Source organism: Argopecten irradians, chromosome 6, assembly GCF_041381155.1.
Source record: "Argopecten irradians isolate NY chromosome 6, Ai_NY, whole genome shotgun sequence".
Classification (NCBI taxonomy): Eukaryota; Metazoa; Mollusca; class Bivalvia; order Pectinida; family Pectinidae; genus Argopecten; species Argopecten irradians.
This window is the reverse complement of record NC_091139.1, coordinates 34255712-34367777: the sequence shown is the minus strand read 5'-3', so window position 1 is coordinate 34367777 and position 112066 is coordinate 34255712. Positions and strand designations below refer to the sequence as shown.

The 112066-nt window shown below is 35.1% G+C and overlaps 4 protein-coding genes and 1 long non-coding RNA gene across 9 annotated transcripts; 3 read left to right on the top strand and 2 right to left on the bottom strand.

Moving 5' to 3' along the window:
* Nucleotides 1-38583: 38583 nt before the first annotated feature.
* On the top strand, nt 38584-55027 carry LOC138326479 (large neutral amino acids transporter small subunit 1-like). Its single transcript, XM_069272577.1, has 8 exons — nt 38584-38701; nt 39259-39384; nt 43449-43548; nt 44087-44131; nt 44671-44794; nt 48999-49145; nt 54411-54600; nt 54972-55027. Exons 1-8 carry the CDS (start codon nt 38584-38586, stop codon nt 55025-55027), a joined length of 906 nt encoding a protein of 301 aa, XP_069128678.1.
* LOC138325705 (large neutral amino acids transporter small subunit 1-like) lies at nt 55025-70871 on the top strand. Its single transcript, XM_069271540.1, has 13 exons — nt 55025-55865; nt 58446-58526; nt 60086-60301; nt 60661-60885; nt 61982-62107; nt 63062-63170; nt 63560-63604; nt 65413-65536; nt 67791-67894; nt 68483-68579; nt 69044-69190; nt 69798-69987; nt 70290-70871. Exons 3-13 carry the CDS (start codon nt 60103-60105, stop codon nt 70346-70348), a joined length of 1425 nt encoding a protein of 474 aa, XP_069127641.1. The 5' UTR covers nt 55025-55865; nt 58446-58526; nt 60086-60102; the 3' UTR covers nt 70349-70871.
* LOC138325707 (uncharacterized) lies at nt 66673-82257 on the bottom strand. The gene is made up of 3 exons (XR_011208819.1): nt 82141-82257; nt 69932-69970; nt 66673-67292 (listed from the first exon to the last, which is right to left on the bottom strand). It is a non-coding gene; the product is annotated as an uncharacterized lncRNA (long non-coding RNA).
* Nucleotides 72352-89698, top strand: LOC138325704 (leucine-rich repeat-containing protein 74A-like). 4 transcript variants are annotated; one of them, XM_069271538.1, is made up of 14 exons: nt 72352-72500; nt 82161-82305; nt 82930-83102; nt 83589-83696; nt 83977-84070; nt 84827-84876; nt 85172-85253; nt 85554-85571; nt 86377-86465; nt 87071-87265; nt 87461-87556; nt 87870-88130; nt 88469-88554; nt 88724-89698. In XM_069271538.1, the coding sequence occupies exons 2-14, from the start codon at nt 82179-82181 to the stop codon at nt 88815-88817; spliced, it is 1473 nt and encodes a 490-aa protein (XP_069127639.1). In that variant the 5' UTR covers nt 72352-72500; nt 82161-82178; the 3' UTR covers nt 88818-89698. The 4 variants fall into 4 exon arrangements, with proteins under 4 accessions (XP_069127639.1, XP_069127640.1, XP_069127636.1 ...); XM_069271535.1 differs by lacking the exon at nt 72352-72500 and adding an exon at nt 72696-73065; XM_069271539.1 differs by lacking the exon at nt 85554-85571.
* An 819-nt stretch (nt 89699-90517) lies between these two features.
* Nucleotides 90518-111588, bottom strand: LOC138325706 (transcription elongation factor S-II-like). Of its 2 annotated transcripts, XM_069271541.1 has the most exons (10): nt 111382-111588; nt 106207-106275; nt 105691-105805; nt 104842-105066; nt 102712-102726; nt 96479-96532; nt 95945-96099; nt 95446-95592; nt 94302-94373; nt 90518-92550 (listed from the first exon to the last, which is right to left on the bottom strand). In XM_069271541.1, the coding sequence occupies exons 1-10, from the start codon at nt 111448-111450 to the stop codon at nt 92542-92544; spliced, it is 930 nt and encodes a 309-aa protein (XP_069127642.1). In that variant the 5' UTR covers nt 111451-111588; the 3' UTR covers nt 90518-92541. The 2 variants fall into 2 exon arrangements, with proteins under 2 accessions (XP_069127642.1, XP_069127643.1); XM_069271542.1 differs by lacking the exon at nt 102712-102726 and having other exon boundaries at nt 111382-111587.
* Between the last annotated feature and the right edge of the window lie 478 nt (nt 111589-112066).

Here is a 112066-nt window from a genome sequence, read left to right as displayed (position 1 = left end):
GTCCATTACGTATTCCATACTTTATAAAATAAACATGCCAAAGTTGTTATTGTACAAACGATTTCCATGGTGACCATCTTTGATGTTTTCCATATTTGTAGATCAATAGTTCTGTATAATAATTGTCATGGGACCGGGATGGAAATGTTCCGGACTTTAGGCCATTAGTTCAGATGTTTATCGCTAGTTTTTATAACATTTACTGCTCATGTCAGTCACAAACATCACAGGAAACTATTATCTGCATCAGCTTTATTGACATTAATCTTACAAAAATCAAATCAATTAATCACTTTCATAGAGAAATGTTTTTCATTCATTCAGGTATACTTCGGGCAGACAGTGACAATAACACGGGCCATGGGCGTGAGCATTTTATAAACTTGCTTTAAAAAGTAAACCCGAACAGGGGCGTTAGCATTTTATAGACTTGCTTTAAAAAGTAAACCCGAACAGGGGCGTTAGCATTTTATAAACTTGCTTTAAAAAGTAAACCCGAACAGGGGCGTTAGCATTTTATAAACTTGCTTTAAAATGTAAACCCGAACAGGGGCGTGAGCATTTTATAAACTTGCTTTAAAATGTAAACCCGAACAGGGGCGTGAGCATTTTATAAACTTGCTTTAAAAAGTAAACTAGAACAGGGGCGTTATAATTTTATAAACTTGCTTTAAAAAGTAAACCCCAACAGGGGTTTGGGTAATTCTACAGTCCTACAGTATTTTACTTATACCCATGTTTGGTATGACAGAGAGATGTGCCTGTGCTCTGTCTATAGCATATTTCAGTAAGAGGGCGCTATAAATTTGGTGATATTATCCAAGGAGGAAAACATTAATAATGAACACAAATTTCTCACACTTGCTAGACATTTAGTAAGCATGTACAGTACTTTGTATACGCTGTAATATAAGTCGGGATTACTTTGATACCCTTGGTTTGTGGATGGAAGGGAAATAACTGAGAAAAAGATCAGAATAGAATATATACATCGGAGTTTTTAATTGTCTTTTCAATAGGAATCCAAATGTATACATATCATGCGTGCATATAAAACGGTAAAAGCATTAAATTTTGGCAGAGCTAACTTTAAGTACTCGACTGCGCATGATACCAATAATGAACTTTTTCCAGCTTCCATATATAATTATAATAATATAATATATTATTATAATTACTGACATACCAAAGAAGACCTAAATACTCCGAAAAACCCACATAATCAATAATTAAATAACTGTCTAGTGTAACCCGAATTCCCTCTGGCCCTGACATCAGAATCCTACATAATGACAGAGAGATACCAATGGTAGTCTAAGCGTCCTTTGGCCCTGACACCAGACTCTGACATTATGACAAAGAGATAACCAGGGTAGTCTAAGCGTCCTCTGACCCTGACAACTGACTCTGACATTATGACAGAGAGATACCTAGGGTAGTCTAAGTGTCCTCTGACCTTCACACCAGACTCTGAAATTATGACAGAGAGATACCTAGGGTAATGTAAGTGTCATTGTGACAGAGAGATACCTAGGGTAGCCTAAGTGTACTCTGGCCCTGACACCAGACTCTGACATTATGACAGAGAGATACCAAGGGTAGTCTAAGCGTCCCCTGGCCCTGACACCAGACTCTGACATTATGACAGAGAGATACCAAGGGTAGCCTAAGTGCCCTCTGGCTCTCACACCAGACTCTGACATTATGACAGAGAGATACCTAGGTTAGTGTAAGTGTCTGGCCCTGACATCATACTCTGAAATTATGACAGAGAGATACATAGAGTAGTGTGAGTGTCCTCTGACTCTGACATCAGACTCTGACATTACGACAGAGAGATACCTAGGGTAGTCTAAGCGTCCCCTTGCCCTGACAACAGACTCTGACATTATGACGGAGAGATACCTAGAGTAGTGTAAGTGTCCTCTGACTCTGACATCAGACTCTGACATTACGACAGAGAGATACCTTGAGTAGTCTAAGCGTCCCCTGGCCCTGACAACAGACTCTGACATTATGACAGAGAGATACCTAGGGTAGCCTAAGTGTCCTCTGGCCCTGACATCAGACTCTGAAATTATGACAGAGAGATACCTAGGGTAGTCTAAGTGTCATTGTGACAGAGAGATACCTAGGGTGGCCTAAGTGTACTCTGGCCCTCACAACAGACTCTGACATTATGACAGAGAGATACCTAGGGTAGTCTAAGCGTCCCCTAGCCCTGACAACAGACTCTGACATTATGACTGACCGATATCTAGTGTAGTCTAAGTGTCTGGCCCTTACACCAGACTCTGACATTACGACAGAGAGATACATAGGGTAGTGTAAGTGTCCTCTGACTCTGACATCAGACTCTGACATTACGACAGAGAGATACCTAGAGTAGTCTCAGCGTCCCCTGGCCCTGACAACAGACTCTGACATTATGACAGAGAGATACCTAGGGTAGCCTAAGTGCCCTCTGGCTCTCACCAGACTCTGACATTATGACAGAGAGATACCTAGGTTAGTGTAAGTGTCTGGCCCTGACATCATACTCTGAAATTATGACAGAGAGATACATAGAGTAGTGTGAGTGTCCTCTGACTCTGACACCAGACTCAGACATTACGACAGAGAGATACCTAGGGTAGTCTAAGCGTCCCCTTGCCCTGACAACAGACTCTGACATTATGACGGAGAGATACCTAGAGTAGTGTAAGTGTCCTCTGACTCTGACATCAGACTCTGACATTACGACAGAGAGATACCTTGAGTAGTCTAAGCGTCCCCTGGCCCTGACAACAGACTCTGACATTATGACAGAGAGATACCTAGGGTAGCCTAAGTGTCCTCTGGCCCTGACATCAGACTCTGAAATTATGACAGAGAGATACCTAGGGTAGTCTAAGTGTCATTGTGACAGAGAGATACCTAGGGTGGCTTAAGTGTACTCTGGCCCTCACAACAGACTCTGACATTATGACAAAGAGATACCTAGGGTAGTCTAAGCGTCCCCTAGCCCTGACAACAGACTCTGACATTATGACTGACCGATATCTAGTGTAGTCTAAGTGTCTGGCCCTTACACCAGACTCTGACATTACGACAGAGTGATACCTAGGGTAGCCTAAGTGTCCTCTGACCCTCACATCAGATTCTGACAATATGACAGAGAGATACATAGGGTAGTGTAAGTGTCCTCTGACCCTCATACCAGACTCTGATATTATGACAGAGATATATTTTGGGTAGTGTAAGTGTCCTCTGGCCCTCACACCAGACTCTGACATTATGACAGAGATATATTTTGGGTAGTGTAAGTGTCCTCTGACCCTCATACCAGACTCTGAGATCATGACAGAGAGATACCTAGGGTAGCCTAAGTGTCCTCTGGCCCTCGCACCAGACTCTGACATCATGACAGAGAGATACTTAGGTATAGTGAAAGTGTCTGGCCCTCACACCAGACTCTGTTATTATGACAGAGAGATAACTAGGGTAGTGTAAGTGTCTGGTCCTCACACCAGACTCTGACATTATGACAGAGATACCTAGGGTAGTCTGAGATTCCTCTGACCCTGACACCAGACTCTGACATTATGACTGAGAGATACCTAGGGTAGTGTAAGTGTCTGGCCCTGAAACCAGACTCTGACATTATGACAGAGAGATACCTAGGGTAGCCTAAGTGTCCTCTGGCCCTCACACCAGACTCTGACATTACGACAGAGAGATACCTAGGGTTGTCTAAGTGTCCTCTGGCCCTCACACTAGACTCAGACATTATGACAGAGAGATACCTAGGGTGGCCTAAGTGTACTCTGGCCCTCACAACAGACTCTGACATTATGACAAAGAGATACCTAGGGTAGTCTAAGCGTCCCCTAGCCCTGACAACAGACTCTGACATTATGACTGACCGATATCTAGTGTAGTCTAAGTGTCTGGCCCTTACACCAGACTCTGACATTACGACAGAGTGATACCTAGGGTAGCCTAAGTGTCCTCTGACCCTCACATCAGATTCTGACAATATGACAGAGAGATACATAGGGTAGTGTAAGTGTCCTCTGACCCTCATACCAGACTCTGATATTATGACAGAGATATATTTTGGGTAGTGTAAGTGTCCTCTGGCCCTCACACCAGACTCTGACATTATGACAGAGATATATTTTGGGTAGTGTAAGTGTCCTCTGACCCTCATACCAGACTCTGAGATCATGACAGAGAGATACCTAGGGTAGCCTAAGTGTCCTCTGGCCCTCGCACCAGACTCTGACATCATGACAGAGAGATACTTAGGTATAGTGAAAGTGTCTGGCCCTCACACCAGACTCTGTTATTATGACAGAGAGATAACTAGGGTAGTGTAAGTGTCTGGTCCTCACACCAGACTCTGACATTATGACAGAGATACCTAGGGTAGTCTAAGTGTCCTCTGACCTTCACACCAGACTCTGAAATTATGACAGAGAGATACCTAGGGTAGTGTAAGTGTCTGGCCCTGAAACCAGACTCTGACATTATGACAGAGAGATACCTAGGGTAGCCTAAGTGTCCTCTGGCCCTCACACCAGACTCTGACATTACGACAGAGAGATACCTAGGGTTGTCTAAGTGTCCTCTGGCCCTCACACTAGACTCAGACATTATGACAGAGAGATACCTAGGGTGGCCTAAGTGTACTCTGGCCCTCACAACAGACTCTGACATTATGACAAAGAGATACCTAGGGTAGTCTAAGCGTCCCCTAGCCCTGACAACAGACTCTGACATTATGACTGACCGATATCTAGTGTAGTCTAAGTGTCTGGCCCTTACACCAGACTCTGACATTACGACAGAGTGATACCTAGGGTAGCCTAAGTGTCCTCTGACCCTCACATCAGATTCTGACAATATGACAGAGAGATACATAGGGTAGTGTAAGTGTCCTCTGACCCTCATACCAGATTCTGACATTATGACAGAGATATATTTTGGGTAGTGTAAGTGTCCTCTGGCCCTCACACCAGACTCTGACATTATGACAGAAATATATTTTGGGTAGTGTAAGTGTCCTCTGACCCTCATACCAGACTCTGAGATCATGACAGAGAGATACCTAGGGTAGCCTAAGTGTCCTCTGGCCCTCGCACCAGACTCTGACATCATGACAGAGAGATACTTAGGTATAGTGAAAGTGTCTGGCCCTCACACCAGACTCTGTCATTATGACAGAGAGATAACTAGGGTAGTGTAAGTGTCTGGTCCTCACACCAGACTCTGACATTATGACAGAGATACCTAGGGTAGTCTGAGATTCCTCTGACCCTGACACCAGACTCTGACATTATGACTGAGAGATACCTAGGGTAGTGTAAGTGTCTGGCCCTGAAACCAGACTCTGACATTATGACAGAGAGATACCTAGGGTAGCCTAAGTGTCCTCTGGCCCTCACACCAGACTCTGACATTACGACAGAGAGATACCTAGGGTTGTCTAAGTGTCCTCTGGCCCTCACACTAGACTCAGACATTATGACAGAGAGATACCTAGGGTAGCCTAAGTGTCCTCTGGCCCTCACACCAGACCCTGACATTATAACAGAGATATACCTAGGGTAGCCTAAGTGTCCTCTGACCCTCACACCAGACTCTGACATTATGACAGAGAGATACCTAGAGTACGTAATGTAAGTGTCTGGCCCTGACACCAGACTCTGACAATATGACAGAAAGATACATTGTGTAGCCTAAGTGTCCTCTGTCCCTGACATCAGACTCTGACACTATGACAGAAAGATACCTAGGGTAGTCTAAGTGTCCTCTGGTCCTGACATCAGACTCTTACATTTTTACAGGCAGTTATATAGACTAACTTTTCTCTATACCGTAACATCAAAGCCATACCTGGATAAGTGACCTTTGATTTTATCTCCATTACCGCCTCTTATTACCGGTACAGTAATACCAAGCCATACCTAGACTAGTGATCTTTGATCGTACCTTCATTATCGCCTCTAATTACCGGTACAGTAACGCCAAGCCACACCTGACCGTCAACTTTTCTTCTCCACACTGGACGATGTCCACAGCTTTTCCCTTCACCTACTGACCCGTAAGTCCATCATTCAGGGCGTCCGGAGGATGTTTGACCACTACAGATCCACTAAGCACCGCCAGGTACAGGAGCTGTCTGTACTTGTCCTCACTTCCCTGGGAGCCGGAGAACCAGGCTTGGAGATGCCAGCCCTATCCGAGAGGAGCACGGAGACTGATGAACTAGCAAGGATGTCTACGGCCAACTACAGCCTCCTCTGGAGGGAGATGTGATACCACACAGATCTAGAGTTATCTACCTTTAGTGCTACATTACTGTTATATCATGTAACTTTAAGATCTTTTTTCTACAATCTATTATGTTGTAACGTACTAGTATATATCTTTTCTGTATATTGTCACATTGTATTGCTGTATTATCTTGTCACGTTGAAATGTTGTATGTATAATGTCACAGTGTAATGTTGTTAGTATATTGTCACAGTGTAATGTTGTATTTGTATAATGTCACGTTGAAATGTTGTATGTATAATGTCACAGTGTAATGTTGTTAGTATATTGTCACATTTAAATGTTGTATGTATAATGTCACATTTAAATGTTGTATGTATACTGTCACATTGAAATGTTGTATGTATATTGTCACAGTGTAATGTTGTATGTATATTGTCACAGTGTAATGTTGTATGTATACTGTCACACTGTAATGTTGTTTGAATTTTGTCATATTGTAATATTGTTAGTATATTGTCATATTGTTTGTATATTGTCAAATTGTAATGTTGATTGTATATTATCACATAGTAATGTTGTATTTGTATATTATCCCATAGTAATGTTGAATTTGTATATTGTCATAGTATAATGTTGTATTTGTATAATGTCACGATGTAATGTTGTATTTGTATATTGTCATATTGTAATTTTGTATTTGTATAATGTCATAGTGTAATGTTGTATTTGTATATTGTCAAATTGTAATGTTGTCTTGGTATAATGTTATAGTGTAATGTTGTATTTGTATATTATCACAGCGTAATGCCGTTTGTATATTGTCACAGTGTAATGTTGTATTTGTATAATTGTCAAATTGTAATGTTGTATTTGTATATTGTCAAATTGTAATGTTGTATTTGTATATTGTCAAATTGTAATGTTGTATTTGTATAATGTCACATTGTAATGTTGTATTTGTATATTGTCACAGTGTAATGTTGTATTTGTATAATGTCACAGTGTAATGTTGTATTTGTATAATGTCACAGTGTAATGTTGTATTTGTATAATGTCACAGTGTAATGTTGTATTTGTATAATGTCACAGTGTAATGTTGTATTTGTATAATGTCACAGTGTAATGTTGTATTTGTATAATGTCAAATTGTAATGTTGTATTTGTATATAGTCATATTGTAATGTTGTATTTGTATAATGTCACAGTGTAATGTTGTATTTGTTTAATGTCGGAGTGTAATGTTATATTTGTATATTGTCAAATTGTAATGTTGTATTTGTATAATGTCACAGTGTAATGTTGTATTTGTATATTATCACAGTGTAATGTTGTATTTGTATATTGTCAAATTGTAATGTTGTATTTGTATAATGTCATAGTGTAATATTGTATTTGTATAATGTCACAGTGTAATGTTGTATTTGTATAATGTCACAGTGTAATGTTGTATTTGTATAATGTCACAGTGTAATGTGGTATTTGTATAATGTCAAATTGTAATGTTGTATTTGTATATTGACAAATTGTAATGTTGTATTTGTATAATGTCACAGTGTAATGTTGTATTTGTATATTGTCACATTCTAATGTTGTATTTGTTTATTGTCACATTCTAATGTTGTATTTGTATATTGTCACATTGTAATGTTGTATTTGTTTATTGTCACATTGTAATGTTGTATTTGTATATTGTCACATTGTAATGTTGTATTTGTTTATTGTCACATTGTAATGTTGTATTTGTATATTGTCACATTGTAATGTTGTATTTGTATATTGTCACATTGTAATGTTGTATTTGTTTATTGTCACATTGTAATGTTGTATTTGTATATTGTCACATTGTAATATTGTATTTGTATAAGTGTAATGTTGTATTTGCATATTGTCAAATTGTAATGTTGTATTTGTATATTGTCAAATTGTAATGTTGTATTTGTATATTGTCAAATTGTAATGTTGTATTTGTATAATGTCAAAGTGTAATGTTGTATTTGTATAATGTCCCAGTGTAATTCCCAGTTGTATTTGTATAATGTCACATTGTAATGTTGTATTTGTATATTGTCACATTGTAATGTTGTATTTGTATATTGTCACAGTGTAATGTTGTATTTGTTTATTGTCACATTGTAATGTTGTATTTTGTATATTGTCACATTGTAATGTTGTATTTGTATATTGTCACATTGTAATGTTGTTTTTGTATATTGTCACATTGTTATGTTGTATTTGTATAATGTCACAGTGTAATGTTGTATTTGTATATTATCACAGCGTAATGCTGTTTGTATATATATTGATATACGGTAATGTTAAAATATCTAGTGCTCTGTTGTTGCATGGAAATAAATTTCAAATTGTTTCAGTTGTGTTTGTAGTCTCTTTTCCTAATGACCATGATATCTCCCCGAAATTATCATGTCAGAGCGGGCATCAAATTATGTCAATGTGATGCATTAACTATATAATTTATTAAAGATCTCAGATACAAAAAATGTAGCTTACAAAACACCATATTGCTTTATGCTAAACCGAGGCATGATCATTTTAAATGGACAATTAAGTGCGATTAATTCTGTTACATATCCAGAAGGAAAGCATGGCATACATGTATTATTCTAGCATTCTCATGAAACATATTAATATACCAATTTTGAAAAAAAATCCTCGTAGTATTTTAATTGAAACCGTTGAAATTGTTTTTCAACAAAAAACGCTGCTAATTTGTCGCAGGGTTCCATTTTTGGCCCTCTTTACTTTTATAGTGTCTATATTGATTTTCGCTGATGGCACTGCGATTTCACACACGATTTCTTTATTATACAAAATCGAAATTAAAACAAGTGGCAATCAATATTTACAAAGAAAATCAAACATAATGATATTGAATTGTTTAAAACCAAAACAGGAGCGCTACTTATTTTTACATGTAACCAGATGTTAATTTAGTGTTCGATATCGTCAATATTAAGATATATTCCTTGATGACAACTTCAAGTGAAAAACTGACGATTGATCTTACCTCCATTACCGCCTCTAATTACCTGTACAGTAACACCAAGCCATACCTGGGCAAGAGACCTTTGACCTGACCTTCATTACCATAATAATAATAATATATATTTTATTAACGTGTCACACATTTTTACACAACATTTACAATTAAAAAAATATTCATCATTAGTAAAAATGCCCAGCCATTAATTGGCTTACGAGACACGAATGTACTAAAATTATGGACAATATATGTAAATAAAATAACATTTTCAGTTAAAGTTATAATAAGTTAAGATTATTATAATAGAGATCGCCTTCTCCTCATCGCTAAAAAGATATATTGAGCAAGACTAACTTGTAAAACATCACAACTCATTAAAAAGAGAAGTTGATTATCAGAAGACATACTTTCAAAATGTTCACATAAAACAGTTACTCTATCAAATATGTAAGTTTTCCTTAAATCACAATACGCTTTACAGTTAAAAATAAAATTAACTTCAGACTCAATGATATCTTGACAAAATGGACAAGTTCTTTTGTTTAAAGGCATTGGAGGCTTACAATAACGCCCTGTCTCTATATTCAATGGCAAACTGCCACAACGCAACTTAGCAAGAACGCTACGGTGACCTCTAGGCATAATGCAGGAAACATAACTTTCAGTTTTTAAATCTCTCTTAAAAGTTCTATATGTCCTAAGCTTATTTCCGTTTACATTTCTATTATCATTCCATATTTCAGTGAACCATACCTAAAAACACACTGCTTAATGGACTTCATAGCAGTACGTATAGATGTAGCACAGTTTATAGTATTAGTTACATTATATTTAGAAGCCAGTTTGTTTGCCTTCGAGTCCCATGATCTGCCATACTTTTCGGACCATTAACACACTTTATATATCAGTCTATTCGTTGACAATGTTTTTAGTTTACAGCGTAGACGAAACAGTTCAATATGCTGCGTAGCTAAATATGACATCCAACCCATGTCCCCTCTTTTTCCACAGTTAGAAGTATTTTTGGAGACTCCCAGGAACAATCTAATAGCTCTGTTCTGCACGTTATTGATGACGCGGTGCTCAGTCTGGCCCCATATCGCTGAACAATAGAATAGAACTGGTTTTACTAAACCATTATAGAGCTTTGTATAAACAGAGTAACTCATTCCTCCGGCAGCTATAAATTTCGATGATAACATCCCCAAAGCTCGGCTGGCCGATTTTGCAAGTTCCTTTACCGACATTTTTAAATCTAGGTATTCATCGAACCATAGCCCTAAATATTTATAGGCATTACATATCTCCAACTCATTTGTACCACATGTGAACACAGACTTCGTACGTGATATAGAATTGGGGCGAAAGTGAATAATTTTGGACTTTGTCGTATGAATTGTGATTCTCCACTTGAAGCACCATTCCGCCACAATATTCAATAACTTTTGTAGATCACTTTCTGTCGCCGAGATGAGCGCTATGTCGTCCGCGTAAAAAAGAGCACTTAAATTCATTGTGTCTATGTTGACACCACATCCTGACTGATTAAGGATTTCAATCAAGTCATTTATGTACAAAGAAAAGGCTGCCGGTGACAACAAACATCCCTGTTTTAGGCCCCGCCGTACATTGAAGCTGTCGGTTAATGTTCCATTTATCCGTACATAATATTTCACATCCTGATATAACGAAAATATGGCTCTATAGAGTTTTCCCTTTATACCAGCTGATTGTAATTTAAACCACAGACAATCTCTATCTACTGTGTCGAACGCTTTCTGTAGGTCTATAAAACTTGAAAATGTAGATTGACCTTTCAATTTTCTATTGTTTATAATGTTATAAAATGTATAAATATGTTCCTGACATCCTCTTGACTTACGGAATCCATTTTGAGCGTCGGCCAGTTTATTTGTACAGTAACACCAAGCCATACTTTGGCGAGTGACCTTTTATCTTACCTCCAGTACTGCCTCTAATTAACTGTGCAGTAGCACCAAGCCATACCTGCACAAAAGATCTTTGATCTTACCTTCATTACCACCTCTAATTCCCTGTACAGTAACACCAAGCCATACCTGGGCAAGAGACCTTTGACCTGACCTTCATTTCCTGTACAGTAACATCAAGCCATACCTTGGCGAGTGACCTTTTATCTTACCTCCAGTACTGCCTCTAATTAACTGTGCAGTAGCACCAAGCCATACCTGAGCAAGTGATCTTTGATCTTACCTTACCACCTCTACTTACCTGCACAGTAGCACCAAGCCATACCTGGGTAAGTGATCTTTTATCTAACCTCCAGTACCGCCTCTAATTAACTGTGCAGTAGCACCAAGCCATACCTGAGCAAGTGATCTTTGATCTTACCTTACCACCTCTACTTACCTGCACAGTAGCACCAAGCCATACCTGAGCAAGTGATCTTTGATCTTACCTTACCACCTCTACTTACCTGCACAGTAGCACCAAGCCATACCTGGGTAAGTGATCTTTTATCTTACCTCCAGTATCGCCTCTAATTAACTGTGCAGTAGCACCAAGCCATACCTGAGCAAGTGATCTTTGATCTTACCTTACCACCTCTACTTACCTGCACAGTAGCACCAAGCCATACCTGGGTAAGTGATCTTTTATCTAACCTCCAGTACCGCCTCTAATTACCTGTACAGTAACATCAAGCTATACCTGGACATGTGACCTTTGATCTTACCGCCCGGTTTTACTTTGATCTTTAACCGTTATGAAAATCTACTCACATGTAACGGTCCTGTATAAACTGATTACCATTAAAGTAAAAACGGGGAGGAGCTTAATTTTCAGCCAATGAAAATACTTGATAAATGCAGCCAATCAAAATTAAGAATTGTCTATAAAAAGACCGATTTAATGCATTGTAAGTCAAATCCTGCTTCCGAACCCATAAGCAGAACTAGAACTATACACGACCATCTACTTGACCTCTACACTGACCATGGCTGAGATGACCACTACTGATGTTGTGTACTACGCCCAGAAGCTCCACAATCTGTTACTTGCCCACGACAGAGCTACCAAGCAACTCAACTTTTTGAGTATGTATTAAAAACACAAGTAAATTTGTTACTCTTGCTTCACTAAATGTCTTACTTAATACTCCATTGTAAAAATAAAACGCATACACATTATATTATAGTAACCTAAGCAATGACAAAGCTATGTATTTGGAACGTTTCCTGTCCTGTTTTACCCGAACCCAACTTTTGAGGTAATATATTCAAGTTAGAAATAATTACAATATATTTATAATAATCATATCGTACCAATATTTTTTCCACGTGAACCGTAATATTCAAAGAATATTTTATTTCTACGAATTATTTCATTTTAAGCTTCGTCAGTTAAATAATACACATATACATGTAGTTCATTACTACGTATTTATTTTTGTCATATAATGTAATAATGATTGGCCTCTTATCCGTTTTGTGGTCTTAATCTGTAGTTTATTTCTAACATAATTTTATTAATTCCAGATGATCAGTTGATCCGCCTTGACCGTCAACTTTTCTTCTCCACACTGGACGATGCCCACAGCCTTTCCCTTCACCTACTGACCCGTAAGTCCATCATCCAGGGCGTCCGGAGGATGTTTGACCAGTACAGATCCACTAAGCACCGCCAGGTACAGGAGCTGTCTGTACTTGTCCTCACTTCCCTGGGAGCCGGAGAACCAGACTTGGAGATGCCAGCCCTATCCGAGAGGAGCACGGAGACTGATGAACTAGCAAGGATGTCTACGGCCAACTACAGCGTCCTCTGGAGGGAGATGTGATACCACACAGATCTAGAGTTATCTACCTTTAGTGCTACCTACTGTTATATCATGTAACTTTAGGATCTTTTTTCTACAATCTATTATATTGTAACGTACTAGTATATATCTTTTCTGTATATTGTCACATTGTATTGTTGTATGTATATTGTCACAGTGTAATGTTGTATGTATACTGTCACAGTGTAATGTTGTATTTGTATAATGTCACAGTGTAATGTTGTATTTGTATAATGTCATAGTGTAATGTTGTATTTGTATAATGTCACAGTGTAATGTTGTATTTGTATATTATCACAGCGTAATGTTGTTTATATATTGTCACATTGTATTGTTGTATGTATATTGTCACAGTGTAATGTTGTATGTATACTGTCACGCTGTAATGTTGATTGAATATTGTCATATTGTAATATTGTTAGTATATTGTCATATTGTTTGTATATTGTCAATTTGTAATGTTGATTGTATATTACCACATAATAATGTTGAATGTGTAAATTGTCACAGTGTAATGTTGTATTTGTATAATGTCATAGTGTAATGTTGTCTTGGTATAATGTCATAGTGTAATGTTGTATTTGTATAATGTCACAGTGTAATGTTGTATTTGTATATTGTTAAATTGTAATGTTGTATTTGTATAATGTCACAGTGTAATGTTGTATTTGTATAATGTCACAGTGTAATGTTGTATTTGTATAATGTCATAGTGTAATGTTGTATTTGTATATTGTCACAGTGTAATGTTGTATTTGTATAATGTCATAGTGTAATGTTGTATTTGTATAATGTCACAGTGTAATGTTGTATTTGTATAATGTCACAGTGTAATGTTGTATTTGTATAATGTCACAGTGTAATGTTGTATTTGTATAATGTCACAGTGTAATGTTGTATTTGTATAATGTCACAGTGTAATGTTGTATTTGTATAATGTCACAGTGTAATGTTGTATTTGTATAATGTCACAGTGTAATGTTGTATTTGTATAATGTCACAGTGTAATGTGTATTGTATAGTCACATTAATGTTGTATTTGTATATTTCAGGTAATGTTGTTTTGTATATTGTCATGTAATGTTGTGTTTGTATATTATCACAGCGTAATGCGTTTGTATATTGTCATATTGTAATGTTGTATTTGTATAATGTCACAGTGTAATGTTGTATTTGTATAATGTCACAGTGTAATGTTGTATTTGTATAATGTCACAGTGTAATGTTGTATTTGTATAATGTCACAGCGTAATGCTGTTTGTATAATGTCACATTGTAATGTTGTATTTGTATATTATCACAGCGTAATGTTGTTTGTATATTGTCATATTGTAATGTTGTGTTTGTATATTGATATACGGTAATGTTAAAATATCTAGTGCTCTGTTGTTGCATGGAAATAAATTTCAAATTGTTTCGGTTGTGTTTGTAGTCTCTTTTCCTAATGACCAAGATATCTCCCTGAAATTATCATGTCAGAGCGGGCATCAAATTATGTCAATGTGATGCATTAACCACTGTAGTGCAACTAGTACGGCAACGATGTTTTGATCCGTTTCCGGTATCGCTTCGATATACGAGTACCGAGCAGGTAGGTTCCAACTTGAAGAGTTTAAATACATTGCGCATGGTGTTGCAGACCGATATTTAGCTAAAGTGTTCATTAGATATCCTACCTTGTATTAAGATCGTGATTTCACGCAAAGTACTCATATTTATCATACAATTGTGACACTTACATACAGCTTGATGCGAGTTCCTAACAAAAACTTCAAGTTTTCATCTGAATCTTGCTTATTATCCAAGATATTCACAAGATTTGACTGAGAAACAAATTATTAGGTTCATATGTATCAATCTGATATGCGCTTTGCTATATTTGATGAAGAATAAAGAGTGATTGACCCATTGTTTACATCGTTGTGTCAGTCTTTGCGCAACGGTTTCGATCGATGATATTGCGAAAAAGTGTACGGTTTGGAGTTTGAGATTGCAACGGTTTGGTATTTATATGATGGCATCTCCATGCGTAATAGAATCCAACCGTAACGTATTAAGCACAGGGATCTGAGAATTAGTTACAGTTTCTATAATTATGGCCCCACCAGAATGCCCTTAGACTATTTTTAGATGTTTTAGGGACGTAGATAAAAAAAAAATCAGTAAAAATCCTATTCTACATTAAACACACAGAGTACAATGTAGAATAGGATATTTACCGATTTTTTTTATCTAGACCCCTAAAACGTCTAAAATGGTCTTTGGGTACTCTTGTGGGTTCACGATTACATCATAATTAATGTGCATAAATCTATAAACTGTAAATAATTATCAGATCCCTAGCTGTGCCATTAATTACATTTGTCCAGTTCACCTTTAAAACAATAGTTTACCGCTGTCCACTCGGTCACACTGACCAATGCATATATACTATTATACTACAGTATAATACTGTAATCAGGTACATTTTTATTATCATCCTCGATATTCCTGGGGTTCCGATCACTTACGATCTCTACACCCCTGGACTATCTCATAGTAAAACTGGAGGCAACAGAATAGAACAGGTAACTTAGTCATTTGATGTACATCAAAAGAGCCGTATAACGGTACACTGTGGTTGACTCTGTGGCTTTGATGTTAGGCGTCGCTCTCTCTGTAGTCTTCAAATGAAATATTTGCTAGCCTGTGATTGGTCAAATGTTTTCCGCTGAGCTGCCTTCAATTTCACTATGAGATAGTCCAGGGGTGTAGAGATCGTAAGTGATCGGAACCCCTGGAATATCGAGGATGACCCATTTCTAGTCTACTACAAATTTAAGAAAACATTACTTACTTTACTTGAAGCTTTCCTAAGTCGTCTAACCGCGTACATGTTAAATATTATGTCTGATGAATTTAATTCTAATAATAGTACACAAATTGGTCTATTTTCATGTCATTATCTGAAAGAAAGAAATACAAACCGTACATTTACTTTTGTTTTTAACTTGTGTCTCAACCGTACACTATTGAAATTCAAAACCGTTGCGACACTAGTCTGATATCGAACACAAATTGTTGAATTTCATAAGTATTTTCAACATTATTGTAAACAAATTATATACCAATGGAAACGGGAAAGTCTAAAGATTTCCAATATTGAATCACAGTAAAACTATACCTCAATATAAGTCGGCAAATCGAAGCTGAACGAAAAATTTAGCTGTGTTTTCTGTCATGTGTGATATTCAAATGCATTTTTTGAAATATAAGAAAACAGATAATAATACATTTTTTCGTTTGGTTGAAACTTATCATACTCTTCAGCAATCACTACATACCATGAATCATGGTATCATCCGTAACGCCAGCAAATTAGTGATACAAAGCACGGTGCCGTGGTCTTCATGTCGCCGAAGCGATACCGGAAACGGATCAAAACATCGTTGCCGTACTAGTTGCACTACAGTGTTAACTATATAATTTATTTAATATCTCAGATACAAAAAATGTAGCTTACAAAACACCATATTGCTTTATGCTAAACCGAGACATGATCATTTTAAATGGACAATTAAGTGCGATTAATTCTGTTACATATCCAGAAGGAAAGCATGGCATACATGTATTATTCTAGCATTCCCATGAAACATATTAATATACCAATTTTGAAAAAAAAATCCTCGTAGTATTTTAATTGAAACCGTTGAAATTGTTTTAGATATTTATACATTTCAAAAGTGATTGGTCATATATTGGCATATAATACATGTAATATAAAACCTTTTTAAACTGGATTGCAGATTACGTCATCATCGACACTACAAAGATTTTTTTATCCGTAATGCTAACTCTTCTACAAAGAAAACCGCTGTTAATGTGTCGCAGGGTTCCATTTTTGGCCCACTTTACTTTTATAGTATTTATATTGATTTTCGCTGATGGCACTTCGATTTCACACACGATTTCTTTATTATACAAAATCGAAATTAAAACAAGTGGCAATCAATATTTACAAAAAAATCAAACATAATGATATTGACATGTTTAAAACCAACACGGAAGCGCTACTTATTTTTACATGTAACCCGATGTTAATTTAGTGTTCGATATCGTCAATATTAAGATATATTCCTTGATGACAACTTCAAGTGAAAAACTGACGATTGATCTTACCTCCATTACCGCCTCTAATTACCTGTACAGTAACACCTAGCCATACCCGGACAAGAGACGTTTGATCTTACCTTCATCACCTGTACAGTAACACCAAGCAATACCTGGGCAAGAGACCTTTAATCTTACCTTCATTACCACCTCTACTTACATGTACAGTAACACCAAGCCATACCTGGGCAAGAGACCTTTGATCTGATCTTCATTACCTGTACAGTAACACCAAGCCATACCTGGGCGAGTGACCTTTTATCTTACCTCCAGTACCGCCTCTAATTAACTGTGCAGTAGCACTAAGCCATACCTGAGCAAGTGACTTTTGATCTTACCTTCATTACCACCTCTACTTACCTGCACAGTAACATAAAGCCATACCTGGGTAAGTGATCTTTTATCTAACCTCCAGTACCGCCTCTAATTACCTGTACAGTAACACCAAGCCAAACCTGGGCAAGAGACCTTTGATCTTACCTCCATTACCGCCTCTAATTAACTTTGAAGTAGCACCAAGCCATACCTGGGCAAGTGACCTCTGATCCTACCTCCAGTATCGCCTCTAATTACCTGTACAGTAACATCAAGCTATACATGGACATGTGACCTTTGATCTTACCGCCCGGTTTCACTTTGATGTTATAACCGTTATGAAAATCTACTCACATGTAACGGCACTGTACTACTGATTATCATTAAAGTAAAAACGGGGAGGAGCTTAATTTTCAGCCAATGAAAATACTTGATAAATGCAGCCAATCAAAATTAAGAATTGTCTATAAAAAGACCGATTTAATGCATTGTAAGTCAAATCCTGCTTCCGAACCCATAAGCAGAACTAGAACTATACACGACCATATACTTGACTTCTACACTGACCATGGCTGAGATGACCACTACTGATGTTGTGTACTACGCCCAGAAACTCCACAGTCTGTTACTTGCCCACGACAGAGCTACCAAGCAACTCAACTTTTTGAGTATGTATTAAAAACACAAGTAAATTTGTGACTCTTGCTTCACTAAATGTCTTTCTTAATACTCCATTGTAAAAATAAAACGCATACACATTATATTATAGTAACCTAAGCAATGACAAAGCTATGTATTTGGAACGTTTCCTGTCCCGTTTTACCCGAACCCAACTTTTGAGGTAATAGATTCAAGTTAGAAATAATTACAATATATTTATAATAATCATATCTTACCAATATTTTTTTCCACGTGAACCGTAATAATCAAAGAATATTTTATTTCTACGAATTATTTCATTTTAAGCTTCGTCAGTTAAATAATACACATATACATGTAGTTCATTACTACGTATTTATTTTTGTCATATAATGTAATAATGATTGGCATCTTATCAGTTTTGTGGTCTTAATCTGTAGTTTATTTCTAACATAATTTTATTAATTCCAGATGATCAGTTGATCCGCCTTGACCGTCAACTTTTCTTCTCCACACTGGACGATGCCCACAGCCTTTCCCTTCACCTACTGACCCGTAAGTCCATCATCCAGGGCGTCCGGAGGATGTTTGACCAGTACAGATCCACTAAGCACCGCCAGGTACAGGAGCTGTCAGTACTTGTCCTCACTTCCCTGGGAGCCGGAGAACCAGACTTGGAGATGCCAGCCCTATCCGAGAGGAGCACAGAGACTGATGAACTAGCAAGGATGTCTACGGCCAACTACAGCGTCCTCTGGAGGGAGATGTGATACCACACAGATCTAGAGTTATCTATCTTTAGTGCTACATTACTGTTATATCATGTAACTTTAAGATCTTTTTTCTACAATCTATTATGTTGTAACGTACTAGTATATATTTTGTCTGTATATTGTCACAGTGTAATGTTGTATGTATACTGTCACAGTGTAATGTTGTATGTATATTGTCACAGTGTAATGTTGTATGTATACTGTCACGCTGTAATGTTGATTGAATATTGTCATATTGTAATATTGTTAGTATATTGTCATATTGTTTGTATATTGTCAATTTGTAATGTTGATTGTATATTACCACATAATAATGTTGAATTTGTAAATTGTCGCAGTGTAATGTTGTATTTGTATATTGTCAAATTGTAATGTTGTCTTGGTATAATGTCATAGTGTAATGTTGTATTTGTATAATGTCATAGTGTAATGTTGTATTTGTATATTGTTAAATTGTAATGTTGTATTTGTATAATGTCATAGTGTAATGTTGTATTTGTATAATGTCACAGTGTAATGTTGTATTCGTATAATGTCACAGTGTAATGTTGTATTTGTATAATGTCATAGTGTAATGTTGTATTTGTATATTGTTAAATTGATTGTAATCATGTGTAAGTTGATTTGTATAATGTCATAGTGTAATGTTGTATTTGTATAATGTCACAGTGTAATGTTGTATTCGTATAATGTCACAGTGTAATGTTGTATTTGTATAATGTCACAGTGTAATGAGTTGTATTCGTATAATGTCACAGTGTAATGTTGTATTTGTATATTGTCATAGTGTAATGTTGTATTTGTAAATGTCATGTAATGTTGTATATAATGTCATAGTGTAATGTTGTATTTGTATAATGTCATAGTGTAATGTTGTATTTGTATATTGTCATAGTGTAATGTTGTATTTGTATAATGTCACAGTGTAATGTTGTATTTGTATATTGTCACAGTGTAATGTATTTGTATAATGTCACAGTGTAATGTTGTATTTGTATATATTATCACAGTGTAATGTTGTATTTGTATAATGTCACAGTGTAATGTTGTATTTGTATTATGTCACAGTGTAATGTTGTATATTATCACAGTGTAATGTTGTTTTTGTATATTGTCACAGTGTAATGTTGTATTTGTATATTATCACACAGCGTATATGTCACTAAGTAATACATTGTTTAAATTCACATTAATATTATTCAAGTTGTTTTTAACTGCTCGTGCAAAATCTGACGATTTCAAGGGATTCCATCTCACATAATCTCTATCAGCAAAACATTTTTCATCTCGGACATCTTTTTTTTCCGGAAAAGCGAATGAGAAATTTTATTAGATTATGCACATCTGAAAACAATGGGTTAAAATCAATTATTTCAAAATATTTTATGAACGGAAATAAATCTGGCATCAATATAAGGTAATCAACAACGCTTGAGTCTTTACATGTAGTTTTTCCGAGATACTTGTCACACGAGACTCGTCCATTCGCGATAAATAAAGAGCTCCGTTTACACATTTCAATCAATTTTGACCCATAGTTATTTATACGTCCTTTATCTTGAGAAGATCGAGCAAGAGGGATGTCATATTGAGCTAATCGCTCAAGAGAATTCATATTATCGGTAGCATGGTTATTATCAGATATATCTAGTATATCATGTAATTTTTCATCTGGTATGATATAATCTATGGCGTCAGAAGTTCTTGAGTTAAAATCGCCGACAAGCATGATATTTTTGTTTTCTTGTGATAGCATTATCAACTCGTCTTCAATTTCTGTAAATGCATTGTCTGAGGAATACCTAGAATTCTCAGGGGGAATATATATACAGCCTGTAAGTAATTTTTCATTTAATTCAGATAGAGTTTTAGATACTTCAAACCACAAAACATATTCACACATTGTATCATGAAAATGTATATATTTTGACAAGCGGCTCTTAAAAATAACAGTGATACCGCCAGATTTTCTTTTGAATTTGGTTCTATATTTTGAAAAGGATACATAGCCATTTGGTAGGTCTAATTCATCGTGTTCATCAATTTTTGTTTCAACACATATCAAAATGTCGTAATTTGTAATTAGGCTTCGAAATTCTGGGTCAATTAATTTCGAAGTAATTCCACATGTGTTCAAGAAGCCAATGTTAAGATCATTAGACTTCTCTTGGGCTAAGTTTGGGGTGTCCGATGTGTTGTCCTACAGAACAGTCTCTCGTTGGGCCTGAGTGTCGGCGTTGAGGTCTGTTGGAAAGTCGTTTCCGAATTGGGGCGCGGAGACGCGAGAAGCGCGGTCGTCGGAGATTCCGTGTGTCCCTCGATTTTCTTGAGAGTGTCCACCGGATGCGCGGTGGTTGCCTGGGGGTGCGCGGTGATGTCCAGGGGGGTCGTAATTGTAGCCCCGGGGTGCATGCTGGTTATGGTGACGACTTTCCGAGGTTTGACGGTAATTTCGTTGTTTTCGAGGGTGTTCTGGTGGGTAGTAAGGTCTATCGTTCACATATAGTGTATCGTACACTATTTTGGCCCTGTCCCCCTTTCGCCTAAACTCTTTCATAACCGGGTAAAGGGCCGACCGACGGTCACTTATTTCCGTCGGGTACTGCAGCTGGATGGAATATTCCGGTTTGTTACGGAGTTTTTCGGGAGCAGCCTTTAACACGCGGTCAAGGTCGTGGTGGTTTACAAACTTGGCTATGATATTGCGTGGTTTTCCATCCCGTCGCGGACGTAGACGGTGTACATTTTGGAACGCTATGTCTCTAGCACTTACAACCTCCAGCTGTTGATCGATGAAGGTTTTGAGAACCTCCTCTGTGTTCTCCTCGTCAACATTGCCTTCACCTGCGATCCCCGAAAATATTAAATTATACTTCATAGAGTGAGTTTGGAGACGCAAAAATTGCTCCCTGAGCTCGTAATTCTCCCCGTTCGAGATCACTATTCATCGATTCAATGTATGAAACACGATCATCCATTTCATGGTGATGGGCCTCTTCCTTCACTAGAATGTCGTTATGTCGATTTACTTTAGAGGCAATATTTGCGAGTTCATCCTTCAATGAACACATACTGGTGTCAAGGGTTTCGAACTTGGTATTTATATCATCAAGGATATCGAGCTTAGTAAGCTTTTCATTGATGACTTTTTCAAATTTGTCCAGTCTATCGTTCATCAAGTTTATATTTGTGAATATCATTTGCATTGTCACGATTGATGTTGATGAAGGCGGCTGGGTGGAGGAGGGCTGAGTAGGAGGCGGCCGAGAAGGAGGAGGCAGTATGGGTGGAGACGTCGATGTGATAAACTGGGGAAATGGTGGCGGGGGCCTGTTAGCTATAGGCTGGCCGTTCACTATGGAGTGCACATCAGGTTGAAAATAAGGTGTACTGTGCGCTACATGTACATGTTCACGTGCCGGTTCGCATGACTGACTATGAACGGCATGAACTGAAGGCACGGGCATCGAGTTTGATAACTGTTGACTGTTTGGAAAATGTTCATTAAAAGTTACATATCCGGGTGGGAGAGAATTCTCAGTCATTTGAGGACCAAACAATGATCCGTGGGCATCGGACAAAACTTGAGAAGTCTGTAGGTTACCAGTTGGTATACAGGAACCCGACATACCTGACATAGCCATCTTGTTGTTGTTATTCGCTGTTTTGCTCGGCGGGGTCACACCTGAGGCAGAGTTTTTTGCTTCTGCGGCGTTTTTTTCGACGATTTCCCCATGAACGAGCTGACACTATATACCACATATATGTAACATTCATAATCTCACAGGAAAAAAGTTAGAAAAATGTCATTTCTTAAGGATTAAAAAAGTTTGAATCACCAGCTCTGTGAATACCGACCTCCAAAGCCATACCCGGACAAGAGACGTTTGATCTTACCTTCATCACCTGTACAGTAACACCTAGCCATACCTTGGCGAGTGACCTTTTATCTTACCTCCAGTATCGCCTCTAATTAACTGTGCAGTAGCACCAAGCCATACCTGAGCAAGTGACCTTTGATCCTACCTTCATTACCACCTCTACTTACCTGCGCAGTAACACCAAGCGATACCAGGGTAAATGATCTTTTATCTAACCTCCAGTACCGCCTCTAATTACCTGTACAGTAACACCAAGCCATACCTGGACAAGAGACCTTTGATCTTACCTCCATTACCGCCTCTAATTAACTTTGCAGTAGCACCAAGCCATACCTGGGCAAGTGACCTCTGATCTTACCTCCAGTACCGCCTCTTATTACCTGTACAGTAACACCAAGCCATACCTGGACATGTGACCTTTGATCTTACCGCCCGGTTTCACTTTGATCTTTAACCGTTATGAAAATCTACTCACATGTAACGGTCCTGTACCACTGATTACCATTAAAGTAAAAACGGGGAGGAGCTTGATTTTCAGCCAATGAAAATACTTGATAAATGCAGCCAATCAAAATTAAGAATTGTCTATAAAAAGACCGATTAAATTCATTGTAAGTCAAATCCTGCTTCCGAACCCATTAGCAGAACTAGACCTATACACGACCATCTACTTGACCTCTACACTGACCATGGCTGAGATGAACACTACTGATGTTGTGTACTACGCCCAGAAGCTCCACAATCTGTTACTTGCCCACGACAGAGCTACCAAGCAACTCAACTTTTTGAGTATGTATTAAAAACACAAGCCAATTTGTTACTCTTGCTTTAATAAATGTATTACTTAATAGTTCATTGTAAAAATAAAACGCATACACATTATATTATATTAACCGAAGAAATGACAAAGCTATGTATTTGGAACGTTTCCTGTCCTGTTTTACCCGAACCCAACTTTTAAGGTAATATATTCAACTTAGAAATAATTACAATATATTTATAATAATCATATCTTACCAATATTTTTTTCCACGTGAACCGTAATAATCAAAGAATATTTTATTTCTACGAATTATTTCATTTTAAGCTTCGTCAGTTAAATAATACACATATACATGTAGTTCATTACTACGTATTTATTTTTGTCATATAATGTAATAATGATTGGCCTCTTATCCATTTTGTGGTCTTAATCTGTAATTTATTTCTAACATAATTTTATTAATTCCAGATGATCAGTTGATCCGCCTTGACCGTCAACTTTTCTTCTCCACACTGGACGATGCCCACAACCTTTCCCTTCACCTACTGACCCGTAAGTCCATCATCCAGGGCGTCCGGAGGATGTTTGACCAGTACAGATCCACTAAGCACCGCCAGGTACAGGAGCTGTCAGTACTTGTCCTCACTTCCCTGGGAGCCGGAGAACCAGACTTGGAGATGCCAGCCCTATCCGAGAGGAGCACGGAGACTGATGAACTAGCAAGGATGTCTACGGCCAACTACAGCGTCCTCTGGAGGGAGATGTGATACCACCCAGAGTTATCTACCTTTAGTGCTACACTACTGTAATATCATGTAACTTTAAGATCTTTTTTCTACAATCTATCATATTGTAACGTACCAGTATATTTTTGTCTGTATATTCTCAAATTGTATTGTTGAATTATATTGTCACATTGAAATGTTGTATGTATATTGTCACGTTGAAATGTTGTATGTATACTGTCACACTGTAATGTTGTTTGAATATTGTCACATTGTATTGTTGAATTATATTGTCACAGTGTAATGTTGTATGTATATTGTCACGTTGAAATGTTGTATGTATACTGTCACACTGTAATGTTGTTTGAATTTTGTCATATTGTAATATTGTTAGTATATTGTCATATTGTTTGTATATTGTCAATTTGTAATGTTGATTGTATATTATCACATAGTAATGTTGAATTTGTAAATTGTCACAGTGTAATGTAGTATTTGTATATTGTCACAGTGTAATGTAGTATTTGTATAATGTCACAGTATAATGTTGTATTTGTATATTGTCAAATTGTGATGTTGTATTTGTATATTGTCAAATTGTAATGTTGTATTTGTATAATGTCACAGTGTAATGTTGTATTTGTATAATGTCACAGTGTAATGTTGTATTTGTATAATGTCAAATTGTAATGTTGAATTTGTTTAATGTCACAGTGTAATGTTGTATTTGTATAATGTCACAGTGTAATGTTGTATTTGTATAATGTCATAGTGTAATGTTGTAATTGTATATTATCACAGCGTAATGCTGTTTGTATATTATCATAGCGTAATGCTGTTTGTATATTTTCACAGCGTAATGCTGTTTGTATATAATCATAGTGTAATGTTGTATTTGTATATTATCACAGCGTAATGCTGTTTGTATATTATCATAGCGTAATGCTGTTTGTATATTTTCACAGCGTAATGCTGTTTGTATATAATCATAGTGTAATGTTGTATTTGTATATTATCACAGCGTAATGTTGTATTTGTATAATGTCACAGCGTAATGTTGTATTTGTATAATGTCACAGTGTAATGTTGTATTTGTATAATGTCACAGTGTAATGTTGTATTTGTATAATGTCACGGTGTAATGTTGTATTTGTATATTATCACAGTGTAATGTTGTATTTGTATAATGTCACAGTGTAATGTTGTATTTGTATATTGTCACAGCGTAATGTTGTATTTGTATATTATCACAGTGTAATGTTGTATTTGTATAATGTCACAGTGTAATGTTGTATTTGTATAATGTCACAGTGTAATGTTGTATTTGTATAATGTCACAGTGTAATGTTGTATTTGTATATTGTCACAGTGTAATGTTGTATTTGTATAATGTCACAGTGTAATGTTGTATTTGTATATTATCACAGCGTAATGCTGTTTGTATATTGTCATATTGTAATGTTGTGTTTGTATATTGATATACGGTAATGTTAAAATATCTAGTGCTCTGTTGTTGCATGGAAATAAATTTCAAATTGTTTCAATTGTGTTTTTAGTCTCTTTTCCTAATGACCAAGATATCTCCCCGAAATTATCATGTCAGAGCGGGCATCAAATTATGTCAATGTGATGCATTAACTATATAATTTATTTTCGATCTCAGATACAAAAAATGTAGCTTACAAAACACCATATTGCTTTATGCTAAACCGAGGCATGGTCATTTTAAATGGACAATTAAATGAGAGTAATTCTGTTACATATCCAAAAGGAAAGCATGGCATACATGTATTATTCTAGCATTCCCATGAAACATATTAATATAACAACTTTGAAAAATATTCCTCGTAGTATTTGAATTGAAACCGTTGAAATTGTTTTAGATATTTAGACATTTCAAAAGTGATTGGTCATATTTGGCATATAATAATATAAAACCTTTTTAAACTGGATTGCAGATTACGTCATCATCAACACTACAAAGTTTTTTATCCGTATTACCAACTCTTCTACAAAACACAATGCTAATGTGTCGCAGGGTTCCATTTTTGGCCCACTTTACTTTTATAGTATTTATATTGATTTTCGCTGATGGCACTTCGATTTCACTCACGATTTCTTTTTGATCCAAAATCGAAATTAAAACAAGTGGCAATCAATATTTTCAAAGAAAAATCAAACATAATGATATTGACTTGTTTAAAACCAAAACAGAAGCGCTACTTATTTTTACATGTAAACAGATGTTAATTTAGTGTTCGATATCGTCAATATTAAGATATATTCCTTGATGACAACTTCAAGTGAAAAACTGACTATTGATCTTACCTCCATTACCGCCTCTAACTACCTGTACAGTAACACCAAGCCATACCTGGGCAAGAGACCTTTGATCTTACCTTCATTATCACCTCTACTTACCTGCACAGTAACACCAAGCCATACCTGGGCAAGAGACCTTTGATCTGACCTTCATTACCTGTACAGTAACACCATTGTTTCATCTTTTCTTACAAATATGACCTATATTTAAAAGCGTGATGTTTCATAAATATTTTGGGTATGAATTATAATGTTGTCCTTATTATCAGACTAGAAAACGTGTATGAGATTCTGCCGCACGTTCCCGACATCCTGTGACACTGTGTAACATTTAGTGACGTTTGTTACAATTCATTGAATACGTATGTCAATGGAAGCAAATGCAAACCGCTTTAAGTATTTAAAGTTATGTTTTTTTTTACATTTTGATTAACCACGATTTGTGCTTAAAAATGTATACCATTTCAATGTCGGAGCAAACATCATAGCATACAAAATACACAGTACATTCGTGCGTTATCCGAACGCTTTAATTGACGTCTGCCAATCTGTAGATTTACATATTGTCAGTAATTAGAATCGGTAGGAAGGACACCTTAACCACTCAGCCACCTCAGTCCTCTTGAATTACTGGCTGTATTGTTGTAGATTTACATATTGTCAGTAATTAGAATCGGTAGGAAGGACACCTTAACCACTCAGCCACATCAGTCCTCTTGAATTACTGGCTGTATTGTTGTAGATTTACATATTGTCAGTAATTAGAATCAGTAGGAAGGACACCTTAACCACTCAGCCACCTCAGTCCTCTTGAATTACTGACTGTATTGTTGTAGATTTACATATTGTCAGTAATTAGAATCGGTAGGAAGGACACCTTAACCACTCAGCCACATCAGTCCTCTTGAATTACTGGCTGTATTGTTGTAGATTTACATATTGTCAGTAATTAGAATCAGTAGGAAGGACACCTTAACCACTCAGCCACCTCAGTCCTCTTGAATTACTGACTGTATTGTTGTAGATTTACATATTGTCAGTAATTAGAATCGGTAGGAAGGACACCTTAACCACTCAGCCACCTCAGTCCTCTTGAAATACTGACTGTATTGTTGTAGATTTACATATTGTCAGTAATTAGAATCGGTAGGAAGGACACCTTAACCACTCAGCCACCTCAGTCCTCTTGAAATACTGACTGTATTGTTGTAGATTTACATATTGTCAGTAATCAGAATCGGTAGGAAGGACACCTTAACAACTCAGCCACCTCAGTCCTCTTCAATTACTGGCTGTATTGTTGTAGATTTACATATTGTCAGTAATCAGAATCGGTAGGAAGGACACCTTAACCACTCAGCCACCTCAGTCCTCTTGAATTACTGGCTGTATTGTTGTAGATTTACATATTGTCAGTAATTAGAATCAGTAGTAAGGACACCTTAACCACTCAGCCACCTCAGTCCTCTTGAATTACTGGCTGTATTGTTGTAGATTTACATATTGTCAGTAATTAGAATCGGTAGGAAGGACACCTTAACCACTCAGCCACCTCAGTCCTCTTGAATTACTGGCTGTATTGTTGTAGATTTACATATTGTCAGTAATTAGAATCGGTAGGAAGGACACCTTAACCACTCAGCCACCTCAGTCCTCTTGAATTACTGGCTGTATTGTTGTAGATTTACATATTGTCAGTAATTAGAATCGGTAGGAAGGACACCTTAACCACTCAGCCACATCAGTCCTCTTGAAATACTGACTGTATTGTTGTAGATTTACATATTGTCAGTAATTAGAATCGGTAGGAAAGACACCTTAACCACTCAGCCACCTCAGTCCTCTTGAAATACTGACTGTATTGTTGTAGATTTACATATTGTCAGTAATCAGAATCGGTAGGAAGGACACCTTAACAACTCAGCCACCTCAGTCCTCTTCAATTACTGGCTGTATTGTTGTAGATTTACATATTGTCAGTAATCAGAATCGGTAGGAAGGACACCTTAACCACTCAGCCACCTCAGTCCTCTTGAATTACTGGCTGTATTGTTGTAGATTTACATATTGTCAGTAATTAGAATCGGTAGGAAGGACACCTTAACCACTCAGCCACCTCAGTCCTCTTGAATTACTGGCTGTATTGTTGTAGATTTACATATTGTCAGTAATCAGAATCGGTAGGAAGGACACCTTAACCACTCAGCCACCTCAGTCCTCTTGAATTACTGGCTGTATCGTTGTAGATTTACATATTGTCAGTAATCAGAATCGGTAGGAAGGACACCTTAACCACTCAGCCACCTCAGTCCTCTTGAATTACTGGCTGTATTGTTGTAGATTTACATATTGTCAGTAATCAGAATCGGTAGGAAGGACACCTTAACCACTCAGCCACCTCAGTCCTCTTGAATTACTGGCTGTATTGTTAGATGCTGTGTCTCTCTACACAAATCGTGTTTGGGTTCAAACTTTATAATCTTATATCAGCGAAACACCAGGTTGGAGGAACATTCATAACAATGCAAAAACGATTATAAACTTATCATCAAAATTTGAAAAAAAATAGATTACGATTTTGCGTTCAGCAAAAACAGGACATTTGATTTCATGATATTTTATTGTATTATAAATAATACCACGAATTCTGATGTGAAATCAGCCTTTTTAAACAAAATCTGATCCAATTTTAACATCAAAAACTTTCGAATTACCTGTGTTCCTTGTTATAATCACAGCAAGCAGCATCATTGCAAGAAAATCGTTATTTAAATTCAAAGTATAGCATCTCAACAAGAGATAGATTTGTAGAAGGAGACACGAAAATTTGAGGAGAATCTGCTACTTCGCCGACAACATGTAATTCTGGGTTACTGTCAGGTGAACTATGAAGTGATTGGTAACAATATTGCGTACATACAATTATGTATGTTGCTTTTATGAAAATAAATGATAAAAAGTCAAATAGCTTTGGCAAATACAGGGACACGCGCATTTGCCAATTACATCGAGGAAAACGACAGAATAATTTTCTACAAGTTTTCATCAATTAAGATAGTTAATGTCTAATTTGCTATTTGTTGATTTTATCTGTCAGTCGTTCACATCTTTCATGAAAACTTGCATACAAATGTGCCTGTATCTACAGTTAGTGCCCATGCATAACTATAACAGCGCATCTAAATCTTGACTCGTCTATATTAGCTATAAACTTTCCGGACAACCTTCGTCATGGCTATCAAACTTAAGAAACAATTAGGTGTTACTGATGGAATAAGCTATGTTACTGGTTCCATCATTGGATCCGGAATTTTTATCAGTCCGTCTCCAATTTTAGCTGGTGCTGGTTCCTCTACAGGATTGGCCCTATGTGTCTGGCTTACCTGTGGATTATGGGCAGTTCTTGGATCTCTATGCTTGGCAGAATTAGGTCAGTAAATTCCTGTTTGTATATAAAATGTCAGAGCCTGAGTAAAACAGGTTTTGTTGTCCTGAATTTACTGCGTAATACCTCTATTAGTTATAATCTTTGAATAACAACTTTTCCCCATACATATCATTCTACTCTCTTTGAAATAATTTGCCCGTAAAAATGTACAAAAACACCTGCCTAAGCGACCACCTGTGTGTAATGACCACCTCTATAAAAGACAATTTACTAGGAGTTCTCAATGACCTATTTCAATAGTACTGACCTTTGTATAAAGATCACATTTTCTTTGACCCTTGGGTGGTCTCTATATCCAGAGTTGACTTATTTGCAAAATTTGTCCTATTGTGTACTATTTATTGATATATAATGTCCAGCCCAGAGACAAGACATGGACATTAGATTTGGTGTCGGGAGTGGAATACCAAAAGTATAGCCTACTTAGAGTGTTTAATTGTGTATGCTCTACTTCTCATAGTAATAAAATTGATTGAAAAACAAAACAGAGTAGGCACATTTGTATATAAATCTCAACTATAATCAACTGTTGACCATTGGGATGCATATTTTATGTATACTATGAAATCCGGTCGGTCGTAAAACCAATGGATAGATTACAGCCTTTCGATTCAAATTTACAACCGCCTTGAATCTTATACGTATTGACTATACAGCTTCATGTAATGAGCCCGGTGAGAACGACGAACACTGGTTCATGCTAGACCATGTTTTTTCATACCTAGGGGTGTAATACTGGCTGTACTCAGGTCGCCTGAGGCTGTATTGCATGGCTACCAATTCAATAAAACCTCGCGATGGCACGACGTCAACAAAATAACTATTTTCTGGGTTAAATTTTCACATTTTTTTCACAAACTTGACTTGTTTTACTATAAAAGATGCAAAAAAAAAGAAATTTTGTTGAAAATATCACGTAATTTTTCATGTATTGAGTCGTGGATTTCAATGTATAATGTAATATCCGGAGTAGGTTCCGGATTCTGACCATTATCTAGGTAACCGTTATGCCAGTATATCACATCTCCTCTCCTTTTGGCTAGCAACCTAATTAATTCAAAATTAACATTACATATCATTTAGAAAATCAACTGTTCATCAAATTAGCCAACGTTCAACTGTCCAATTCAAATTCATTAATAAACTTCTCAATTAGCATTCAAACTATGCCACTCGTTCTGTTATAACAATGTCTCTGTCCTGAAAACTAGAAAATAAAGATATACGACTCTGACTACCGTGGTTACTACTCTGGTTTTTCATTCGTACCACCACGGGGTGCCCTACATGTAGATCATGTAACAGCTTTGCTCGACCCTCAGGAGGTATGATTACACGATTGCCCCAGAATATACATCCGTTCTGTAGACTTAATTCAGTCCGTTGATTATGATATGGACGCATGTCCTCCACTGGACATTTCTCTGACCATCCAGTGTGCATACACGTAACCACGCGTTGTAACAATGTATCCTGCGATGTCCATTTAGCTATATCCTCCGCTTTGACAGGAGTTGACTCTAAGTAGTCCAGCACGAGTATGGTGTCTCCTGGTGTTGGAACGTATGTAACAGTATCACTGAGTGGTAGACGACTCAATCCGTCGGCATTTGCGTGTTTCTTGCCTTCGCGATATTGTAGATCATAGTCATACGCAGACAGAAATATCGCTCATCGTTGTATGCGCGGAGAAGCCATATGCGGAATGCGGCTATGATCAATGTAGATTGTAAAGTGACGACCTAGCAGATATTGATGAAATTTCTTAATTCCAAAAATCACTGACGCTCCTTCCTTATCCAACTGGGAATAATTTCTCTCAGCGGGAGCGAGTGTCCTAGAAGTATACGCTATCAGTCTTTCTTCACCATTAATCACACGAGACAACACTGCCCCTAATCCATAAGGCGAGGCATCACATGATAGGACCAAGTCATAATGTATTAGTAGCCACGAGGAGTGCTTTGCTTGGTTCCACGCCTTGATTTGACACCACGTCCATTTCCATTTCATCTCCTTCACTAATAGTTCATGTAACGGCGCGAGCACGGTCGACAGGTTTGGTAGGTAATATGCGTAATAATTTAACATGCCTAGAAATGACTGGAATTCCTTGACGTTCGTAGGAGCTGGTGATTCTTTAATCGCTTTGACCTTGTCCTCAATCGGTTGAATGTCATCGCGATTAATCCGATGACCTAAGTAGGCCACTTTTGGTGCCATGAAAATGCACTTATCCCTTTTGAGATGTACACCGGCATTGTCAAGTTTCACTAAACCTTGCTCTAAATTCTGTAAGTGTATTTCTCGGGTATGACCTGTTACCAGAATATCGTCGACTCTCACAACAACATTTGGAATTCCCTGGAGAATATTTTCGGTAGTACGCTGAAAAATTCCGGGTGCTGATGAGATTCCATAGTGTAACCTATTGCATCTAAAAAGACCATTGTGTGTGTTGATCGTTGTGTTAGAGTCCTCGTCCAGCTCCAACTGCTGATAGGCTTTACTGAGTTCAAGCTTTGTAAACTCTGTACCTCCTCCAAGTGTTGCGTAGAGATCCTCAGTTTTGGGAATGGGTTAGTTATCTAACTTCGCGGCTTGGTTCACCGTGACCTTGTAGTCTCCACAAATTCTAATGTTACCATCATTTTCCACTATAGGAACAATGGGTGTTGCCCAATCGCTGAATTCGAATGATTCAATAGTATCTTCATTTCCCAACCGTTCAAATTCCTTCTCAATTTAATCTCTGAGCGCATACGCCACGGGGCGTGCTTTGAAGTAAATCGGAACCTCATTCTCGTTTACATAGATTTTCGCTTTCGTGCCTTCGACTTTACCTAAGCCATTGTCAAACACTGTGGAATGTTTGTCGAGAATATCACTCAAAGCCTTATCAATGACAGGTTTCTCGGATGTCAATTTCAAAATTTCTTCCAATCCAGTTTGATGTGTTCCAGCCAATCGCGACCTAACAAGCATGGACTGTCCTCACATGATATGACTGCTGACAATTCACCACTATAACCCTTGTAGCTGACCTTGAACTCATATTGACCAATGACGGGTATGGTTTCTCCTGTATATGTCCATAACTTCGCATTAGATGACCTCAATTTCAACGAAGCGTCCTGTTCCACCATTATAATGAACTTTTTTTGAAATAGCACCGTAATTGATGCCTGTATCAATTTCCATCACCACTGGTGAATTATTCAATGAAAGTGTGACTTTGTATGGATTGTTCTTTTTCTTAACACTGACGTGAAACATTGTATAAATTGTATCACTATTTTCTGATTCCTGTGATTCATCAATATATTTTACATGTATTGACCGACCACGACCTCGATTATGACCTCTACTGTGACCTTGACTACGACTATGACTTTGACTGCGACCTTTGGTATAACCTTGACTGCGACCTTCAGTATGACCTCGACCACGATCTTGACTACGACCACGAGCACGACTGTGACCTCGAGTTTTTGGACTAGATCTGTAGTTATTGTCACTCTCTTTTCTTTCTAGACATTTTCGGGCGAAATGACCTGCCTTGCCACAACGAAAACATCTGTTGTGATTTACTGAACTCATCGGCCCCTCCTGAGCTTCCATAGAATGGGCCTGCTTGACGGATAACTCCATCGTACTAGCCATCGTTCTTAACTGATCGAGTGTTAAATCATGACCTTTTCCCGTTAGTTTTGTGCGTAATTTATTTGACCTACACTTCTCAATGACTGCGTCACGAATTTGTTCATCCGGGTTGTCAAATTTACATGGTTTCACTTTTTGCCTATGTCGTGTTATGAACTGATTGATTTTCTCATTTTACTCCTGCTTCATGGTGCGGAAACAGTACCAATTTCATACGCCACAGCCGCAATCTTCAAAACTCATTTTGAACTTCTTCTCAAGTTCTACCGGTGCGATTTGGCTGAAACTTGCTTGAAATGATCCTGACATGGTCACGACAAAGTGTTGTTATTTTTCGGCTCGATCCGAAATCAAAGATGGCCGCCAAAGCCGCCATCTTGAAAACACATTTTGAACTTCTTCTCAAGTTCTACCGATGCAATTTTGATGAAACTTGCATGAAATGATCCTGACATGGTCCCGACAAAGTGTTGTTACATCTCTAGGATGTAACCCAAATCCCAAATCAAAGATGGCTACCATGACATGATATCTAATTAATTTCCTATATGATTATTGCCAAGGTAGTCAGATGACCGTTAAGGCCCTTGAGCCTCTTGTTCAATCATCTGACCCGAAGTTGACTTGTAGTCGTCTTGCTTCGTCCATCATCACGCGCCGTCCGCCGTCCGTAAACTTTCATTCAAACGACTTCTAAATTCTCGGAAGGCCCAGGTCACTCATACTAGGCCTGCAGCATGCTGGTATGAAGGGCTACCAAGTTTGTTCAAATGAATGAACTTGAACTTCATTCAAGGTCACAGAGGTATAAACCTACCAAGATTGTTCAAATGAATTAACTTGAACTTCATTCAAGGTCACAGAGGTCAAAAACCTAAAATATCTAAACAATTTCTTGTGAATAACTAAGAAGCCTAGATACCAGATCTTGGGCTTGTAGCATTCTGGGATGAAGTGTTTCCAAGTTTATTCAAATGAATGACATTAACTTCATTTAAGGTCACAGCGATTAAATAAGTTACTGTCTTTAATGACATACTATGTACTCCAGTTCTACAATATGTCGTATTGTATTAGTAGTCAAATGGTCGTTAAAGCCTTCTATGCCTCTTGTTCATAGTGTAACTGGGATGGGGCAAATCACAGTTGAAGTTGTATGCGATGCTCATATGGTGACAGTTCAGGTCACCGGAAGGAGTATCAACACAAAAATATTGAAAACTGGAAATTGTCATTGGGCAATATTAATTTGACGGGCTTTCCACCAACAACGAATTTTGGTCAGGTCTTTAGGCCTTTCCCAACTTGACAAGAAGTAGTTTAAATATTTTGGCCCATGTGACCTTGAATGGTGGTAAATAGCGATAAAAGACATTGATATTTAGAAACTTGGTACCCATTTATCTCAACTTACCACAAACCCCATCAGGTCTCTTGACTTTCCAGAACTTGAAATGGGTTTTTGCCCTCCCCCCACCCGTAAATAACGGTCAAATCACTCATATCAATATCCTTGGTAGCATTTGATCTCTGCATGCCAGCCTAATAGTTGGTCTCTTGCTAGGCCTTCCAGAACTTCACAAGAAGTTGTTTGAAAATTTAAGATTTTTTTGGCCCCTGTAACCTTTAATGAAGGTCAAGTTCATAAATATTGACAAACGTGGTAGTCATTTAACTCCGTTTGCTACATGCCTAATAACAGGTCTCTAGTTATCAATCAATGTAGTACAATTAATGTCAAAGAGGGCATCTTTAAAAGTTCATTTTCATCAAAAACTCAAAATGACCCTTTTTACCCCATTTGACCTTTTGACTTCAAATGACCGTGAACTTTAACAGAATCAAGTCTGTGTAAGGTCATAATTAATTTATATGTTTTAATGAATATATTATGGACTAGTACCAAGATAAGATTGTTTTCTTCCCTTTGTAATTTAGCCTTTTAGCTGGTTTGTTTGAAGAAACTTGTTAAAAATTCCTTTTTTTTCGAGCTATTTCTAATTAAGCATTGATGTCACTATTTTTTAATTTTATCGGGGTATGAAAAAAAATTGTTTGCAAACTGTGTGAATCCGCGTAGCGGATTCTCACAAAAGTTTGCAAACAATTTTTTTTTCATAACCCGATAAAATTAAAAAATAGTGACATCAATACTTATAATTAATTTTATACTCTGTTTGATAAAATGAAGTATGTTTAAATGTAACATTATAATGGTTTTTCAAGGGATTCTTTTTTTCCGAATCAATACGCAACGTCAATGTCTCTATTGTGACGTCACGATAACGTCGGGGTTTCGCGCCATTCTCGGATTGTTTTTTTCATAGTGGTATGCAAAAAAAATATTGGCCAATCAGAAAGCCAGATTTGGAATGAAAACAAAGAAAATTAATTATTGTAAAATATTCATTAGTTTCCATGACTACTACAATGTCAAAGTTAAAATTTTCAAAACTTTTTTTATTTTCTTGGAAACCAACTCTATGGATGGTTATACCCACATAAACTTGTTTGCATGATTTTTTTTATTATAAATGAAGTGTTCAAACCGTCATCCATCTTGACTTCGATTTAGTTCCATTTTCTGCATTACCACTGACGAAGGTGAACAGATATGCATTGCCCAGTTAGACTTTGCTAAAGCCTTTGATAAAGTGCCCATGAAAACATGTGGCATCTTACACTGTGTGATGTAAAAGGTAGGACGCTGAAATGGAAAAAAAGAATCCGACACAGCAAGAGATTCTCAACGGACATACATATACACCGAGGGCAGTTTATGAATCTGCTGTTTCTTAACTTCCGAAGATGGCATGTTTCAACGTCAATCTTTCCGCAGATGACAGCCTCCTATATAGAGCCATCAAGTCCGAGGTGGGTCCGAAATTACTTCAGTAGGACGTGTTGTCATCGAAACGTTTCTACTCACTTTAATGTGTGGTGTTGAGCTTTAATAACAATAAACCTATCATAATGCATTTCACTTCCTATAGCTTTAATGTAAGAAGACGAAACCATCTAAAACTTGTGTTTGATTCCATTTGTATAAGTGAGGGGGGGGGGGTATCCAGTAAATGATAATCAGCAAATACTACATGTGGAATACAAAATAGCATCGTTTCTTCCAAGGCAAACCGATAAAGGACGAAGAAATTTGATATATAACATTATCCAGAGCGTACTAATCGCTTGTAAAGCCATGTGTCTCGTCAGTCTGAGACCTTCCAATATCAGCGCACCAAGGAGTGACATAGTTTTCCAATAGGAATTACAACGACAGACAATAAGACATTATGACATTGCTAATCAAGACGGCGATAATTTAATCACTCATTTTGTACAGGACACGCTATACACTTGTACATATTCTATCGCACTACTGCCTCGTACAATATGGATATCATTTGTCCAAGGATCGCACAGTATTTGATAAGACTTTCAAAATCAACAGTTCAAGTAACCAGAGTTCCACAGTAAGTTAGACAGTCTACCGCTAGCCTGGTTTTGAGTGTGAGTGTGGTGTGCCTTTCGTTTTATCGTTCAATTGGATTTTACCTTTGCCAGCTGCATGTCAGAGACAGCAACTTTCTTTGGCGAAACATGTCGTAATATGGAAAATTAAGGAAATGCTCGCATTCAACTTCGCTAGTATGAAAAAGGTGTACCGTATGAAAATCGCCCAGTAATAATGAGCTTTTACCTCCCACCAAAAAATCTACATGTTCTAATATTGATTGTTGGAGCGTTTTGAACTTTACGAGATGTTAAATTCCCCGTGGTTTAACGCATGCATACTAACCGTTAGTCTTATTTCCTGAAATGTAACTACAATCTTCATCATATATATTTTTTGTAATTTATAGAATGGATTTTTTATTTTCCTTTTTGGACAAGCAATCATTAATACAATTGTCATCATGTTTTTCTGAAATATTGTCATCATGTTTTTCTGATATCTTCGTTTTTTATTTTAGAAACAACTAATGGTTTAAAATCATTTTGAAATGAAATATATATTATACATCATTCATCTCATTCTTTCATCATCTATTTCAATCTCTCTGGTTTGTGCTGCTAATAATCATTCATATCACCCATACATCTTCAATTTCACTTTCTAGCTCAAGCATTACCATTGGTAGACAGCATATCTATCTAATGTTTTTAAATATGTCATCATAAGTAATCGCTTTCATTCAAATATTCATAATCTCGACTCATACATACTATTATTTTCTTTCGTAATTAGTCTAATATACAAAAACACTGACATGCATTGTGTGTAAAAACATCATATTTATTCACTTAATTTTTAGAATTTCAGAACTGTGATTTGTTTGTTTGTTTGGGTTTTTTATTCTAAAGAAGAGGGTATAGCAAGAGAGACGGTTACGTACATAGCAGTTACTTATCCTTGTGTCACAACTGAAAGCATAAATTGACAATAGACCATAAACACATCCACCAGTTGATGTTATCCTCAATTATATCGCAGTTCCTTGTTGTGATGCCACAACTACTTTCATTTTCGTACTTTTTTACCGATGTAGCTAAACTTTGTCAACATTTATTACAAAAAAAATAATATATGAAAAGAAAAAAACGCAAACAAATTGAAAGGCATGGATTTGATAGATGCATTGTATTGAATACATTTGTATATAATGTGAAATTACGTAAATGTGATGTGCAATGAAGGTCAAAATTGTCTATTGCAGCCATTCGCGTAAGAAAGTCGGGAGGCCTATACATAATTTATCCACGAAGCCTTTGGAGAAAATGTGGCATTCGTCAGTCTGTGGTTGAGCGAATTTATCCTCCGGCCAATGTCCATTGTTGTGTCATCATTGGCCGCCGGTACTTACATCCTTCGGCCTGTGTTCCTATACTGTCCAGACCTAGCGCCGACCGCCTCCATCAAACTCCTAGGACTGATATTTATGGGTAAGGTATATAGCTAATATCAGGAAATACGAGTAAATATTACTGATTATCTGACAAAATCACAAACCAAACTAATTCATAGGCGGTAAAATTTTGTATTTAATGCAAGTCTATAAGGTATATTGATTTGATAACAGGTTCAACATAAATGTAATGTTGATTTCACCAAGTTTTATTTCGCTGTCATGGTAATGCAAGTTTTCGGAATGACACCATTGCATTCCGTTGATGGATTGGTGGGACTTTTCTTCCACTTCCGGTTATACCTAATCTAGGACACTGCGTTCGACATTGCTCACAATATATATATGTGTGTGTATATATACACACCAAATTACAATGAATTTTCTAAGTTTAGACAAATCAGAAACCAGACAGTCGCAAATGTAACGTAGTAAAACCAAAGTCTTCTGCTTCATTTGGAGGACAAACTTACTATTTATTTACGCACCTACAAATGTATTTCCTAACATGACGGTTGCATGCCGCTAAAAGCGTGATTGCTCTACCTAAACAAATCTCCTGATATTTTTTTTAATATCATTTTTCTCTTTTAGCTTCTTTCCTAGCCCTGAACTGTTACAGTGTAAAAATAACAGCTTACATACAGACTGCTGTCACGTTCACAAAAGTGCTGGCATTGGTGCTTATTTCTATTTTTGGACTTATTACCATAGCTAAAGGTATGTTATTCTTCATTAGCAACACCTGGGCTCATGGGATAATTAGAAAGTTCTGCTGAAGTCTCGAATGTAAAAGGGGAATGCAACAATTTGTGGAAATTTTGTGCCTAAAATGACTATATAGCTTTACGTTTCAACATTGAAAGTTGGAAGATAAGTCATCATCTATCAACACCCAAAATTGTAACGGTAATCAAAATAAGATTGTTTTTGAGCGAAGTCAGGCTGGTGGAGGATTGTGATTAAAAAGAACATATCTGAAAACATTCTGCTTAAAATGGCACAAATAATTACTTAATTAATTAATTATTTAATTACCTGCATAAATCAGAAAATGCTGATATGAACGTTGCATTATTAGCCAATGACCAGCAGCTGATGGTACATTTTAAGTAAGATTATATACCCTAATTTGAATTTTAAAACGTATATCGGTTTATATCAGCTCCATGCAATTTTATTGCAGAATAACAGCTTTGTAGTCCATTTTAGTAGGTCCGTCAATATCAAAACTGCCTTCAGATTTTATTTCGCAGGGAGTCATCCAAGGTGTTCCGATTGTTCCTTCCTTTTCATTTTCTTGAAAATACTTTTTATTTCAGCGCTTCCTTCTTGTATTCCTGAAAGTTTGCTTTGATATTATATTACCACTTTTCATAAAAGGTGTTTCAAAATATTACCTAGAATTTCGAATGTGTCATTGATTACTTATTTGTTAATATGTGCGGGGGCCGCGGTGGCCGAGTGGTTAAGATGTCCCGACATGTATTAGAAAAATATGGTAAAGTTTCCGGGGCCAAAGTTAATATTGAAAAGTCAGAGGTGATGTGTATTGGGTGTGGCATTTTATCAGCAGAAGAGGCAAAGAGTTTCCAAGTCAAAATCCTGAATAAAACAATACTCATACTTGGTGTATATCTGGGTCCAGATTATAAAGTTTGTGAATCACTGAACTGGGAATGTAAAATTAATTCTATGCGTACGATTTTGACGTCGTGGTCTCAGAGATATTTAACAATCCAGGGCCGGGCTACAGTTATTTCCTCCTTGTTACTTTCAAAATGTTGGCATGTATTGTCTGCTGCTACTATATCTGAATTACACAAAGTTCAGATAAAAGAAATGTGCTTGAAATTTCTCTGGAACAATGGTAAACATTTTGTTTCGTATAAAACTATCATAGGCCTGAAAGGTAAAGGTGGTTTGCAGTTTCCCGACATTGATTTGAAATTGAAATCTTTCAGAATTAAATTTGCATTTAGATTTTTGAACAATGACGATATATTATGGAAAAATACCGGAAAATATTTCCTATCTTTAGTTGGGAAAATGAAATTAGGTTTATCTTGTTTTAACTGCAATTTCAAGCGTTCGCAGTTAAATAATATACCGATTTTTTATCAAGAAATGTTGCTTGCTTGGGTGCATATATTTAATTTTCTTAAATTTGAGGAGAAAAGTGATTATATGTATAGCCAGCCTGTATTTTTTAACCCGCTGTTTCAATTTTGTGGAAAAGAACTGAACAGTAGTGTGTTTATTCAAGCGGGTCTTGTCTATGTGAAAGATTTTACTTACGAGGTACTTCCAAGTTTACTTCCAATAGAATCCATTGTTGAATTAGTCCATGAATATAATCCAGATATCCCAAGAAAGAATATAATCACCGAGTATGTGAAGGTAATCCATAGTTTTCCTGATAAAGTCCTCACAAGTATTCTCAATTACTGTTATGAAAAAAACATGTGCCGTAGATCCCGTTGTTACGCTACAAAGGCCTGACGGCGCGCGCGTGTCACCACGATCCACACGTGATATTTATGCGGTACTGTTGAGTGGGACATTCGTTGCACCTGTTGCCCTACAGTTTTGGGGAAGTAGGTTTCCGGATGATCAGGTCGAGCGCGTATTTGGTATAATCCATGCCCCAAATTATCCAGTCGAAGTAGCGGAAGTGCATTTTAAGGTTGCTCATAATTCTATATTCACGCGCGACAAATTATTTAGATGTGGAATTTCGGATACGGATGTATGTCCTGTCTGTAAACAGGCATCGGAAACGTTATGGCACTTGTTTTTAGATTGTCCCAAATTAAATGAATTTTATGTGTTTTTTAATGATTTTGTCAAAAAGTTTTTTTCTGGTACTAGTGATGAAAACAGAAATGGTATAGACTGGCATCGTTTGATATTGCTTGGATTTTATGAGAAGTGGAAGAATGTAAATCATCATGTAGTTAACTTTACCTTAAAGCTGACAATGCAAGTTAAAATTATTAACATGATTTTTTTTTAAATAAGTACACTCGTTTTTCCAAGAATTGTTTATGAGACATTCCCTGGTTGAGGACAGCCATTTTTGTTTTACATTCCGACGACTCACCGACCCCTATATAAAGCGCGTGAATCGACACACGTGCGCTCATTCATGTACCTATACACCTAGCAGTCCACAGGTTATATCACCTACAAATAGGTAAACAAAACCCTCACCTGTAAAACTATATGGGACTTTTTTTTAGCAAAAAAACATGTCAACTCCTCTAAGTTGTCATTTAGATGTTTCTCAAAATAAAATTCCAACGCAAGTGAATAGAAATCCAAAAACAATCCGTCCACATATCTCCACGTATATCATCGTACCCGACGCACTCAACTGACCATATACACGTGACTACGTACCTGAACCGAACGAGCGACAACTATCAAGGACACACACGTGTCGTTGAACATGTACGTGTAAAAAGTGTATATTGAAGTGTTTTATTAGTTCGTATTGGACATATGTTGGGATATAGCTTACAACACATTCATCTATTACTTCAATGAAATATTGTCAGGTGAGTGCAGTGTTTATTTTCAATTTGACATTGTTATTTGCAATATCGGGGCATGTGTATCTGAGACAAGATATGTTTAGAATGATACACGTGTGTCAAGTGTCCCGTGCTTTATATAGGGGGTTGGCCAGTGAAGGTTACTAAGCAGAGCAAAAGAAAAATGGCTGCCACTAGGGGATATCTCAGAAACAATTTTTGAAAAAAAAAATATTTCGTTAATATTTTTTTTTTTAATTTCAACTGCATGTTTTTAACTTGCATTGTCAGCTTTAAGTGTTGCCAGATTTTGTGTTTTTAAAAGAAGGAATATTGTCATGTGCAATGAAGGAAATGTGGATATTATCAATTTTTTCAAATTCACGTTCAAACGTTTTGTTCGATATATTTTTCATTATTTTATAAGTACGCATAAAAGAGCTTTTTTCATAAAGTATTTCATCTCTTCAAATGATATTATCGTACTAGACGACTGTGATATTCAAATTATTTTTTAAAACTATTTACGAAGTTGTGAGTCCTATGATTATGTATTGCCTGTATTTACAGTATTAGTGCAGATGTTTTTATGATTATTTTTATTTGTTTGTTTTGTGAGGAACCTCGGGGGACCCAACCCCCGGGGCCCTATTGACGGGAAAAATAAAATTATTTTTATCCTTGAAAAAAAAAAAAAAGATGTCCTGACATATTACCGCAAGCCCTCCACCTCTGGGATGCGGGTTCGAATCCCATGTGGGGCAGTTGCCAGGTACTGACCGCTGGTCGGTGGTTTTTCTCCGGGTACTCCGGCTTTCCTCCACCAACAAACCTGGCACGTCCTTACATGACCCTGGCTGTTAATAGGACGTAAAAATAAACAAACCAAAACAAAAGTTAATATGTGCCGCAAAATGTTTTCGATTTTTTACCCATATTTTACTTTGAACATATTATATTATACAAAAGGATAAAAGGATAAGGCAAAAGTTAAAAATCTTCAGTCGAGTCAAATAAAAATATAGACTTTATTAAAATTATCACACTTTAATTATTCACCTTTGTATTGCAGCCGAGTTCAATTAGAATCTTTTAACCAAAAACATTAAAATGCTTCTAAAATGTTTACTTTGTAATTGCTGATACTAATAGAAAATATGAGCACATAGTTAAAAGAGCGGTGAGATACGCGTAAGAAGAAAAATTTGTTTGATTGGCAATATCTGCAATTTTCATTTTGTTTGAAAGGTGACACTGAAAATCTCCGCGATCCGTTTGAGACGACCGACCTGACGGCTAGCGGCCTCGTGTTTGCTTTTTATGTAGGAACATACGCTTTTAATGGCGGGTACGTATTTCCATTTTAAGTGTAAATATATCAGTTTGGTCAATCTTGCTCAAGACGTTTATGTAAATATTATGTAGCAATATTTGTATATATGAATTGTGTCTAAATATGCAATTGAGAGTTCTATATAATGTTCCCTTTTTGAATTAATTACTGACCATATGTAAACTGTTAGCGCCCACAGTGACTTTACTGTCATCTGTGTAATATGTGAATGTCATGCACGAAATTGCATCAGACAAGAAGTATTTGATATAGTTTGTCTTATACGCAAATACAGAACACATGTAATACAATAATTATGAAACTTTATATTTGTAGTGCTTCAAATGAAATGTTGCATATATTACTAACAATTTTATAAAATGTCCCATAAACCGATATCTTCTGGGCCTCTTTTACCAATCTAAATGATAAAATATTTTATGCATGGATATAAATCCATGGATGCTCGACACTATGATAAAATATTGATTGACTGAGTGAGTGATTGAGTGAGTGAGTACTATTTACATTAAGAACTTCATTTTGTTTTCAGTGATACCATTGCCTATGCTTACGAAGAATATGTTAACCCAAAAAGGTAGGTTAAACGTTATTCAGAATTGTGGATACTTTCTTCATATACACGCATTGTTTTAAGTACTACCAACGAATTTGCGTTTTCTTGCTTTGCTAATTTGATATTCTTGATTCGGAAAGTTTCATTGATTCATAAGTATATTTACATATCATATCTAGGAGGATAAATCATTAACTTATTGATGTTGAAACTCGAACACCAATTTTGGTTTTGCTGGCATTGGCATGCAACTATAAAATACAGAATGAATTTCTCATGGAAACCAAACAAACAGCTTCTATTTTTAGACCCCGGTCTTCTTTTTATCCTGAATTTTTGTTAATGGATAGAATAGCTTAGATGTCATACCTGAACTATTTTGTGATACAGGGTAGTTATCCGGGGTACAGTAATTTTGGCCTAGCTATTTTGTGTATTATAGGATACTTATCTGGAGGAAAGTGGTTTTGACTTCATACTTAACTATTTTGTGTGATACAGACTAGTTATCTAGGTTACTATAGTTTTGACCTCATACCTAAATATTTTGTGCATTACAGGGTAGTTATCTGGGGGACAGTGGTTGGACACATCATACCGACGATAGTGTATTTACTCACCAACATAGCTTACTACACGGTCCTCACTAAAGTCGAGATACTATCCGGAGTGGCTGTGGCAGTGGTAAGGGGTTTTAAAAATCTAACCTTGCTCTATCAATAGAATATTTACACGAGTCAAAGAGTTCGGCTGGTCAGCACGAGTCTTGTCGAGTGATGAACATCTCGCGTCTTTCTCTAGGGTTAGGATAACTTTATTTACCGGACTTGTTAAGAAAATATTTAGGACTAAATATAATGGTTTAACTCTACACTGTTCTATTATATGTTTTAATGTTAGAATATAAAAATGTTTGAATACATGTCGATTACTGCGTTTTTTATTATTTCAGATATATATTTATTTACCGTAATCAATTTAATTATATCGATTTTTAAATTGGTAATTATTTAAAAAAAAAAACAACTCAAACTAAATATTTCATAGACATTGATACTATAACAAGACATTAAATAATATATATTTATATTAACTGGTTTCCGCCTACATTTATGTTCCACATAAAAATTGAATCAGCTTATAGATTATGTAAATTGAATTCACGTGCATTATCCTGTACACCACACGGAAACTTCGATAAGACGTGAAATAACAAGAATAAGTTACGTTCTTTGTATTGTTTCTATATTTTTCCTTTGCTGTGAAGCATCTTTTTTCACGTCTACTACAATGGAAAGCTCGCTATTTTTTATTTCAAAACAGCTTAACATTCGAGGATTTTATTATTGAATAAAGTTTCTATCAATATGAAGATGTAGATGTAAATGCGCGGATCGCGAAATTGGCGAATGAAAATCACACGCGAAAGAGAGTTGGTTTACAGAATATCATTAATTTTGTTTTACATTACATTTACCCAAGGCCTTCGCGGAGAAATGTATGGGTGATCTGAAATGGTCCATTCCAGTATTCGTTGCTGTCTCGACCTCAGGTATTGTCAACGTCAACACATTTAAAGGCTCCAGGTACGCAAATCTACTCCCATTAACGACCGTTTTATTGAATGAACCTTCAATAACTCGAAGTACCATTGTAAATCTTCCAGTTATAAAAGTGTTCTAGATGATAGAAAAATTAAAACTTGCATATTATACATTTGTTTCGGTAATGTACATGCTTTGGTATTTCAATCTTCAAATATTTTATTGACAAAAGATGTTACATGTATGTGTTAATTGGATTAAACATCAGGTATAACCTATCTTAGTCTTCTCCTGATAATGGTGGTACAAACAAACAATTATATAAAACATATATACATTGTAAGGTTTATAAAAATAAGTGGAGGTATCTCCGTGATGGGGAATTTTTTATCCTTTTATTGTAACTCTCTTACTTGACATTTACTTTTCATTTTTAATAAAATAACTGAAAATTATGCCTTGATTGTAAATGTACTTGATAGTATGTCTATTTGATGATATTGGTCCAATTCGTCACAACAGATACAGACTTTGATATATCAACTGAAGAAAATATAAATAATTTAGTCTGTTTATCAGAACAAATTTTAGATAGAGGTTCATGAATACGTACATTTGTGTAGTACATTATAGATCATAACGACATAAAAATATATACTTATCTGTTTACTTATCATTGCAGGAGTCTGTTTGTTGCGTCCAGAGAAGGTTATTTCCCAAAGTACCTATCTATGATTAACGTTGCAAAGAAAACATTGGTACCAGCTATAATAACCATGGTATTATTTATTTCATTTTCAAGCAATAATCCTCCATAAGGGAGAAAATGTTTAATTTAAACAGTACAAATGTCTCTTATTTTACAAGTTTCCGACCTCTTAGCCGTCCACAGGTATATGAACATGAAAACAAAAACAAACTATATATTTAAAATGTATCTTTAACTTCCTAATATGATTATGGTAGTTTTGTTTCCGTATGCCTGAGGGTGGCCAATAGACATTTCTACTGTTTAAATTATTAATTAAAGTTCACTTAATAGTCAGCAAAATATCTATCAGACTTTGTGTTGTCCTTATTGGAATCGTTTGGTGCATGCATAATAACTAAGTTTTATTTGTATACTTGTGTGGGCTTGAATGTAACACTTGGCTGCTCGATATTGTTTAGACCTGCTGAAGCGAAGGGACATAAAGTTTAGAATTGTTAAAATTTATGTTTTATGCATTTGGATGGGTTTTTTTGAATGGATATCCAATTTTCGTTTGTCAGTATTTTTATGACAACATTTGCATAATTATTCATTTACGAAATTTTGATGTTTGTGTTTATTCACAAACGTAAAAAAATTTCATACTCCTTACAATTTTATAGTCAACTATGAATAGGTTTCACTTATAAAAGTTTATAATTCATACAAGACAGACTTAATTCGCCGCATTAGTGTAACCAGTAATCTGTGTAATTATTGTAGATTATATAATTATGCTGTATTAACTCATTGTTGGCGTTGTTTACATGTATATACTCTGTTTAAACTCTCTACAGAGCTGTTTGTATGTTTATGAGAACAAAGTCATAGTCATTGTCACAAACAAACATTTTGGCCTTTTAGAACAAGAAAAACAAAAGTTACTTATTTTACAACATTACTACCATTGAAAAGTTTGAGCTTCTAATTTTTAGTTCATCTAACCCGAAGGGTCATACAGTCATCATGCTTAGTCCGTCGTCGTGCGCCGTGCGTAAACTTTGCTCATTTTGAACTTCTTCTCAAGTTCTACCGATGCGATTTTGCTGCAACTTTCATGAAATGATCCTGACATGATCCCGACCAAGTGTTGTTATTTTTCGGGTCGATCCAAAATCCAATATGGCCGCCACAGCTGCCATCTTGAAAACACATTTGGAACTTCCAAGTTCTATCGTTGCTATCAGGCTGAAACTTACCTGAAATGATTCTGACATGGTCCCGACCAAATGCTGTTATTTTTCGGGTCGATACGAAATCCAAGATGGCCGCAACGTCTTGAAAACACATTTTGAACTTCTTCTCAAGTTCCACCAGTTCTATTTGGCTAAAACTTGCGCTAAATGATCCTGACATTGTCCCTACCAAGTGCTGTTTTTTCGTGTCAATCGGAAATCAATGTTCACCGCCACAGCCACCATCTTGAAAAAAAAAAACACATTTTGAACTTTTTCTCAAGTTCTAACAATGCGATTTAGCTGAAACTTGCATGAAAAGATTCTGACATTGTCCCGACCAATTGTTGTTATTTTTCGGGTCGATCCGAAATCCAAGATGGCCGCCATCTTGAAAAGACGTTTTGAACTTCCTCTCAAGTTCTTCCAGTGCGATTTAACTTCAACTTGCATGAAATAATCCTGACATGGTCTTCACCAAGGGTTGCTATTGTTCGAGTCGATCCGAAATCATGGCCGTCATAGTCACCAACTTGAAAACACATTTAAAACTTTTCAAGTTCTATCAGTGCAATTTGGCTGAAACTTACCTGAATTGATTCTAACATGGTCCGAACAAAGTGTTGTTATTTTTTGGGTCGATCCGAAAACCCAGTGGCCGCCACAACCGCCAATTTGAAATTATATTTTGAACTTCTCAAGTCCTGTCAGTGCGATTTGGGTGAAACTTACCTGAAGTGATCTTGACATGATCCCGATCAAGTGTTGTTATTTTTCGGGTCGATTAGAAATCCAAGATGAACGTCACAACCGCCATCTTTAAAACACATTTTGAACTTCTTCTCAAGTTGTACTTTGTGATTTGGCTGAAACTTGCCTGAAATGATCGTGACTTGGTCCCGACAAGTGCTCTGTAAAATAAGAGGAATTTTTTGAAAGTTCGTTTACTGAGATAACGGATGATTTGTGTATTAAATTTTAAATTTATATAATTTTATAACTTTGAACATAAAAGCTTGATGGTTACATGAAACAAAATATGAAATGCATTAGATATATAGGCAAATATTGACAGTGACGTATACTAATGCCCTTGATTGTAACAGAATGGGTAAGAAAAAATGCGTAAATTTAATCAAATGCATAGACGTTTTCATCTAAAATATACAACTAGTTTTAATGCCATAAGCGTTTTTTAAATCTTTGTTCCAAAACTAGTTTGTCTTTTTTCATTAAAGGTGAAAATTGGCACATTGATGTACATTTGTTTCTTCCTTTAAAAGATAATTCATCCAATTATTTCAGTTTTCTTAAATTATATTTCAGTGTATACACACTGTTGCCTTATCTATATCCCAGGGTATAGTTGCCTTTTTTATTTATTTTCCAGGATATAATTGCTATTCTTTATTTTCCAGGGTATAGTTGCCTGCCTCATTATGATTGGTATAGAGATGATATCCCTTCTGAAGGTTTACTCCTTCCTTAATGCACTCTACTGTTTGGTGGCCATAGTGGGCATATTCAAGTTAAGAAAAACTCACAATCCTCCTGATGCGTTACGGGTAGTGTATATTAAATCATTTAGGTTTTTATTTTACAAACTGTTTAAATTAAAGGAAATTCATTGACCTACTGATATGGTGACAGATGGTTAACATTCTAAAAGTAGGACCATTGCTATATATACACTCCTTTTGTGTAATATATGGTTACATTCCAAGTGGTTGAAATTGAAATACATTGTTATACTTTTTGATGCCTCACCTTTGGCCTTTTGTGAAGCGCTCGCCCCTGTGAGGTAGGCTCTGGGTTCTGTCCCCTGACCGAGACACACCAAAGTCTATTAAAGTGGTAGTTTCGGCTCCTGCTTAGCGCTCAGCATACTGGAATTAGGACGACTGGTTCGCCCGTTGTCAGTATAATGTGACCGAGTGGGGTATGATGTTACTTAATGTCTTCGGCGACATGCTTCAGTGATATAGCACTATAAAAAGGGCAACAGTTTCACTATACAAGAAGACACAACACGAACATTCTGCAGTCACCTCGCAATTCATACACGCTACATTCCGCATACATGGGAGGCCGTCCTTACATGACCTTGGCTGTTAATAGGACGTTAATTAATAAAAAAATTAAACAAATCAGATATTCACAGTGTAATTAAGAATGTAAATTAGAATATTCCGACAAAGGAGATGTATTATAGCCTTCCAATTTCAAATTTTAAAGATTTATCATTGCTCTTGGATTGATTTTCATTTTACAAATCAAGCCTTCGCCAGCTTTGTTTGCCAAAGTATCTTTTCTTGTAAACGCTTTCTTGGCTGGTTTTTTATCATAAATCAAGCAATAATAATACTTATAATCTGGCGCAAGTTGCTCATGAACAACTCGACGTGATAAAAGGGATGCATTTTAAAATTTTACATAATGGGAGGCTAGGGATTTGAATCATTGACCTTGCCATTGTACACATGAACCTGTTAGGTGCATATTGCATGACAAAGGTTGTTCGTTCTGTCGTCTTTTTATATAGACTGAGAGCTAATGAAAAAAAGACGGTAGACCTACAGAAAAAATAGGAACAGCTATTGTTTTAACATCAGTAAGCTGTAGTCATATCACATAAGTAACTCACGATAATCAAATAAAGAAATCAGTCAACTCATTTAACAATAGGTGACAGAGAACCGGTAAATACCCAATACAGACGTACATTATACAAAATAGCAACATGTCATATATGTGACGGCGACTGACAAAATGGGCCCAGATGAGGAAAAATCACATTTTCATTTTTTCACATTTTTATTTACTTTATGGTGTGTAGATCACGTTCACAAAATATTAAAGCCGAAGGATAAGGCATTTAAGAGATATCCGACTTTGAATGAGGCAACATTTACATTCTTTTCTGACAAAATTAGCGACGTCAAATCATCACGTCATGAACATTGACGTCATGTTACAAGGCTGTCAAAGATGTTACATAAAACATACACGTTTGCACATATCTATGCTTTGGACTGGTCTTTAATACTTGTAATATATTAAAGGCCCACTACCGTTCCGAAACGGCTTTAAATTTTTAAAAATGGGAATGTAAAACAAGATCGATAATTTTGTAGAGCCGCAAAAATTATTAACTTACCGTTAATACTATATTTATCATCACCTTCTGAACGATTTGATTAAAATAAATAAAATGTTTATTTTCATAACGCGGGTCGTATTATGTTTCCCGCCGTCGTCCTAAATACCGGGCGGTAGTTGACTATCACTGCGCCAGACGGCAAAACAGCGAATTGACTCTCCACTGTTTTCATACATTACACAGGAAATCTTGCATATGTTTGGTGTCGTAACCTTATTTTAGGTCATCGGTACGCATTTTCTGATGTTATTAATGGTTTTTTAAGAAACCTTTATATTTTGCTCCAGAAAGGTAATGGGCCTTTAACAAAGTTAAGCTTTAGCTCGATCAGTGTTACATGTAGCTACGTTATTGTCCATTTTATCAAAATACAAGTTAATCTGTGACACGTTTATGTAACAATATAATTCGACGATTTGACGGGATGACACACTGCGTGTTGTGTGTAACAAAAAATATTCGTGTGTACTTTAGGTTCGTGGTTGGAACTTTCAAATGTTTTCATGTGTAGAGATATTTATGGTTCGTCAATGATACAATGTACTACCCTACCATTAATACATCAAATATGATAAGTTGTTTTTTATATTCATGGTCCACAGCAACCGCCAAAAGAACAACTTCATGAGGAAATTTCATGCAATGATATTCATTTGTATTTTCGTATTCAAAATTTCACGAAAAGCGAAGATCTGTGCATTGGATTAAAGTGTATATGCTTTCAGATTCTTTTAACTAGAATGTTGGTATACGAATAATGGTGCAACCGACGAGATATACATGTATATATGTAACGAAGAAGTCGAATACTATCCTATACATGAACAGATTTTAGATAATTATTGTGTCAACATTTAAAACTAAAACGATGTATGTCTTTAACTATTTTGTTTCTGTTGAACGTGTTTTTTGAGTCGAATACTAACAAGTTCTTAAAGGGCCACTACATTTCCGAAACATCTTTTATTGGGAATGCAAAACGAAATTGATAATTTTATAGTGTCACAAAAGTTATTAACTTACCGTTAATAATACACTTACTATCACATTCTTAACAATTTATTGAAATAAATTAAATGCTTATTTTCATAACGCGGGTCGTTTGATGTTTCCCGCCGTCGTCCTAATTACCGCGCGTCGGTTGATTATCACTGCGCCAGACGGCAAAACAGCGAAATGAATCTTCACTGTTAATGTAGTTTATGCAAGGGAATCTCGCATTTGATCGGTGTAATAACATCCTCTTAGACCATTTATATACCTTTTCGAATAGTATTATTGTTTTTAAGAAACTTTTTTATTTTTTGTTTCACAAAGGTAGTGGGCCTTAAAATTGTGAACCAGAAATTTTTTGTTTTATATCATGTAGATAGACAGACACATCTATTCATATATACATGCTACTGAATTTAGTAATACTGACCCAATATGGCACTTAAAACAAAAACCTGTGGATGGAGGGATCGAATTTCAAAAAACTAGTGATCGCATTTACATTTCAGACCGTTTCCTTGCTATATATCTGCTAGACAACTCAAGAATGAAACCTAGTTATTAGAGTTCTACTTTATGTTTATTTTATATATATGTAAAAAGCAAATAAGATGTAGACAGGGTCTCTAGATATTGCAATAAGCACGATTGAAAAGAAAAAGACGCAAAACATGTTTCAAACAGAGGGGTCTGAGAATTAGTAACAGTTTATATCAATTTAAACACACACCACAGTTTCCAATAAATCACTATAGAGGTCTATTGGACCAAACATTCACTTCATTTTTAAGTGTTCCGTTAACTCTACTATGAGAACAATTTTCTTTAATAGTCATAAAGATATAATTAACCACCATCTAACAGATTTTGAAAATTTTATACGACTCTTGTCTTCTAATGATCTAAAACTTCTACAGGATTTAGGCCTCTTTCTTTCAAAGTCATTTGAACTGAGGAAAGCTGGCTTGATAAGTTGTTGCTTTGATCTACTGTGTGTTATATACATGTATGTTTTGCTATCGATCCATTTTATGTGGATGTAAGAAGCAATAAAATTGAATTGAATTGAATTGAAATATATACTGCTAATGGGCCAATTATCATTACCCGAGTATCTTACGGACAACGAAGGATAGTTGTACCAGGCCTGGCCGGATATCGGACGATGCTTAAACGAATATGTGAAGGATATGTGGCCGATTATGAAATTCTACGGGACACCAGAGAGATTTTAACTTCGACTCTCTTCGGGTACGTCCCCGATGTCTCTTCGGGTACGTCTGTGATGCTGTGTGTCTGAGAGCCCCGACCACCGGCCCGCTGTTGCCCGGCCGGAGGCCAAGCAAAAATGGCTAAAATCCATGCTGGGAGTACATCTTAAGTTTTATCGGAAGGGGTTATGACCAAAGTATAAGTACTGAACTATACGGACGTCCACTATAAATACTGTATTACTGTCACATGAATCGTTTCTAGATGTTAACCGGATCCTTATTATCATCGTCGCAAAGTTCTACAAGAAAATAGACATCTTCTTTCTACACTGATCAGAAACTTAACTTATAGAATCTCTCTCTCTCTCTCTCTCTCTCTCTCTCCCTCTCTCTCTCTCTCTACTAGAATTACATATGTATACATGCAAGGAAAAGAATATTTATAGAGCTAAACACCTGTATTATCGGATGATGAAATCTGCATCCTTGTCCTCTGAAGGAATACGTCTAACACAATTTTCTTGCCTTTATTCTGCTTTTAAACAACATCCCGTTGTTTGCATTTTAAGTTTCCGCACTCGTGATATTTTTGCTACATGTATATCAATGTATTCGGTATAATTTCAGTGACTTTTACGGCTTTTATTTTCGATCTTTTATTTTAAATATATTACGAAATATTGCAAAATATTATTAACTTATGAAAGAGCAAAGCCTGTGAAATTTTCAGAATATCCGTGGAGAAACAATATTGCTAGATACGATCAAAAAATGTTGAACTGTCTTAAATTTATTTATAAATATTGTGTCTGGATCCCATAATTTGTTGCATATTACAGCTTCAGTCGAATAACTGCATTAACTACTGATTGAGATAAATCAGGTTTTTTTCACTCTTATCTTTGTTCTTTGATTGTCATCTCTACTAATGAAGAGGAAAACAATCTCAATATTTTTTTTTCTAATGTCTATTCACAGCTATATTTATTTATTCTATTTATATTTTGCTAGAAAGTACCTACATGTATATACTGATCACCTGACACTCACCAGTCTACTCTTCATATTATGTATTGATATGGTACAGGTAGTTAAATTTACACATCAAATGCGGGCTTAATGAACCGTCGTTTATTGAGAGTTTCCGCAAATACACGTGGTGACGTCGGTAAAAAATGTGCGTAACTTTATAACGTCATTTATTCCGACGTCATAATCGCCGCATCTGGGCCCATTTTGTCAGTCGCCGTCACATATATTCAACAGATTTTTATATGATAGTGTATATAAATATGCATGGAATGGAATTAATTCATGTACGTGATACTTTTTTGTAATCTTTCTGCTGAAAGGAGATAAATATAATATTCTTTTAACGTCATTCCATCACCAATAGAAACAATAGTCCCACTCCAAATTGTCACGTGCTGCGTAAATTAGTCCTATTTACTTGTATATTTCAGTTACCCATAGTCATCCCCATAGCCTACACGTGCCTGAGTCTGTTTATGACAGTAACTACGGTAGTATATAACCCGGGGGTTGTGGTGGCCAGTCTTCTCTGCATCTCACTAGGAATCGTTCTCAAACTCCTCTTGTGCGTTGGCCAGGCAAAAGACTCTGCTTTCAGAGGATTTTACTACAAAATACACGGTAATATGTTCAGATGATATCTTTCATTATAAATGAGCATAACCAAATAGACCTAATCCCTTTAAAACCACTATATAATTGTGTTTTTGAAGTTTTGTTGAAAAACATATTCGTTGATGGTTCCTTTTGCAATCACCTATTCTCATATTTATTTCGATTCTGATGAAGTGACATTTCAATCTGACAATAATTAAGATGTTTCGTACATTTGAACATCAACCGTTACCACAAAGATGTTTTTTTTTCAATGCGCAAATTTAAATTTCCATGTACGTGTATTTTTATAGAGTTTATGTTGTAATGTATACCCTTGGACTTCAAGTCAAACCGCACAAATTCATGTATTGATATTTCATCTAATTTTGTTACAGGCCCTATCGTCAAATTTTGTCATTCTGCATTACTGAGTGAATTTACAAAAGAATAACTACAATGCATCAGCATTCAAATCATCAACGGAAACCGCAGCAACGTGATGTTACTGAATTTTATAACTGTGTTGTGTTGTTTCAAATGACGGCAAAGATAACTGCGTTCAAGAATTTGTTTAATTAATTACCGTCTCATTATTATTATAAATGTTTTTTCAGTTAATTAAAATGGACTTGAGGTATTGCCGACCGCTGCAATGTTTTCAATTTAATGTATATATGTCATGCAAATTACAATTGTATACATAGAAATTAAACTACTTCAGATTTTAGCATTGTTGCATTTTTTTTAAATAATTTGAGTTACCTTTTGTGCAGTCATTTCGCATATGATTTCAAATAATATTTTAAATCAAAACAAATACTAATTGAAATCGCGTCTTGTAATGTATAGCTCCATTCAGTGTCAATGTTTCAAATTTCCATGTCTATCAATCATGGACCTTTGTTGGGGCCAGCATAGTTTTATACCGTCCTCATAGCAAGTAGTCTAACAAAACTGTGCATATAGGATCTTACATGAGTGCTCATTTCATATGAGATTTTATAAAACGAGTCTAAGATTTTTATTATTTTTGCGAACTTTAGCGAGCAAAAATTAAAACATCGAAACGAGTTTCATAAAACCTCATATGAAATAAACACAAATTCAAGATACTTCTTCTACCGTACGTCTCCCTTGACACTCACTTTCGTCTTTCTGTTGAGTGCTAGTTCCTGTGAGGAAGAATCTGTCTCCTGGCCGAGACAAGCCAAAGTCTATAAAAGTTTCTGCTCCTGCTTAGCGCTCAACATTAAGTGTAAACATCGACCTGTTTGTCCGTTTCCAGGTAGGTGGGTTGTGTTGTGCATTATGGGAGATCGAAATATTTCCTTTCTGAATAATTTGACATATTTGTATAATAATTGTACTATATTATTTAGTAAGATGTATGACACGTCATAAATATGTATTGTACTCAAATTTCAAGGTTTATTTAGGTTCATATTCATTATCAACTACGATAAGACTAAATCTATTTATAATATTCTTATATTTTTTTATAAATTAGAAAAATTAAAGACTGTCGTTAAGACTATTAATATTGATGGATGTTTGGTTCTCATATGCCATTTGCTTTAATATTTGAAGAAAGTTTTAAGACAATAGTATTATTTCAGAAGGTGTCATCCTCATTGCACAGTGTCCTTTTAATAGATCTTTCTTTATTTTTTCCATGATTTTTATGCATAGAAAAAACGTTAAGTTATTGACGCCGTTACATTAGATGATAACGCATTGAAGATTCCGCTGATAAGGAAAATAATTCAGTTCATCACAAAATCATAAATTTAAATTATAATCATAATTAAAAAAAGATTAGGTCTCTAATATCACTATCAATATAAATATAGAAAGAAGAAACATAACTCTGCAACTCCATTAAAATTAGTAATTTAGAAATTTCCGGAATAAATGAAATTAAAAGTTAAAATACAGTTGTCTGTCACTTCTCACTGCTGCTTTTCTTATTTTAATTAAAAGAAATTAATTCCCTTGTGTTAATTTGAATTTAAATAGTGAAAATCTTTTTTCCTAATGAAAATTCTTTCATAATTGTTTAGTAATTAATTAAACTTAATTTTTTCTTTTTCATCTCGGCATGGTTTCGTAATTTATGATCAGCCTTTGTAATAATTAATATGTTAAATAACATATCAAAGAAACACAATTTAAAATAGTATGACAATTTAATGCCTCGTGCATTTAACACATAGACAGATGAAACAACTGTATTAATTCTTCGGATGATACATGCTATATGACATGTTAACACGTGAGTATGTCGGTATGATTGTCAAATCAATGAAGGCCATTATAAGCTAAGGGACAATCTTATACAAAATGTGATATGTATGAAAATACATATTTAAAATAACCTGCCATACCAAAAAATACGATTATATATAAAAAAAAATGACGACTGTGTTAGTCCAACGCTTCTTTTATTTATGATTGCAGTAAAATCAATCTGATTAAAATACATATCCTTATTATCACTGCGTTGATAAGAGGATCTGACAACATCCCATTAGGGGTCACGTTCTGACGACCTTTTGAAATGGCCAATGAAATTGCTGCTGCCAGAATCTTGACTACGGACGAAGTAGTTTGAATAAGCTGTCGGAATTATTTTCTTGTATATAGTCATCTCGCTCAAAGAGCGCAACGAAGGAAAATGTATATAAATATTGACTGGGACGAAATGGAGTTATCAATTGACATAACAATGTTAAATAATGCATTTGATCTGAAGTACACGTGGGAAAAAAAGTCATCCGAACTTGACCTCATATACAGAAAAACTCAAAATCGGCTAGAAACTTATTTTTATTTCATAAAATGTGTCTACACAATGTTTTATTATGATTTCGACTCGAAAACCGGGAGATTTTCCATATTCCGACATCACTATATACAGAAAAACTCAAAATCGGCTAGAAACTTATTTTTATTTCATAAAATGTGTCTACACAATGTTTTATTATGATTTCGACTCGAAAACCGGGAGATTTTCCATATTCCGGACATCACCATATCCTTTGGACGGCCGTAACGTATTTATGCGTAATTATTCATTTGCCCCATTTCATGCACCCTTCTGGAGCCCCACTGAGACCGTTGAAAACTAAATACTAGTTTTTTGAAAAGGAGATGTTCATCCCTATATAGCATGACAATATTGATGCGGTCATTGCATTAGTGACGTCACAAATCACCTTTGAACATGCCCAAATAAGTCAAAAATTGAGGTCTGAAATCCGGATTTTAGTGTTTGCCCGGAAACCTGTCGTTGTGAGCTTAATTATCAAAATATAGACAGGCAGATGATCTTAAACGATAGAAGAGATATCAAAGTAATAGAAAATAGAGAGAAAGGGAAAAGGAAGGGGAAAATAGCACCGATTTCCAAAAAAAAAAAAACAAGTCCCACGCGCAGGTTTCTGCCTCCCATGACCCGTGCATGGTGACCTTTAGGGGACTTCCGGTGACTGTTTTTGCTTGTTTGTTGTGTGTACTGTTTGTTATCATCGTGAAAATGGCATCAAACCGAAATCTAGATGCAAACTGCTTTCATAGATGGCATTTGTAATAACCTACTATCAAAATTGAGTCAAGTTCGAATCCTGCCGGCCGTCGAAAGGATATGTAATGTTATCAGATCCTCTATTGAATGTAGTGGTTATATGGATCTGTATTTTAATCAGATTGTAGTAAAACAATCCAACAACACTTGTTTGTTCTATGATGAGACTTGATACCAATCACACAGTCCCATTTCAAAGGAATATAAAGCATATATTAACATTGTATAAAGAATGGATGTGTCGATAAATACTGTTTTATTTCTACTGGACAAACAACACAGGTAGCATCTGTGCTCTTCCACACTTTCAACATACAGGTCAGTGAAGTGTCAGGTAACTGGACTGATGTGATCGAGACTTGGGGAGGTGAGTATCATTCTTTTTTCCATGTTTTTAAGTATCAATGTGTAACGCCAAAGTGTAATGAACCCAATCGGCTTTCGTATATATGAGTTATACCCACAAAGATGCGAATAGTTCGACGATTAAGTGTAAAGATTGTGCTTTTTTTTATAAAATTGTAGTTCTTGCAGTACCTAAGTCACTGACATTTCATAGTCGTGTCATAATTCTATCATAAGGTACACTCTTTGTACAGTGTACATGTTAATCGGTTCATATGATGTTGTTTCTATGCTGAAGATAATTGAAGATAATTATAAAATAGTGGGAGAACCGCGGGCATCAATATTATAGTAAATAGTCTTAGTTTGACCTCTGAAAGAATATTTTTCATACCCTCCCCACCCTCTCACACTTACAACTTTGCTAAATTTATTACGGGATTGATCTTCATTATGATTAGTAACTGATTAATTTCAATATATGTGTAGCGTTTTACTATTAAAAATTGAACCCACATTATTGTATGTCGTTAGCAATTAAAGATTGTTTTCTCAGTTTAGAATAGTTTTCTAACTGTTACATACACCAGTCATTCTGACATAGTTTCTGTTCATGTCCAAATTGTTATATATGTTGTATGAACGATTGTTATTTTTGATGTTCTATAACATTTATCTTTTGAAATATTCATCAATTCATGGGTGTACTAGTATTCCTTTAATTATAGAAACATCTAAGTTTATTATAATTATACTTTATGTCAAGTTTTACTTCACCGATATACATATTATGTTCACATTCAAAATTACATTCATACTATGTTCACATACTCATATAACGAAGACAGTGACAAACATAATTGAGCACCTACATTGATTCAGGTAAGAGACATAGATATGAAAATATAAAAACAGTGTTTAATACTGGATCCACGTTATACCTTATGGGATCATCATAATTTGGATGTATTTGTATAGAAATTCTAAGAGGAGCTATATGAAAACTTTAGCAGCAAGTAGAAGTACTTTTGGTGTACCAAAGAGATTGCATATATAGATAGATCTGGAACGAAAGACGACAAAAGCGGAATTTCTTCATGTGAACTACATTATAAAACAAAGGTTTGATCGTAATGTTCTCTATATACCACACGTTTTGATAAAAGGGTGAAAATTGTGTGATACTTGATTTATTTTCACTCAGCCTAATTCGTCAACAGAAACCTGAATATTGCAGTCACGTGATTCCAAACAGGAGTGATAATTGCGTTTATTATGTTTTGTTCCTTAAAGGAGATAGGACATTGTGAAGATGATTTATGTTTTGCTTAGTATTACACAATTTATTTATTTTCTGCTAGAATCTATAAATGACTGATGATTACAGATCATCAACAGTTATATACGTAAATATTTATAGATACTTTAATTCATTCCATTACTTTTGTCCAAGAAAGATTTTTGAAAATGACAATTTAAAATCGGTCCAAAGAATATTTCGTTATATTTTATTTTCTCATAGTGTTTTTTATACTTAGGAATTCCAGCGTTAGTTATTAACTTATTGTTATTATTTCACAGAAAACTAAAACAACAAAATGGCGATACAACTAAAGAAACAACTCGGTCTGATTGATGGTATCAGCTATGTTTCCGGGGCCATAATCGGGTCCGGAATCTTTATTAGTCCGTCCCCGATCCTGGCTGGGAGTGGTGGATCAACTGGACTGGCGCTTATCATATGGGGTGTGTGTGGGTTAATAGCAATGACAGAGGCACTCTGTTTCATGGAAATAGGTGAGGAAACATGAACGAGGGCACAAAACAATGAAAAAGAATCAGAATAATCGTATATGCATTGATTTAAGGATCCCTGGGAAATAGTTTATGTTATATATGTAAAATAAAACAAATGACTTATCAAGTCATCATCTTCACCCCTAAAATAAGTTTTTTTCAGGTTTTTCCATTGTCATTATAAGTTTATATTGTTCTCAAACTAAAGCATTTAAAATTAACATAACAACAGAGAAACCTAATTACACTGGGACCAAACGGTTGATAATGTTAATTTCCCGTTTTGGATTTAAAATAGGTTGATGATACTGAACTGAAGTCGTGCGGTACTATATGACAGTGGTATTATTTCATTTCAGTACAGCGAGTGAGGAAATCGGGAGGATTATATACCTTTATCCTGGAATCGTCTGGTGAATCTGTGTCTTTTGTCTTCTTGTGGATGCATATCCTTGTGTTACGGCCGATGTCCATCGCCGTGAGTGGTCTAGCCTCAGCCACCTATATACTACGGCCTTTGTTTCCGTACTGTTCTGATATGGCCCCAGCCTCAGCAGTCAAACTCATTGCAACCTTGATCATAAGTAAGTAATACTTATCATCTTCTCTTCCGAATAGTCGCAACCTTGATCATAAGTAAATAACACTTATCATCTACTCTACTATATAGTCGGCTTTATCACAAGGGTGATATTTTCGCTGAATTTTATATCAAACTAAAGCTAAATCGCGTTATTGGGATTCATTAATTTGACTTTCTAGTTTTAATTTTTGACATTCGAAAATAATCAAATAAGATCAACCATATTAAGTCAAACTTGAAATACTCAAATATTTTGTCTAAGATGAAATGTTCTATTGTCTATCAAATTTTTGTATGATTCTTTCGAAGTCTCTTCCACTTCGGTAAACAGGGTTTCAAAGTACGTGTATGGATCTGTATGTACGTATAAAACTTACTGTAAGTCTAAACTTAGGGACATCTGTACAGCAAGGTTGTGTTGATTTAAATCGTATTTTCATTTTTGCTTTACTTCTTTTTGAATTCATTCCGTACATGACATCCATGTTCGGTTTCTAGAGGTGATCGGTTTTGAGAAGGTTCGGTTTTGGGAAATTACACTGTATCTTTTTCCATTCCTATTTCACTTAGACCAGCAAAATTTAAAACATCAAATGTCATCCATCAAACAAGTACAATTTCAATATGAATACAGTAGCAAAGTTTTGCTTTGATAAGAAAAATACTGGATATCAGGTATGCGTTTCAATACTAATACAGTAATAAATTCCTGTTTTTGTTGACGCCAATTTCATAAAAAAAGGCTTGTACGATCTGATAATATACTAATTTATGTCTCGATATCAGACATGCATATCATACCTGTTGGATTGGACTTTACATAATTAACAGTCTGAGTTTACAAACCGGTGACTTCCTTATCCAAGAAATAAATAGCTGAAGATCCATTGTTTTGGACAACCAACAAATCTCTTTGTCCTTCTTGGACACATTAAAGATGATAAAGTCGATAAGGTTGTGATCTTTTTGTTTTACCAACCTGTTAAAAATGTTCCATCGCCGACAGAGCACAAACGTTATAAGAGTTATATCTTCATGAACAGTTATTGTTTATCTTTTCAGTGTTATACATATTCATGAACGTTTTATCTTTTTAGTGTTATACGTCTTCATGAACAGTTACAGCATCAAACGTTCAGCCGTCATGCAGTCAGTACTCTTGGCGTGTAAGCTGATAGCAATCGGGCTGATCGTTATATTTGGTCTGTTGTCTATCACTAAAGGTAAAAAAGCATCAGTTCTATTACAGCAAATAATCTATATGCTATCATATAATATTAAATTATTATAGCGCGATGGAATTATGTACCGTACACACTATTTATCGTCTGCCTTCCTCGTTCTCCCGAATAATAGGTAACGCCCTTTGGTATCAACATCTGTTAATGCGTTAGAAAGAAAATATGTCACATCTGTAATAGCATATACTATATCATCCTCGATACTCCAGGGGCTCCGATTACATACGATGTCTGCACCCCTGGACTATCTCAGTAAATCTTAAGGCAGCTCATAGCAAAAATTGAACCACTCACATACCAGCAAAAGTTTTCTTTTGAGAGCGACGCCAAACTTCAAAACCACATGGTCAACTACAGTGTTGTCACAATCATTGTACGGCTCCTGTGATGTGTTGTTGAGATAGTAAATTATCGGAACCCCTGAAGTATTGAGGATGATACTTGATATGAGATCGGGTTTTTTTCATAAAATATTAGAAATGCTCCGATTTTCCGCGATCATCATTGGCTTATTAGTATATGCAACTCGGTATTTGTATTTTTAGAAACATTTCGTCAATATACCGACTGTGACGTCATTACCAAAGCGTTCAGTTCTTCAGAGCGACGTCATATCGCCATCATTCTTCTTGTTATTAACATACCTATATACATCCGGTAATTCTTGTGACATTCATCAATGGACTACATATCTTATATAAAATTTATTACGTTTGTTTCGATGTTATCTAAAATAATGAGCTCGTTCTTCGGCGGTCATTAGGTATACCGCCATATGGGCCTCAACAAAGGTCTATGAGGTAAATATCGAATGCTATCCATTACAATACATCGGTCTTCTTATTCCTGGTTTAAATTACATATGTATTTTGTTGTCATGTATATTTGCTGCTGTAATTTTAGCATTCAACTTATTTAAAAAAATAATAATTCCAGGAAGCGATGAAGTACCTTTGAGCAATCCTTTCAACTTCCATGTCGACAATCTTAGCATGAATGGAATCGTGTTCGCTGTTTACGTGGGAATTTTTGCTTATGGAGGAGGGTTTGTATAACATTTTTCTAGATTTAAGCTGATTTTTGGGGGTTATCGTTGAATTTTCCGAAACGATCGTATGGGTTCCGGAGGTTTTACAATATCTTCACGCATTCAAAGACTTTTCGCGGGAATCAATTTTATATGTCTATCATATCAATTTGTATTAGCTTGTGGAAGATGTGCTATATGATGGAACCAAGCCTTTCACCCATGATCTGGTATATTTGTCATCACTATAACATTAATTGACAATGAGGTAATTGCATAAAAGCTGATTAAATATGTTTGAAATAAATAAATTCCTAATCAACGACTGCCGTTGGCGTTAATTTTCAGAAAAAAATTTCCGTTGATGTTACGCAATTTTATTTTTAATTATTTTGTTTCATTTTTAGAGATTCCGCTTTGTATGCTTTTGAGGAATACGTGTCTCCCAAGAGGTAAGTTATACAATTGCCAAGAACATATAGTGAAACTCTTCTATAAAGGACACCAAAGGACTTACGCAAATGCGCCCTTTATAGACAGGTGTACCAAATGGAGTTGCTGAGTCTACCTTTTATAGACACGTGTTTATTATATAGATATCAATGATACAGTAAATTTCACCAAATGTGTTTGATGAGTATATACTTTATAGATAAGTGACCTTTGTACAAAGATGTCTTTTATAACAGGTTTCAATATACATGTTCTACAATACAACAGAACATCCGGTTCGCTGGTAAAACATACTTGTAAACCTATGTAGCCATTTATTTTCGTGGACCCATTTCATGTATTTCACAATAAATACTTAAAACAAAATATTGTATAGCATACAATGCGTCATGATTATATATTACTTATTCCGAATTTGCATATTATAGAGTTATCTGCACTTGCGGGTAGGTATTGATTGTGACGTCATGTATTTGTGAGCGTAACGTCATACATTTCGGAGAAAACGACGTGAATTGCGCTCACAAACTAATGATGTAACAATCGATACCTACCTGCAAGGGAGCTAACTCTGTAATATGCAAAGACAGAGTATATTACTTATTACTTATTAGTGGTTGATGTTTTCGCAACCTCACCAATGCTCAGCAAAATAACCTTCGTGAAAATTACTGGCTGCACGATAATCAAATATTTATAAAAGTTTAATTGAAGGTTTGACCATGGAAAGAATCGAATAAGATAATTATACTGATTAATAACTTGATGAGACGAAAATCTATTGATATATTGCACCTGTGTTGAGTCATGTATATTACCAAGAAAACACATTAGTGTAGCGGGATGAGTCGGTCATCGGTGACCTAGTAAAGCTTCTGGTTAGTGTTAGGAGGTCACAGGTTCGAACTCCGGTCTGGTCGCTACATATTTTTCCTCTCCTGTTACACTTTGGTGTCCCACATGTCTTCGAAGGCGCAGAATTTGAAAAAGGAGGAATGAGTGAAGCGTGAATAGACTGGGTCTAATATCGGTGGCCAGGTACTGTAGCTCATTTGGTAGAGCATTTGGCAAGTGTTCGGAGGACCCAGTTTCGAGTCCCCGTCTGGCCGCTATATTATTTTTGTTACGCTGTGATGTGATGGACTTGAGCAATTTCATGTGCTCACTCCGAGTTTTTGTCTAGAGGATAGAAATCGATCGTGTCCAACATCGTTGTTCGATAAACCACAAAACATTAAAATAGTGTCATGACATGGAAATTTAATGATGTATTAAATGAATGGCTTACTGAATAGGTCGATCACAGGGTATTTTGGCACACCTGTTGCCATTTTACATATGTGTGCTTCATAAAAACTAGAAATGCTGCTGTTAATGTTTGAATATATTTTTTCATATGGTCGTATTCAAGCTCACAGGGCCCTAGTGATTTTCAAAAATGTATATATGTATAAAGTCAAATTTTGAAAATTTTACATGACGTAAATAATTAATAAAATTAATAATGACACTCTATTAGATGACCAACTTCCGTAAAGGTTATTCAGCGTAACCAAACTTATATTCGAATATCGAAATAAATACAGCAAATAAGAAATGATAACAAACTGTGCATAAACATCGCAAGGCTAATAACATTTATTCTGCTTTAAAATGAAAAAAACCCTTCAGATTAATGCAATTATGTTTTCTAACGCTAACGTTCTTATCTTAACTCTCCACTTCCAACCAAGATTCACTTAATAGTTTTTGAAAACTTGAAATTTGCTTTACTTTAATCTATTGGCTTTCTGTTCTTTCCTTTCAGAAATATTCCCCTTGCGATAGTGATTGGTCACCTGATTCCCATCGTGGCTTATTTATTGGTCAACGTGGCATACTATACTGTCCTCACAACAGAGGAGATCACTTCCGGTCTGGCTGTTGCTGTGGTAACACAAATTCTGTTACAATGATTTCCACGTGTCTGTTGATTGAAATTCCATCAACGATGTAAATCGTGGATTATTTTATTCTGTCCAATATTTTTGTGTATCAGATACTGATATCTTATATGTATTATTTATGATTTAAGAAATAATCATTAAAGGCCCATTACCTTTCCGGAGCAAAATATAAAGGTTTCTTAAAAAACATTAATAACATCAGAAAATGCATACCGATGACCTAAAATGAGGTTACGACACCAAACATATGCAAGATTTCCTGCGTAGTATATGAAAACAGTGGAGAATCATTCGCTGTTTTGCCGTCTGGCGCAGTGATAGTCAACTACCGCGCGGTATTTACGACGACGGCGGGAAACATAAGACGACCCGCGTTATGAAAATAAATATTTTATTTAATCAAATCGTTCAGAAGGTGATGATAAATGTAGTATTAACGGTAAGTTAATAAGTTTTAAGACTCTACAAAATTATCGATCTTGTTTTACATTCCCATTTTAAAAATTAAAAGCCGTTTCGGAAAGGTAGTAGGCCTTTAATCACTTTATTATCTATCATATATGAATTACCCGTTTTTATCATATAATGTTCAGCTGTATCATACGGTCATGTCCTATATACCGTAAGACACACATGGAATAACACCATTGTGACGTCACAGGTAATAATTACGTTATGATCAAAATATGGCGCCGCATGGTTGTGTCGATAAAAGTACAAGCCTGATTTCGCAACTCATAGAAATGAACTTATACTAGTTATATTAAATACATTGTATGTGATAAATAGAATCTTACACTTTTGGCTACTTAATATGGAATTTATTAAACTCGTTAAAAAATTCCTCTTACATAGCCACTTATGTAATATCCTCTTTATATGACACTATGACTTACATGCGACCGAAAAGGTCAAAATTTGTGCACCATAGTTCCATATAAATCATTTTATCTATTCATTTAAAAATAGAAACAGATTCCTTTTGCCTCGTAACTACAGCAAATAAGTACACGAGTACTTCAATCAGAGCCAAGCAGATGCTAATAAATCAACAAATATTGATACAACGTTGTGGTGATTAAATCCTCTCCGTCACTGATGACATACAATGACCGCGGTGTTATTGCAATAACGGCACATATGTTGCATTTATTTACTATGAGTAGGTAATTAAGCAATAAACTGTTACAAGATTGGACATACAGTTGATATGAAGCCCATCCGGAAGGAAGATAAATAGAATGGCGCCTGTTAGGGCGCCATGAATATTTATCTTTCGGACGGATTGGCTTCATATCAACTTGGTGACCAATCTGGTAACAGTTTATTACTTATATTTCCATTACGATCATTCGAATTCATAACTATACACGTATAGCCTTTAAATTTCCCGCTTGCGCTTGTGTTGACGTCACCAAGTTCAATAGACGGAACAGCAATAGCATCAGCTTCTGAATATAGTTCAACACAAAACGGTTTGAAACAAGCGAACAAATGAAAAATATGCCATGACGTTTTTTAATACAAGTGATTTTGTCAACACGATAATACTATTAGATTTCATAGACTGCACAACTTTAAAACCACTTTTGAAATTATTTGACCGTTATGTATAGGCGTAAAAATACAGTGAATACATTGCCATTGACGCGGCGGAAACGTTGAATATTCATACGCTTGACCAGATTGAGGTTCATAGCCAGATATTGCCCATCGGGTTTAACATAGATTAAACGGGAAACTGAAAGTAAAATGGAAATATTCATCAGTATATACTAGTCTTGGGAGAACTGGTAACAAGAGAGTGGAATTACAAAATATATTTCCTTATACAATTATACAATCGCGCCCTGACAGGGTCTGTAAGAACAAGTAAGTTACCATATCATAATTTAGAAAAAAACAAATGAAAGAACAGGAAAACCTTGTTATAACAAATCCCCTTGGACCATGACAAATGATTCGTTATAGACGAAGTCTCTATAAATTTCCCCAAAAAAGTATAATTACGCAAGAGCAAACACCATGGATTTAGTAAACGAAAATTCGTATCAAACAGATTCGTCTTAGGAAAGTTTTACCGTATAAGATCGAACATTTGGCATCTTTTGATTTTCCTTTTTTCTAAGCATGGCAAGAGTATAGACTATTATGTATCTCGATAAAGGGACATAAGTCTGAGCCTTTTATATAACGATAATTCTACGAGTCTCTTTTCAAATCCGCTCTTTGATTTCAGACATTTGCTGAACAATGTATGGGATTCCTGAAATGGGGAATCATCGCCTGTATTGTATTATCGACATCGGCTAATATTAACCAAAACTGTTTTACTTCAAGTCGGTATGTACACAAAGATTGTTGTAAAAGATATAATATGTACCGCTAATTACAGTTCTTAAATTTAAAAATGACCATATTGATATAAGTAAATAACTTTAATTGACGACATTTCGCAGCGATTAAATTCTTTTTAGTATATTTGTTCACATCGTCGATACTCCAAAAGAATTATTATCTCTTCCGTTACGTGATAGCCACAGGACTACTGAACATCATTAGTAAAATTGAGCGAGAAAAAAACCTGACCATTCACAAAGAGTGACACCAACTTCAAAGTCACAAATTAACCACAATGTATCGATATTCGATAATTTTGATGTACATCAAACGACCAAATAAACTGTTCATCCGTTGTTTAGTTGTTTAATTTTACGAGTAGAAAAATTCGCGAGGAGAAAAATTTTGAGTTCGCGAAAGTTAACTAGACCACGAATTTTGTTAAATTCAATCTTCTCGAATAAAAGTAACGGTACAGAAATAATTGTCAAATGTCATCGGAACAGGCTTTTCTTTTTTCAAATTATAACAATTTGATAAGAAGAAATGCACAGAAAAATTAATCTTTATTAATTTGTCTTTAATTTATAGAATGATTTACGTAGCGGCAAGAGAAGATAATTTCCCAAAATTCCTCTCGATGGTGAACACAGACAGAAGAACATTGCTACCAGCTATGATCACAATTGTAAGTTATGGAGATGGTAACTATCAACTGTATATGGGGATATATAATACGTGTTAATACTCAGGTATTCATTTTAGTTTGTTATATGAATCAAGTATCAAAAATAATGACTTGGATACTCTAATTTTAATTAATATGATGTAAACAAACTTTATGTGTTTTTTAATGTTTTTATGTGGTACGACTTTCTCATGGAGATCATTTTTTCGCCGTTTAAGTCTTGTGTTCAAGTATACTTATGATCATAACAATATCGCGGATATTTATTTCCACGGTATCTAATCGGGAAAATCCCTCGCACGTGAAAATTAGTTGGTTTACATTAAATATCATACCTTAAAACTTATATTAACGTATAAAAACATGTCAAAAGAAGTGAAATATATAGCGATCGCCTGATTAGTCAGCGGAATTCTACACATACAAAGTTTATTAATTATGATGAATCATGTGTATCATCACAGGGTTGCCTTGGAGTGGTCATGCTTTCCCTGGGCAGCCTTCTGTCCACACTGAAGATCTACACTATCCTGATGCAGGTCAGTCGGTTGGTAGCTGTGTATGGTCTGTTCAAGTTGAGGAAAACCCACACACCAGTCAACGTCATCAAGGTACAAATGTGTATGTACTAGCTAGCATAAGTTCCCCGATTCGTATATAGGGTAGAAAAGATATCAGTTAAATAAAAACCCAGAAAAGCGTTACTTTCCATTTAGTTTGAATAATATGTTATCATTAATGAAGACTTTGACTTACGGGCCAGGAAAATGATCCCATCAATGTGGCTTGTTTATGTATTGTTTGTTGTAGCTGCCATCGTTTGTACCCATATTTTACCTGTTTATGCCTTGTTTGTTGTAGATGCCATTGTTTGTACCAATATTTTACCTGTTTATGCATTGTTTGTTGTAGGTGCCATTGTTTGTACCCATATTTTACCTGTTTATGCATTGTTTGATGTAGGTGCCATTGTTTGTACCCATATTTTACCTGTTTATGTATTGTTTGATGTAGGTGCCATTGTTTGTACCCATATTTTACCTGTTTATGTATTGTTTGATGAAGGTGCCATTGTTTGTTCCCATTTTTTACCTGTTTATGCATTGTTTGATGTAGGTGCCATTTTTTGTTCCCATATTTTACCTGTTTATGCATTGTTTGATGTAGGTGCCATTGTTTGTTCCCATTTTTTACCTGTTTATGCATTGTTTGTTGTAGGTGCCATTGTTTGTTCCCATATTTTACTTGATTATGATAAGCGCGATGATCATGGTCACGGTAATATATGACCCGGAAGTGATACCCAAGGCATTGATATGTGCTTCAACGGGAGTAGTTGCGATAGTACTTACAAAGTTTAGCAAAATTCACGGAAGTCGTCTACGGAGTATCTACAAGAAAATGCATGGTAAAATAACTATTTTGAAACACATAGTGTAAGGAATAGCAAATAACCAAGATATATTTTTGTAAGTTTTTTAAGTTTACTCATAAAGATGCAAGTTGCTCCAGGAGAAAGCTTTTGTATATGTTCGATGCAATCATGTTATTATAAGCAATATAATTTCTTATCATTCAGTAGTTCTTACACAATTATTTAAATAACAATTTATATGACAAAATCCAACAATATATTCAATAGTATATTTTTAAATTTTGTTTTACAACAATGGCTATCTAAAAAAGATGTTATATTCAATATTTTTTCAGAATCAATGGTGAAGATTACTCGGGCAGTTCTCTTGAGTGAATTTACCGAAACAACATAAATACATGTACTGTTTTAAACATGGAAATTTACGGGAGAGAAAAATCACGAGAAACATTTTAGTGCGAATTCCCCAACGCATAATAATTGTTACATAAATGAAACTATGCTGCAAAAAAATACATGTACATTTATTGCTAAAATAATCGTATTGCGATTTTTTTTTACCTGGAAATCGCGAAATTAACCGCTCTTGAATATATTTAAGTTTACAGAAATGTATTACAAGCTGAGTTCAATTATATAATCAGGTATAAATCATAAAGTATTTGTGCCTCTAGCTTGGAAAGTACCTTACGCTTTCTATTTACAAATTATTTATACTATTGTATGGATCAAATGTAAAAACGTGTGCGTTCCAGAGGAAACATAAACATTCCGGATTTTGCATTAACATCGGTATGCTTAAGCCTTTAGTCTAAACAAAATGCAATAATTCAACTGCAGCTATGTTGTAAAGTTTAATTTATTATTGTTTATTTTTGTGTAAGAGGTAAATTAAATAATAAAAGATATGGTATAGACATGGTCATCAGCATCCATCTTTTGCCATCTCGATGTGTCGAAGTTTTTTCCCTTGAACTTCAAAATGTCGAGGTTTGACTGTATATTGTGTTACTGTAAAGCACTTTCCTTTTGCGGTTACAATATTCCGCATCTTCTCTTCTTTCGGTATATTTCGCAAATACACAAATTTGCGGCCAAGGACTGAAAAAGTCCTTGATCGACATTAGTTCTTTCAGATACAATCATTCGCATAACATTTGAATTTAAGTACGAGCTCTCGCGTAATTACGCGATATTTTCTCGCGAAGATAAAGTTGTTTGCAGTATGTTATTTAACGTTTACAATAATCTCTCTTTTTGTTTCATTATTTATTATTTGTTATAATAATTTTCTGGAATCAGATGTTCGCCCGATTAAAACATTTTCTTTGGTATATAGGTTTTGTTAGTAACCTGTTTGCATTCACGAGTAATGCATAACTTCTTCAATTGTATTTACACCTTTTGATACACATGTACGTACAGAGCATTTCAGATTCAGATTCAGATTATTTTATTTCCTTGTTTTTAACACATTTCACTACCCTCTTTATCCAGGCAAACACAGTCTGAAGCTACTCAAACAAAGAACGATAACTCTTGCATTCTAATATTTCGTGTTTTTATTAAGGTTTCCTCACCAAAGATAGCTTAAACAATAAACTAAGTTTCATCCTTTGAAGTTTTAAAATTAATTGTAATGTACTGTTTGAACAATGAAGCATCCTTAAGATGTGTGAGAATATGCATTGTGGCACAAGAATATTAACACTGTCTACTGTACCTGTAAGGTTTATTGAAATACAGTCACAGTGCGGCTTCTTTAAAACCGGCCACCTCTCATTCACATGTAAATTTCAAATACATAAAGTTTTTTTTTAAATCTCGACAATAGGTGTGTATAGGTATAACTGTGGGTAATCAGGCGAAGCCAGCATGTGTTACAGTAGCGAGTCCTGAGTATTTAAATCTCCTCACAACTATTTATCAGTTGAGTTAATACATTCTAGCCCATTCTTCCCAGACAACAGGCATATATATCCATTCTGAATTTGATTAAACTGATCCGTGAAACGATAACACTAGGATTTACGCAAAAAGATCTCAATCAAAACCTGCTGGAGTTAGAATACAAACCTTTGTGTTATTGCAGACAATACCGCTTAGACAATATATATGCAAACTAAAAATAATAAGAGGGTACATATGCAGTTATTCTCCATGAATATTCTTGCTATTTCACTGTCAGGTTTAATGAAATTTCATATTGTGTTTCTTCATGTATATTATAGGGAAAATTGTATTATTTTTATCATAAATTTATTTTAGAATATTTCATATTAATTAATTCGATTGATCTCCCCCTGAATGTGCCTCTGTGCTCTGTGTTATCCTAGCGTCGTGGCGACTTCAATGTAGATGAATATATATATATATATATATATATATATATGACAAATGCATGTGCTCCGTTACTTTAACCTGTCATTAAGCCAGTACAGAATTAAGCAAATTAATGAATATATATTTAATCGCCTAATCCGTTCATAAATGGCGTGTATGACGGATCTGTGAGGAAGTATAGAAGGGACCCTCCTGTTTGTCAGGTAAGATGGGATCATCCTCAACTAATCTGATTAAAGGACCACGATCTGCCACGGTCAATGTATTTAACACAGTAAAATCTGTTTGGTCCTGGGTACTTTAAAATCTCTATTATTTAATTATGTTACTTATTGTTAGTCTATATTAGTAAATGACTTTTACCTACAGTTGATATTTGTTCTATTGGTCAGCGCTGTACAAACGTACAACAAAGTGACCGCATAATGGACACCTCTGTTGCTTTATACAGCGTGTTTGCATTAACAAATATATAAATACAGAGGTGGCAGCTAATGGATTTACGTATACAGTATGAGTGATTTTATTCAGGAACAGCAGTGACCTTTTCAAAATGGAGTTTAACATTTCAGAACCATTGATGTTATTGAAATTTTCATATTTTTAAGTGAATTTTATGTGACCGGAGATACAGTGATTTAATATTTTTTCAAAATCAAAAAGTTAAGCAGGACAGTTTGGAAATTTTGTGATAAATCTTATATTTATTGTTACATTATGGCAACAACTAAGGCTGGATATATAGCTACAACCCACACGCCGTACAAGGTAAGTTTTCTTCTGTATGGTAGCCGTTCTCACAAGCGTGAGAATTAAAAATGAGGTGATTATTTATCAGTAAATCATATCGATTTACAGAATATGACGTTATTTCATGACGCCGAGAGGAGGAGTTCATAAAAATGAGATGAGATTGTAATATATTTGATAACGGTAAGACTACAATGGGTGTGGGATCACGTTCAGTTCACACCTCTAGTTCTACTGATAAAGATATCTCTACCTCCAACATACCGTAATGTTAACTTTGTATTAGAGTCAGTCCCCTTACTCTCCTATGATTTATTGAATAACAGTAGATACACAAAACGCGAGAGCATTAATAACAACAATAAGTGTCTGTTCTGCAACCATGAACACGTTGGCGTTTATCTAATATATAAGTGATATTTACACCTGTTCATGTTAAGGAATATGATAACATCATTGAAAATCGCTTCACGTGTTCTTGATTAACGTCAGTTTTCCATAAATATCGTTGCTAAACACAAACAGTATACAATTTTGTAATTTTCAAAAATATGGGTACACCAAAATTACTTTAAAATCAAAATTTTTAACAGTAAAGAGCAAAAAGCCTGCCTTCTTATATTGAATTATGGCCCGTATCAACAAAGTGGAACAGTAAAGAAATATACCTGACGCAATGGAATTTAGCAACGGGCATACCGCTAAACATAGTGACAAGTGAAAGGTATAGAAAGTTATGATGGTGACTGTAAGGCGTTCCTTTAGTCTATTACCTCAGTAAACCTAAGTATAGAGTTCAGGAAACGTTGCTCCCTTTTGTCAAACACAGGTCAAGCGTCTTAGCACGTTGTTGTTATTTCTTGCATTACCAAATTAAACCAGATTATTATTGCCCAAATCTTCGTAACGAAGGTCAAGCGTCTTAGCACGTTGTTGTTATTTCTTGCATTACCAAATTAAACCAGATTATTATTGCCCAAATCTTCGTAACGAAATGATCACGTCCTGAAGTTTTCAAAAGGTTCAATGGTTCACCTTAACTAAGATGTTTATGTTTAACTTTTAAAATTACCATTCTAGGTGGAAAAAATATAATATAATTTCAGTTTTTTATCTAAGGTAATAGTAATCATTAATGTATCAGCTATGTATGTGTTTGTTGTTGGTAAACAGTCATCTGACTCCTCACAAGTAGATTAGACAGAAATAGTCAATTAACTTAATATGAGGGGAATTAAATACATTCCATTTATAGATTATACATATCACTAAATGATGACCTTCCTATGGTTAATCTTAACCTATCCAATCCATTAAATTCATCGATGTTTATTACACAACTATATAGACTGCCATGAAAAGTGGACAAGCCGCTATCTTTCCATCCTCCCACGTTAGCCTCTCAATCGGTCATTATGTACCTTCCGTGACCAAATAATTACACTGTAATGATGATCTGGTTATATAAGTCTTTAAAGGTTACATGAAACTATTCTAACCGTAAAAGCCTATTAAAGGCCATTCACAAATACGGACACGGTCCAATGACGTTAATCGGTTAAATACATAAAAATAAGATACCTAATTTACCATATATCACACTCATTATCAAACGATTACCTTAATGGAGATTTTCACCTGATGCTCAGGTAGTTTACATATTACTATAAAAATGATAATATAAAATAATTTATCTTATTAAAGTCTCACATATGTTTTCAAACGTATAATAATATATATTCGAATTAAAATGTCCCGCCTAAAATACTTACGAGACACTGTTGAAATATAAACATTATGTATAATACACGACATAACTATCACAAAATGTACCTAAAAATAAATTGAACGTATTTTCTTTAAAAAACTGAATATAGAACTAGCTTAAATCAACTGAATTTCACTGTTTGACATCATGAAATAAAAATTTTCATCAGAACTTTACTTTAAAAAGTCATTATTGATACTATTAGCTCTGTTCAAAAGTGTTTAGCGCTCTTCATTATAAAAGGCACAGTCATATAAAAAAGTGACTCAGTCTCAATTTCGTTAAAATTACAATATTTACACAGTCTTTCTTGTAAAGGGTCATGGGCATAGGTTAGTGAAGCGGCCTATTTCTATATGCAGTGATAAACTACCACATCTTAATTAGTTTAGCTAAGATACTAAGGTGTGGTCATGGTAACGAACAAGTTACATACGGTTCCGGCTGTAGATCTTTTTTTGAACTTACTATAAGTTCTCAGCTTGTTACCTTTCACGTCATTCCATAACTTCTGTAACCATTTTTTGTTCCTCGCGTATGAATATTTTGCGTTTGATTTCGCCGATTATTATGTCTTTGATTTCATATTCTCGGGCTATCTGATAAGTTCTTTTGTACCACGACTTTCCTCTCCTAGACGACCATTTGGTGACCTTATGTAATAGCCTGTCACGTGACAATGATTGAAGCCGACAGTAAACACGGAACACTTCAATGTATTGTTTTCCTACGCAGGAGATCCAACCCATGTCACCAGCCTTTGCTATATTAGAGGTATTTCTCGTTACTCCCAGGAATATACGTGCTGCACGGTTTTGAATGTTAATTGCTCAATGCTCAATATGCCCCTATTTCTAATGTATACATTTTCATTTATATATATATATAGAAAATATCTATCAGATAGTGTATCATTCACCAATATTTTGTTTAAAGTGCATAGTCGGGCAATGAAAACTAGTATAAATGCGTTCATTGGCTTTCCAAAAGTCCTTACATATCAAAATGACGATCAAATTGTGCCTACTTTGTCCAGTTTAGACCATTGAAATTATGGAAAGCCCCATATAAATTTACCACTGTTCAAAAAATAGATTCTGAAAGCGAGGCTGTGTGGGAATGTCAACACGGATATAGGCAGCCGGGAGGACGTTTTAGGATTACTTTACTATAAATGAATTTCCTCGCGTGCAGAGCGATTATGACAGGTTATCTTATTTTTCTATTTCATAAGAAATTATACTGGATATATTAATACCATTTTAACCGACTTAAGCCTTCCTTTGCCCGACTATTCACCAATATTTTGTTTAATGTATTATTATACATGTCATGTAACGTTATCATCATTTGATGAATGCTTAATATTCGACATGTCATAAAAGATGTCGAAAAGTAATTATTCAATTAATACATGAACATTTATGGCAGATTTGTAAATTTACAAGAGACAATAGCATTAAAACAATTGTCATACATCTATGTTACACCTAACGCCATTCGTCGATAGCATCAGTCACGACATTAAGTTAAATAAAACCGGTGGTTTGTGGATTCCAACTGTAAACATATATCTTTATTTTCCACATTCAATACCAGAATAGTCGTCTCATATGTTTGATACGCCGATTTAGATCAGACCGCGTGCTTAATTGGGCGTAAATGACATTTTCTGCCTACTCAAGAATAGTCTTAAATGAATGTTTAGTGAGATCTATGCTTTTTACAAGTCTAAAAATCCACCGTCAATAAAGAAATTTACTATTCCTGATAACAAAGGCCTTCAAGTGTCAACAATCTATTATAGAAACATCGGTGCATTGTGTGCGCTAGCTTTATCTTACCTTTAAAAGTCGGTTAAATATTGATAATCAAAATTACCATTTATCTTCTTCAGGGCGATTAAATTGGGTATACGTTATTTATATATACAGAGTAGTTAAGTTGAAATATAATGTTAGTAAAATCTTAACAACATTGATCTAATCATAAGGTGAAAGTAGAAGTGATTTACGTTGATGAAAATCTAATGAACCCAACAAACGTATCCGATTGTATACACCCGAGTGTCTTCAGAAATGTACTAGTACATGGTTTCCACAAATATCTCGGTAGGTTTCTATTCTTTGTTGTATCTTAAATAACTTAATCTTACATAAAACATGTATAATAATATTTATAATGTTCAATTAAACCTATGTACAGACAAATATACAAAAACACCCTTTTTGTCCCAAAAATTGTTAGGAAGAAATAATACAGGTATTTAGGTTTTATGACGATAGATGAAAAGTGTTTCCACTGTAAATGTGTACTGCGGGACTCATTGCTCATAAAATTGGCACCTATTTTAAATGGTTTTTACTTGTGACTAATTAAGATCTCCTTGATATAGATGATTTTGAATAAAATGTGTCCATCATTTATAATGTCAATAAATAAATAGCATTGTGTTTAGCCAAAACCGTCATATTTAAACAAATATTACTACGTCAATCCAGCTACGTATTCATATGTCGTGTCAGATAGTCGAGACAAAAGTAAACTATGGACAATAGCAGAATTACACGCACTTGCTAACTATAGATAAATCAATTACAGTGCAGGTTTCACATTTTAGAATCACATAATAGCTACACAATGTACGCATGTAATGAGAGGTTTGTCCTAATTTAGTCGCAGTTTATTCAATAAATAAGAATAATTGAATTTTAACACTGTTGCTTGTGCTAATTACTATCCGTCGAATTGATATAATTGACAAATTTGTTCCTAAAAAACTAACAATTTCCATAAATAAAACGAGATCCATCGACAATGCTGTACCCAATTTGTTCTATTTTGGTTCTTAATAATGACGACCGAATGTATGGTGTTTCATATCACATGTTCCACTCACTGAATGAATAATTAAAGAAATTATCTAAACACAAAACCGAAAAATACATTTCACTTTTACTTTAGATATTTACTTATTTTCTGTTACTCGATCACGTCAATCGTAATTATTTTTTACATCATTTAGAAGATGATAGAGTATTATTGACTAGTTGTTACATCATTTAGAAGATGATAGGGTATTATTGATTCATTTTTACAGCATTTAGGAAATGATAGGGTATTATTGATTCATTTTTACAGCATTTAGGAAATGATAGATTATTATTGATTCATTTTTACATTATTTAGGAAATGATAGAGTATTATTGATTCATTTTTACATCACGTAGAAGATGATAGAGTATTATTGATTCATTTTTACATTTTTAGAAGATGATAGAGTATTATTATTGACATATTGTTACATCATTCAGGAATGATAGAGTATTATTGATTCATTTTTACATCATTTAGGAGATGATAGAGTATTATTGATTCATTTTTACATCATTTAGGAGATGATAGAGTATTATTGATTCATTTTTACATCATTTAGGAGATGATAGAGTATTATTGAATCATTTTTACATCATTTAGGAAATGATAGATTATTATTGATTCATTTTTACATTATTTAGGAAATGATAGAGTATTATTGATTCATTTTTACATCATTTAGAAGATGATAGAGTATTATTGATTCATTTTTACATCATTTAGGAAATGATAGAGTTATTATTGATTCATTTTTACATCATTTAGGAGATGATAGAGTATTATTTATTCATTTTTACATCATTTAGGAGATGATAGAGTATTATTGATTCATTTTTACATCATTTAGGAGATGATAGAGTATTATTGATTCATTTTTACATCATTTAGGAGATGATAGAGTATTATTGATTCATTTTTACATCATTCTATTTAGGAGATGATAGAGTATTATTGATTCATTTTTACATCATTTAGGAGATGATAGAGTATTATTGATTCATTTTTACATCATTTAGGAGATGATAGAGTATTATTGATTCATTTTTACATCATTTAGGAGATGATAGAGTATTATTGATTCATTTTTACATCATTTAGAAGATGATAAGGTATTATTGATTCATTTTTACATCATTTAGGAGATGATAGAGTATTATTGATTCATTTTTACATCATTTAGGAGATGATAGAGTATTATTGATTCATTTTTACATCATTTAGGAGATGATAAGGTATTATTGATTCATTTTTACATCATTTAGAGATGATATTTGAAGGATAGAGTATTATTGATTCATTTTTACATCATTTAGAAGATGATAAGGTATTATTGATTCATTTTTACATAATTTAGGAGATGATAGAGTATTATTGATTCATTTTTACATCATTTAGAAGATGATAAGGTATTATTGATTCATTTTTACATCATTTAGGAGATGATAGAGTATTATTGATTCATTTTTACATCATTTAGGAGATGATAGAGTATTATTGATTCATTTTTACATCATTTAGAGATGATAAGGTATTATTGATTCATTTTTACATTATTTAGGAGATGATAGAGTATTATTGATTCATTTTTACATCATTTAGGAGATGATAGAGTATTATTGATTCATTTTTACATCATTTAGGAGATGATAGAGTATTATTGATTCATTTTTACATCATTTAGAAGATGATAAGTGTATTATTGATTCATTTTTACATCATTTAGGAGATGATAGAGTATTATTGATTCATTTTTACATCATTTAGGAGATGATAGAGTATTCATTGATTCATTTTTTCATCATTTTAGGAGATGATAGAGTATTATTGATTCATTTTTACATCATTTAGGAGATGATAGAGTATTATTGATTCATTTTTACATTATTTAGAATATTGATCATTTTTATATCAATTAAAAGATGATAAGGTACTTAGTATTAAAATCTACATTTAATGAAGCATTGGACATTTCCTTGATTTTCTAATCATAATCATAAATACTTTACCATCCTCGTAGATCAAGCTTTCTTCTTTCCAGTATTCGCATCCTTTGATCATTTAATAAAAAAAACATAATCAAGGATCAATTCTTATACAGTTATAATAGTTTACAATTTAACAATGCCATGAATTAAACACCAACATAGAGAATATTTCTTACACCATTGCTGGCCTGGCCTGGCCTTGCCCTTGGTGTATGTGACTAGACCCATACTTATCTATGTAGTAATGTTGTTGATAGCAGCAAAATCACATAAATCAATCTCTTTCAAAAAGGTAACTTCTCAAGAGAATCAGATAAACTAGTCGAAGTTCAATATCTAAACCTTGAAATATATCTTTAGCATCGATGCACGTGTTTAAGTTCCGTAAGGACGCCCATTTCTCACCGTTGCTCTAGACCCCACGTAAAACAATGTATAGTTTATTGGCTATATACAAAGTACAGGATATGTACGGATATGTACTATTTTTATAACGGCGCAAAATGTTGTGTAGGGTTGACTATCGATTCAGAGGTATGGGAATTAATGTCATATTTTCTCTTTACTTTTATACTCAAAATTACAAAAAAAATTACAAAAAATGTAGATTATTAATGAAAGTGAATGAATACATACAAGTTAATCGTGTTTGCTAACACTTTATGGTGTTCTAAATAACGATTAAAGAATTTCATTTCAAGTTTAAGGAATGAATTCATACTGTGAAAAAAACCTACTTTCAAATAATCTTAAAGAGGTTTACAGTCAACATTTAAATTCTGGATGCAAATGTGTTGACAATACTTATGTGCTTCTCAGTTCTAAACATGTAGCAATTTTAATTAAGTATTAATGATTAAGGCGTTGGGCGTGGGCACTTCTTTATCAGGGGCATGATTCGTTACACAAAATTTATTATCGCCTCCCATATATCTACTTTAATTGATAAGAATAAACATTTGAACAACTTTGTATACTTAAATTGGAAGAGGTTGAATACAATTCAACGAGCGATTCATATACCAGAAATTAAAATCTGGACACTTGTGAAATATATGTTGATATTGCAAAGAGTGTGAGGTTAAAATATCTAAGAAGTAATTATAAGCAACGTTTTCTCTTGGGATCTGCTAATTGTGCCAGTTCCTAAAAAAATTATCACTTTCTCAAGAAAATCAAACCAGCAAGAAATAAAAAATAATTAAATTAAATTAATTAGATTAAATGAGAATGAAAATTGAATGCAATTTTGCAGGATACCATTTTTTAAAAGCAAAGTCAACTTCATACAAATCAATAGATCCCTGTTGGTATGTAACCAAAATATATCATTTTTAAAATAGTTGATACATTAGTTACAATTATATCTTGTTCTTGTATGTCCAATGATAATATTCCCTCACTCTGTCTTTATTTACCCGGGGTAAACGATTTCAAATCATTGTGTCTACTCATGAGGTCTTGCTTTGTGAAGGCACAGCACGCAGCTTTATGCAAGCAACAGCCAAGTCCGCATGACGCTTGCAGGGGTTAGTTATTTACATATTGATCAGGATTGATATATTTCATTTCAGATTTAAGCAAACAGAAGATTCAAAGCTCTTTTGAACTTGACTATATTAAAACCGTTATTAAGTGTAGCTATACACACCCTCATCCCCTTATCTACTCGGACCAGAGAACAATTTCCATTGATAACTCGGTACTTATAGAAAGAACTTTTTAATAATGTGTCAAACTTGACTTATACTTCAATGCAAATAAAGACCTCAACACTGACTTTGATATTAAGTGTAATAATTTGAAGTACGCGATGGTTCGATACTAACTATACTATGTAAACAATTGTTTGTGTGTATAAACAGTGGGATACAATAGGCTATGGAGTCTTACCGAGATTTTCAAAAGCATACAAAAAATTCTTCTTACAAATATATTGATCTTTACATAAACTTCGCAAGTATAATTCTCATTTTTATATTACCAATGACTAATGCGCTATATCGAATCATCTGTACACATACATATCAGCGGCTTTGAAGACAAACACGTCAGAATTTTAAAACCGATTACTATGGTATGATAATAATTTCTGTGGATTTTGAAATTAATCATATATTCAGAAATCTTTATATGGATCCCAGTGGGAGATTAATTTCTTTACACCTGAATGTTTCTTTTATTCCAATGTAAATTAAATAGGTTTTGCTGATCTTTCTATTCCGTTTGAACGGTACATCGATAAAGATGAGCGTTGATAAACACGTCAGTTATCAATAATATGACGTGCGCCTGCAAAGGGACGAGGCAGCGATTTCGATTTTATTTATTGTTTTAATCCCGTTATTATTCATTGGAATGACCACTTCAGGTTATCCTCTGACATGTAGACAAGAGCGGAAATTGAGAGGATTATAGATGGAGGTCCAGGATCCAATGTAATCAATATATTCGATAATTTACTGATCATTTCTGTATTTCAGAGTCGGCTGTGGGGTCGAATGTCCGTCGAAGGACCAGAAACTAAACAGGCTGGCACGCCAAGAGGCCTAGACCTGCGCAGGCAAAGTAAGAACCGGAAGCGGGCCTCTGTAGACGATGATACGGAGACGGTACTGGATCTGAAAGGTAACGTGATACTACTTCTTAGTAGTCTTAGATGTATATTACTTTCAACGTGAAACCTTTTCCCAGAAATCTGTATCCTGTTAAATTTATTTGACTTGATTCTTTTGAAAATGAGAACTTACTGTGACTGCAAAACTAAAAACAATTACTTTTTGGACAAGTGCTTATTTTATTTTACTGACATAGGACACCAAAGACGCCATACAACAGACCCACCCGGTTACATAATACTTCTAACGGACCAACCAGTCGTCACATTCCGTTTATGTTAAGCAGGTGTAGAAAGTTCTGAAACGGACATGTTTATAGTGGCGGTGTCAAAGGAGTCGTTACAGAAATATGGTACATGTATGTTAGGGAGAAACAATATAAGAATCCAAATCTAATCTCCATTTACGAGCATATAATGGGGTAGCAGGAACGAGCATATAATGGGGTAGCAGGAACGATTCTGACAATAGCGAAGATGAAAATTCCTTCCCCATTTTTGAATGTTTTTAAGAAACTCTGAGTACTAGTATAACGTCAATGACAATATCTTTGCATGGAGAATTAATATACACTGTTGATTGATTATTCTGCTACATATATAATATGCATTATTATCTATGTTTCAATTAACAGTGCCCACAGTGCCTTATGATGAAACAGGCAAACGGACGTACGAGAGGGCGTGTAAGAAATATGGCGTCATCCCCTCCTCTCTGTTTCTCCGGAAACTTACTGAGAAGGACGTTGATCTGACCAACTATGGTTTGGGACCAAAAGGAGTCATGGCTGTTTCTGTAGCACTCGTGGTTTGTTTCCTATGTTTTCGTATTTAAATTCAATTTCTTTGTTGCAATAACACCGTATAGAATTATCAAATAGGGGTTGTCAATCTTGAATATCTCTTTAGTTTGGGAAGAGTGATTCATTCAACGACTTTCTACAATAGTTTGCTTAGATTGACTGCATTTTGTATAACTATGGTCATTTAAGAACGGTTCTTGGAGGTCATAAATATTTGCTTGTACATGTTCATTAAGAGAAACAGTCGCCTTCTTAAGATTGTTATTTCCTTGAAGAACATGGCCGAAAACATCTATTAGGATATCATACCCGGTCACTTTTTCTATTATTATGGACCTACGTGTGTCATTTTCCTTTCCCTTAAGTTCCTAAATTTCAAAATCAACAAACACAATGGTACAATATCTTGTAGAAAGCCTGACAAAGAGAATATAGCATATGCAATCACTACATTATTTTTTTTAATCACGTCTTTATTTCTGTGATTTTAGGTAAATTCTTCAGTGACATCACTAATTCTGAAGGGCAACTGTATAGACAATGCTGGAGTGTTATGTATACAGCAAATGATGACGGAGAATATGTCCATCACAGATTTGGTAGGTACAGACATGCAAACTATACAATATAAGAAATCCAGAAGAAGCTTGTTATTTCAATTTTCGAAATATGAAAACACCATATAGTAAGCGATACAATTGATTACTGAAACTGGTTGATCTGTTTGTACGATGAGCATTTTCTGACAGTGTATTCTCAGATTTCTTCGAACAAGTTTAGAGTATATTATTGTTTGAATCTGGTCTGTATTTGATTAGAACTACGGATCACTATAGTACAAGCATTTTGGTAAAATCCCTGCATTATTCTTTTATCCAGGATTTGTCTGAAAACAGCCTAGGAACGTATGGTGCCAAGGTGATGGGATTAATGTTGCGAGAGAATAAAGTCATTCGATATCTTAACCTATCAAGTAAGTATCGCGGAAATCACTTACCCGACCAGTACTATAAAAAGGCAGTGTTATAACACGTATTCCTGTAAAGTAGTGCAAATGCGAAAAATCGCAAATTATGATTTATTAGCGCGGATGTAAAGCAGCGCAATTCGATGGTTGAATACCAGAAATACAGAAATATCAAATATTTACCGTTGTGCATGAATTAATGGTTCAAAGACAACGCAAAAAGCGCTATAATGTTCGCACTAACTTTAAATTAGCGCTAATGTAAGAACGTTTACAGTATTTTTGATTTTCAGTCAAAAACTCACACTCATTATGTATCTAATACGTAGGCATATTAAACAGAAATAGACATTTCTAACATGGATATATACATATAGAACTGTCACATTTTGTTTCGTGTTTATGTAGGTAATCAGTTAACCAAGGATAGATATAGAACTGCTGCATTTTGTTTCGTGTTTATGTAGGTAATCAGTTAACCAAGGATAGATATAGAACTGCTGCATTTTGTTTCGTGTTTATGTAGGTAATCAGTTAACCAAGGATAGATATAAAACTGCTACATTTTGTTTCATGTTTATGTAGGTAATCAGCTAACCAAGGATAGATATAAAACTGCTACATTTTGTTTCGTGTTTATGTAGGTAATCAGTTAACCAAGGATAGATATAAAACTGCTACATTTTGTTTCGTGTTTATGTAGGTAATCAGTTAACCAAGGATAGATATAAAACTGCTACATTTTGTTTCGTGTTTATGTAGGTAATCAGTTCACAGACCAGGACGCAATATATCTCACAAAAGCCATCCAGGTAAGTGCTGTGTTGTAATCTTCAAATATGACAGATCGTTCTTTATATAACAAGGCAGTTGATGTTCGTATATTTATCTGCTGCATACAAATTCGCTTCTTTTTAGATCGAATATATGAAGCATTGTATAATAAAATTATCAGCTTCTGAGTCGAGTATTTTATCCCTGGACGTCTGGCGTCCCTCAACCACTAAAATCTTTCTCAGTTATGTATGAAGTTAAGTATTGACAGATTATTGACAGATACCGGAAACCCAAACATTTCTTGTTGTTTATGCTTACATTTCTTTTTAGGATCATTCTAGTCTAGAACATGTTGACCTCAGTCACAACGAGTTCGGGGATCTATCAGGACCAGAGTTCGAAAAGATGATTTGTGAGTATCCTATTAGGTCTTGTATCAGTAAAATTGAGTACCCATTTGCAAAACATATTTCAGTACTTTTTAATACTTTTCGTGCTTTTGAGATTTCATGGTAAAATTATCTTGATTTCTTCTGGAAGTATGTAATGTAAATGTTTTCACAGTCATATTTAGGCATTGAATCGATTAGATATATGTATTTAGTAGTCGGACGTGCTTTTCAGCTACATGTATCTTGAAATATATGCAAGATTTTGTCTATGTGATATTTTAAAAAAAGTATTCAGATTTACATATATTTTGACATTTTAGCATTTCCACGTAAGAGTAGTAAGTAAATCACATAAATATAAAAACAATAAATAGTAAATAAAACATCTGACTTCCTTAATATATAAAACAACACTAGTTCATCGAAAGAATACTCAAAACACTAAACATATTACCACAAGTTAACATAACAACAATTAATTAAGGAACTACAGACTAAATAACATTTAAATAGCATGATATAAGGTCTAACATAACACGTACAGTCAGCAAGTATCGTCAATTCTCAATAACATATGATTTCTTGGATAACAAGATACTCCTATGCAAAATGGAGGAAGACAGACACCCCTTTTCCTCTCATACTAACCATACCATAGGTATCACAATAAAGAATAATACAGATCGATTACCAACTAATGCTACACTAAAACTTGTGTAGATCTATATATCTTCAGCTGCGATCGAAAATTGTGCATGTTTATTTATTTGATACATATGCTAAGAGATAGATATAACAAACCGCGACATTACATTATTAATATCAGTCATGATGGTAAGTATCTTTGATCAATCTCGGCTTATGTTTAAACAGACACAAGCATAATGGTTATGGAAATGACTATTCGCGTAGTGTGGATGGTATTACCCTGGTCTAGCGTTGTCCTAAATTGTTCTTTTTTTGGTGATGTTTCGACGAACAAAAATGTTTCCATGTAACTTTATTGTTATAGGGATGATAAATAAAAAATGTGGCAATTAGGAAAATCATTACAAAATTATGGAAGCACAATCAATTAGCATTATTTACATACTGGTAAAATAGTCCAACTTGAATATCAATGATGCTGACTGTTTTCCCCAGCCGACGCCAACCGTGCTTTACTGGCATTAGACCTTAGCTGGAACCAATTCAGACTGATCGGGGCAAAACACCTGGCTGTAGGGATGAAGGTTGGTACCCTTCTTCATTACTAATATTATCAACAATATTTACAAGTGCATATATTTAACTTTCGGAGGTAAGTAATTTCTAAATTCTGATCTATATCCTAAGGTTCTATCATCATGTTTCCTATAGATGATTTTTAGAGAATATATTGTGTATCATTATAACAATGTTCTATATAATGATGAATAAAACATTTTATACAAGCACTGCTTATTGCTATATCGGTGGATGTAATACACAAACTATTTGGATAGCGATTGGCTGATACATGTAAATCAATTAATACTTTACAGTTAAAAGTTAAGCGTAATTAATGTTTTATGATATACAACTCGCGGTGTCGTTATCAAAAAACTTTATATCTTTCAATTAATTAGGATATTGATTTAGGATGAACATTGATTGAATTTTTGTTCAAAGAGCAACTGGTGTCATTACAAATCGATACGCATTCTGTTTTTTGCTATATAACTTCGTGTAATCTAGATTTGGCTTAGAATTATTGGTTTGTTTATACGTCAACCATTTATATTGTCTTACTTCGATAATATCCATATTATATGACATGAAAACTATGTAATCTTTCGCCTCTTTGTGCTGGTTTCAGGAAAACGCCTACTTGAAGTATTTGAACGTCTCGTGGAATGGTCTAGATGACGGAGGCGGAAAGGACTTCGGGGACGCTATTAGCAATAACAATGTCATAGAAGTCCTTGACATTTCAAGTTGTAGAATAGGTCCCGAAGGATTCGCTGGCGTTTTGAAGGGTCTAAAAAACAACGACACACTTCAAGAGCTACGGGTAAGGCCAATATCAATGTATCCTTTGAAATAAATAAAACAGTTTTGACTCATATCAATATATATCGTCGATTTAGTAATTTACAGTTTTGATAACTGACGACCATTATTCACTGTCCAGAAAATATCCTTCTAGTATACAATGTCGATATTTAATTCAACAAAACATAATTGGTAACTATGGGTGTGATTTCAGATCGGGAAAAACAATATACCCGAGGAAGCTGCAGACGCCGCCATTGAAATGTTTGATCAAATGGAATCAACCAAGCTCACGGTGCTGGATATGACGGTAGGGTTAATGGAAATGTAGATGACCTTTGTTTCAAATGATGTGTGTTAATGATGCTATGCCTTTCTTAAACTGATAAATCGAAATTAAAAGGGGCTATACCGTCTTTGCATACAACAGCTCCCTTGCGAAGGTATTCATTGTGACGTCATTTTTTCCTTAAAATTCATGTCTTTTTTCTGACAAGTATGACGTTTTACTCACAATCAATGCCTATCCGCAATGGGACATAACTCTGTAATACGCAAATACATAAGATATTCTCAATACCATATGCAACCGCATAATGAAGCCATTTATCTTATTTATGCAGGACGTGATCTTAGGACCAAGATTCCAGGAGAAGGTCGATGGACTGAAAGAGAAGCACCCGGACCTGGAGATAAAGTTTGGCTACAGTGATATGTACGGTAAACGTAAGATGGCCGGTTCTATAGACGTCGGGGAAGACGCATTACTTACCATTAAAGAATACATGGACAGACATAACCTTACCATCTCGGAGCTCTTCGCTAGATTTGATGACGACGGAAGTAATAGTGTGGACTATGACGAATTTCGTGAAGGAATTAAGGCAAGTATGAAGCATTTAAAAAAAATTGAATTAGATGGTACAGTACATAACTTTCCATATCATAACTATATTAAAGATATATAAGCATGGTATAATGATCGTTGACGATTTAACTAAAGACGCTCATTTTTACGAACCCTCTGGTCGTGTTCTAAGGGTTTTTTTTTAAATCATACAGATATTGTGAAATTATTCATGGTTGAATTGGTTTCATTTTATATAATACTCATAATATTTTTCCAACATAATAACGAAATTGCAATCACCGATATTTTCTGTAATACCTAAACTTTAGCAGCATCCAGTAAAATAACTTTTTTTTCCTTGTGATTTTCCAGGAGGCGAAGATCGACCTTACAGATTACCAAGTGGACAAGCTCATTCAATTTATAGATATAGACGGAGATGGTGATCTTGATTTTAGGTAAATAAGTGACTTATTTTAAAACGAAGCGATCTAATGCATCAAATTTATTTCCTTGTGGCTATTCGAATATTGATTGGTGGTACTCTGATACAGTATTTTCATTTATGTCATACAACTAAAGACAAACATCGTGTATTTGTATTAACTAAATGATTTAATCTTTCAGTGAGGTGGTCTTAAAGATGAAAGAAGTGACCAAGAAACGTCAGGCCGAGGAAGAACAAAGGAAAGAAGAGGCTAAAAACAAACGGAAGTACTAGAAACTTGATCATTTATATCGTGGACTCGTGGATACATCAGTGCAAGATATGGTACCATTGTAATCACCCAGCAAAATGCTTCATCATTGCATAAATGTTATCTCACGAAATGTCAACACGCCTTCGAACAAAAGATCTGCAACCATAAAGGCAACGCATAATATACATCTGCCAAGGTTAAGTGCTAAACGGAAAAGACTGGAGGAAATCGTCTTTTATTCCAGAGAATTGGTGTGTTTCATTAAACAAGGTGTGAATATATTCATTGAAAACAGAAAAACAACAGCATGAAACTTTGGCACATGGACACCATTGACAGGTGAAGTCAACTTTGTTGGAACGACGAATACGCTAACAATAACATTTCGGAGCCAGATTGGTAGATATATCAATTTTCTCTTCACCTACACGTGTAATGCTGACTGGTCATAGGTCGTCTGAAGCTGTATTGCATGGCTACCCATACAATAAAGACTCGTCGGTATTTGCGTTGAAAATATCACGCAATTTTCATGTATGGATATCCCTATCCTATATATCCACGTATGAAAGAGTCTTGTAATATGAAATTGGTTCGAAATATCTTGTTCTGAAAAGAGCAAAACTACACTGACGAGCAGATAATCGACAGATCGTTGCATTTATCTTAGCTGGGAAATAGATTATTTCTGATCAGTAATTAAAATATGTACATGATATTCGACCACGTTGCTTGGATCAAAGATATTATTTTTATATATATTAAACACATGTGAGTATGCTTAATTGTTGTCAGGGTGGAGAGAGAGAGAGAGAGAGATTTTGCAAGAAATTACCTTAAATATTTTTGTGATATTCTGTATTAATTTATATGCCAAAATAAAATGAACATTTATTCGTCATCCATTTCAAGATAATCCGCTGACGTTAACAAGAAGTGTATTAATGAAAGCAGCTAGCAAAATGTATCTGCCAGATTACTAGTGCTACATTTCCAAACGAAATTCTTCCTGTTGATAACAAATTCACTGGGAAGCCAGGGTATGTGCCATATTGCTGTACGTCAATTAATGGTACATGTATCTTATGAAACATTCTCGGTTATTTAACATTTCAGAAAAGATTTCTCATCCAACGTAATTTCATCTGAAACACTTAATACTGGATGCATTGACATTTTACAGTTTGCACAAGCTTGCAGATCATTGTCTATCCACTAACAACTAACAATTACCCAAGTAGAGAAGGAAATGGGGACACCATTTAAAGTTAGGCAGAAGGCTTTTTTCCTTTAACAAATCTGTGAATAGACAACGACTGACGTGAAGGGTTATCTTATTTCGACAAAATCAGCTTAGCGAACACCTACTAATAAGATAATTAACCATTTCCTTGGTGGTCCAAAAAGTCCAAGAACATTTGACTATAAAGATATGTTTCCTTCGTCCCTTATAGACAGGTAGTACATAGGATGTATGCGATTTTATAAATTTGTTACAAAGATAATAATGAATAGAATGGGTGTACCATGTGTATCGTTTATGACTGTGGCCACTGATGGCAGATCAACATATCCCGGACATGTTAAATGTTTTCGATATGGCCGTAGGTCAACATGTATCATTGAAAACCCCTGTATGCCATGCAGAGACATCTGTCATAGAAGTTATGATATAACCAGTATCAATCTGGAAATTTAAACAAAGGAAACATAACACGAATTGTTGCCACAAAACCTTTGTATTTTCTTTTATTTCTGGACATAAAACTGCGATTCACAACGTACAATGAGTACTTGTAAACGCTGTCATAACAAAAACTAAAGACATCAAACTTATAATTACATACGACATAAGTGTTAACAGAATGGGTAATGGACACATTCTAATGCTGAATGGTGTTCTTAAACACTACTCGTCACAGTTAACACACACAAAATACTCTTAAACAAAAATAGCGACTGAACGTTAAAGCTACTCTGCTTCTTTTATCGTTTATAAAGGTCCAGAGACCAATATTCAAAATAGGAGAAGCCTGATTTCTTTCTTCAGTTAAGTCAGGAAACTAAATAAAACATTGCTTCCATTCATTGTGGATCCTTGTGTAGCAATAAATTTATTGGAATTTCTGGGTAAATATTTGCCGAATTTTGTTGGAAACAAAAGAATGTGAGACAAGATGTGTCGTGATATCGTTGAAATAAATAAAAGTTAAACATTGACAACTACTATAAAAGGTGTCACATTTGTCTTTCTGGCATCAAATAGATTACATGTACATATGTACCTGCATATCTACTAATTAGAAATCATTTTAATAGAGAATACAGATTTAAACTTATTCCTGACTTAAGTATTCACTTTTCAATTTGATCCATATGTCTTCAAAAGGAACAATACAAACCCAAACAATCTAAAACTTTCTTCTATATGAAAAAGATGTTACATGTACTAAATTTACCTGTCAATGTCAATCTTGAGGGATCGACAATCATTGGCTGACAGTCAAACAGCAAGGTGATTTGAAAAGCATGGGACAAACTCAAGGCGGACACAGAAAAAACAAACAAATCACGTTTCTTAAACAGTAAGTTGTAGTCATTATCCCAATTGTCTCCAAAGTTTAAACAAACAAATATACAGTACACTGAATAAACCTGAAAGTCAAGGCTATCAAGATTTTGTGATGTGATGGAGATTTTCATATACATGTATTCCTTTTCAAAATATTTATACTTAAAAACACACAAATACAAAAATGTGAAACCAAGAAGGGCATAAGATGAATAAATATATGATGAATATCCACTTAAATAACCTTTTGACATTTAACTGGAATATATAAATAAATTTTACAAAATGGAGGCTTTGCAGCTGTGCTATTAATAATACATTAATTGGGGTTTCTTTTGTCTTGTGGATCAATATCCTTCATAATTATTCATCTGGAAGCAATTCTGTACAGGCCAAACTTGCCACTTCAGGGATATGCTGACTGCTGCCCTAGCAATTAAATCACAAAGACCTACACAAATCTTACATTACCTAATGAATGTCATGTCTTAAATGAAATAATGTAAGATGTGACCATGATTACACAAAAAAAAATATTCTCAGAATGTCATTTACTTAGGTCTGAAGTGGTGAAACACTCCATCTCAAGGACTTGAAGGAGAGACACATTCTTTTAGTCTCTATAATGAAAATTCTGCATTATGTTTCGTAATGGATGACATGTTTTAATGAAATGATACTAGAATCCATGATAACTTAAAACTATGTTTAATACCGGTGTGTCTTATTATTCAAACAAATGGTGATTCTCTAAAAACCATGTTCAGTAAACTTCACAGCTTGTTACGGTCATTAAATGTCGTTAACCCCTAGCACAATTTTTTTTTCTCAATCATACTGTTGTTACTGTCCATTTTGATGGTCAGTACTGGCTGGAGAACCATATTATTCAGATAATAATTGTGATAAAATGTGTACAGCTAACCAGTCTATACACCGCCGATTCCACTCAGAATTACAGTCCTATTACTGAAATGGTAAGACCACGAAGCTCTTTTCTCCTTTCTCCAAACACTTTATGCCCAACTATATCAAATTGTTTTTATTCAAAAAGATACGGTTTCAACTGTTCCAAGTGAATGCATGAAAAGATGTATGGGGTAGCAACGTCAATGTTATGGATCCAACACTCAGGAATCTGTATACATAACAACTCTCTATCTTCATGTTGACTAGCAAAACTGAAAGTATAATAATATATGATAGGTTATAGGCACAAGGTACACATTGATCCAGAACATATAGTATTTTAAACAAGAGGCCCAAGAGGCCTTGACGGTCACCTGAGTGCTGCTACAGAAAGAGCATTGCAAAGTTGGTTCAATATGCTCTGCCAACGTTAAACAACAAAACCATACCAGAAGTCAGTCAGTGATTTTATAAATTTCACTTTTAAATCTATGAAGATTATTTGGTTCCATCAAACCTGTGAATTCAGATGAAGATTTTTCAAATTTTAGCCATTTTGACCCATTTTGGACCAGCCCCTCTTGTCCCGTGGGGTCAGCCAGGACCAATATGGTGTTAAAATGCTATTTCAGGCTAATAATTCTAACCCAGTTTGACTCATTTCCTATTAAAACTAAGCAAATAATGTTCATAAATGTGTTTTTCCTATATAAACTATAGTAAATTTGACTCTCTTCCCAGGGGAAAATCTGAGATCCCAGGACCATAAAATTCACACATTTTGTAAAGGGCATTAAGACCTTCCAATCTACGAAGAGTATCTGGTTCTGTGAATTCAGAAGAATATTTTTGAAGTTTTAGCCTATTTGACCCCTTTAGGCTCCGACCCTAAGGCCCCTGGGGTTCGGCCAGGACCAATATGGATATGACGATAAAATGCTACCTCAGGCTAATAATTCTAACCCAATTTGACTAATTTCCTATGGTAAATAAGCAAATAGCATTCATAAATGTGTTTTTCCTATAAAAACTATAGTAAACTTGACCCCCTCCCCAGGGGAAAACATTAGACCCCAGGGTCAAATATTTCATATTTTTTGTAAAGGACCTTAAGACCTTTCCATCTATGAAGGGCATTTCATTCTACCAGTTTCAGAATATCAGAAGAAGATTTTTGAAGTTTTAGCCTATTTGACCCCTTTTGGCCCCGCCCCTAAGGCCCCTGGGAGTCAGTCATAGAAAATTTGTTAATAGGATTCAATGATCATTCATAGGGATAATTCTGACAACATTTGACTAATTTTCTATTATAAATGACAAAATAATGCTCAAAAATGTGTTTTCACTATATAAACTATAGTAAACTTAACCCCCTCCCCAGGGGGAAACCTGAGACCCCAGAGTCATATAATTCACAATTTTTGTAGATGGCCTTGAGACCATTCTATCTATGCAGAGTATTTGATTCTACTACATCTGTAAGTGGAGAAGAAGATTTTTGAAATTCTAGTCCCCTCCCACAGTCCCCTGGGGGTGGGGGTCATATCATTCACAACTTTGATTGCCTAGAAGGTTTGTGCAAAATTTCATTGAAATTGCTTCAGCGTTTTTGAGAAGAAGTCGAAAATGCAAATTGTTTACGAACTCACGACGGACCACGTATGATGCAAGACGCACGACTGACAACGACGGACAAAAGGCGATTAGAATAGGTCACATAAGACTTCGTCTCAGGTGACCTAAAAATCTCACATAATATTGGTAATTGTGAAAACTAATTAAAGGTCACAGTTTTCCGGTTTCATGAACATTCATTAAATTTAAGAAATCCCTCAACTTAAAATTCTCATTACAGATTATAAGGAAGGCTCCTCAACTTAAGAAACTCCATGAAACTTGACTCTGCAGTGTTATATGTGTCAAGTTTTGATTAGTAGGAGTGTTAAACTTAAAGACAAACCACTAACCTATGATCAGCGCACATGAAATTTTAAGCTTGAAATATAATATATAATATCCATACCTTCCATCTGTTTCCACACTCATTACAGAACACAAAAGTTGTCATAGGTTCATCAGAACTTCTTGTCTGGAGCTGCAAGTATAGAGAAACACCTATCAGCAAAATATAAAGTAAGTGCCCTTTAGGGAAATTTTCAATGATATTGGTAAGTGTAACGAGCCCCAGGGGTTCTTCATTATTGGACAGCATAGAATAACAAATTTGTTGATTAATGGTCGAGTCTCTCAGCATGTGCTTATATCTATACAGCATGTGTTGATTTATATGAGCCTAAATCTGCTGAACATGAGAATATTACACACTATCTGACGAATGAAATCTAAAACTCTTCCCAAGATTGACCAAGAACATCTACTCTTAGCCTCGGATCTTGCTAGACCAAACATAATTAATCTGACAAAGTAGTTACTGTACCTGTGTGTATGTGAAGAAGTTACTGTACCTGTGTGTATGTGAAGTAGTTACTGTACCTGTGTGTATGTGAGGTGGTTACTGTACCTGTGTGTATGTGAAGTAGTTACTGTACCTGTGTGTATGTGAAGTAGTTACTGTACCTGTGTGTATGTGAAGTAGTTATTGTACCTGTGTGTATGTGAAGTAGTTACTGTACCTGTGTGTATGTGAAGTAGTTACTGTACCTGTATATATGTGAAGTAGTTACTGTACCTGTGTGTATGTGAAGTAGTTACTGTACCTGTGTGTATGTGAAGTAGTTACTGTACCTGTGTGTATGTGAATTAGTTACTGTACCTGTGTGTATGTGAAGTAGTTACTGTACCTGTGTGTATGTGAAGTAGTTACTGTACCTGTGTGTGTATGTGGAGTAGTTACTGTACCTGTGTGTATGTGAAGTAGTTACTGTACCTGTGTGTATGTGAAGTAGTTACTGTACCTGTGTGTATGTGAAGTAGTTACTGTACCTGTGTGTATGTGAAGTAGTTACTGTACCTGTGTGTATGTGAAGTAGTTACTGTACCTGTGTGTATGTGAAGTAGTTACTGTACCTGTGTGTATGTGAAGTAGTTACTGTACCTGTGTGTATGTGAAGTAGTTATTGTACCTGTGTGTATGTGAAGTAGTTATTGTACCTGTGTGTATGTGAAGTAGTTACTGTACCTGTGTGTATGTGAAGTAGTTACTGTACCTGTGTATATGTTGTGTTTTTCTTGCCACATTTGCCACACTTGAACAGGTCTGACTTGGTACCGCTATTCGTAGCCATGTGATGATCATCAATTGATTGTTTGGTGTATTTACGTCGTAGTTCCTGCATATCATCGCTGGCCATCTCCTACAAAACACAAAATATTTACAATATATATAAAACACACAACTCCATAGCCAATCTTAACAGTGCACGAAAATTGGAAGTCTGACAAGAAAGATTGGTAGACATATGAGGCTGGTGGATTTGTGTGAAGCAAAGCAACCAAAATTATTATTTATGATTAAAAAATTATCACTTTCGAATTAACTAATAATATGTAACCTTATCTTAAGAGTGAATGTAATGGAAATCAAATTTGAACTTATGATATTGACATCAACTCAAAACAGATTATCAGTCATCTTCTGTAAATTTCTTAAAACTATCTAAAGAGATGATGGTATAATCAGAAATGTTTTGTGATATTAACGTTTACCTCTGCGGTCATCTTTGCAATCTTCTCTGTTGTAATGAGGCCCAACAACACATTCTCTCTTAGCTGTGGGTTTTTCAAATCTCTCAGATTGGCCACTCTGCTTCTTACTCTGTTCTTGTATTTTGTGCTTGTGCTTTGAAATTCATTGAAAATGTCTACAATATGTTAAGGATAAAAAGATCCGGAAAAGGATTTAAATACAGATATAGACCAAATAGAAATAGAGCTTTATATCAACATATGATGATGGCTCCTAAATAAAGTATCCAATATGTATGACTGTATTTGACCAAAGCATCTGGGATGCTTGGCAGCTTGGAAAGAATGAGTAAGGGGAGTTTCATAAGAACACTTAGACCTTTGACAAAATAATTGGAAAAAGTAGGTCACAAATATGAAAAAGAAATAAAGAATAAAACTAAATTCTATTCATTTGAACTTGGGGAATTTAAAACGGGGGTTGGGAGGGGGTGCTTTAGGAGTCAGCTCCAATTCGACCATTTAACCATGTGAGTTATGTAAGTGAAAGGATACGCTCTTCAATATGACCTGCGATGTTTTCTGGGTCTCCCATTCCATCCAAACCCTCTGGAATAGAAAGGTAAAATAATGAGACTCACAAAAACAGATTTTTATGATACAAAGAATTTATTAATTGATAATTAATTTGTGTAAGAGGTTATCCACCGGTTACAAGAAAGCAACTTATAAAATGATATGAAAATGATTAATGATGATATTTTAGTCCTGTTTTCTTCTTTTTGAAAAAAATTCTTTTTAATCTTAATCCTTTAATGATATGATATATGGAATGACTTCTGTTTTGCTTTTCATTTCTTGTTTCCTTTTTTGTCTCCAGGAATTTTTAACTTTCATCACAACTTTTCTTTTCATCAAAATTTAATTGAAATAGATAAATAAAAATTAAAAAAAACAACATGCAAATTAACAAGAAAAGAAATCTCGAAATATGTAAAGAGAGTAAAAACTGAAAACTGATCCACTGAAAACAAAAACATTTTGTGTGATCTTGTGCCTTATTAATTCAAAACAGCTATTGAACCATTAGCACATTAACCTTCAAAATTACTTGAAATTAAAGTACAAGGTACTTGATATGTATCTCTGAAGTCCAAATATGTGATCAAGAAATGAAATAAGGTCCTTATCATCAAAATTAGATGCGACATGAACACACAAAAATTTAGAATAATATGCAAATCTCAACACTGCAAGCCAGGTAATTAATCCCCATTATCTAGGATTGAGATTAACGTACAGACTTATAACTGGAATTTTTTAATTTGTAGTTGTTTTCATTACAAACCAATAAAATGGTCTTAGTATTAGTCAGAGTGAAGGTAAAACTCACTGAAATGGTCAGTCAGTTTTTTGTCATATAACTTCTCACACAGATGTGACGTAAGATCAAAACACAACAGGTATTGAGTAAGGTTTGCTTACACATTGTCATACAACTGTTAAACCAAGAGTGAAATTTTTTATCAGACTTCATATATTGTTTTAGGGGACAGAGAAGTCTATCTTACACCACCCTGTCCTGTAGGGATCTAAGGCAACTGCCTTCAACCAAAACAGAAGAGTGAGGGAGTAGGTGGCATTGTAACACAAAGGGAAACATGGAGGCTCAGAGGGAATCACAATAGGCTTTCCGGCTCTGGCTTTTAGCCTCAAAATTACATGACATCATTTATACAATGTAGCAGTGCCATTCATTGCCATCAATGTTAACACATTCAAATGACCAATTCAAGTGACGGTGGCAGGATGAAAATACTTCTAAACAAATTTACTCATCCTTTTTGTTTTAGGTAGGGAAGAAACATCATCAAACATGGGTCTGTCAAGAAAATAGGAATATCTCTACATTCAAAAAAATATTTTCAGTAGTCGACACTCGCGATTCCTGGTGCTGACTAGCCACTAGTCCGTTGATAAGACTCTTTCTCTAATACCTACTGTTGTAATACTGGTTTATCCAATGCAATTCCGTCTTTGCATATTACAGAGTTAGCTCCCTTGCGGGTAGGTATTGATTGTTACGTCATTATTCTGTGAGCGTAATTCATGTCGTTTTCTCCGAAAAGTATGACGTTCCGCTCGCAAACATATGATGTCACAATTAATACCTACCCGCAAGGGTAGATAACTCTGTAATATGCAAATACAGACACTCGTGTCACCTGAGGCTGTATTACACATAATACAACTTGTTGACTTTACTGCGTAAACAAAATTACCATTTCCTCAGTGATTTTTTTCCCCTGAAATTATGCTGATTTCAGAGTACAGAATGCAAACAACAGGATTTACATTAAAAATATAATGCGCTTTCATTTATGGATAATTGATTGCAGTTGCGGTTTTCTTCAAACTTATTTCTCAAAATGGCGGGCTATCATCATTGTAAAATTGTAATTACTGTCGAGGCATGAGGAAAAATACCCTTTCATATGAGGAAATGAAGGATAGGGGTAATCTATCCTCGTGATCACAAAATGTAAAACCCTCTGCATGCCTCAGGTAATATTACATTTTGTGACAATCGGATAGAATATCCTTATCCTTCATATTCACATATGGAAGAGTCTTACATTCTACCTCATTGGACAGAGATATCTGCAATTTTGGGGAGGGTAAGATTTCTCTGTCTTACCCAGGGCAAGATGGCCTGCGTACATAGAACATATTTGGAGGAGTTTCATGACTGTCATGAATCTCTTACTCAGGTAGGAAAATTCTCTGTCCTAACCTCAAGGTAGAGAAAGATAATACTTTTGAGAAAACCATGTTAGATCCTATTATTGTATCATATATCATACCACTTTTCACAAATGTCAAAGGATCTCAAAACAGAGGGATATAAGCTTTTCTCATACCATTTCTCAAACAGAGGGATATAAGCTTTTCTCATACCATTTCTCAAACAGAGGGGTACAAGCTTTTCTCATACCATTTCTCAAACAGAGGGGTACAAGCATTTCTCAAACAGAGGGGTACAAGCTTTTCTCATACCATTTCTCAAACAAAGGGATATAAGCTTTCCCATTCTTTTTCTCACACACATCATTGGGTCTTCACACAGAGGAATGCACTAAGCTTTTCTTGTACCATTTTTCACAAAGGTCATCGAGTCTTTACACAGAGTGATATAAGCTTTTTCCATACCATTACCCTCATTTATTTCTAAGCATAAAATTCATCTTACTTAAAACTGAGCTTTAATTTGGAAGATTATATAGTTTTTATATTAATACACATTATTAAAATATTGAGGATGTTTTAATGAAATTTTGAAGTACAGTGGAACTCGGTTAATACAAACTCTAAGGGACCGAGATAAAACTTCAAGTTATCCGAGTGTTTTAATTAAGCGAGTTCTCAAGTCTACAGACGATCTCTTTACTTGTTAAATATATAGATATACTAGTTCCATGTTGTAAAATATTAAACAGTTCCCCATGGTTTTTTTTTTTTTTTTTTTTGTAGTTGAAAACGATTTTTGAAATGCTGTTTGACAACAGATTTATGAAAAAAAAGTCAGCATTTTCAGCGATATTGTTGTCCAAAAAAAAAATCTCATTTCGAGTTATATGAACATTTAATGTACGGTTTTAGTCATTCGGACCAAAAATTTACTTTGTATTATCCCAGTTTTCCGAATTCGAATTTCCGAGTTTTTATTCAAAGATAAAGAAGGCATTCGGCTGGGACCAGCAAAGTACTTTGTATTAAGCCGGGTTGTCAAATTATCCTAGTTCGTATCAACCAAGTTCCACTGTAAATGAATAGGAAAATTTATGATGATAAATGAATGGATGTGAATAGCTCTCATGAATTTTTCAATAATGCCAAGTTTAAGGGTAGAATAAAGAGAACCACTTTTTCTAATATTTGGTACATCTGAATGCTTCTCAGATAAATAAACATTTCACTTTTTCCACTACATGTGTTTGAACATGAATTCATATGTTTCAGACTCATTACAAAATACATAATTGATATAGATTAGACATATGTGTACCACAGTTAAGAAGAAGTGGTCCTAATTCAGATGCTAGCCACAATGAGATGTATCACCCTGGTTAATGGTTATCATTATAATGTACATCCTCAAAGACACCCATCTAATATATACAGGAGCATGTCCCCAGGTACTGTCACTAGTCAATGTACATCCTCAAAGACACCCATCTAATATATACAGGAGCATGTCCCCAGGTACTGTCACTGTCAAGTACTCTAGTCAGATACTGTCACTGTCAGGTACTCTAGTCAGATACTGTCACTGTCAAGCACTCTAGTCAGATACTGTCACTGTCAAGCACTCTAGTCAGATACTGTCACTGTCAGGTACTCTAGTCAGATACTGTCACTGTCAAGCACTCTAGTCAGATACTGTCACTGTCAGGTACTCTAGTCAGATACTGTCACTGTCAGGTACTCTAGTCAGATACTGTCACTGTCAGGTACTCTAGTCAGATACTGTCACTGTCAGGTACTCTAGTCAGGTACTGACCCATCAAGTACTCTAGTCAGATACTGTCACTGTCTAGTACTGTAGTCAGATACTGTCACTGTCAAGCACTCTAGTCAGATACTGTCACTGTCAAGTACTCTAGTCAGATACTGTCACTGTCAAGTACTGTAGTCAGATACTGTCACTGTCAAGCACTCTAGTCAGATACTGTCACTGTCAGGTACTCTAGTCAGATACTGTCACTGTCAAGTACTCTAGTCAGATACTGTCACTGTCAGGTACTCTAGTCAGATACTGTCACTGTCAGGTACTCTAGTCAGATACTGTCACTGTCAGGTACTCTAGTCAGGTACTGACCCATCAAGTACTCTAGTCAGATACTGTCACTGTCTAGTACTGTAGTCAGATACTGTCACTGTCAAGTACTCTAGTCAGATACTGTCACTGTCAAGCACTCTAGTCAGATACTGTCACTGTCAGGTACTCTAGTCAGATACTGTCACTGTCAAGCACTCTAGTCAGATACTGTCACTGTCAAGCACTCTAGTCAGATACTGTCACTGTCAGGTACTCTAGTCAGATACTGTCACTGTCAAGTACTCTAGTCAGATACTGTCACTGTCTAGTACTGTAGTCAGGTACTGTCACTGTCAAGTACTCTAGTCAGATACTGTCACTGTCAGGTACTCTAGCTAGGTACTGTCACTGTCAAGTACTCTAGTCAGATACTGTCACTGTCTAGTACTGTAGTCAGATACTGTCACTGTCAAGTACTCTAGTCAGATACTGTCACTGTCAAGTACTCTAGTCAGATACTGTCACTGTCAAGTACTCTAGTCAGATACTGTCACTGTCTAGTACTGTAGTCAGATACTGTCACTGTCAAGTACTCTAGTCAGATACTGTCACTGTCTAGTACTGTAGTCAGATACTGTCACTGTCAAGCACTCTAGTCAGATACTGTCACTGTCAAGTACTCTAGTCAGATACTGTCACTGTCAAGTACTCTAGTCAGATACTGTCACTGTCAAGTACTCTAGTCAGATACTGTCACTGTCTAGTACTGTAGTCAGATACTGTCACTGTCAAGTACTCTAGTCAGATACTGTCACTGTCAAGTACTCTAGTCAGGTACTGTCACTGTCAAGTACTCTAGCCAGGTACTGACCCATCCAGCACTCTAGTCAGATACTGTCACTGTCAAGTACTCTAGTCAGATACTGTCACTGTCAAGTACTCTAGTCAGGTACTGTCACTGTCAAGTACTCTAGCCAGGTACTGACCCATCAAGTACTCTAGTCAGATACTGTCACTGTCAAGTACTCTAGTCAGATACTGTCACTTTCAAGTACTCTAGTCAGATACTGTCACTGTCAAGTACTCTAGTCAGGTACTGTCACTGTCAAGTACTCTAGCCAGGTACTGACCCATCCAGTACTCTAGTCAGATACTGTCACTGTCAAGTACTCTAGTCAGATACTGTCACTGTCAAGTACTCTAGTCAGATACTGTCACTGTCAAGTACTCTAGTCAGGTACTGTCACTGTCAAGTACTCTAGCCAGGTACTGACCCATCAAGTACTCTAGTCAGATACTGTCACTGTCAAAGTACTCTAGCCAGATACTGTCACTGTCAAGTACTCTAGTCAGATACAGTTGTCACAAAACAAGTAGTCAAGCCAGTTACTGTTGCCCAAGCAACAAGTTTTCTAGCCAATTATTGTTGCCAAGCAACAAGTTTTTTAGCCATGTACATGTATTGTGTCCAATCACCTAGCTATATAGCAAGGTATCATTTTCAAGCAACAAGTATTGCGCTATTGCTAGGCACCAAGTACTCATGCAAGGAAATGTTGCCTTGCACCAATTTCACAAGGGGTCACTGTTGCCAATTAAGCAACAAACAAGTATCTGGTGACCCTGCATCTTTGAACATGGTTGCCATGCACTGTTTGCTGCCTTAATTTCACAGAGAATAACTTGTAAAAGATATCAACGATCAAATTTGTGTTAGCTGGAAATTTTTATGATCAGAAAGGCTTTAAATGAAATAACTATTTCGAATTAAAACTTTAAAATTCTTTCTCTTATTTTGTAACAGTACCTGGGTCATCGAAGAATTGACGGAATTCATAAGTTGTTTTTTCTAATTGAAAATGTATTCCAATTAAAATAATTATTTCAGATAATAATTCTGGATTAATATGTTATATGAGTGTCTTTAAGGTATTGTAATACCAGTTACCATCTGGCCAGAAACGTATACCTGGATGCAAGTCATCTGGAAGAGAACAAACATCAAATTCCATATGGAATCAATGTCTAGGATTTTTGTATAATTAACTTTCTTAAAATTAAACAAATTTCCACAAGACTTGATAATTAATCTGTAGAAATCATTTAAATAATTATCAAATTTTGATGTCAAAAATTTCTTTTTTTTCCCCAGAAAGACTGGTTAAAAGAGATTTTCTGGGGGAAAAACCACATTAAAAGCATGTTACAATATGATTGAGGACAAATGGAAATGCCAAAAAGTAATTTTACATACAGAGGACTCCACATAATCGAATAATGGTTATTTGAATATTTCGGTTATTTGCATAAAATTCTGCGGTCCCGATTTTTCCCTTCTTTATCTTTGTTTTTCAACTCCGTGTATTTGCATAGACTTTTACATGACCTCCGCTTATTTGAATAAAATATTTGGGAAATTCAAAAAATAAAATAGAATATATTTCCATTTTGCAATATCTTTTTAGCGAAATTCGCCGATATATGTTTCAAGATACTTCGCTTTTAATAGAAATCATCATGGTGACAGATTAACGTTATCGTATGGCTTGTAATTTTATGCATGAATCTGCAAAGGTATTCGACGCTGTTCCGATTTTCATCAGCAGCGGTTGATCATAACTTCAGTATAATCATTGACTCAAACTATAATTAAAGCATTTGCATTTTCAAATATGTTTATTTATTAACGTAACATACCTTAGTTCGCGATTGGTTGGAGAAACCATGCTTCCCTACAACAATCGCCATTCATGAGTAGTCTCGTTCAACCAGAGTGACTACGACTACTTGTTGACTACGACAGACATGTGCGAATCAAGGGTCTCGTTGAACGAGACATAAAAGCATGCAAAGTCGGCATGCAATAACTACCGCAAGTTTAGCACAGTAAGTAGGATACAAAAGATACTTGCTACGTTGTTTCATTGCTACTTGTATATGCATTAATTTCTGAAATGTTATCAAGCTATTCGCCGTATAGATCAACAATACAGAGAGAATACTCAAAACACATTTAGGTCCAGTGAACGCATGGCTTCATCATCTGCCACCTGACACGTGTAAAAACAACACTACTAGTTGATCGGCACTTTAAAGTTTAATCACGATCGCAAGTTCATTTTGCCAAGCAAATGTACGTAAATTTGTTTATTAGACCTATTTAGGTTCAGAATTGTAGACACAAATTCAATCCTGTTTAGTTATTGCATTTGATATCGATCGTTTAGCTGTTTCTCAAATATTCACATGTCGATCTAACGTAAACAAGAATCTAATATTGGAATATTTTTTTGTTATTACACAATAAAAATCAATTTACAACTTCGAAAATAATTACTTGTTGTTCGTTTTAAGTGTAAATAATTTACTTATTTATCAAGTAAACAAAACGATATCTATTTGCCTGTTCACATGCATATGTGTGAGGTCAAACGAAGGTGCAAAATGTCATCTCCGCCTATTCGAATACTCCGGTTATTTGCATATTTTCTTCTGGAAAATGACTTATTCAAATAAGCGGAATCCTCTGTACATGAATTCTGACAAAAGGTTTGGGTTATTTTTCTTAAATTTCAATCCAAAACAGAGATTTCGAGATATCAAAACGATGTGTATGAAGTAGTGAATACCATTGATTAGTCCACCTTCAGGTGATTGTGAAGTCACATCAATATATGACATCACAACCACCGAAAGGTGGGGCTAATTAATGGTAAATTGTATGTCACCCACATCATTTTGGTATCACAATATTATCGTATTGTTTTCTATTTTCAATGTAAGGATAATTACAATACATGTAATAATTTTCTACTCTCATAAAAATTGACATGCATTCCAATTTAAGCAGTCTCACAAATAGAAACACTTCCACATGAATATGATTGGAGAAAAAATAGTCCTATTCCCTTAAATTGGTAAACAGAATTCTACAGACAAATTAGATGGATGGATGATAATGATAAACTGAAAAGTCCATTATCGAGATTTATCAACATTGGACTTTTGGATCTAAAATTGAAAACATTAGACTGAAAGATAGGAGAAAAATCTGCCAACAATCTAAAGATCATCCAAAAATGACTGTGCCAAGCAGTACCTGTTACTTTCAAAGCATTTGTAAGAAGTTCTCTGCACTTAAGGCGTGTGGGGTCAGAGGTATGTGCTGCTGTACAAGCCGAATAGGCACCGTCTGCTTGGGAGGTCTCGGCCGACTTCTCATCTGATGTCGGTGAGTCACCTGCGCTCTGTGATAACGACTGTGTGTCACCGTTATTACTGTCTTTTCGTTCCACTTTGGCTGGTCCTTGTGATGAACTACTATCTGTTATCATAAATCACATACAATGTGGACGATCAAATCATACATGTATGTTACACCATAGATCAGATTATACATACAAGTTACACCATTGATCAAATCATACATATATTTTACACCATATTTCGGACTCATTACAAAACATTTTATGCTACATATTATTGATATTGATTAGACATATGTGTACCACAGTTAAGAAGAAGTTAAGATGCTAGCAACATTGTATTTGACTCAATAAGTGCCCAATCCTTATAAGCGCCCCTCACCCTTTTTGAAGCCTCAATTCATTTACATTGACTAAAATACAGATTGAAACTTGAAGATTTCTCCATTTCATTTTTGTTGTAAATTTATTAATAGTTTACAGACTGTGCAATAGTTTTGTGAAATATTAGCCCCAATGGTCCTGGGCCAATTCATTTTCAATATTTTACCCGCTCTAGGCACCAATTGGGTCAAATATGGCACATTCAATAACATACATGTGAATAGTGACTTTGCAAATTTAATATTGTGCTAATAGGTGAATACCTGCGTACCCCAACAGCAGCTCAGCCTTGCCAATCAAACCTTATTATATTACACCTATGGTACAACTTCAGATTTACTATTAAACAGATCAAATACCTCCAGCTGGTAATAACTTTTTCCATCCTTTTATCAAAGACTTGGCAACACTTATCACATCCTCATCTTTGGATGCCTTTCGGAAGTTGTTCACAGTCATACCGATTCTAGTTTTCTGTGAAGAAAATCAAACATACAATAATGTCCACAGTAACACAGCTGGCTGTCATGACCATGTTCTTGCAAAATTTATCAAATATGGCCAAACCTATTGTCTGTACAAAGTCATCATTTATTAAATTGGAAAATTTCCATTGATATACAATATGAATTTTTAATACAGATCACATATATATACAGACCTTTGGTTTATCCTTTACAGACCTTTGGTTTATCCTTTAATCACAGAGATCCCAGGGGTATCTATATGGAGACAGGTCTAATAAAAAGTGTATCAGACCCCTATGATATTGAATATAGAGTTGTACATCCTCCTGACCACTGGTCAGTTCACTTACCCAAATTGAGAGATAAACTAAACATTCAAACTCATTAAAAGTAATAAGTAAAACATACCTGTAACACATTTAAATTCATTTTTATGTCTTTAAGTTTTTTCAGCAAGTCTGATGCTGAACTGTGATCCTACAAAAAACAGAAAACTATTTTCAGGTGTAATATATAATACATGTACAAGCACATACAACACCTTATAGAGATCCTAGAACCAGTTAAATATTCACTTATTAGATAACATTAATATTATATATAGTCATGCAGATATCAAATCTGATTAAAACATTCCATTGATGAATATATTGGCAGCAATGCAGGTTATGCAGGTTATGCAGCATCACATTTCATATTCATGTCATGTACAACCATGAAAACAAGAGGCCCATGGGACTTAGTGGTCACCTGAGTTCAGATTCAGAATGAACACAAGAGGCCCATGGGCCTTAGTGGTCACCTGAGTTCAGATTCAGAATGAACACAAGAGGCCCATGGGCCTTAGTGGTCACCTGAGTTCAGATTCAGAATGAACACAAGAGGCCCATGGGCCTTAGTGGTCACCTGAGTTCAGATTCAGAATGAAACAAAGACATGCATATATATATAAACACTATATATTTGCCCTTCAGGCCCTTGAAGTCAGTCAGTGATTTTATGAATAAGACTTTTTAATCTATGAAGATAATTTGGTTCCTTCAAATCTGTGGATTCAGAAGAAAGATTTTTGAAATATCATCCATTTTGACCCCTTTTGGCCCCACCCCTCTGGCCCCTGGGGGTCGGCCAGGACCAATATGGATATGATGTTAAAATGCTATCTCAGGCTAATAATTCTAACCCAGATTGACTGATTTCCTATGAAAACTAAGCAAATAATGTTCCTAAATGTGTTTTTCTTATGTAAACTATAGTAAATTTGACCCCCTCCCCAGGGGAAAATCTGAGATCCCAGGGTCATGAAATTCACAAATTTTTGTAAAGGGCCTTAAGACCTTCCAATCTATCAAGAGTATCTGGTTCCATCAAATTTGTGAATTCAAAAAGAAGATTTTTGAAATTACCATTTTGACCCCTTTTGGCTCCGCCCCTCTGGCCCCTGGGGGTCGGCCATGACCAATATGGATATGATGTTAAAATGCTATTTCAGATTAATAATTCTAACCCAGATTGACTAATTTCCTAGGCCAATAATGTTCATAAATGTGTTTTTCCTGTATAAACTAAAGTAATCTTGACCCCCTCCCCAGGGGGAAACCTGAGACCCAAGGGTCATATAATTCACAATTTTCATAAAACACCTTAAGACCAGTCCATCCATGATGAGTATTTGATTCTACCATTTCCAGTATTTAAGAAGAAGATTTTAAAAGTTTTAGCCTATTTGCCCCGCCCCCTGCCCCGAGGGGGTTGACCAGGACCAATATAGATATAATATTAAGATGTTATCTCAGGCTAATAATTCTAAACAAGTTTGACTCATTTCCTATGAAAATTGAGCAAAAAATGCTCATAAATGTGTTTTCCCTATACAAATTATAGTAAACTTGACCCCCTCCCCAGGGGGAAACCTGGGACCCCAGGGTCATATAATTCACAATTTCCATAAAACACCTTAAGACCTGTCCATCTATGACGAGTATTTGATTCTACCATTTCCAGTATTTAAGAAGAAGATTTTAAAAGTTTTAGCCTATTTGCCCCTTTTGGCCCCGCCCCTCTGCCCCGAGGGGGTTGACCAGGACCAATATAGATATGATATTAAAATGTTATCTCGAATGCTAATAATTCTAAACAAATTTGACTCATTTCCTGTCAAAATTGAGCAAAAAATGCTCATAAATGTGTTTTCCTTATATAAACTATAGTAAAATTGACCCCCTCCCCAGGGAGAAACGTGAGACCCCAGGGTCATATAATTCACAATTTTTGTAGAGGGTCTCAAGACCTTTCCATCTATGAAGAGTATGTGATTCTGCCATTTCCAGAATTTCAGAAGAAGATTTTGAAGTTATAGCCTATTTGACCCCTTTTAATCCCGCCCCTAAGGCCCCTTGGGGTCAGGCATGGAAAATTGGTTAATAGGATTCAATGGCCATCTCATACTGATAATTCTGACAATATTTGACTCATTTCCTATTACAAATGATCAAATAATACTCAAAAATGTGTTTTCCCTATTAAACTATAGTAAACTTAACCCCCTCCCCAGGGGGAAACCTGAGACCCCAGGGTCATATAATTCACAATTTTTGTAAAGGACCTTAGGACCTTTCTATCTATGAAGAGTATTTAATTCCATCACATCTGTGAGTGGAGAAGAAGTTTTTGAAATTTTAGTCAATTTTACCCCTTTTGGCCCCTCCCATAGCTCCCTGGGGGCGGGGTGGTGACGATATAATTCACAATTTTGATTGGCCTCATGGCTTAGAAGGTTTGTGCAAAATTTCATTGAAATTGCTTCAGCAGTTTTGGAGAAGAAGTTGTAAATGTAAATTGTTTACGGACATACGACGCACGACGGACGACGACGGACAAAAGGCGATTAGAATAGGTCACTTGAGACTTCGTCTCAGGTGACCTAAAACAAGTTATAAAATGAACTGGATATATATCTGACAATACTTTTAAAACCAAACTTAAATAAATTCCAGTCCAGTACTAGCCAGAGTGTAATTTAATTGAACTTGGTTTTAATAAGATATCAAAGGAAATTCAGCCGTCAACCACAGTCACAATCAGTGCACGAACACACAAGCGCTTGTGACGTATTTGTTCAAAACCCCTAGTGACAAATCCTTCTCACTTATAAATCCTTTCCCAAAAAGCCTCATAATATGATTATGTGCGCAGATTTATTTCCCTTTCCATTCGTTTTCTGAGTACCGGTAAAATATTAATAAAGGAACTGAATATTTCCATACTCTACATGTACAGTTTTCTTTTTAGTTACTGTAGCAAGGGAAGTAATCCAAATTGCAACTTTACTGTGTTTAAAGGTTTTGTGCAGTCAAAAATGATAATTTCAGCTTATGCTAGAAATGGCTTTATTAGTACGTGTAGAAACCTCTCCATGCTGCGCACGACCGTCGATATCAAGGTCCAAAATTCTGACCGCCTGAATATGCATATTATCTAGCTCTAAACCGTGTGACGTCATAATAGTCTGTGGCTTATAGCTGTACTATAACTGATGTGCTATCACTTCTCAGGAAAAGCCGATCAATGATTTTTTATGATTACTTTTGAGTAAATTTAATCATACAATAATTTTGGCTTGAATGTAAATAACTAAAAGAGTGAAATTCGATGTTTCTACATTTCTAATAGCAGGTATCTTCGTGTAATTAGGAAAGAAAATCCACACAGAAATAAAAGTTTCAGATTTTTTGTCAAGTTCAGCAACGAATAAGCTTTAATTAGATAATACTTTCCTGTAGTCTGCATCTTTGATACATTGTGAATTACAAAGTTTGTGACTGTAAAATGAAATTTTACTTAACAATTTAAGAAATCCTTCGACCTGGATGTTTACCTGTACACAACGCCATTCATCTAACTCACCTGTAATTACCTGGCCGCGGGCAATTTGCTATTCGGTGAACTATATCGGGTATTTGCTATTGTCTTACTGTCAATCAAGTTAGGACATCCGTTAATTGGATTGTGATTTGAATTATAAAAACCCCGTACATCTATGCTCTAGGTTTTTTATTGTCACCTCCATTTTTAAAATGGCGATGTAAAAGCAAATGGAAATAAAATATCCCTGATCATACCTAGAAATATATTACATATGTTATACAATTATAGCATTTTGATGAGGTCGATGCATGTTTTTATTGACCAAAGATAGATTATCGATCAAATTCAAAATGCTACAATTGTTTTATTATTTGAATTGGTTTTTCTTTACAAGCAATAAATAAGAAGACATGTACAACAATCTAGTGTATACATCTTCTTTGTATTTCATGATACATTACCAGAAATTGAACAGTAAATATCAAAATGATCATACTAATGATACAAGAATTAAGATACAGTTTTACTATTAATCCTGATTTCCAGATACATGTACAGTAGAAGATAGCGAATGCATCATCATACTGTAGTTTTCATAGTTCTCACTGTCCGATAAACGACGTGTATAGCTTATATTACTGTCTAAATAAAAGCACCTCCCTCACATATATCATAACTACATCTTTGTATTTGTAGCTCCGACGTTATTTAAAATGTTTCCTTTCTCATTAAGACTACCGACAGAGAGACAGAACCCGTCTGTCTATCATTCCCTGTGTTCGATGAAAATGTGTTACCAACAAAATCTGCATCTTAGAAATGCTTAATTTATCAACGTTATAATGCATGTCACATTCAAACCCTGAAATGACTTTGACGCTTTGATGCACTGAATCGGGAAATCCCTATCTATTTATAGACAGATCGGTCAATCAAATTAATTTAGAAGGATATCAAAAATATCATTGATGTATTTCTGCTTTTTAGTAAACGTTATGGATAAAGTTTCAAAGGCAACAATATAGGTATACATATTATTTTTGGTATAAGTTCGGTACTGTTAGTCTGTTACTCAAATATCACATAACTGATAACTGTCTCCATTTTGCTTTTACTAAAAAAATGTGCCGTGTTTGCATCGTCATGGCAGGAGTTAGAAATAAAAACATGGGTAGTCGATACTACCCGTAAAACACGACCAAACCAACTGATAGCGCTAAAAGCTTGGCGATTCATTGGGTGGGCCTTAATTTTTCATTCATCCAAAGCAATATCCTGACACATTATAAAAAAAAATGGCTGCACAAATCCTTTAAGATTTTTTTCCTGCATTATCATGCATAATAAAAATAATTAATCAAACATAAAAAATCAGACTTGAACACCGCGGCAAACATAAAAAATCAGACTTGAACACCGCGGCACGAGATTCACATCATGACCATATAGTAGCATTACCATTCTCAAAGTTTACTTGGGGTCAAGGACGCAAAATATTCTAAACTATGGCCTAAAGCATACCAACATATATTGGCCAAGTAATCACATTAAAATCTATTACGCACGCTTCACAATATGTAACTTCACTCAACTCGTAATTCTTCATTAATGTAACTTTTTCCGTTTCCACAGACTGTAAACACTTAGTAGTATCATATGTGTAGTATTTTTGTATACATGCAAACAAACATTCACAAAACACGACGAAATACTCACGGTGCTGTTGTTTGAAATCATCTTTTCCAGCTTTTTCCCAATCTTAACGACTTCTTCTTCACAACTCATGGTTTATTTGAATGTTCGGTGTTTGTTTTTCACTAATAAATGGGTCTATTTAGGACTAATTTAGGGACTTTCACATTTGTAAGTGTGTTTGGCTGCGTCTTCTTCTGAAACCGGAAGTAAATCTAATATTGGAAATGACGGTGAAGTGCCGAGAGGGGGATTTAGAGGATTTAATTTTTTTACAATTTATTTATTCATCGCCATGTTTCAAAGGCTTTTGTTAGACAATATGTTTTCCTTGATTTTAAATAATCAAGGCAGTTTGTATTACAATATGACTGAAGATAAACAATGGGAATAAAACTAAGTTTCAATGGCGTTAGTATCCGGACAGTATATCCGGACGTAATGCAAGTCGTTTCGCCCCAAATATGTTTCGCGCCAAAACGCAAAGTACACCCACGTGCACATGTTTGGCTTTAATCAAGTTCATCTTAACTTGTTCACTACACACATACCTTTTAATACTAAATTTTCAAAGTTTTAAGGAAAAACTGCAATACCTTTTAAACCATATATTTAGATAGACCTATTAGTTCCATATTTTTACAGGAAATTTCGTTTATAATAACGTTCAAATATCATGACCAATTAATAAGAACTAAAAGAGAAATTA

Bases quoted from the DNA above. Each gene is read 5' to 3' on its own strand.
- LOC138325704 (XM_069271535.1), top strand. From the start codon at position 73,015: ATGGCAACAACTAAGGCTGGATATATAGCTACAACCCACACGCCGTAC. The intron at 84,877-85,171 runs GTAAGTGCTGTG...ATTTCTTTTTAG, and splicing joins ATCTCACAAAAGCCATCCAG to GATCATTCTAGTCTAGAACA. The intron at 88,555-88,723 runs GTAAATAAGTGA...TTAATCTTTCAG, and splicing joins GATGGTGATCTTGATTTTAG to TGAGGTGGTCTTAAAGATGA.
- LOC138325706 (XM_069271541.1), bottom strand. From the start codon at position 111,450: ATGAGTTGTGAAGAAGAAGTCGTTAAGATTGGGAAAAAGCTGGAAAAG. The intron at 105,067-105,690 runs GTATTTGATCTG...TTATGATAACAG, and splicing joins AAAGTTATTACCAGCTGGAG to ATAGTAGTTCATCACAAGGA. The intron at 94,374-95,445 runs GTACAGTAACTA...CTATACTTGCAG, and splicing joins AAAACACAACATATACACAG to CTCCAGACAAGAAGTTCTGA.
- LOC138326479 (XM_069272577.1), top strand. From the start codon at position 38,584: ATGTCCATTGTTGTGTCATCATTGGCCGCCGGTACTTACATCCTTCGG. The intron at 43,549-44,086 runs GTACGTATTTCC...TTTTGTTTTCAG, and splicing joins ACATACGCTTTTAATGGCGG to TGATACCATTGCCTATGCTT. The intron at 44,132-44,670 runs GTAGGTTAAACG...TGTGCATTACAG, and splicing joins GAATATGTTAACCCAAAAAG to GGTAGTTATCTGGGGGACAG.
- LOC138325705 (XM_069271540.1), top strand. From the start codon at position 60,103: ATGGCGATACAACTAAAGAAACAACTCGGTCTGATTGATGGTATCAGC. The intron at 60,886-61,981 runs GTAAGTAATACT...TTATCTTTTTAG, and splicing joins CATTGCAACCTTGATCATAA to TGTTATACGTCTTCATGAAC. The intron at 69,191-69,797 runs GTACAAATGTGT...TGTTTGTTGTAG, and splicing joins CACCAGTCAACGTCATCAAG to GTGCCATTGTTTGTTCCCAT.